Here is a 115,539-nt window from a genome sequence, read left to right on the forward strand (position 1 = left end):
CGCATATTTTAAGTCACTTATAGACAGACGTTTGTTTCTCTGATGTGACGTACTAAATATCCCGATGAACACATGTTTTAAAATTGGCTTGTTATCTCTCACCAATTACAACTCAGCTACATACAGTGACATTGCCATCGGTATTTTCTTTTGTCTTTTTCTGATATAAAACAACGAGATTCCATGTCGCAGGTTTTTTTTTGTTTGTTTGTTTTTTTCTTTTTCTCTCTTTTTCGATAGAGCAACAGAAATGACGCACGCACATACGGTTTAACGTGCCACTTGTGGGCCAGGGAAATCTTGAAGATCGCAGTGTACGTTGGACCAAGCTTGAATCTCTCTTCTCACGAGAGAAAACCGTCTTGACTCAGTGCTAAATCAGGAACCAACGGGAACGGTTCTTGAAGTGAACTTTATTTCTTCAGTATCAGCCATAGCCATATAAAAGCCTTTTTCTTTTAAATCAGTTGATTGACTTAGCTGAAGAACATAACCAGCGTGATGATTCAGTGATAACGGCTAGGGTTGTAGCAGAGAAAGATTGAAAAACAATCATCGAGATGTACGACATAATTTTCGAGTAACCCTATTTGGAGGAATGACGGAATGGTGAAACTGCGAAATTTCCTAAAACACGGAATGACATCATCAGCGGAAATATCTGCGTAGGGAATCAAAGCCGGAAGTCTTATATTTTAGAGAAATGCTTTTCTTTTATTGCACAATCAACCTCGGCAGCAACTGATCAGCGAAACCTCTAAATGTACGTAAGTTGTCGGCATATCAGTGATGAAGTGACATTTATTGAGCATATCGTCGCTGAAAATTGTAGGAAAAAAATGTAGACAAATGCCTTTCAAGTCACGTTAATATGTCTTCTGATTATTGAACTTAAAAGAATAGCTGAATGAATGAATGAACTTTATTTATCGTCGATAACGTGGGGAGTGGTCATCCAATCTCCCGAGCCAAAGGGCTCATGAATAAAACGCTCGACTAAAGGAAATACAAATTAGATAATAGATAAATATCGATATGAGATATAAAAGTTCATTAAACTATATACAATAAAAATTGATATAAAAGTTAAAAAAAAAAAAAGCTACAAGATACAGCTCTGACATTGACATGCTTTATACTCTACATTTTTGATTAATGATTTGAAATGCTGGACCGTAGGGGCTGATTTGGTAGACAAAAGAATTATGCATAAAACGATTATTATAAGATGGTTGAGAGACGTTTAATCCACTACCTCGTAGGTTGTAGTTGGTAACCCTAAGCTTAAAAAAATTAGATATATAGTTAGGGCCGTGCATCCTAAAACTTGGGAAAAAGACAGAGAGCGAATGTTCGATATGTCTTTGCTCAAATGAGTCCATTGAGGCGATAGATAGACAAGCGTCGTAAGTGACTGAGTTCCCTAAATTTAAAATAGATCTTAATTCATAATGATTGGCACGTTCAAGTTTGTTGTTCAATGTTCGCGAAATCCCTAGCAGTAATGGAGAACAGTATTCAAAGTTCGGTAGCACGTAGGCTTTGTATAGAGTGATCATCACATTTGAAGGAACCAATCGCTTTATTTTACGCAAGGCCGCTATTTTAGCGTAAGCTTTTTTTAGCATAAAATCCACATGAGGCCTATAATTCAGATCCCTGTCCAAGATTACGCCAAGAATTTTTATAGTAGGCTCAATGTCAATTATCTGATCCTCCACTGAAAAGCGGTATGTGAACTGAGATTTACCCAGAGTCATTGCTTGCGTCTTAGCTGGGTTGACTTGAAGATGGTTAGCGGAGAACCATTGTGTCAGTTTTATAACATCATGATCATTCAGGGTAGATTCAAGCACTACAGGGGACGTGTGGGCTGCGTACTGTGTTGTATCGTCTGCGTATAGACGGAGTGAGGAGGTGCCGACTGTATAATTAACATCATTAACAAAAAATATTGAAGAAAAGGAGAGCTAGCAGGCTACCTTGAGGAACTCCACACCGAACTGGTAGCCAAACAGAAGAACTCCCATTGCATTTCACTCTTTGGAAACGGTCAGTGAAATACGACTGAATGAGCCTAATGGCAGACTCTTGACAGCCATACGCTCGTAACTTAGCCTGTAAAAGATTATGGTATATTGAGTCAAATGCTTTTGATAAAACAATTGCAATCACCCATACATCCTTTTTCGAGTCCACGGCTAGACGCCAGTCTTCCGTTAGTTTGAGTAAGGCAATACAACACGAAAGACCGCGAAGAAAACCAGACGTATTGTCCGAAAACAGAGGTGAGAAATGACGATACAGCTGATCAAACTTAAGCTTTTCGAAGACTTTAGAGATTGTTGTGAGGACACTGATGGGGCGATAATTGGACTTTGATGTTTCATCCTCTTTCTTATAGACAGGTGTCACATTGGAGAGTTTCCATTGGCTAGGCCACACACTGGAGATGATGCAGCGATTAAATAGCTTTGTAAGAGGCCCAGCAATAACAGGAGCTGAAAGCTTAAGCAGTTTGGGCGATAATCCATCTGGGCCAGCAGATTTCCTAATGTTCAAATTAGCAAGAGATCCAGCAACACGAGATATACTGACTGGCAAAGTCTAGCTTTGGCGCGCTATTCTTTATGGCTAAGACACTTGGGTGGTTCATGAAGTCATCTACAGAAAGTTGTAGGAGACACACGTCAATTGAAGGTGTTGTGAAATATTTGTTGAACAGTGCGCTAGGATCAGGAACAAAGGCGCCTCCGTCAAAAAGATGAATTGTATTGGAATTATCAGTTAGCTTTGTATTTGGTGATAGCGGTCTCATACGTTTCCAGAACAGGCCAGAGGAGTTGTTGGATGAATTGGAAGCTGCAACAACGCAAAAATCTTTTACAGCCCTCCTTTTCAAAGCAGTAACTTTATTTCGCTGTGACTCATAAGCAATCCAGTTTTCATTTGTAGGGAGCCGGCGAAATAACTTATACAAGCGGTTTCTAACTCGAATTTGTCTTTGGATAGATAAATCAATCCAGGGCAGACTGTTGTTCTGAAGGCTCCTACGTTTAATTGGAGCATGAATGTCCACAACGTTCATAAATAGGTTTTCCCAGTGAGACCAGATATCGTCTATTTCTTCAAACACATCTGCACTTTCCCAGGGGACAGCTCTTAAGTGAGAAAGGAAAGCCTCTTCATCAAAATTCTTAAATGATCGAAATTCAGTAATCCTTGCTTTCGATTTCGGCAGCTTTTGTTTCCTAACGGTGTAAATTAGATCATGGTCACTGATTCCCAGGCGTAGAGTACCACTCACGGCAAAACGATCAGGATGTGATGCAAGGATAATATCCAGTAATGTTTTAGAAGCTGTGACTCCTCTAGGATCAGTGATTGTATTGGTCAAACAAAATTGATCACAAAAGTTTGTTAAGTAGTGACTTGGTCCTGATAAGGTCTCATTTTCCGATAGCATGTCAATATTAAAGTCACCAATCAACATGATTTCTTTCTGTTTTGTATACATTTTTTCTGCCATCTCAGCAAGCGGTGGCAAAAACTCAGAGACCTTGCATTTTCCTGGTGATCGATAACAGGCACAGATTAAAAATCATGAGTTTCCACAGCCCTTGACATCCAGACAACTCGACTCAATACCTACAGGCTCGAGGATTGATCTGCGAAGCGCTGTGATGGACGATCGAATATAGACCAGTAAACCACCAGCGCCTTTTTTCGGTCATGTCTAATAATACGATAATTCGAGTGGGCAAACAGTGAATTGCTCACAGAGCAGTCAATCTTACTCTGAGCTATAAACAGAATGTCAAATTGGCAAGTACTGAGTAAATCAATAATCTCGTCTTTGGTTAGCCAAATGTTGCAAAATTCAACAACTTGCATATTTATGATTCAACAACTTATATTAATGCTCAACAAAATATATTTTTATTCAACAGTTTACAGTTATATTCAACATTTTATATTTATGTTCAACGACACGCATTTTCTTTTCGACCAAAATTATTTTCATTCAACAACAATATTTATTCAACTTCAATAGCTATTTATTTTACTCAACAAAGTTAATTGTTCAACTTCAGTCCAAACTTTTTACTCAACAAAAACAATTATTCAACTTCTACCATGCATAGTTATTTAATGACATACCTTCTATTATGACTAAGCGTTCGAAAGTTCCCGGACATTCAAAATATCGTCATTCAACAAAATTCCCCTTCCCTACCCCCAAACTACCCCCAAACATGAAACCCATTCCCTTCCAATACGAAGATTATGGACTGGAACCCAATCATTCAATTTTAGGCCTCACGGAAAGGTACCCCACCCATGGAAACCATAACCCCATGAAAATCTCAGACATGCGCAGATAACATTACTTTGCAGCACTGCGTGAGAAAAGGAACGCGGGCTCGCGCCGAGTTGTTTACTACAAAGTTACAGATTTTTGTTGATTAATCGCCGGCCGACTCACCGACGATGAGACCTGATGGCACGTAAAAGAGCTCACGGCAGCCAGTTTTCTTGCAAAAATCAGCCACCAGTCAAAAAGAAGCCGAGAAAATATGAGAATTATTCCGAAGAAATAGAAAAAAGCAGCATTGCAGTGCAAGTGTGCAGCTTTTTAAGTGAAGAAAAACTCGATCGACTCGAGAGAGAGTGTAAGGGTTTGAGGTCCGAAAACGGCAATCTAAAAGGAACAGTCAAAAACCTTAAGGCGCAGTCTAGGTAAGTGTTTTTAAGGAGGGAATGGAAATGCAAACACTTACAAATGTCTACGAATACTACTGCAGATTGTCTGAGCCACCAATTACGGTGACTGATTTTCATTCCCATTCTGAATTTTCGCCGGTTGCAACTTGCGCGATCGTAGTTGACACCACTTTTAAATGGTTTTAATCGTAAACCGATAACACTCCCACCAAACAGAAGCCGAAAAAAAAACCTCTTGAATGTTAAGATAAAGTAGTCGATATGGCCGCATGGTCAGTAATAAAATGTACAGGCAAGTTGATTCTTCGGTCAGCAAATCATAACGACGCGTATCTTTAAGTGTCATACACTATCGAGAGTTTCTAAACATACCTTATTGATAGAATTTCTAGTCAGATATTTTTACTTTGTATTCTTTGTTTCCATACTCTATCATGTGAAATCCGTGAGTTACATTTGACTAATTTCAATTGTCGTCTTTTCATAATTTCAGTATTTGTAAAAGGAAGGAACGTCCAATTGAAAAAGGACGTGTTGAGGCTCCAAATTCAACTCAAAAAGTGTCAAAACAAACTTACGTCTACTGAAAAAAAAAGAAAAACAAGTCAGCAACAAGTTAAGAGGGACAAGATCTGCTTCCTCAAAACTGAAAAAGAAATTGCTGGGGAACAATGAGTTTGTCAAAAAGGGATATTCTCTTGTGGAGACATTTGCACATGGTAACAATGGATACAACCAAAGAACTTTGATGTTTATGGCTTGTGTCTGATACATGCAACATGCATCTTTGCTATCTTATCAAAAGACACCTGTAGCATTACATCTGATTTTCAATATTTTGTTTGATTGTAGCCCCCCACAAACTTTGTTGTCTCCCCAAGTACACTTTCTGAGTGGAATGTTCTCTTAGGTGAAGCAGACAAACTAATTCTATGCAAGTGCTTCTCAAATTCCAAGTATGATTTTAATCTCTGGAGCGATGACTCCCACAAAGGAGGAGAGGAGAGGCACATAGTGGGTGTTCACACCTGGTGCCCTAGAGAGAGCAAGCCACGAGCTTATGTCGTAGCAAACAGCCTTACAGCAAGCGGGTCTGGAAAACACCAGTCTGATGTGGATTATCATGTTGTGAAAAATGAATATGACATCACCAATGTTTCGGGGTTGGTTGGGGACAATGCCTCTACCCAAAAGGGAAAAGTAAATGGTCTCTTAGCAAACAACACCAAAATTTTTGGAAAAGAAATGTTCTTTGTAAGATGCTACCCACATGTACTAAACATCATGCTGAGAAGAATGTGCCAGGCTGGGTTTAGAGCAAAGGGTGACATGAGTAACCCCCATGTTTTACAATTGCTATATAAAATATCTTGGCTCCATCATGAGTGTCCAAGCCAATACAAAGTTATGTATGTTTCTCTAGGTATTCTTAGTAAAGAGCCACCCCTTCCTCAGACATTCATTGACACAAGGTGGACATATTATCATGAGACTCTCTAGTGGTATCTTAAGTATGGAAAAGCTTGTCTACAGCTTGCTGAGCGTCTCCTTCAAAGATTGCCAAAATCAGACAGCCACCACACTATTTGGCAAGATGTCATTAAGATGAGCTCAAGTCCTATGATTCAAGTTGAAATGAAGTTTTTGTTTGAATTCCTTGACAAGTTCATCATTCCATCTCTGAACACATCTCAAGCTAGTGATGCAGAACTTGGTTTTTCCAGTGGTTACCTTGCACGGTTATGGCCAGCAACTGTTTTGTTAAGTGAAATGTTGAAGTCTCCATCAGAACATTTTCCTGTAACATCACAACAGGTAAAGATGTCATTGAAAGACCCAGCAGCTATTGACCATTTTCACAAACAAGTGCAGAGGCCAATGTTACAAGAAGCACTTAAAGTAATCAAAGATCATGGAGCAGAGTGGTTAACTTTTCCTAAGTTGTTTGGAATGGGAGCTGATCGGAGATACCAAAGTCATTTCTGGCTTTCGGTTTTAAAGCTTCTTGGAGTCCCATTCAGATCTGAAAATCAAAAAGAAAAGTCAGTGAACATTCCCTTTCATGTTCATGGACAGAACATTGGTCTCTAAGGACAGAGTTGGATTAATTAAATGGGCCACTCTTTGGAAATTAAAGGAACCCCAATTGCTATGTGAGATCAAAGAAATGGCTTTATCACAATAGAGCTCAATCATAAGTAAAGAAGCCACTCCAAACCTGTTTGAGTTCTACGCCAAGCACATTTTTAGTCTTCCAGTTAACAATGTTCTTGCAGAAAGACAGTTCAACCTTTCACAACTGTATCCTAATGATAACATGTCAGAGTTATCAAAACAGGCTTCAATCACAATTGTTGAGAACATTCTGCACAGTGGAAAAACCAACACCAGGACCACAGAAGCCGCACGTGAAGTTCATGAAGAAAGAATGAAAGAATATGCCCAAATGCTCACCACAGACCTTTTGCAAGAGGCAAGAAAGAACTTAAACAAGATTAGAGAAAACAGCACACATGGGCCACTTACAGCAAAGGATGTTTACCATAAAGCTTGGATAGAAAAGAAAGTAAACAATGACTTACCGGATATGATTCAGTCACTAAAAGCTGATGGTCGCAAACTTATACTTCACTGGAAAGCTTCTGTCAAGGGAACATCTGCACTGGGGGGACAAAGGTCATTCAGCCCAACAGTAATTGAGGGAGTTACCAGTACACCTGATGGACAAGTTCCAAGACTCATGCAGCTAGCAGTGCTAAAGGTGTGGAACTATGGGGAGGAGCTACCAATTTACGATCTACCAAGAGAATGCCAGTTGTGTTTACAAAACCTTCCAAATGTCTTCCAACCTCCAACTACTTGTGAAGGTGTAGTCTGATCGTCCGGGTGAGTGTAGTCCTGAGAAGGACTGTTGTCGGTGGCAGTGACTGACGTTTCGACAACCTGTGCGGAAGTCATCATCAGAGTCAAGTGAGTGATTGTTGTCAGTAGAATGTTCTTATTCCAGTTCGTGTGAAATGATCGGTTGGTTTTGCCGTGATGTTATTGGCTGTGAGACTCAAGTGACGTAAGTCGTTCGTGATTGGTCTGTTTCGGTCTGTCGGTAAAGCTAGGTTGTTCTTTTTCGGTCGTTTGTGATGTTTATGTCGTGAATGAGTCGTTTGTATGGGGCGGGTAGTTGTTGACATCTGTTTAGGGGAGTCTGTTCTAAGTTAGTAAACCAGCTTTCCAGAGTCAGTCGTTGAAAATAGTCAGTGCTGTAGGTTAGGCATTGCGCAGAGTCCCAGTCAATGTTGTGGTTGGTAAGTCGATGGTGTTCAGCAATGTGATTGCTGACATCACCTTTCCTCGTCGCCCGTCTGTGTTCAGTCAGTCTTGTTGTGAGGTTTCTGCCAGTCTCACCGATGTAGGAGGCTTGGCAGTCGGAACAATTGATCTTATAAATCGTTCCCTGTCTGTTCCTCGGTTCGTCTTTGTCTTTAACGTTCGTCACGAACGACTTACGTCACTTGAGTCTCACAGCCAATAACATCACGGCAAAACCAACCGATCATTTCACACGAACTGGAATAAGAACATTCTACTGACAACAATCACTCACTTGACTCTGATGATGACTTCCGCACAGGTTGTCGAAAACGTCAGTCACTGCCACCGACAACAGTCCTTCTCAGGACTACACTCACCCGGACGATCAGACTACACCTTCACATGTTACCCCCGGGTTCAAACCATTTACTGCACTCCAACTACTTGTCTTTCCAGGTCCCACATGACTGTACATATTACGCCATTGCCTACACATGAAGAATAAAGTAGTCATAGGGGTGGCTCAGTAATTTTTAAACATTTTAGATTTGTACATAAGAACTGATTTCACTGACCCACACTGCATGAAGTAAATGTATCTCAACATGAATGCATTTTTACACACAAAGACACATCTAAAAATTAATAAATGTTTCAATGCAACATGTTAGAACTAACCTGATAAAAGCATGTTGTATATACCACTTTAGTTAAGTGAACAGAGCTCAATATCAGTTTTAGTGGATGTAGCATGTTAGCTTTGCGATACTGTAACTGGTTTTGCAGTGTATAAGTAAAGTGCATGGAGCCAAAGCTGAGACATGCATGTATTTAATCATGTTGTATTGGATCTTGAATTAAATGAATTGAACTTTACATTCAAAATGAACAGTAGGTAAATGAAGCTGTAATATATCTGATTTTAAATTGTTATGCATAACTGTAGCTTAGTAGAATATTAAACAAACATTGAAATGCTGTCACTTTACTACAGCAGTTTAAGACCATAATAAATGTAATACTTAACTACATGTAGATTAATTATATCATTATAATGTTGCACATGTATAATTAAACATATCATTAGCAGTAGGTAACTTTTAATGTGATAAGTACATGACTTGTGTATAGGTGTTCTTGTACATTAAGTGAATCATTTTGTACAGGAAGAGCAAAGCTAATTGATGCAGCCAATGTTATGTTACATACGGTTAGTGTACAATGCATAACAGTAATAAATTAGATTTAAACACTGGAACTGTTAAAAATGTGCAAATTTCATTATCCTGTCTTTCCTTATTCCGCATAAAAGATAAGTAGTACAAATCTCACCCGTAATGAATCCTCTCTTCCCTTTAAACGTTTTTCTTCCCCTATTAAATATCTACAACGATGGAATTTTTTTTCACATACAGGCAACTTGTCACAGCTTCTAAATCTGGACCAACACATATATGAATATGCAGTGTGGTCGAAAAAGAATCAGTGTATTGGTCGATCCTCCACATTCAAAGCGCCCAAAAGAAATAAGCATTGATTTAACAATCGATATCAGTCAAACATCATCAATAGTACCATCGAGTACCCGAGAAGTGATTGATAATTAACTGCTCTTGGTTCCTGTTGACGAATAAACCGGAGGTCACTCTCGATCTCAGGTGGGCGATATTGAATGTAAGCTAATCGACCTATTACCACCAACACCCCCAAGATAGGGTCAAGATAACCTAGTTTATAATCTTACCTCGAGCATCGTGCGCTTGCTTTACTCAGTCGATATATTTCATTCCTCCATTACATCTCGAGCGCGCGTTAAAAAGATGAAAATAACTTTAATACGAACAACAGTGGACTCCAAACCTCAATTTGCCTTGAAACTACGATGCCAATTCTTGAACTTGTCCGTTTCGAAATTCCAAATAATAAACACCACTCGCAATGAATGACAAAACAGTACGAAAAAATAGCATTTCTACCACTAAGTCGATGACAAGAAAAAAAATAAAACGGTAGAATCCTTAACTCCGTTGCAGTCTTCGCGGTTTAAGTATTAAACTACCAGAGACTTTGTGTTTTGATAAGATATTAAACGGTAAAGTTTTAAAAGCGTGGAGGGGAGAAGTAAGCAGAACAAGGGACGTCATCTGCGCATGTCTGAAATTTTCCTTAACTCACGTGCGTGCGCTGTTCCGTGAGGCCTAAATAGCTGTTAGTACGTCTGAGCCAGCGATTCAGCGGTCGTTACACGGGAACGAGGCTATTGGGTCAAGACCTTAGATTTTCTAGAGTTTCTTTGTGTCATCATTTATATTTCACAAAAACAGTGCTGAGTTCTCCGAATCTTTTGAAGAAAGGAGATGGTAAGGCATTGTATAGCAGTTGGCTGTGTGAACAGGAGTAACAAGGTTGAATGTAAAGGCCTTTCTTGGCATTCGCTGCCCCTAAATGACTCGAAAAGACTAAAAAAATGGCTGATCAACATACGAAGAACCAACACTCCAAAAACGAAAAGTTCATTTTTGTGTAGCGATCATTTTGCCCCAGAATGTTTTCAAAAGTCTCCTGGAGGCGTAAGGGGAAGGCTGAAGGTAGATGCTGTGCCTACTCTTTTCAGCTTTACAAAAGTTCAGACACAAAGAAAAGCCCCACAACACCGTTCGAATATGGCCACTCAACGTCAAGAAACTGCAGGCTTAAATAGTGACGAAAGTATTGCTAACGCCGTTCCATTAACAGAATCAAATGAAGTGGGACAGTCCATAAAAGAAGCAGACAATAGTCAGGATCAGTCTCTACAATTAATTATCAACGAATTGGAAGGGAAAGTAAAACAATTGGAACACGAACTTAAACAGGAGAGAGAGACAAGAAAGACACTAGAAGAGAAGCTTAATCGAAGTTTGTTTAATATCGACAACATCAAAGAAAACGATAATTTAATGAGATTCTACACTGGCTTCAACAGTTATGCTGTTTTTACTACAGTTCTTAATTTCCTTGGAAGAGAAGCAGCAGAACAGTTAAATTACACTAACACTGAACTAGTGCAGAATCCACCCAAGAGAGAGAAGCAAGGTCCAAGAAGAGCTCTCTCTGTGGAAAATGAATTATTTCTCTTGCTGTGTCGTTACAAAGTTGGTCTTTTAGAGGAGGATGTAGCAGTCAGATTTGGTATTTGCCAAAGTCTTGTGAGCCGAATCATCATTACATGGACAAAGTTCATATATTTTAGATTCTCAGAGCTAGACATTTTCCCAACAAGGGAGGTAATTGAAGCACATAAACCTGAATGCTTCAGGAATAAATACAATGGTACAACAGTGATAATTGATGCAACTGAATTGTACATTGAAACACCAACTAATCCTGAAGCACAGCAGCTCACTTTCTCTACCTATAAAAACGGCAATACTCTGAAGGCCCTAGTTGGAATTACACCAAGTGGTAGTGTTTGTTTTGTGTCTAATCTTTATGGTGGGTCTATCTCTGACAAAGAGATAACTGTGAAATCTAAACTCATGGATAAACTTCAATATGGAGATGAAGTGATGGCTGACAGAGGATTCAATATCCAAGAATTACTAGCAAGTAAAGGGGTTAAAGTAAATGTTCCACCTTATATGAATGAGGCAGGACAATTTACTGAACAAGAAATGCTCAACACAAGAAGAATTGCATCATTGCAAATCCATGTAGAGAGAGCTATCGAGCGCATCAAAAACTATCACATTTTAGATTTTATTCCCATTACTGTCTGCAAGAATGGGCTGGTTGACATGATTTTCTTTAATTGTGCTATGTTCACAAACTTTTTGCCACCTCTGGTGAAATGAATTTTTTTCAGAATCTTTCTTGAGCCATTCATTTGTTTGCTTGTAATTGTCTGGTGTTATAGACAGAATCAATATTTTTTAGGTGGGTGTTTCAATAAGGACAGCACACAATTTATTTACAACTGACAGAGTAATGAGTAAAATATTCATATCACTAGTTGATCTGAAATAATCTATTACTGTTAACAATCAAGATAGATTTAATCTTCTGCAGATGTCATATTTATCTGGCTAATAGAAAAAATGCTCATTGTATCTAAATTTATTCAAATGTTCTACATGTTAGTATTGAAAATCAGTTAATGTCATGCAAAATTAAAGTTGCAAGTGTTGCTGGTTCAAAGAGTATAGTGGAGTCAGTTTCCAACCAGTAAAAGTAATTATTACAATAGAAATTCACTTTTCTGTCAATGAGACAATAATATCCATATTTAAAACGATATATTTCAAAAAACACAACATCAGTAATCATAATTTTGAGATCATGCAAAAGTTAAATAATTTATAGATAGTGATTCCACTGTCATGTCGAGTTCTAACAAAGACTGAAGTACACTGTTACATTAATCTTGATACTTTTCCAAGCCTGGGAAGACCTAAAGTTAACCGTGGATAAGCAAGTTCTACAGCAATATAGTTATCATAAAAACTTTCAAGCTTTGGGATAACTTCTCTTCTAAATTGTAAATTATTTTTGATGCTTATTATGATCATTTCCTTTAGATCTGATATCACCAGATCAGCCCACTGTAAACCAACACAAAATAGTTGTTGTTGAACTTGAAAATGGTATGGGTGATTTGTGTTAATAAGCAGGCCATGAACAGTCCTCTTGCAAATTCCCCTGCTGCAAACTGCTTCTGCCAGTTTTTTTGTTCCAGGAAAAACTCTCTTGACTTCCACCAAACATTTGTTATCAACTTCACCATCAGGACTTGCACCCAAAAATGGATGTGTAGATGAAATGACAAACCCTAGTTTAGAGACGTTGCACTTGAAGAGGTTTTCATATGACTTGATAATATTAGCTTCATCAGTAAGACCTTGTTTCATGTAATTACTCTGAAAATTGTCATTGAGATGTAGAATTTCTTTTACAGCCTTAGTGGGGCTTGTGTCTGGTCTCTGAAGTACTCTCGCATTTCGATGCAGTAATTCTTGTTTTCCTGTGTTCAAACCACTTTTGACAATCACTTTGATTTTTTGTTGCTCTGCTTATCAATTCTCTTTCTTTTTCTCCTACAAAAAGATTTGACTTAATTCTTTTAGCTTTTGCATGTATTTCTTCCAATGACATTGGTTGTTCCTTTATGGGTGAGACAATTAAACTACTTGGACATAGTGGCTCTTTTGATAAAATAGAGTAAAATCCACAATTTAGACTTTCTCTCGAGATTTCTTGAAGCAAGGTCTGATTTGCCTTCTCTGTACTTGGTTCTCTATAGATGCAAAGTCTTGGATCATGCAGTGCTTTATTGTGTTTTAAATTCTCTGTGCCAAAAACTTTTCTACTGAAATCAATGTCGTATACTGAGAGTGCCTCCAGCTTTCGCTTTCGTGGTTGATTCCAAGTCTGCAATCTTTCTGTACAGGTAAGAAATTCTTGACTACGACCAAGTCTAATGTACTCTTCAAGAGCAAAGCATAGAGCTGCCAAATGTTTACATGATGCAAGTGGTGGCTTACCAGCTGGACAAGGATTACAGTTTCCATATATTATATCACCAGAACTGTCTACTGTCATTTGGATCTTATATTTTAGAGTTTTTTTCATCTCAGGTAAGCATTCGCATTGGATAAAATACTTGCCATCCTCATTCGCAACCTTAATATTCTGGACGTGACCATGTCTGAAAAGACCAAAAGCTTTGCAGTTTAAGCTTTTATAGTCTTTATTACTTTCATCGTCTCTTGCACGCCTAGTAATAAAGTAGCTCATCATATTTGCAATAGAAAACTCTGGCAGTTTGTTGCATTTTTTCAATTCGGTCCACGTTGTTGAAGGCAGGAAATTTTGTATATCTTTCCCTGTTGGCTCCTCGTTAGCATTTGCCGAATTTTCCTTTAAGTTCTCGTTCGATTCTCCTGACAGATGCATCCATTTTTCAGTAAAATTCGCGTCCCAGCCATTCTTAATATAGCTTACGACCCTGAAAAACAAAGATGGTTTTAATTACCGTCTAAAACTATCCTCAAAATATCAATGATATTTTAATTATTTTTACGTACCTTTGAACCAGTTCTCGTTTGTTTCCATCCGCAGAAGCACTCCCGTTTTTTGAGGTTCCTACTCGATAGGACAACCATGATCTTAAGACCTGTTTAGTAATGTTTCGGGGACAATTACCATTCAACAACTGTAGTTTCTCTTCAGCCGAAAAAAAAGCATATTTCGGCTGTGATTCCTCGTGGGTTTCCATATCTTTCCTATGATTTAGTTCTTGAAACATTTCTTGACCCAATAGCCTCGTTCCCGTGTGATGACTGCTGAATCGCTGGCTCAGACGTAATAACAGCTCCCAGGGTCTCTCTTTAGGCTGGTCACGTGTTTAGAGAGCAAACAAGATTCCTCAGGGACGAGTCGTTTGTTTGCTCGATTTTTGCCTCATATCCTTTGTCATCTTCAAATCAACGCTATCGTTGTCAGGTCGCCACGTTTTATAACAGCCTTCAAGTCGCTATATCTCGGAGTTGGTATTGTAACCTCAATTTAAAACCCAAACAAGTCCAGTGTTTAGAAGCGATATATTCGGGCAGAGATGTTGTCATCTTCTTAATTCTCCACTCTTCTTCGAGAAGTTTAACAGTCAACGACCTGTACCTTCCTTGTCATTTCGTCCAGTTGTTTATGCTGTTTCGCCTTTGAATACCTTTATTAAAGATCAAATAAGAACGAGCACCGGCAGCCGTAGGTTTCTTTGTGACTAAATTGAACACTGGCACGTCAAATTATGTAAACAAAGGAAAGCGAACAGTTACGTGCAATCGCGTGCGCATATTTTTCTTCTTCTGAAGGAAATAGGTACTTGAAAAAGAGAGATCGGTTAGACGAGCACAAAAAAAAAATCTGTACGAATCTTCCTGGTCATGGACAACATCTTCGCAAACATATCTGACAGCAGCTGAGTCAATCGAAGGTAGCTCATTCTGAAAGAAATTTGTCACCTTTCCTAAAAATACTCGCAACTCAGAAGCGGCAAAGAAGTATCTGGGAGCGTCGAGACGTAACAAAAAACAAATCTGGCAAAACACTATCAAAGATACAGTTGTTTACCTCTTTTCCAGCCAAAGACTGCATTTGTGTTGGTGCTTTTACGAAATTTATACCGCGACGGCTTCTCTTAGATTCCCTTGCATCATAGCCAGGGTGCGTGACACAGATTGTGATATTTCTGTACATCGCTTCACCGTTTCGATAAAACTCTGACTTTCACTGATCACCGCTTTGAAAGAAATAAAAATTTTCAAGCGTCTTTTCAAGACCTACATAATAGATGTGGAAAAAACTTTTCTTGTCTCAACGGCCGGCCATAAATAGAGAGATTAGGGAGCTTAAGATCCGGCGACGGCAGACATCTGGGACGGCAGACTTGGTCGAGGGGGCTTGGGGAGAGGTCGCCGTTGCAATGGCGCGAAAAATAGCCTTAAGATAGCGCGCGCGATGGCGGCTGTAGTAGCTTTCCTCTTCGAAGTTAATTTAGGAAAAGCAATGGCTACCTTTAGAAAGGCTCGTGAATTGTTGATAACAAGTTTTGATGATGGTGACATTTCAGAAGATGAATTTTTACTGTTGTAAGATGCCAACACTTCAAAGAATCTCGATTATCCCTACCAGAATTACGAACATTTTGACCTGGAAGGACTCGACGAAAGTGAGTGCTTGGCAGAGTTTCGTTTCCGAAAGAGGGATATACCTGTTCTCGCAGACGCAATGGGGCTGCTTGATTCGTATACATGTGAACAAGGGACTGTATGTGATGGAATTGAAGGCCTTTGTCTTTTGTTGAGAAGATTAGCGTACCCTTGTAGGTACAGTGACCTAATCCATCGTTTTGGCCGCCCAGTACCAGAATTTTGTATGATCACTAATCATGTACTGGAAACTGTGTACGGCTTACATCATCACCGTCTGACAGCATGGAACCACACCTTAATGAGCCCCCCTCAACTTCAGAGTTATGCTGATGCCATACAGAGGAAAGGAAGTCCCCTGCCGAATTGCTTTCGCTTCATAGATGGTACAGTAAGACTCATTTGCCGACCACAAGAAAACCAAGGAATTGTGTGCAACGGACACAAAAGAGTCCACGGATTGAAATACCAATCTGTTGCATTGCCCTGTGGTATAATGGCCAACATGTACGGGCCAGTAGGTAATGGAAATTATTTCTTTCAATTTTTAGTCACATGAGAACCATCTGTCACACGGTAAATACAAACAGAGTGATAGATAGGTGAAAGCAGTTTTAGGTGTGAAACATATCAAGTAGTAGAAATAAAACGCATTTTTTTTAAAGTACAGAACACAATTTTTAATCGAAATGTGCATTTTCTTCCAGAGGGCCGCAAACACGATGCTGGAATGTTAGCTGATTCTGGCCTTCTGCGAATCCTTGAACACCATGCTTTTTCTCCCACTGGTAACCCCATGGCCTTATACGGTGACCCTGCTTACCCATTAAGAGTTCACCTTGTGCCATATCGCGCTGCAGGTATCACTCTTCAGATGGAAGAGTTTAACAAGTCAATGAGCAGTGTCCGCATTTCAGTAGAATGGCTTTTTGGGGATATTGTTAACTATTTTAAATTTGTGGATTTTAAGAAAACTCAAAAGATATCATTGAGTGCGGTGGGAAAGATGTACATTGTATGTGCAATTTTAAGGAATGCCATGACTTGCTTGTATGGTAATTTTACATCAGATTTCTTTGATATTGACCCGCCAACCCTTCAGGATTATTTTTCCTGACAATTAAAATTATTTGTACCCTGAAATGGATTTCAGTGATTAATTAACGGGAAAGACACAAGTGATCAATAAGATGTAGCAGTGTATGTCTGCAGCCTGCCAATAAACTACTGTTTAAAGTTTTGGTATTTATTCTGTAGTATTTGTAGTCAGGTCAACTGATGTATAACAACAACTATAATTAGTTTCAAAGGGGTTCCGAATTCATTTCAGAGGGTACAAGGTATAACAACACCAGGGAGAGAGCAGAGGAGTAAGCGGACCTTCCCGACAAAATTCAGAGAAAATGCTCCAAAATTGCAACAGACCCCCCCCCCCTAATATCAATCCTCTTTAATCTTACAAAAACGTAGTCAAAAGGCCTCAAAATTTAAACAAAACACGGGGTAGAACCTCTACAACGGGATTTAACGCGTTCCTGTTGCTCAATGTTTTTCTAAAAGCCTCAAAATGATTTGTGACTGCTGTTGTTGCATGGCAGCAAACATCTGCTGAAACTGTTGCATTTGATTCTGTTGCTGCTGGACTTGCTGGGCCATCATTTGCATCAATTCTTGATGTTGCTTTTGAGACTCATCTTGCTTTCTTCTCTCCACGTCCAGGCGCTGCATCTGCAATTTCAACTCTTCAGCTTTCCATTTCTGAACCATATCATTTTTCTCACGTAGATATGCTACTGTGTCCCCACCACTCTTCCTTGTGACTTTTCGCTTAGGTTGTGCATTCTCTACGTCCTCGACTTCATCAATGTTTCCTCATGTGGTATTTTTGTCTCCGGCATGAAGAAATATATCCGCACAAGAATACCTTTCCAAGAAATGAGAATTAAATTTTATTTTCTGCGTCCTAACCGCTTTCTTGATGCTTAAATACAAAATATTCACACTCGCTATGAATAATAATTTTTAGCGCAATTTATAGCTAATTGCATATGAATAAAAGAGTGGTGTGTACTGGGAATAACGATAAAACAATTATGGACTAATTGCAATATGCAATGGCATATTGCAACATCCCCCCTTCTTTTAGAGATGATGACATCAGAAGACTTTTGTATAGGATTCTTGTACCCGTGTACTCTGAAATTGAAACATAATTCGCATCCTTGTATGCGTAAAAGTTGAGGTGCTGATCCGAAAACTTGTCACACGCTTACGAACAAAGAAAGAGAACTAATGAATTCGTGATGAAAAGCTATGACAGCTACAATTACCCATATGACACACTACAAATACATTTCTCTTAAACTGTTATAGTGTCCCTAGATTTGTTCAATTAGTCTCCTACGTGGTTTAATAGTTCTTCGTGGACGAGACAGCGCAATTCCGACAGGGGTCTTCTCAGACACACACTGTTTAGGCAATGGTTTTGTTGATGGCTGGTCAGCGACATCAGCTGCTGCTGAGCTGGGATGTTTGACATGTCCAGGTCTTGGTGACTTTTGTTCTGTTCCGGGAATTACTAGGGCCTGGTTTAATTCCTCTGGTGTGCTTTCAATCGCTGGACGAATATGGCGACGATTCCTGAAGTACCGGGCACCGGATTCAGTCTGTACCTCATATCGCCTGGGCGAATCTCCGCTTGGCTGTTGTACTACCGTGGCTTTCTGCCAGATTGGTTTCTTGGGATCCAACTGGAACCGGACACTCTGAAATTGTAGTAGATCTTGAAGCTTTTTGGCTGTCCGATCGTAGTCATCACGTTGGGCTTGTTTCTGTGCTATCTGTGCCTCTCTGCTGATCTCTAGATTAGGATGTAGCCATTGATGGATAGGAAGGAGTGCTCTATATTTCCGCTGGGAAAGCATCTCTCCTGGGCTAAGCTGACCTGGTCTGACTGGGGTCGCACGATAAATCAGCATTGCAAGATGTGGATCAGAACCCGAATCTTCGGCCTTCTCCATTATGCCCTTTACGACTTTGACCATAGCCTCAATGAAACCGTTCGATTGAGGATACCTTGGGCTAGAGTGTTGCACTTCGAATCTGTACTGAATAGCAAATTGTTTGAATTCTTGGGACACAAACTGGGTTCCTTGGTCTGTGTACACCGTTGCTGGTATCCCATATTCTGCAAATATTGTCTTGAGAAGACTTATCACATGTCCCGCCGTCTGATTGGTCAGTTTCTTTACAACGGGGAACTTGCTAAAGTAGTCGGCAACCAGCAGGTAGTGGTGGGAACGATACTCAAATATGTCGACTCCAAGTTTAAACCATGGCAAGCTGGGCACATCATGCGGTACTAGTGGTTCCTTCTGTTGAGCAGGCTTGTATTTCGTGCATACGTCACATGATTTAACTACGTTTCTCACATCATCCGAGATCCCGGGCCAAAAGACTGTCTCCCGTGCCCTGAACAGAGTTTTCTCTTCTCCTAGGTGGCCCGCATGAAGATCCTTTAGATATTCTGCTCTCAGTGAAATTGGAATCACAAGTCGATGTGCTTTGAATATCAGGCCATCTTCAACTGCAAGGTCTTCACGGTAATTCCAATAATGTTGCAGACGTTCTGGGAGTTCCTGCCTCTGAAGCGGCCAGCCGTGAAAGATGTAATGTTTTACCTGGTTCAAGGCCGAATCAGCAGTAGTGGCAACTCTGGTTCTGTCAAGTCGGTTGTCTGTAGCAGGAACATTTGAAGTTATGTGGTGCACTGGAATCACATCCATCTGCTTGGAGTCCATAGGCTTTGGACTGAGAGGGTCGACTCGGCTAAGGGCGTCTGCGATTGAGTTGTCCTTCCCGCAGATGTACTCGATGTGAATTTCGTATCTAGCAAGCCTCAGAAGAAGTCGTTGAAGTCTCGGGCTGGCTGTGGCAATACTCTTCTTCCAAATCGTTTCTAAAGGTTTGTGATCTGTTTGAACTCTGACTGGCTCACCAAACACATAATTGTGAAGCCTCTCCATGGCGAAGACCACTCCTAGCAATTCCCTTTCAATGTTGGAATAGCGTTCCTCGGCAGGAGTGAGAGTTCTGGATATGTAGATCACTGGTTTTCCTTCTTGCAGCAATACGGCACCCAACCCTTTCATTGAAGCGTCAGTCTGAATAACGTGCTCTCCTTTCCGGTCAAAGTACGCGAGTACTGGGGTCCTGGAGAGCTCTTTTTTGATGGCATTGAAGGCATCTTGATGGGAAGAGTCCCAGGTCCATTCCATTTCTTTCCGAAGCAGCGGTCTGAGCGGTTCGAATAGTCTCGTCAACTTGGCTGAGTAGCGCTTCAAATAGTTGATCATTCTCTGAAAACTCTGGAGAGCTTTCTTTTCTTTTGGCGCTTTCATCTGTTTGATGGCCTCGACCTTTTTGTCGTCGCTCTTCATACCCTCTGGCGTGATAATCTGCCCGAAGAAATCGCACTTAGTTGTTTTGAACTGTAGCTTCTTTGGATTGAACTTAATTCCGTTTATCCGTGCTGTTTCGAGTAACTGGAGGAGATTTACATCATGATCCTTGGAATCCACCCCTCTCGTGAGGATATCGTCAATGCATCCCGTAATTCCTTTCACTTCCTTTAGGACTGCATTTAACCTCTCCTGAAATACGTCTGCGCTGACTTTAAGGCCAAAGGGAAGGCGGAGCCACTTGTATTTCCCCCATGGAGTGTTGAAGGTAGTTAGAAGTGAACTTTCATTGTCCAATTCTACCATCCAATAGCCCGACTTGGCATCAACTAGCGTAAAGTATTTTCCTCCATGGAGTTCAGCACTAACCTCATCGATAGTCTTCGTGTAGCACTGGTTCCTTTTGATGCTCTGGTTAAGGTCCTTTGGATCTAGGCATAGCCGAATTGATCCATCAGGCTTAGAGACAAGAACGACGCTGTTGATCCAGTCTGTGTGTCCCTGAACTGGTTCAATGATACCCGAACTGCACAATCTCTCAAGCTCTTCTTTGTATGCTGCTTTCTTCTTCTCAGGTACTGCCCGTGGTGGATGTTGCGCAGGTTGTGCGTCTGGCTTGAGTTGAATGTGATACTTGCCCCCTGGTAGTTTTCCTATACCCTTGAATATATCTCTGAACTCGGATAATACGTACTCCTTTGTCAAGGGCAAACAGTGTCTCTTTCCATTTAAGATGACTGCGTCATCCAACACCTCACATGTAGGATTATTAACCTTACTGGAATCTGGTCGCAGAGCGTTGACGCTTGTATGGATTTGTGGCGTACTGGTTAAGGAGGGCGGGGTTACCTCTGGGAAGGCAATGTAGCCGACTTGTTGGGCTGTTTCTCTGCCTAGAATGAGATACCCTCGAGTGTCAGTCACTTGACAAGTCGCCATCTGTGGTCGTTGTCTATCACCAGTATGAATCGCTATGGTACAAGCCCCCAGGTTCGCCACACGGGATTCTCCGTACCCGAATATTTGTATAGAGGTAGGGGTAAGACTCTTGTCTCCAAATAAGGATTTGTGTAGATACAATGGCATTACGTTGCATCCTGCGCCTGTGTCGATCTCGCATTCAACCTCATATATGGGTCCTCCACTTGCAGTACTTAACCAAAGAGGCTTGATGTGCTTGCTTGAAGTATCATTAATACTCTTCACATGAAAAGTCTGAATATGGTGAAACATTGTGTGTTAGGTGTCCTGTAGTACGTGTGGACCGAACATCATGTGGTAGTCCTGTGGAGAATCACGAATTGAAACGTTATTGGCACTGGCTTCTGTCTGCGGTGCTTGTAAACCATGTACTTGAACCTGCCTAGGTTCACCAGTTGTACTTTGTTTACCAGTTTTGCTCTTGCAGCACTTTTTGTAGTGTCCTTTCTTTCCACACTTTTGACAAATAACATCCTTGGCTGGACACTGCGATCTGGGGTGAGCAGGCTTTGCTCCACAACAGATACAACTTTGCCTTTTTGTCTCACCATGCTCTTTATCTTTAGACGTCTTGTCTCTATTTGACCACTCCGTTGATTTCCCGCCTTTTTGATACTTTGCTTGCACTTTGTGAATCTGTGTCGATCCTTGTTGTATTGCAGTTGTTGCTGCGGTTGCTGCACTGAGAGTCTGCATAATTGATGTTTGACAATCGCTGTTGTATAGGAGAGTCGCAATTTCGATCACTCGTTCGGCGGTAAGGGAGTCCTGGTCTTCTTCCAAACACTTTTGATAAACTTTTGGATTCTTTAGACCAAGGAGAATAGCGTTCCTGAGAGCCATGTCCTTTGCGTCTTCTGGCCATCCGCATGCATCAGTGACTTGCCTGCACTTTTCGATGTACTCTGGTAATTCCATATCACCTTGAGTGATCACTTTGTACTGTGTAGCCGCGACTAGTTTGCTCCCTCTAGGTTTGCATTGCTCCTCCACCTTTCTGAGATGTATCTCCCATTTCTTGCGATCATCGGCTGGAATTGTTGCCTTGTCCAAAATATTTTGTCCGCGTTCACCCGACCGCTTATAAATGCATAGACAAACAAACTCTGGGTCTGCCTTGGTCATTACAAGACCTCTGCATCAAATCGATACCTTCTTTTTCCATTCTAGGAAACGTTCGTGAAGTTTTCCGTCGTTTGTCCAATCCAAGATTGGTCCTTTCGCGAGAACTTCCATGGTGAACTTGAGGCTTGTGAACACAAAATATTCGCTCGAACTCTGCGATCGTCAATTATCGATGAACTTGTTCGTCTTCCAGAACGTAGACTAGACTTTTACTCCTGACACCATGTTTCCTCATGTGGTATTTTTGTCTCCGGCATGAAGAAATATATCCGCACAAGAATACCTTTCCTAGAAATGAGAATTAAATTTTATTTTCTGCGTCCTAACCGCTTTCTTGATGCTTAAATACAAAATATTCACACTCGCTATGAATAAAAATTTTTTAGCGCAATTTATAGCTAATTGCATATGAATAAAAGAGTGGTGTGTACTGGGAACAACGATAAAACAATTATGGACTAATTGCAATATGCAATGGCATGTATATGTGCACGATCCTTCGCAGTAAAGCACTATTTAAGCAATAGTGAAAATCAGACCTGAAAAAAATTCAGGCCTGTACGGGATTCGAACCACTGACCTCTGCGATACTAGTGCAGCGCTCTACCAATTGAGCTAACAAGCCAACTGGGAGCAGGCCATCAAATTAATTCGACATAAACCCGTAGATGATAAATCAAACAACAAACATATGAATTACATATATATGAACCGCGGTTATGAAACGTATATGTACACGATCCTTCGCAGTAAAGCACTACTTAAGCAATAGTGAAAATCAGACCTGAAAAAAAATTCAGGCCTGTACGGGATTCGAACCACTGACCTCTGCGATACTAGTGCAGCGCTCTACCAATTGAGCTAACAAGCCAACTGGGAGCAGGCCATCAAATTAATTCCACATAAACCCGTAGATGATAAATCAAACAACAAACATATGAAATACATATATATGAACAATGGCATATTGCAACAATCACCATCCTTCCTTTTCTGAGTTGAACGCATGCTCTCCATTGCTCTATTCCGCATCTCGCCAGCTCTGGCATTATCCTCCTTTTTCTTGTCAACTTCCAGACTGTTTTCAGCATCAGCCTCCTTTTCCAGTATTTCCTCTAAAGCTTTCTCGACGTCACTCATGTCAGTCTCAATTCCGCTGGCCTCTTTCTCTTCTTTTAACTTTTTCTTTAATTTTTCAACGAGTAAGATAACCCCTCACCGATAGGTTATTCACTTTAAATGTTGGAATTTTCAAGGAGGTGAGACTACTGGCAGTTTTTTCCCAAATCTGCCCTGTTGCGATACTTCTCTTTTTAGTTTTGAAGGGCTCTAGAGCCAGAATTTCTTGACAGAGAGAGTGGTCATGGTCATCTGTCCACTCCATGTTGGATCTATATTTTGAGAAAATATAACTTATGTTTAAAAAATCCTGGTGAGTCTGCTAACTAAGCTTCAATTTCAACCACTTAGTTCAGTTGAGAACTCTCTAAAATAAATCAGAGCATTCTTGTTTATGTATGTCGTGGTTCAAATTTGTTTGGTTTAAAAATGCTGAAACGACGTTAATTTTTTGTTACTCTCTGTCGGTCTTTTGTAATAGATACGAGACAAAGGACGACCCGAATAAAAACTGGTTTGAAACTTGTAAACACAGGAAAATTTGAATCATAACATGGAAAACAGCATAATACAGGTATAATCTTACCTTGTTGATAAATGTTTAACCAATTTCCAGCAGCAAACCATCAGTTTCACGCCGAATCAAAGACGTTTTTTATGGTTAGAAAAACATTACGCTATTTAATCGTATATTAATACTTAGTTATTTATTATTTTATCTAAATTATCTTGTTGTGTCCTTACTTAGTGGTTTTATTACTGCTATTTTATAATTGACACATAAATAACGTTCATCACGGAAACTGTTGATTACGAAAATTTTCTCAGATAAGCCTTGTTGTTAAACTCGAGAAAAGACAAATGGGTTAATATCATGCCCATAAATTAAAGCCAGAACAAGTTTACAAATTTTTCATTGAAATAAAGAGAAATAGTGAAATTGTAAAACTTACTGGATTGCTTTCTTTGTTGACATCGACTCAGTACTAGTGATGAACTGTTAATTAGAAAGGCAAACGAATAAAGTGAAATTTCCTCGAACAAATCGTTTATTTTTGCTCAGCTATTTCACAGACATCCTCTGTTAACAATAAACTGTCAAAATTGCCAACAATTTTCGCTCAAAGTAAATTAAAATGGCTTTGTTTTGTTAAACTTTACTCACGTTCTAGCCGCGACGACAAAATGGCTTCTTCACGTCACAGACAAGGCCGCGACGGCGGGAAACCTCACAACGACGGCAACCAGAAGTAATTCTAGCAGTAACTTCATTTCCGCTTGCCGTCCTAGATGTCTGCCGTCGTAGGATCTTAAGCTCGTTATTTAGCAAGAGGACGGGAACGTCATTTCAGAACGGGAGAGCGCGCGGAATAGTCTGGACACGACACCATTCGACTTCCGATGTTAGCATTGCCGCTCTCCCCATCCTCAGAGACCCAGGGGCTGTGAGTCGATTTCAAGTTAAGGGCAGAAGAGCCCCTGGGGACATTGTCTTACAAGACTAGTTCGAAACGGTCGCAGTCGTTCTGGCATCTGATTGGTGCCAGAAAATCTTTGTGTTTTTCTGCCCAATCAGAGTGAAGTGTCCTTTCGTGTGTTTTAACACGCACATATACAACAAGCTCTGTTGCTCGTTATGTTTGTTTGGGCCGTGCAACGAAGCATTGCCCGAGGTGAAAAGTTTCAGTCTCAGCACACAATGTATGAGAATTCGATCAGATTGTCCGCGAAATCTTACCGGAAATTATACTGAATACTTTCGCAGATATCACAAGAGAACGAGTTTAAAAGTTTGCGAGGTTCGTATAAACCATAATGGTTGCAGGCATTGATATGTCGCTTTAAACGTTAGATGAGATGTAAGCTTAAATCTTTTTAGATTTTTTGTGTAATTTGTTGTGACTGAAACTTTTCCAATCCCGTGAAGCTATTTCGTCGCACGGGCCACGCAGGTATGTCAAGCAACTGGCGCTTACACTTACGTGGCTTTCTGTGCGCGCCAAATTCTAATCGTTGCTTTGTAGTAAAGTCTTTACAATATGGCCAAAGTTGCAGAGAACGTTAGGTTCGTGGACGACCTACAGCAAGCGCTTAAAGAAAGCTTAGCTGTGTTTCCGGTTAGCTAATTAAAATCTGAACAAAGACTAATCGTAGAGAACATCGTGGAAAGGAGAGATGTTTTCGGACAGTTACCGAAGGGGTTTGGAGAAAGTTTAATCTTTCAACTGCTGCGTTGAGTGTTCAAATTCTTGAGCTCGAAAGGTCACGGATTCTCTTCTAGTCCCTTGGTCATTGTCATTTCACCTCTTTTGTCGATTGTTGAAGACCAAGTTAAATACCTTTGATCATTGGGAATCGATGCTGCTTTCATTGAGGAAACAAATCCAAAGACCAAGAAATATTGGATGGAAAGGGCGGGCTTGCTTTATTGTAAATGTCAGCTTAGTACAGGGTTATCTACCCACATCTAATAAACAAAAGTTTCCACGTTTAGCTTTTCCTTTTTTTTCAAGCGAAGATTATATTAGATTTTGGCCGGGCGTGCACAAAACGTTGCGTAAGCGCCAGTTGCTCGACATACCTGCGTGGCCCGTGCGACGAAATAGTTTCACGGGATTGGAAAAGTTTCAGTTACAGCAAATTATACAAAAAATCTTGAAAGATTTAGGCTTACATCTCATCTAAGGTTTAAAGCGACATATCAATGCCTTCAACCATTATGGTTTATACGAACCTCGCAAACTTTTAAACTCGTTCTCTTGTGATACCTGCGAAAGTATTCAGTATAATTTCCGGTAAGATTTCGCGGACAATCTGATCGATTTCTCTTACATTGTGTGCTGAGACTGAAACTTTTCACCTCGGGCAAAGCTTCGTCGCACGCTCCAAACAAACAGCGAGCAACAGAGCTTGTCGAATACGTGCGTGTTAAAACACACGAAAGGACTCCAAAGGACACTTCACTCTGATTGGGCAGAAAAACACAAAGATTTTCTGGCACCAATCAGATGCCAGAACAACTGCGATTGTTTCGAACTAGTCTTGTAAGACAATGTCCCCAGGGGCTCTTCTGCCCTTAACTTGAAATCGACTCACAGCCCCTGGGTCTCCGAGGATGCGTTCTCCCCAACAAGTCCAGGACGTCATTTCGCTGGATTTCCCGTCGCGATCAGAACGACTGGGATTTCCTTCAATCGTGCTGTTGCAAATCGATCCAAACGAGATAATACTATTTGGAAGTGTTTCAAAACTCATGTTCAGTATAATTGGGTCCCTTTCTTTGTTTTAATCGGTGCATTTTTGGAAACTTGCCGCTGCAATATGCTGGATTCCCGAAAGGAAACTAGAACACAGCCGTTGGCAAGCGATCCAAGATTTCAGGACTGTTTACTTTTGAATGAGCAAGGCTTTAGACAATAAAAGGGCTTTTCTTTAATACATTTCTTCAAGCCTATGTGAAAACTCTAAGAATGGGATGCTGTTGAATTTTATCGTAAATCGATTCATCAATAACCATGCTGCAAGTTGAAGTTTGTTGTTGTCAATCAAATAAACTATCACGAAGCTTACATACCGTAAAATTTTTTTATTTATTTGTTGTCGTTGTCGTTTTTACCGATCATGAATGAATGCTTTGTGGATTGAAGTCAGAGATTAACAATTTAAGAATTTTCTCGGGTTTGCACTTTTTTATGTCCCAAACTTTTTTAATAAGCGCCGATGAAAACAATAAAGTCGTGCTCGCGCAACAAAAGTAAATGACAATCAATTTTATTTCGACACGACTTTCTAAATCAAGTAATTTAATTCAGTCTTGAACAACTTCGTCGAAAAAGGAAGTAACAAAACAAAACAAAGAAAAAACCGAAACCAAGTCTTACCCTAAGCTATGAAGGTAGATCCTGGACAAAATGTTCGATTCGTCGTTTCGTTATGGCGTTTCGTCGTTTCGTTATGTCGAGTCGTTGTTTTCCGAGTTCGACTCGTCGAACTTTCAGTTCGTTTCGTCGTATTGTCAGTTCGATTCGTCGGCTGGCCTCTTCGACTCGTCGTTTTACGAGTCCGACTCGTCATCGACCACATCGGTTCGTCGTTTGGTCATTTCGTCATGGCGTTTCGTCGTTTCGTTATGTCGTTTCGTTGTTTCGTTATGTCGTTTCGTCGTTTCGTTATGTCGTTTCGTCGTTTCGTTATGTCGTTTCGTCATTTCGACTTGTCCACTCAACATGAGCTATAATTCAACTTAAATTACATGAAGAATTACTTGATTCCATACGCTCTTTCATGAATCATTAATGTGGTATTTATAATTTGCTCTCTGCTGAAGGGAATGGATCCTTTGAAGAGCGACTTACGCCACAGCATAGAATTCGTCTTGAGTCGAGGGAATGATCGTTTTCATGAAAGTGACAATGGAATTGGATACCTAGTAACACACCTTGACAGAGTCTTCTATATTCTAGCTCGTGCGGCCTCGTCATTTAACATTCCTCCTCAGCTGGAGTGTTTGTTAGAAAGAGCTTGTTTGTTGTTCTTGGTGGCAGTGACAACTCATTGTAAAGGCGGTTGTTTAAGATTACAGGATGCAGGGGTCGTCCCAGCATAGATTTTCCCAGAGAAATCCTGGAACAGTACCTTGGGAACAACTTTAGACATATTTAAATTCGAGATGATAGTTGATGGTAGTTTTTGGCGTTTGAACGAACGGATGATAATGCATGATTTCGACGTTTTGAGCGTTAGCACTTCATCGTGCAGCGAATAGAATAGGTGGGTTACTTTTCATCATCTCTGTTTTCACGGTAGGAGACACTCGACATTAGCACTCAATTGTAATTTGAGTAGTACATGTTACGTTTTAATTCAAGTAATTAAAAGATTTAGACCCTCAACTAAAGCACGGCTTTACTGAGGCTTTTTTTATGACACACTTCCACTACTAAAGCACTCTGCTAGGAATTGGGAAAAAACTAGAACTCCTTAATAAACATGTTTTACTAATAATTCTTGGTGAAAAAGTCGGTACATACGAGGTGCTTTTGGAAAGTTTAAACCTTGTCAGCTTAAGAATGGAAAGACTTTTTCATATATTGATTTTAGTTCACAAGTCTTTTCGAGCAGCCGCAGCTGCCTATGTAGCAACAACGAGAACCAACATTAATGGGCCTAGAGGTATAAACAGGTTGCAGTTATCATGTGTATAAATACTACATCTTATGGGAAAAACTCCTTCAAATTTCTTGCACCCAAATTATGGAATTTGTTTTTTTTAGAAACAACTGCCTAGACTTTACAAGCATATATACATCTGTTCTCTTTTTCTTTTTCTTCATTAATTGTACATATATTTTTCACTCTATTTATTTCTCAGAGAAGTGCTTGTACACTATTCTTCAATCCAAGTTGAAATAAAGTTTTACTACTACTACTATTACTATTGCTACTACTACTACAAATGGAAATCTCTCATTTGGTCTCTGTGGTTGGCATTAGGGGAGTTTCAAGCCAAATGGTAATCTGTGATGTTTTCAAACTTGATTCATTCATATAAGTAAAATCAAAGTATGTCTTTTTTGCTTTTGAAGTTTTGCAAATGTTTCATGCCTTTCAGTGACTACGCATCAAATTATGTCAACACTCTCACTACTTGACTATGTTCAAGTTGAGTCAGCCAAGTCATTTAAGAATCAGTTCATGCTTTCAGCTGTGTATATACCACATTTCTTCGCGCCATGATGTTACAGTAACACATGAAATTTAACCAGATTTATGATCGAATACGAGATTTCTGTGGGTTCTTAATTTAATTCTTTGAAAAGTAATCAGGATTTTGGAAATGAACTGGCTACATGCTATTCACTGTCTCACCCCTTCTCCACTTGCTACTTTTTGGAGTGATTTCAACCTATAAAAAAAGCTAATTTATTTATTTTATTTATTACAATTTAATGGCATAAATACACAAATGCTGGTATGATACAGTTAATTAACCAAAAAAAATTTTAAAAAAGCCATAGGAGAATCTGCAAAAGAGTCCCAGACCCCATGTAACACCAGATCACCCAATACATATAGTACGAATGAGATACTATGTTATAATAAAGACAAATAAAATCATGATTTACCCACAAGAAATTTCTTCACATTAAATTTAAAATTCCCAGGACAATTTGCAGTGCAAATGTCAACAGACAACATATTCCAAGAAACTACTATTCAATGGAAATAGGAATATTTAAGGGAATTAGCCCTTGCATATTTTTTTGTAACGTCAGATGATCATAATGTTTCAAGGAAAAATAATCTAAACTAGAGTAATAATCCACAAAAGGTGAAACATCAATGTCAACAAATCCTTTCAGTGCCTTAAAAGGAGAAAGTTATGTCAATTAAAAACTCTTCTCTGTCTTCCAAAGATAATAGATTTAACTTCTCAAGACGAGCTGCATAGTAATCCTTAGTTTTCAAAATAAATTTGGTGGCGCGTCTCTGCAGTCCTTCAAGCTTATCAGTGTTCTTACGTGAATATGGAGACCATATCTCAGAGCAGTATTCATGGTTAGACCTCACTAAGGAACAGAAAAGGGTTTCTTTGCACTCTGGGGTAAAAGTAAATGGGTCCACTTGTACTCTGTATCTTTAAAAATTATCTTTTTTCTTCAATTATTTTAGTCAAATTCGGTTTAATTTTTTCTAATTAATTGTAAAAAAGCGGAAAAAAGTTACCCTCGACCCTCAACAAGAAACCCTTGACCCTCCTACCCTCCACAAATAGATAGGCTCCCGCGATAATTACTCCAGGGTGCTTGCCCGAGTGATTCATTAACTTTTAGCTGAAAATACGTTTTTCTAAATAACTCGGACGCTTCTGCAGATTAAGTAGCTATTCTAGAGATCTATTTCCTTCTGCAGAGGGCAAATTATAGATACCACAATCATTCATGTAAGAGTGTATGAAATCAAGTAACTCTTCATGTAATTTAAGTTGAATTATAGCTCCTGTTGAGTGGACAAGTCGAAATGACGAAACGACATAACGAAACGACGAAACGACATAATGAAACGACATAACGAAACGACATAACGAAACGACGAAACGACATAACGAAACGACGAAACGCCATGACGAAATGGCGAAACGACAAAACGACGAACCGATGTGGTCGATGACGAGTCAGACTCCTAAAACGACGAGTCGAAGAGGCCAGCCGACGAATCGAACTGACAATACGACGAAACGAACTGAAAGTTCGATGAGTCGAACTCGGAAAACAACGACTCGACATAACGAAACGACGAAACGCTATAACGAAACGACGAATCGAACATTTTGTCCAGGATCTACCTTCATACGATCTTTGAAAAGCCGACTTCAGGTTATTGAAGAACAGATATTGTGTTGACGTCTTGTTGCAACGACTGCTAAATCACTTCTGAAACACAACGGGGCGACGTTCTCGACCCACTTTCTTAGCGGTACTTTTGCTGCGAAGCGCTTCGAACCGAATGTCAACTGAGAATATTCAGCAGACGCCCAAAAAGATCAGTAAATCTTCCACTACGGTAAATATCAATTGTTGCAGGCTTTGTAAATCAGTTGGAGACGTATCTTTCTCGAAGAACATCTATGCGAAAGGAAATCGCGCATCGCTCGCCGCCGCCGAGGACATTAGAGAGATTTTAGGGAGCTTAAGCAACCACGACGACGAACGGAGGACGACGACCGGAAGTAGCGAGAACGTCACTGCGCAAGCGCGAACCAAGAATTCCGTCGTCGTCTTATCGTCGACGACTTGAGATGGACCAGTTTCAAGTCGTCGTGAACTTCCGAACTTCAAAGCAGTTTTTCTCATCAAAAGGTGCGGCTTTATTGTCATTTTTTTGACAGTCTATGGCCGGTTGGAGTTTGTATTCGGTTCTGCGGTTGATTTAAACCTCCCTGTTCAGTTTTCTAAACAAATAAAATTCGAAAACCTACTAACTCATTTTACTTCCTCCGCACAACAGATGTCAAGTCAAGCGGTGAAAGCGACCACGTTAGGTTTAAATTTATTTGAGTATATTTTATGAAAGAGTGCTGTTTATCATTTTTATTGAATGAAAAGGTTTAAATGGCAGTGCAATACACCACTACTTTCGGTCAAAAGCTGTGTGTATGGAACTGTCGGTTTATTGCTACTAAAACATTTTGCGTGTTGCTGTTCTTCCGTCGAGACGCTTTAAACAGCTAAGAATTCTTCAGATCGGTGTGTCAACATGAGCGTGCGTGAATACCTCTCAGGTTTTGCGAATCTATTTTCGAAATGTTTGATAAAGATCTAGATTTACAGCGATAAAAATTATTCCGACAAAATCACACGGGAAAAAATAGTATTCTTGTTTGAAGCGCGACGACTCGTCTATGCCGATCGCTAGCTAGCATTGATTAAAATTGACAGACTTGAGTCGTTTGCTCGCCAAAGGAAGGAGCATCAAAGGTAGAACATATCAGGCTAAAGCACGTTGAAAATCAGGCAAGCCTTGGGCAAAATAGGTTTGTTTATACCAGCAACACTTAGAACTGAATTTTAATCTCGAATAACTTCCGTAAAATTTATATTTTAAACTTTTATCATGCGTAAATTATTGTAAATAAAGCTAAAGCTTAATAATTCCTTGGACTTTTGATGTTCAAGAATTGAATAACGTACTCTCGAACTTTCGTTAAAGGTGAAAATTTTGATCCACGACCGAGAAGAAGGTTTTGGAGGTCTCTGAACGATGTCATTTCTTAAACTGACGAAGCGAGAATAAACAAAAATTTCAGACGTCGTCCTTGAGCAACTTCACTGCTTAAGTTTCATTTTCCCGCTAAAAACGACGTCCTCGTTCCAGATCCTCCGCGATTACTTGACGTCGTCGTCGTCCCTTTCGTCGTGGTTGCTTAAGCTCCCTTTTAGCAAGAGGACGGGAACGTCAGTTGACAACGGCGCGCGCGTGTAGTTTGTTTTTATTGCCAATAAGCTACGCTCACCAGTGGACTAAGTGGAGAGAAAATCCTACTTATCTACCCCTTCCTCAAACCGCTTATCTGAAATCTCCCAAAATCTGGGAGACACGTGACCAGCCTAAACCAGGGTCTCTCTCCTCGCTTCTCCTCGCTCGCTCCAGGGGGCGGGAAGATGAGAGACCCTGGGAACGAGGTTGAAAATCAAAATGGCAGCCACGACACTGGACGAAGATTCATTCTTCAATTGCTTTGAGGATGTTATGAGCTTGTTAAATGTTTGTGAAGAGGGAGAAGGCAGTATTTCCCGACCATTTATAGAGAGGGTGATCAATTGCTTAGAATCAGCGGCAAAATTTGTCGAAAACGTGTTACTGATTGTAAACGAGTGCAAAGGAGAGTTGACTGAGGTTGGTGCCGAAAATTGACAGAACTGGGGTTAAGGAATACTCCAAACTGTACTCACTTAGCAGTATATCTGGTACTTAATTTGGTCACTTAATTCATCTGGATATTTGAGATACTCTCTAACTATCGCTGGTGTCAGCTCAACAGGTTTAAAGGTGAACGCACTCTCAAACAAATGTGGGTGCTTTGACATCTCATCAAGAACACCAAGGGTAATCAATCCTTTTCTCAACTGATCCAAAGCCATTTTACGTTTTGTAATGACCTCATACGTGACCATTGATTGGATTATTTTCCCTTTCGTGGACATCTGAAATAAATAATTTAGTATAATTTCAGAGCTGAGCAAAGAGTTTCCAGCAATCTGATTGGTCGAGCGGTTCCTTATATGACGCTATATAAACTGCTCCGTGCGGTTCATATAAAATGTTAAGATAAAATGTTATGATTTTAGACATTTATCTGTTTTTCAGCTCTGAAATTATACTTAAACAACTATTCGCCTCAGGTTCAGTGAATATTGTCGAATAATCCCCTCGACTTCGTCTTGGGGATTAGTCGACGATGTTCACCTCGCCTTCGGCGAATAATTGTTAAATATTAACAGCAATGCCCGAATAGAATGTCAGGAAATACTGTTTTGTCCCTCCTCACAAACATTTAACAAGCTTATAACATCCTCAAAGCAATTCAAGAATGGATCTTCATCCAGTGTTATGGCTGCCATTTTGATTTTTGATATTTGGGTTCCAGTCCATAATCTTCGTATTGGAAGGGAGTGGGTTTCATGTTTGGGCGTTGTTCGGGGGTAGGGGCGGGAATTTTGTTGAATGACGTTATTTTGAATGTCTGGGAACTTTCAAACACTTAGTCATAATAGAAGGTATGTCATTAAATAAATATGCATGGTAGAAGTTGAATAGTCATTTTTGTTGGGTAAAAAGTTTGGACTGAAGCAAGAACTTCTCCAAGTTTTAGGTTTCGCAGTTTTCCTAAACTTAAGAAATTTGTCGAAATGTTTTGCGCAAATTTACATAGCCCAGTATGGAGCCGCCGTATTGGTGGATATCTTTGGTCCGCCAACATGGCGGCCGGAAATAGAGCACGACATCTGGAACTTACTTTGGCTACCTAGCCCACTGACTATCTAAAATAAACCAAAAAACATGTACAAAACACTTTTTCTAACAAATGATTTCATAAAAAGGCTAAAAATCAGCAGATAGGTCTATATTTTTCGACAAACGCGATCGGAGCTGTTCGTTACGCAACCACCACAACTCCGAGCTTCAAACTGCGCTGGTTTCCAAATTAAGCACGCTATCGAACTGAAAACTGTGTATATATGTACGAATTTAGACCCCCTAATGCCTCATGAGGATAAAAATTTTCGCGGTTCTATATTTTTGAATTTTCGAATTTGAGGATGTCACGTGAAAACCCACGTGTCGTCCTGCCGTGAACAATTATACCTTTCTGATTGGTCAAAGAAATTTTATTTTGCAAATTTATTGCCTGTCGCCTCAGCCTCAGCTCACTTCGTGCTCTAAATAGTTGCACACAACAAAAATTTTCCTTGATCATCTCTCGAATAACCATTAAGGTTCCTTGAGAAAAAGCTTTTGCTGGAGATGGAAATAGCATAATCATAAATTTCATCATGCGGATCACGCAAGTGTTGTTTAAGAATGTCTCCAACCTCATTCAACGCTTCAGTCGCTATCGACAATCTTCGTTGTCGATTGAGAAATTCACGTCGTTCGGTGAGTGCAGTAGATTTTCCGTACTTGCTGCAGTAGCTAGGGTCGTGTTTTAATAGGGGAATAGATCTCTTTGGGAATAAAGACGTGCTCACCGTAGAAGCCTTACATCGTGGAGGAATTAGGTCAAAACAACAAGGGATTCTTTTGATTTGGTGGATGGTCGAAGAACGTGCCACCCCAGGATGAACAAATATTCCTACTCTCCTAAAGCGTTGGCTGTGAGATCAAGAATAGATCTTTTCTTTATTATTATATTTGCCTCCGTGAAAAGTATGCGTACCTTAACGAATCACAGTTGTTCTGAGAATTGAGAAAATGGAGATATGGAATGTATTATGCAACCTGAATTTCCTACGCGGAAGCGTAATCGAAAGCAAAAGTAAAACCTAACCAAGTGTGAGGGGAAAATTGTAAATATGCATTATTGACCAAGGCTGGATATTGGCCGAGTTCTTCATCGGAGTAACGCCTTATCCGAAGGCTCTCAGCAAACCTATTCGCTGGAATTGGCCGCCATTAAATTGATCTCATCGTACATGACCCTCTAATTTATTCAAAAATTGTTCAGATTCTTGTAGTTTGAGAGTGCAATCGTTCATTGTGATAAAGTTCATTGTATTTCACTCACTGCGCAATGTTAACACTATGATTATAATTAAACTCATTATTTGTGTGAGCTTGGGTTGCCTGTGGTTGAACGTCAGGGACACTAGCTATTTCTCTGTTGACATGATCTTCTTTATACCTGAAATTAATATTTCAAACAGAATTGTGGTTTGACAGGTTCTGGAGGTTTGGTGATCTGCTGATCTACAGATTAGCAAACAACAAATTATAGACCTAGGAAAATCATGTTTGGATGAGCTGAATAGAACAATTTTCCACTGCCAAAACCTCCCCTGAGTCAACCCAGTTCTGGATCAAATGAAAAGTACAAAAAGGAACTGAGTAATCTCTGTGAAAAAAAGGGAAAAGGTGGGCTTTTTTGATCCAAGTGTCATTGGGTCAAACATTGTAAGAGGGCATTAAATACTTTTTCAATTAAGTAAATTTAGAACTTTCATAGACAATGAAAAAATATATTAAAGCTGTGTCAAATTTTGTTAAGTAAAGAGAAATATTATTAATACTGATTTATGCAGTGCTCACATGTAACTGAGCTAAATGTCTTTGACTATTTCAAAAATTTTGTAAGTAATCTGGAAATAGCATGACTAGATGTCATGAAAAGGTTGAGATTTGGAAGATCATTTATATCACAAGGAACATGGTAGACATGATGATAGAGAAAGATTCATACATATTATTCCCCATTAGTTGAAATCTTCAGAATAATTTTTTGTTACAATAATCAGAAAGAGAAGTATCAAGTTTGTCCTCAAGATTCAAACATCTGCTTTGTTGACATATTTTGTGGCAGACAGCCACTCAAGAAAGCCCCTTTCCCTTTTAAGAGCCACTGACCATAAGATTTAGAATCTCGCGACAGTTACAAAATTTCACCCTTCATTTTTATTTTTCATAAAAGACCTTTTTGATGAACCTTTTTTTTACATATATGAAAGACTATATCAAATAGTTATATTGGGCTTTGCTTCCTCTGAAAAATTGAAAAGTTCAAAATCTGCATAAACTGCCTTTAATATGGTTTCCATACTTTGAATATCTACCAGTACTCATTTGTGGTGCCATCATTTTGCGACTTCACCCAAAGTGTACGTTTGTCAGTGTTTTACTTTGGTGAAGAAAATGTCAGATTTTGGCACAGATGTTACCCACCTGTACCAAAAGTAATGGCTTGATTTTCCTGTCTATGCATCTTTTAAGCTAACATTATTAAAAAATTGAATTAAAATGACCTGTCTCAGTGACGCTCTATTCCTACAAAGCTAATTCTTGTCAATAATTCCTAAGTCAAACAATATCTTCTTTTCTTTTTACAAAATCAGGATGTAATAGTGGGAGCCGGAGAAATTATCCGGCTGTGAGCATGATTTTTCCACCTGTAAAAGCAAGTAACCACCTTAAAAGTATTTTTTCTCTCTCCTAAACATTTCCAGAGTACTTAAAGCAATTTTTTTAGCTACTTACACCTTCCTTTCTCTTTTACTTCGACTGGTATGAACATAAACATTTCTAGTTGTTGAGGTAGAACAATCTCAAACCAGTCACCAGTGTCATCAGGAGTCATCACGAGTTCCGTTTCCTAGGCATACGTCTTGAGTCAGAGGTATTTATACTTCATGTATGTACAACAATAAATGCCTGATTGTGAACTCTTAGTGGAACAGGTCGAGAGAGAGCAAAGAAAAGTGATTCTGAGGTCACTGGAATGAGGAAATTATTTAAACTGGCCGAAAGTAACACATCAAGTTCTGAGAACCGGCTCATTCTGTTAAGAAAACCTCCATCAGGTCCACGACAGAATCGAGACACAGCATCGAGAGCCTTGTCCTGCTTAATAGTGCCTTATTTTAAACCCACCCATGATGTCCACATTTCTGCCTGTTAAAATATGTAACCAAATTCCTGCTATATCGCATCTACTCATTTATTTCTTACATTTTGCTTTGGGAAAGAGTTCCATATAACCCCATACATTAATTATGCATTTCATTTCATAAAGACTAAATATAAAGGTTCTTTGCCACACTCTATGCATAATTAATGTATGGGGTTATATGGAACTCTTGCCTTGCTTTGTCATGATTCCTATAATTTTTGGGGAGAAACCTAACCATATTTTTTTACTGTTAGAAATAAGATGTTTTAGTTATGTACATTTACTTTGTTTAGAAAAGGTTGATTCAACCCTTTTATGTCAGAGTGACTAGAATCAAATTTTTCCTTACAATATCACCCTTGAATCAAACATTAAGGCTATGAGAATTGAGGGAATGATCACCATGTAAAGAAGCCCTTAATTGTTAAACAAATTCTCTTTGTCAGCACCTTGGGCAATGTGTGGAGAATATTTTGGAGAATATGCATTCTGATGTTAGGGTGTAAATGGTTAAAACCTTGTCATCCCTTGGGTCATGTGATTTGCCATTATCACAGTGAGTATTATGTGCATTAAGGTTTAGCATGGGTCTGAGAAGTTTCCTTTTGGAAGTAAAATCGAAAAAACTTAATATTTGTCAATTTTGATATATCCAAGGTAGAGAGTAAACCTTTAACACAGGTCCTCTCTTTTTCCAGGTAAGACTGCAAAGCCTATAGAATCTTTCAAGTTTGGTCGCAATGAATTACGTGTACGACTTGCACACGCTATAAGTGAGATTGATCTCCTTCCTGAGAATTTACTTAAAATCAGTTCAGTTGAACTTGTCAGAGGATGGTAAGTGGAAAAGATAGGGAATTTATACCAGAGACAAATGTTTCATTTTGCTGTGGTTATTGTGAGGTTGTTGCTTAGCAACATTTCTCCATAAAGCAAGCTAATGAAATGCATTGATTTAATTGTCTCTTCTCCCAAATTTCTTTGCCAAGATTGGCAGGAGTTTACTCTTGAATGAAATTTGCAATACTCATTTCTGCTCCTTTGATTTAATATAAGGTTTGTTTTCTTCCTGTTTAAGGTATGTTCAAAGCTTTAGTGAGGTAACTGAGTTCCAAGATGCACAAGAAACAGATGAAGTTTTCAAGAGGTAGCATTTTCAACTATTCATTAGTAGGTGATTGAGGTAAAGGTAGAGTTTGACATCAATGAAACAAATACAAATGCTGTTACTTTGATAAATTCTGGGTCATAGAAAAAAAATTGATTGATTACCTTCTAATGTTTGTGTTTTAGATATACCCAGTGTTTGATGGACATCAAACAGCGCCATAAGTATGTTGTTGAGACCATGGCTCAGGTATTCACCCTAATAACTCATAACTTAGACTCTTTTGTTCACAGTTCTTTTTTTTGGCTACCACGTTCTGTAATACTAATTGTAAAGTTGTCCTTGAATCACAAATATGTAATTGTTAAATTTTTATCATAATGTAGGGAATTATGGAATTAAGAGAGAAGGAGGGTGATGATGCATTTCATCCATCAGTACAATACTTTTTAGGTAAAATGTACTCTTGATAATTGTGTTTGATACAAATACTTTTCAGCCAGTCTTGTTATTTGTTCACATTGATATTGTGGTTGATATTAAAAATACTTTTACCAAAACATGCTACAATCCACTCTCTGGAGTTTACATGCTACCAACCAAGTCACTGTTAGGGAATAATTTGGATATATCAACAAAGTTGAAATGGTAAATTGGCCACCATAACAATTACAAAATCTGACGTTTCGAGCATTAGCCCTTCGCTCCGACGAAGGGCTAACGCTCAAAGCATCAGCTTTTATAATCGTTACAGTGGCCAATTTACCATTTCAACTTTGTTGATACATCCAAATTATTTTGTTACCCCCACCGACGCAGCCCCAAACAGTTTCTTTAGAAACTGTCAGCCTTTATTCACTGTTAGGGAAGTCTGTTGTTTTCTTAGAGAAGATTTTATGTTGTATTAAAGATATAAGTGAAAGAATAATTTTCACTACTTGCGAAAAAACTACTCAAGATGAGATTTTAGACAGTGGATTCTGCCTGGAGGAAGGATAATTTTCCAATTTCCAATGCCTTATGATCACCCTGTTTTCTTACCAACAGATCGTTTTTATATGAATATGATAGGTTTTCAAATGCATACCAAACAACATTGTAAGTACATCTTTGTTCATCCTTTTCAATGTGTATTCCATTAATATCCTGAAAAGTCTTGAGAATCTATTTTAGAAAAGACTGACCATTACTTCTTCATTATTACAAAGCATTTTGGGTTATCTTTGTGCACACGGATAAAAATCCTGAAACCACTTGGGTTTGGATTGAAAATTGAAACCTCCCATAAGTAACCACCAATGAGAAGTCTAGACATTTCATGTGGAAAACATTCTGGCCTGTATTTTTCCATCCTCGGAGACCCAGGGGCTGAGTTGATTTCAAGTTAGGGTGGAAGAGCCCCTGGGGACATTGTCTTACAAGACTAGTTCTAAACGGTTGCAGTTGTTCTGGCATCTGATTGGTGCCAGAAAATCTTTGTGTTTTTCTGCCCAATCAGAGTGAAGTGTGCTTTGGAGTCCTTTCGTGTGTTTTAACACGGACGGCATATAGTATTTCGTGGGCTAGACTGGACTGTACTAGTAAAGCACGGACTAGTAAAGTGTTCAAATTCTTGAGCTCGAAAGGCCACGGATTCTCTTCTAGCCCCTTGGTCATTGTAATAATAATAATAATAATAATAATAATAATAATAATAATAATACCTTTATTTAGACACGATAATGTTTTAAAGCTGAACAGCTTGTGGGGTCGTGTGTAAATCTAAATAAACTCTAAATTAAATGAATTCAAATGATGATGGTTTTTGAGGAGAGGGGAAAACCAGAGTACCCGGCGAAAAACCTCTCGGAGCAGAGTAGAGAACCAACAAACTCAATTCACGTATGACGCCGGGTCCGGAAATCAAACTCAGGACACATTGGTGGAAGGCGAGCGCTCTCACCACTACGCCAACCTGGCTCCCCTTGTCATTTCACCTCTTTTATCGATTCTTGAAGACCAAGTTTAACACCTTGGATTAGTGGGAATCGATACTGCTTTCATTGGGGAAAATAAAAACCAAAGACCAAGAAATATTGGATGGAAATGGCGGGTTAGCTTTATTGTAAATGTCAGCTTTGCACCAGTTGCTCGACATACCTGCGTGGCCCGTGCGACGAAATAACTTCACGGGATTGGCAAAGTTTCAGTAACAGCAAATTATACAAAAAATCTAGAAAGATTTAAGCTTACATCTCGTCTAACATTTAAGCGACATATTAAGGCTTGAAACCGTTATGTTTTATACGAACCTCGCAAACTTTTAAACACGTTCTCTTGTGATACCCGGGAAAGTATTCTGTATAATTTCCGGTAAGATTTTCGCGGACAATCTGATCGATTTGTGTACCAAGATTGAAACTTTTCAATTTACTAACTATGCCTCAAGCAAAGCTTCGTCACACAGCCCAAATCAACATGGCGATTAACTAAACTTGTTGTATACGTCCGTGTTAAAACACACGAAAGGATTCCAAAGCACACTTCACTCTGATTGGGCAGAAAAACACAAAGCTTTTCTGGCACCAATCAGATGCCAGAACGACTGCGACCGTTTAGAACTAGTCTTGTAAGACAATGTTCCCAGGGGCTCTTCCGTCCTAACTTGAAATCGACTCAGCCCCTAGGTCTCCAAGGATGGTATTTTTCTAGAAACTCTCAAAAAGTAACAATGTAGACTACAAACTGAGCTTAACACTTTCACTCCTTAAGAGTGACCAACTAGTAATATCAATGCTCCCTGTAGCAGCTAGATGATGGGAATTAAGAAATAGAAAAAAAATTTTAAAAAAAACCAGGAGATATTACTGGATTCAACACCAAATTTTCAGCACTTAATTACAAGAGATACATGTATAAGTAAGGAAATGATAAAGAGTACTGAAATTTATATCTCAGGAGTAAAAGTTTGATTGGACAAAACTGTGGATAACCTCTGCATTTTCTTTTTTGTATTTTATTTATCAGTGAAGCTGTTTGGTGAAGATGCAAGAAGCTCCAAAAGCGATTTCATTGGTTGTTTTAACCCAACTTGTTGTGTTACTTCAGTGGTACAAAGTATTTGATCCTTACATGAATTTTTTTTTTTCAGGCCTTATTTTCACTATTGCTGAAGTATTGTTTATAACTGCAAGGATCACTCTCATATTCATTTCTTAAACTGCAGTACACATAGATGACTTTCATATTTTCGTAAACAAAATTCTATGTGATAAGGCACTTTCCTTCCATTGCCGTTCCATTGCTTTGCTTCGTGGCATAGGTTCAATTCTTTGACCTCGCTGACTTTACATGTGGATGGAGTTTGCTGTTTGTCCTTTTTCTTGCCCTGAGATTCTTCATTGCCTCAAAAACCAGCACTCAAAATTCCTTTTGTCCTGGTGTCATTAGATAAAGACCATCTGAGGAATGTACTTCTAATTTTTTTTTGCAAAAAAAATATATTTACTTATGATAAACATTTTTGTTATATACTGAGGGGGGAGTCTTTAATGGAAAACACCGTGGGACCAGGGCTGTACTCATTATCAAGGGGCACATGTTTTTTTTTCTATTCAAACCAACCTAGCCAAATTGGTGAAAACTTTTTAAAGTAACTTAATGCTGGTTTGCATTTTCTACCTTGCTGTAGAAAGTGGTCCATATTGTTTAAAAGCAGTACCAGTTACTGGCAGATTCCAGCCTGCTGAGATGCTTCAGGAAAAATAGATTTATTTATAATTATAATAGCAATCTATTTGTTTGCTCATGTAGTATATATGTTGTGGGGAATTTCTAGTCTAAAGGCAACAGGATTAGCATTCAAAGGACTGTACCAACATAATTGTGGGTGTGAAGAGATACCATGCTTTAGTATTAGATAGTCTGCTACACAGCTGTTCTTAGGGTCGTCACGCAACACTCCTCCCCACGAACGTGGGGAGGAGCGCGTTCGTGGGGAGGAGCGCGTTCGTGGGAAGGAGTGTTGTGTGACGACCCTAAGAACAGCTACGTAGCAGACTAAGTATTAGATGCCTCTTCTTATTTTTTCCAGGTGCAATCGAGAATGCTGCCTTCCTTTGTGAACATTATTATTGTGCTGCTCCTGAGGTGGAAATTTCTGAATTTAATGGTAACCTTTCCTCCCTCAATGTAACATTTGTACATACACATGAACACTTTTTTTGAAGTAGATCCAGTTTGTGTTTTTACACAAACACCTCTTAATTACTCTTGTAGAGACTGTTTTTAATGTTGGAAGGTTGAACATTGTTGTAACATTGTTTTTTTTCCATTTAGCTGTTGATCTTAAGAAACCAATCCAAATGGCCTATGTTCCTGAACACTTGTATCACATGCTCTTTGAATTGTTGAAGGTATGTTCTTGGCTCACTATTTAAAGTGCCTTTGAGGTGAAAAAATGTAATTGTTCTCAATTGATTCCAATTTTGTTTATGAGCTAATTGCACCCAGTTAATCATTTCACAACCACTTAGAAAATAATAAGTCTCATTTTTTGAAAAAAGAAATGTTCTCATTCAAACTACCTACCATTGTCAAAATCATACTCCTTGTGAATTGTATTGAGAGAGCCAAATCAAGAGGGAAAGTGGCATTGGAGACTTCCTATGCATTCCATTTGCAGTGCTTGAACTCTGTAAATTAAGTGTGCAGCACGACACCATGTGCTTCTCAAATTGGAATGCAGATGGCAATGGCAAACAATTGAACAAGAACTTGTTGCTGAGGAAACTCACTCTTACCATTGGTTTATATTTCAGAATGCCATGCGAGCAGTTGTGGAGCAACACGGAAGCAATATTTCCATTCCTCCAATAAAGATGATGATAACCAAAGGTAGACAGGACATGACAATCAAGGTAATAACAATTTTTTTTTTGTTCTAAGCTCCTAAAAATGGGTGGGTATTGCACTTCAGTCTTTATCTCCAAGAGTAGCATGATAGCATGCCTGTTATTTTCCAATTTTGCCATAAACTGTTCTAATTTTCCAAGATTTTTGGGGTGAATATTTGGCCAAGAGTTGCTTGACTAGATAATAGCCTATGGTAAATTACTGAATTATTTAATCATTGTCAGTTGGACAGCTGATGTGTTAACATTTATTTCTTAGAGTGAGATTGGTGGCAGATTTTCATGATGCAGAAATTTTTCATATACTTATACTTTTAACCTTTGGATAATGGGAAAATTCTTATCTAGCACAGACAAAATTCATTGTTACATTTTTATCTGAATAATCACCACTCTCTTGTTAATATTTTTGGCAATTTTTCATTACGAAAGCTTTTAATGTTTGTTAATTGAGTTTAGAATTCTTTTCCTTTTGTCTGTTTAGATTTCTGATCAAGGAGGTGGAATCCCAAGGAGTACAATTGACCAAGTGTTTGAGTATCACTATACATCAGCATCAGAGCCACTAAAAGCTGGTCCTGCTTCACCTATAGTAAGAAAACACGCCCCATTTCCTACAATGTGAAACTCAATTTCCTACAGTGTATTGGGACCTGTTAGTAGTAACTTAGATACAAGGCTTCACTGGCCCTTCACTCTTGGAAATGCTTATAAGAAATGTTCTTTTCACTCTGGAACGCCATCAAACAGAATCGGCTGATGGGAATAAAGAAGATTAACATAAAGGACCTTTGATAAATGAGCCAGTCCAGTTCTGGTCTTGTAAGGAAAGGAAGCTCCATTGTGTTGCAGTTGATATGTTACTTTTTTTCGTGTTAGGCCGGTTATGGATACGGGCTGCCATTATCTAGACTCTATGCCAGATATTTTGATGGAGAATTGCAACTTTATTCCATGGAGGGTTTTGGTACAGATGCGGTGATCTGGTTAAAGGTAAGACTTTGGTTGTCTTGACGTTATGTACAGTAGCCTTCTGTCTTAACTGACATTAAAAGATTCGTGTAGAGGAAACCTGGACCCCCTCATCTGCTGGACCCCTTTCTGGACCTCCTTGTAGTCCCATATCTAATTAGGGCTGTCAATGAATCAAATGTGGTCAAATACTATTTTTTGAACAAAACCGACATGATTTCAAAGGGTCGAAGAGATTACAGCCCAATTAGAACAGTAAATGCCACTTACCATACGCTCCACTCGCCGTGCCCGCTAATGGTCAGCAGCACAGAAGAGATGGCAGAATAAATTAGACTGGTATGTCTATTACAAAAATTTTATTTCACCAAAACATTACAAAATTACGGAGTAGCTGCAAGGTCACAAGGAATTGGTTTCCAATTTATCATAGAATTAGACTTCACTGTAAACTCAGGAAAGATGCCATAAAAGTAAACTGTAAGGCCGAAGAGGAATGATCGAGAGAGTAAGTTATCAGTTTAATTTTAATGGGGTACAGAAGGGAAGGGGGAGGGGCAAGGTTTGTTTACACCCAATTGATCTGTTTGGCTGTGATGTTAGATAGCTCGGCATAGACGGTTTTGAGAGTCGTGGACAATAGTTGTATTGAAGTTTTGCATTCCTGCCCCGATGTTTTCTCCACATCTTCGTCGGCAGAGCTTATCATGTTTTACAATGCTGAGGCAGTAATGCTCAACAGATTGCCTAAGGTCAAAGTGTTCCAAAGGCAGATAAATTTGCTTTCAACTCTTCGTCTTCATCTTAAACATTCTGTGTGTGTTGAATCCTTGCTTACTGGCTGCGAGACTCAGTGAGGAGGGTGCACGAGTCAGAGGGCAGCGCCTCTTCACACCTTTGAACTTGTAGGTTGCTGCATCGTATGATGGACGTGCATCATATACATAAACATGTTGGTAGTGGTTGAAACCAAACGCAAACTATCCACCTATTTACATTTTAGTGGTGACCAAATGTTTGGTTTGACTGCGTGTTGCCTTTTGTTTTACAGGCGCTATCAGCTGAAGCAAGTGAAAACTTACCTCAGTACACCAAAAGGACACCAAAGAATTACGAAGCTAGACTATCAGCTCAGCATGGTCGAGGCCGCCGAGATCTCCCCCAAATTCAATGGCATAGAAATAAATTTATGTAACAGTATAGAAGAGTGAGAGAGTAAGGAGGCTGTATAATAGCTGGAAAAAAGAACTTGTCGTGAACTGGTGAGTTCTACCCTAGGGTCCAATGTGCAGGCAACGTACTTAGATAGCTCGCTTGTCTTTGATGTTATTTTCCATGAGAAATGCAGAAGATTATTGAGTGAAAAGTAAATTGACTTCAGATGAGTGGAGATGCGTAACATAAATTTATTCATTTCATGTAAGTTGTATTTACTACAGCTACAAGATTTCCTTTAATCAGACGCGCCGGTTTGTGAGTCTGGACAATCTGGACAATGCACGTCGCAATGATAACTGTCAAGTTGTCCTAGTGAGGCAAACCTACAGTCGAACCAGTATTTAGCAGCAAAGTGTTCAACGATAACCCTGTATCACTCTGAATTGATTTCCCCTCGGTTAAGCGGTTTTGTCTCTTTAGAGGTCGTGGTCACCCTCTACTAGGGCCCAACGGCCTGTTTGCATTGTCCTCCGCGGTCACGTAAAGTGGGACTGGTCAAACAAAACTAAGGATAATCTTTCAAGTATATTTAATCCATGTTTACTTCCCGACATCGATGTAAAAGTATTTTTTTAGCGAGTTTTTGTACATGTAGGTTTTAATTTTGGAATAAAATGGCGATTGTTATAACACTCTTATCCTGTGGAACCTGTATTGAGCGGTCAACCTGTATTTAGCCAACCTTATTCCCAGGGCCTTTTCCCTTGGTAGGGGGTGGGGCCTCACCCCCAGCGAAGGGAAAAGGCCCTGGGAACGAGGTTGGTATTTAGCGCCATTCCCCGCGGGTGACCGCTGTAATACAGGTTCGCCTCTATTTAGCTATTCTCGGTATCAAGGACGAAAATTAAAAAAATTAAATTATATGACTTCCACTTGTACCCTTGAGACTACTGGAGGCTACTGTTTGATCGATGATCAGAATCAAAGCGAAGTCTACACAAGCCTCTAAAAGTAAAATATGCACGTTCAATGTGGTTAATTTGGTACAAATGCAAGGTCCGTTTCTGAGGCCACGCTGGCCCAGCGTGATTGGTCATTACTAATATTCTTAACCTAGAAAGAGTAATATGATGGTATATGATTTTGTATATCGAAAAGCAAGCGGATTTATTTCATGAAACGCAGGAAACTTCAACTCTCCAGATCTCCATCGGTCATGCGAATACCACCTTTATCGTAGTCTTAGTATAGCCCTTCTCTTTTAATCTTATCCTTTTTCTTGTTGCACAATTTTAAGGGTGAAGGGTAAGCGTGTTTTTACTATTTCAAAGCCAAAGTAATGTTCTAACGCCTAAGCGCAAGAGTTTTGCAAGATAATGGACGGAACATGGCAAATTTCAGATTTAATATCGCAATATGCGACCATTTTAGTTTCCCACCATTTTAGCAATGAAAGGTCTGTATTTTTTTGCTACTTTAAAGCAATGGTAATGTTTTCAGGTAGAAACATACCAGTTTTGCAAAATATTAAGTGTACCATACATAGGCTGAGCGAACAAAACATTGGTCCAGCGACACCAACAATTTGGTGTTAATTTCCCACCATTACAGCAATGAAAGGTCCATATGTTTTTGCTATTTTAAAGCAATGGTCATGCTTTCAGGTATGAACATACCAGTTTTGCAAAATATCAAGTGAAAGAGGGAAAATATTCAGAACAATTAAGCGTGCAAAACATTGGTCCAGCGACACCCACAGTTTGGCATTAAATTTCGCACTATTTTTATGGTGAAAGGTCAACATGTTTTTTCCATTCGAAAGGAATGATAATGTTTTAAGGTATAAAAAAGAAGAGTTTTGAAAATATACAGCTAAGCAATGGACATATTTAGAATTATCGTACTATGCAACTGTACATAGGAAGCGCATTCATGAGCAGCGCAACCAAACTTTGGCTAAAGCTTGGTTCTTCTTGATTTTCGTCTGGTTGCAAGCCTTCGTGAAAGCCTGAAAACCTCTTTCACCTACTTCTTTACTAAATTCACAAACTTGCTCGATGAACTTCAAGATCTCCCCCTGTTCTTCCGGCTCGTCAATCATTGATTATGCTTGCTTCTCTGTTGCATTCTCACCCGTCTCACTAGCTTGAAGACCGTGGGACTACTCAAGGAGATTCTTCTGCTGTTCAAAAAATGGTAAAATGTCTAGGAAAGTACCATAAATTTAGTTGTCTTCAGTTTACCTAGTGATATGTTAAATTTACCCTCTAACCAATAACCCTTTTTTTCCATTTATCTGTAATTTTTCTTTTGGAAGTTAAATTCTTTTGTATTTTCTAATGATAGTTTAACTCAGACCTTTGATTTATTCTGGCCATTGTTAATTTTCCTCCATCTGCAGCTTTTTTCTGAAGTAGTTCAGTGCTTTTGTATTTCTTTAATTCCCTTACTTTTTTTAAAAGACATGTTGAGTTTTATTTCAACTGCATGTTATTTCAAATATATATAAAGTGTGATTAGAATAGAAAGAGTAGCAGGTAAAGAATGCGTTTATTTAGAAAAAATGCAACTTGCTAAGGCAAGCAACAAAATCTGACACAAGAACCTTTTCCAGATTGGCCTGTTTTTACATCTGCAATAATATTTGTAAGGTTATGAGGATACAAGTGTAGCAGGTAAAGAACACGCTTTTTTCAAAAAATGTAAATTCAGAAAGAGCTTGATCTCTGGATTGAGAAAGTGGTTTACAGGGTTCTATAGGGATCTACAGGGTTGTATAGGGATCTACAGGGTTGTATAGGGGTTTACAGGGATGTATAGGGATCTACAGGGTTGTATAGGGATCTACAGGGTTGTATAGGGGTTTACAGGGTTGTATAGGGATCTACAGGGTTGTATAGTGGTTTGCAGGGTTGTATAGGGATCTACAGGGTTGTATAGGGGTTAACAGGGTTGTATAGGGATCTACAGGGTTGTATAGGGGTTTACAGGGTTGTATAGGGATCTACAGGGTTGTATAGGGGTTTACAGGGTTGCCTAGGGGTCTACAGGGTTGTATAGGGATCTACAGGGTTGTATAGGGATCTACAGGGTTGTATAGGGGTTTAAAGGGTTGTATAGGGATCTACAGGGTTGTATAGGGGTTTACAGGGTTGTATAGGGATCTAAAAGGTTGTATAGGGGTTTACAGGGTTGTATAGGGATCTACAGGGTTGTATAGTGGTTTGCAGGGTTGTATAGGGATCTACAGGGTTGTATAGGGGTTAACAGGGTTGTATAGGGGTTAACAGGGTTGTATAGGGATCTACAGGGTTGTATAGGGGTTTACAGGGTTGTATAGGGATCTACAGGGTTGTATAGGGGTTTACAGGGTTGCCTAGGGGTCTACAGGGTTGTATAGGGATCTACAGGGTTGTATAGGGATCTACAGGGTTGTATAGGGATCTACAGGGTTGTATAGGGGTTTACAGGGTTGTATAGGGATCTACAGGGTTGTATAGGGGTTTACAGGGTTGTATAGGGATCTAAAAGGTTGTATAGGGGTTTACAGGGTTGTATAGGGATCTACAGGGTTGTATAGGGGTTTACAGGGTTCTATAGGGATCTACGGGGTTGTATAGGGTATTACAGGGTTGTATAGGGATCTACAGGGTTGTATAGGGGTTTACAGGGTGGTTTAGGGATCTACAGGGATGTATAGGGGTTTACATTGTTGTATAGGGTTTACAGGGTTGTATAGGGGTTTACAGGGTTGTATAGGGGTTTACAGGGTTGTATAGGGATCTACACGGTTGTATAGGGATCTACAAGATTGTATAGGGGTTTACAGGGTTGTATAGGGATCTACAGGGTTGTACAGGGGTTTACAGGGTTGTATAGGGGTTTGAAGGGCTGTATAGGGATCTACAGGGCTGTATAGGGGTTTACAGGGTTGTATAGGGTATTACAGGGTTGTATAGGTATCTACAGGGTTGTATAGTGGTTTACAGGGTTGTATAGGGATCTACAGGGTTGTATAGGGGTTTACAGGGTTGTATAGGGATCTACAGGGTTATATAGGGGTTTACAGGATTGTATAGGGATGTACAGGGTTGTATAGGGGTTTACAGGGTTGTATAGGGATCTACAGGGTTGTATATGGGTTTACAGGGTTGTATAGGGATCTACAGCGTTGTATGGGGGTTTACAGGGTTGTATAGGGATCTACAGGGTTGTATAGGGGTTTACAGGGTTGTGTAGGGATCTACAGGGTTGTATAGGGGTTTACAGGGTTGTATAGGGGTTTACAGGGTTGTATAGGGATCTACAGGGTTGTATAGGGATCTACAAGGTTGTATAGGGGTGTACAGGGTTGTATAGGGATCTACAGGGTTTTATAGGGGTTTACAGGGTTTTATAGGGGTTTGAAGGGCTGTATAGGGATCTACAGGGCTGTATAGGGGTTTACAGGGTTGTATAGGGTATTACAGGGTTGTATAGGTATCTACAGGGTTGTATAGTGGTTTACAGGGTTGTATAGGGATCTACAGGCTTGTATAGGGGGTTTACAGGGTTGTATAGGGATCTACAGGGTTGTATAGGGGTTTACAGTGTTGTATAGGGATCTACAGGGTTGTATAGGGGTTTACAGGGTTGTATAGGGGTTTACAGGGTTGTATAGGGATCTACAGTGTTGTATAGGGGTTTACATGGTTGTATAGGGATCTACAGGGTTGTATAGGGGTTTATAGGGTTGTATAGGGATCTACAGGGTTGTATAGGGGTTTACAGGGTTGTATAGGGATCTACAGGGTTGTATAGGGGTTTACAGGGTTTTATAGGGATTTACAGGGTTGTATAAGTGCTTGCATGGCTATATAGGGCTTAGCAGGGTTATATAGGGGTCTATAGGCTTTTAAAGGATTGTGTAGGGTTTAACAGGGTTGTATGGGACTCAGGTCATAAGAGGAGTCGGTAGAAAATGGGAAAAAGTCTGAGTATGACTTCAACGCTGGTGAGAACACCCTTGGGAGAACGTTTGTGAAATCTAATGTCGATCTAAAATTAAATACAATAGTAATACAATTAAAAAACAATACAATGCTATCTTCATGAGTGTCGTCGAGCTCAAATCGTCTACAGTACTGCCTGAAAATTCTTGTTTAACCGTTCAACCCCTAAGTGTGACGAGCTTCTATTTTCTCCGTTTATTATCACTACTTACAAAGGTAATAGTAGATATCTCGCAAAAAGACTGGGGCTAGAACACAGATTTGATGTCACTTTAAGGTACCGGCGAAAGAATTGTTGCCACCTTTGAAGGATGATGCAATACTTGTTTCACCTTACATTAGAGGCAGAAATTGCAATTGTAAACAATACTCGATTTTGAGAAGGCATGGACGTAAGGATTGAGAAAGGAACGCAGTCTTGCCAGGCTCCCAGATAAAGAAAGCGACTGCTCGCGCTATCTGAGTGAAATTCCAGAATACCGTGATATACCTGACCGGTGCCGGGTAGCCGAGTGTGTCAGTCTCCTGATCGGGGTGGTAGTCTGTCTTTAAGACTCTTGTCATCTCTATATGTTGTTGCTGATCGGTTTCTCGCAAATTGCTAGCCAGATTTTTGTATCTTTGAAAAATTAAATATTCAGGAGAGGAATTATTTTCTTCTTTAGTGTGATATATAGGGCATTTCATCGAGTCAATTTTAAAGAACAACAAAAATATACCTATCACCCCTCTCTTGTTAAAAAAATAGCAAGCGGTGCATGACGCTAGTCATGAACGATATCTCCATTGTGATTGGTTTAAGAAGCTCATGTGATACATTCACCGCGCCACAGCTACACATCTCCATAAATTTACTTGTTATCGACTAGTGAGCAAGGTCCGACATGGCTAAATATTGAATTGATAGTCTCTTATATTGCAATCGAGGTGCTGTGAGAGGGAGTATGTGCATCAAAAAGGATAGGGAAAATAGTTTATCTACTAGGGGATAATAGTAAATTTCACTATGCGGATAACCGGAGTTTTGTATGAAGATGTCGCCAAGCTCATTCAACGCTTCAGTCGCTACCAACAGTCTTCTTTGTCGATTGAGCAATTCACGACTTTCGGTGAGTACAGTAGATTTGCCATCCTTGTGAGGGTCGTGTTCTCATAGCAATTAACAGTAATGAATGAATGGATCTGTTAGGAATAAAAACGTAAGCCTACTCTCCAAGACGCTGTTTTACAGATGCCAGGCAATCAGCCAGATAAACTACCTCAATTATCATCCTTTGTAAGGATTATGTTCTCCTTTTGTTCGATTTACTTCAGCAGCTTTACTTTCAGTTTTTTACTGCTTTTCATTTGGCTTGCGAGATTCAATGCCGGCGAGCATTCGTTATTCTTCGAAAACACGATTTTTCACAAACACACTTTCTGTAGTTTAACCCTTGCCCACCTTTGTTGACGTATATTTTCGTGCGCTCATTCGCGCGTAAAAAAACATTTCACTATCATTTTTTTTAGATAAAGAGATAGAAATTTATATATTCCCCGCTTTAAATTCTGTAGGTTTTTTTTTGGGTAAAATGATCATCAAATCAAGTTACCGGGGGTCTGTTGATCTAGAATCACGTTTCACTTTTTAAGGTCATTTACCTTGTTGACGTAGGGGACGGCGCCCCCAAAACGCCCCTTTTTCCTTGTTGATGTTTGAAATAGATCCGTTTTTCGATTACTTTTGCGTCATGTGATGGTCAGAAGGTTAAAATCATGATTCATAACCTGTTTTTATGTGAAATACAATCAACAAAACAACTCGTGCTGAAAAAGACTTTTTAGTTGTGATCTCCTATTGTAACCTGTTTTCTGTTATGGTAGTCATACCTTGAATATTTACTCAGTTGCCCTGACATCAATTTGGGAATTTACTCAAAATGTACTTTCCTCAGTGTCTTCTTTGTTGATTAAAACAGAAGTTTGCCTCAGAAATGTCACCCAATTAAACAAAACATTTTGGCTTCCATGCACAGTAAACATAAAATTTTAAGTTCAAATGATGTGGTTTATTGACGATGATGTATTCCTGTAAAGCAAGTTCTGGTCAATAAATTCTTAAGTCAACAAGTCACTAACAAATATTAATGACTCAGACTAAATTTTCATTCTGTGAATGATAATTTTTTTATATTTACGTGTTTTGTTTAAACAATTCTCAGAAAACTACAAGATTTTACTCAGTCAACAATGTTCAAGCTTTTGATAAATATAGATAATTAGTGTAGGTCCTGTGCATCAATGTCAGGTGTTGTTTTCCTTTTTTTTTTAAATCCTGATTGTTCTTGTTACATGATCATGTCTTCACACAAACTCACAGAGATAAACGTTATGTTAATTAATTTGAGGCTAATGCCAAAATAGTGCTACAATATCAAATTACTTATGGTTGCTTTTTGCAATGTCATGATTCTTCTTTGTGGACAAAAAAAACCATCGTGCCCGATGTTAACCTACAGGCCCTTTATGCAAAAGAAATACCTCAAGAATATTTTAAGACTGCAGGCAGTTTTGATTAGTTGAAATACAACAGTTTTTACTGTTACCAATCATATAATGTCCTACACATTTACTGTGTTCGTAAAAGTATGGTGTAATGCCTTGTCATCCTGTGGGTCATTTGTTAAGCTGTAATTGTTATCATGGGTGCTTTTTATTCTTAGCAGTCTGAGAAGTTTCCTTTTCTTGACTGTTGAAAAATAAATCTTAAAATTTGGAAGAGAGTAAATAAACATTTGGCTTCCTTTATTTATATAGGCAAAACTGCAAAGCCCATAGAATCTTTACAGTTTGGTCGACATGAATTACCTGTGCGACTTGCGCATATTATTCGTGAGATTGATCTTCTTCCCAAGAACTTGCTGAAGACACCTTCAGTTGAGCTTGTTAGAAGCTGGTGAGTGTTTGGACTTTTCACCCTTACATCAGTACACATATTTACCAGGGCTCGAATTTAATTTTTGAATCACTAACCCCTCGGGTTAGTAGGCATCTTATTTACTAACTAAATTATAAAGTTTGGTATCCAAGCTCACAAGTTACGATATCTCAAATATTGAACATTTTGATAACAACGACTAGGACAAATTGAAGAGTAGCTGAAAGTGCATGGTGACCTTAAAAACATTGACAATTATGCACCTATTTTATTTCTCTCTTGTTTACCATGATTAGTCAAGAACAGTACATCTACAGCACATTCTCTAAAAAGAGTTTAAGTTCATTAAACAACTTGAGTATTTTAAGAATTCCTCTGAGAGTTGGGCCTACATGCTCTTTGTCCTGAGGTCTACCAATGTTTAAATATGTTAGAAAATTTTACTAACCATGTCGGGTTAGCTGGACCCATTTTTAGTAACCAAATGTTGAAAATTACTAACCATTGGTTAACAGGTTACCGTTAATTTCGAGCCCTGTTTACCATACCTTTTTATCTACATTACTCCAGGAGCTTACTAGTGAATGGATTTTTCTGTCCTCATTTCTGCATTTTTGAGTTAATGTATGGTTTTTTTTCTTCCTGTTTAAGGTATGTTCAGAGCTTTAGTGAATTAATTGAGTTCCAGGATGAACAAGAAACAGATGAAGTTTCAAATAGGTAATTTTTTTTAGCTATTTATTAGCAGTGCTCTCTCATATTTTATATGTAACAGGTTACAGAAATTTCCAAGCTGGAGGAGTAATCCTTTTACCTGTTGCATTATCAAGAATTACAAGTGATTTTAAGTGGTAACAAGAGGTTTTATAGGCATTGAATTTTATCAGTTACTGCCTTAGAAGGAGAACACTGTATTTACTACCAGTATATGAGTGTAGTAAAACTGGACTTCAACAACAATCAAAGAACATTCTGTTGACGAGGTTTGGCACATATAAAATAAATGGTAGTCTTTTCATGTTTGTGTTTCAGATATACCCAAAGTTTGATGCACATCAAACAGAGGCATGATAATGTTGTCGAGACTATGGCTCAGGTATTTTCTTATACAACTCAATGAAATTAACTTATAGTTTATTTCATTCTCATTCCTTAGACTCTTGAATAAGCCACCTTTTTATCTTTCCTTAACTCTTTTAAAGTTGTGCTCAAATCATACTTTTATTTTTTTATAACTCAGGGAATTATGGAATTAAGAGAGAGGGAAGGAGATGGTGCATTTCATCCATCAATAGAATACTTTTTAGGTAAAACATACATGTACCTTTGATTACTGCATTTCAAAGAAATACTTTGAAGCTGTTTCTGTTTGCTGTTCATATTGCTAGTATAGGCAATATGTTCCCTGAAGAACTAAAAAAAGTTAGTCCTTAGGTAAAGAAATTTCATAAAAGTAAAAAGGGCAATTCATGCCTTCAAACAGAATCTCTTTGTTGTGACCTTAGTGACAAAGTGAAATTTTTTGTTTGTAACACATACTTGCCAAATATTGCTACTATTCCATCCTTTTGAGGTTACTACTTTTGAACTTACTTTGAAGGAAAGTCTAGTGTTTTCTTAGAGTTTTTATCAAGAAATGACTTGATAAGAGGATATAAGATATAATTTATGGAGAATACATCTGTAGAACAAAATTGCTTACACCATCAAAATTTATGAAGAGAATTTGTTTTCTTACCAACAGATCGTTTTTACATGAATCGGATTAGTATACGAATGCTTATCACGCAGCATTGTAAGTACATGATTATGCATCCTTTTTTCCTTTTTTTAAAAGCTTTACATCTGTAATAGTATCATGAATTAATTACATGACAAACTAAGCACTGGCTCTCATCAATCGAGACACAGCTGAAAAAAGCATTTTGGGCAATCTTTTTGCTCAGATTACAATCCTGAAACCGCTTGTCTGAGTTTGTTACTTAAGATTAAAACCCTACATTAGGAACTACTGACCTGTACTTGTGGGTCAAACATTTCAATATAAATACACAGTCTACCAGTAACAGGTTTGGAAGGAAAAAAAATTCAACTACAGTGCTGTAGGAGATATCATTTGCTCTACCCCAAATTATCTAAGCTTACTTGTGAGAAATATGTGGTCGAATGAAGAGAGAAATTAAATTTAGATCCAGCCAGTGAAAGGGATAACTGTGTATGGTGTAAAACTGAGGATAAACTCTACATTCTCTTTTTTGTATTTCTATTTACCAGTGGTGCTGTTTGGTCAAGATGCAAGAAGCTCTAAGAGTAATTTTATTGGCTGTTTTGACCCAACCTGTCATGTTGCTTCTGTAGTAGAAGGTATTTGTTACACTTGATATTGTTAAATTGCATTTCAAAACCTCTCTGTCCATCACAGAGAAGGTGAACACACACAGTGTGGTGTGTAGAGTACTTGTCATCTATTGGTGTAGTGTAGGTTCAATTCCCAGACCTAACTTCACATATGGGTGGAACTTACTGTTGATTCTTGTCCTTGCTCTCGAAGTTTGTCTACTCACGCTAAAACCAGGGCTCCAAATTCTTATTTGGATTGACATTCTTAAGACTGTAGGTAGTAGAATATTTTACACTGACAAAGTTGTGGGTGTGAAGTGATTCCATGCTTAGTATCAGATGCCTCCTCTTATTTTTCCCAGATGCAATCAACAATGCTGCCTACCTGTGTGAACATTATTATTGTGCTGCTCCTGAGGTGGAAATTTCTGAGTTTAATGGTAAGCTTTCTTCTCTCAAATTCCGTTTGAACATGTACACATGCAAATGTATATATTCCAGTTTGTGATTCAGTTTGTGATTCCCACAAACACCTCTTGTTATCTCTGAAAGATGTGCATTTTGTTAGAAGAAAGCATTTCTTACTGTAATGTTTATTTTATCTCTTGTAATGATGTAGGCGTCAGTCAATTTGGAGCTTCAACTAATGCCCCACTCAAGTGCTGGATTTGATGGTCAATTTTTTCTTAAAAGGCACTATCAGTCCTTACAGTCCTTTTGTTTTGGGCTATTAGATTGCAAAAGTGAACTCTTTCCTTTTAAACACCACCATATTAAATGAAAAAAGCACACATATTCCATTGAAAAGACTTGACACTTCCAGATCTAACTCACCACCCCACCTAGGCAGGGTTCAAACTCCCCACTCCCAGGGCAAGGGTGATAGTCAAATGCCCATGGGTTGTCCTGAGGGGGGTGGGCTGAACTTTTGAATTGATAGACACATTACTTTCGTGTGGAGGAGGTTAAACAGTGTTGCATTTTTCCCATTTAGCTGTTGATCTTAAAAAACCAATCCAAATGGCCTATGTACCTGGACACTTGTATCACATGCTTTTTGAATTATTGAAGGTATGTCATTAGCTCACTATTTAAATTGCCCTTGAGGTGAAAAAAAAAATGAGAACAACTGTTGTTGTTGTTCTTTATTGATTTCAGTTTATTTATGATGAAGTTTCACTTGGTTAACATTAAAAAATAAGTCTCATTCTTTTGGCAAAGAGTTCTCATTTAAACTGTCAGCCCTTACCAGATTATATTCCAGGTGAGTTGCATTGAGGGAGCTGAATCATCTGAGATAGTGGCTATAAATTAATTTTGCTGTGTCTGAACTTGGCTGATCAAGTTTACTGCACAACACTTTGAACTTTAAGAAGTGAGCTGCTTATGATAATGGAAATGACTCAAATGACAAGTAATTACCTAAAAAAAACTTTCTCTGCTTTGTAATTTAGAATGCCATGCGTGCAGTTGTGGAGCAACATGGAAGCAGTAGTGATGCACCACCTATAAAGATCATGATAACCAAAGGAAGACATGACATGACAATCAAGGTAATTTCAGTAAATTGTACTTTTTTTTATGGAATATTGCAGTCTTTAGCGCTAGATTCTTTTTAAATTTGTTTTATTTATTCCTTGTTAAAGATAAGGATGTTTACATCCAAAGCTTGAACATATCTCTTCTCTGTGTACCTTTCAATAAACGTTGGCCAGCCTTATATATATCTTATTAACCAAGCGTGAGGGCTGTACTGGGAGAATATCGGCACGAGGTCTTGACAGTACGGACCGAGCGCAGCGAAGTCCGTACAAAAAAGACCTAGGGCCGATATTCTTCCAGTACGGTCCTGAGCAAGCTTGGTTAAAAAGAGATTTATTATACGACTGAAGTTCAAAGGGATACAAGTGTGGTATCAACCGGGACCATTCGGGACAGTGCCCGGACCAATACTTCGAGAATATTGACCAGCAATAGAGCATTTTGATTGGTTGATTTTAGTTATTGGCCCTCTGACTGCCCGAGTCATGTAGTAATAATAAGCATAATTGCCTAATGATAAGTTCCCTAATAGAGAATAGTCTTTGAAAGTTCCTTTGCAGTGACAGCCACTCTTTACTCGGTTTTATCAAATGAGTTGATTATTTAAATTAGCAATGGTAAGGATTTGCTTAAGTTGACATTCTGAGAGTTAGCTTTTGGTCAGAGCTAACTCAAAGGGCTAATTCTTAAACCATCAGCAATATCAGCTTCAGAAACTCTACACGAGAGCCAAAGTATCTTGTAATAATCCCCGTCAACATAGCACCACAGTTAGTAAGTTACCCCTGTACTCTTTTTTCTTTCTGACTTGAATTTGTTGCATAATAACCAAAAATTCTGTATGCAGATATATTTACAATAATTATGATTAAAATTATTTCTGAATGCATGCATGTGTTTGATTTGTAAATAGCCTTCTATTATTAAAATTCTACACATACCCATGCTGTAATTGTCCATTTTTTTTTTATAAAAGCTGCACAAGTTATCATTACTTTCCCATCATTGACACTTTTTCAGTAATTGAGTTCAATGATGTAGAAAGCTCAAATGTTTGTTCATTCAGTTTAGAATTCCTTCCCTTTGCCATTTTAGATTTCTGATCAAGGAGGTGGAATCCCAAAGAGTACAATTGACCAAGTGTTTGAGTATCACTATACGTCAGCACCAGAGCCACTAAAAGCTGGTTCTGCTGCACCTATGGTAAGAAACACACTGCATTTCCTACGATGTGAAATTTAATGTAGAACCATGTATGCATGCTTCAAGATGTGAAGTAATGTATCGATCAAATTAAAACTGTAACCACCCCACCCCCCCCCCCCCGAACATTTGACTTTTGAAGATTAGGGCGGTCAAATGTCTGCTCCACCCCTGGCTAAAATTGTGTTCAATGCCCTACCTAACTCAGCGACCGTTACTTTGTACTTTTGTACTCGTTTACTAAGCTTCAAAACCTAGATCTTGGATCGGCATCAAACTGATTACTAATGAGAAGCAAGAAAAGTAACAACAAGGGTCTTGATAAGCCAGCTCAGTTCTGGTGTTGATACGTTTTTTATTTCCTTTTAGGCCGGTTATGGATACGGGCTGCCGTTATCAAGACTCTACGCTAGATATTTTGATGGAGACATGCAGCTTTATTCCATGGAGGGTTTTGGTACAGACGCTGTAATCTGGTTAAAGGTGAGATATTGGTCGTCTTCTATAGCAATAGCTTATATCGTGTATTATTATATGGCTGTCTCACAAGGACTGGGAACTACCGAATTCACGAATTTGATTGGCTGAAATCTCTATTGAAAGAGGTCTAGATTTTCCCATCTAGACCGGTGTAGAAAAAAAAGGCACAAAGAATATCAAAAATTGGCATATAAGACACAGCCATATAATAAACATCTTATTAACCGAGCTAGATCGGTCTGTATGGGAGAATCTTGACCTCGGTCGCTGGTACAGATCGAACCATAGTACTGGCAACCTCGGTCAAGATTCTCCCATACAGACCTCCCGCTCGGTTAACTGCCTGATAATGATGGGCCGATACCGATACCAAATATTCGATACCAGCGATACCGAGGTTGGATCGAAAAATATCGATACTAGCGAGGAGTATCGATTCTTTCGATACTGCACGTGACCTGCGCTTTAGTCTCCCGCGACTAACCGCTGACAAGTAGCCGAAAAGACTTCGGGCTCGAGATCGTGTACGTGCGCAATTGTGTGCAATGTAGGACTGCCACAGTGAACCGGTCAAAGTGGCCGGTTCTTGGAACATTTCACTGTGAAATAGGACTCGATTTTATTAACTGTAAATGTAAAGTCACTCAGTACAACGGCAACAAAATCCAAACTCACAACAATCCAGACATTACAAGGACATATCTGGAGCAACGAAAATGAGTTGAGAACTACTATGCCTGCTTACGAAAGAGAAAACCTCGAGCGAGAAAAGAACTGAGAAAGGCTAAATAGTTCCAAAGTATGGCACTTCTGTATGGTCCTATTGAAGCGCAGGATCTATAATAAGTCGGGCACTCGTGTTTCGTTATTATTAGGGACCCGTGTAGTAACTGATAAACTTTCATTGTACGCCTTATGATCATGAATGCGAGTGAAAGTTACAGATTGCTTAGTATAGCAAGTAGAAAGATTGCATCATTGCGGTCTTTTTCATTTCCTTGAGGAAATGAAATCTGTACATAATAAATTGGAATTTTGACTTGCTTGACTGTCTTGTTGATGCTGCTATAGACTGAACAGAAAACCATGAGAGAGTGCCTTCACTAAGGTAGTCGATCAGATCACGTGACTTACCGATCATTTCAACGACATCACAGTGTCGATATCGAAGAAAAAAGAAAATGTCGTACTCGGTATCGTCTCGATTCGAAAAAGCCGTATCGGCCCATCCTTACTGCCTGAAAAACGGTCCTTTTTTTAACTTGAAGTGACGGTCGTTAATACCCGTGAGAAGATTGAGACGAGCTGGGAGAGGTTTGCCGGGGGTCTGGGCTCCTTATCAGTGCCAGACCCCCATGAAGACCTCTCGCTGGCTCGCGTTTCTTAAGTCTTCGTACCTTTCATAGCTACTGGCTGAGAATAAACACAAACTTTCCAAGTATTTGTCTCAACTGCGTCGAAGAGTTTGGCTTAATGATGCGGCGGTTTTTGTTTTTCAGGCGCTATCAGCTGAAGCAAGTGAAATTCTACCTCAATACACCAGACGGACACCAAAGAATTATGAAGAAGTTAGACTAGCAGCTCAGCACTGTCGAGATTGGAGCTCTTCCAAATTCTACGGATATGGAAGTAAATCCATGTCGACATATCAAGGAATGATGAAAGCTAGGAGGTTGCATAACAGTCGAAGGACTGCCAACTCGTCGTAATTAGGTTTTACACTAGGGTCCCGTGTGCAGACAGAGTATTTTAGATAGACTTGTCTTTGATATTATTTTACCAGAAAATTTCGTAAGGTCTTCAAGTCCAACTTTACTTGACTCTAGATAGAGGAGAAAGATAGATTAAATTTATTAATCTCACCTGAACTACATTTTGTATGGGCAGCAAATTCGTTGCAGACAGACGCCTCTGTGGATCTGGACAATTCAAGGTTCGAATATTGTTATTTTCGAAATGATCATAGACAAACGAAGTCCCACCTGACAATGCCAGTCAAGTTGTCTTAGTTGAGGAATTTAAAATTGACACAGCGATTGGGTAAAGTTTTCTTCTATCTGCTTTAAAACTATATTTTATAATATATTTGTGAACATAAACTGGTACAATAATCTCAGTGTAAGGAAACAAATGTTTTAAGTTATTTACACGATTTTTCCTTCGAATTTTCAGTCCGAGGACCGTCGTTTTGATCCACACGCTCAATTTTTCACTAAGTTATCAATGTGTTTACAAAGATGTATTTAAAGGAGATTTCAAAAGGGTCATGACATTGAGGGTTTTTCTCGTGGGGATTTAGTTTCTTTAATTATATCGTCTTACGATTGAATCACTTCTCCGTTATTTAGATCGTTTGTGGTCGGAAGTGTTAAGAAAAACTTCCCACTTAGTAAAATTAATAATAAGTTTTGCTAGTAATGCTAATCGGTTGGGAAAAAATCACTTTGTCCTCCCGCTTTGAACTGGACATCTTTGCCAAGACAGATGTCGAGAAAGCAAAATATTAATTGAACAGTTAGGAAACGTGAACCAATTAAAAAATTACATTGGAGAGAGCTTTGGTCTTTTACGTCTTTCTTGGATGAAGGCATAGCAGTTGAACTGAAACCAAGCTAAACGACCCTGGATTATCCCAAGAAACCCGCACGATGCAAAGGAACAACCACTTGAGCGAGGTTAAGTATGTCTTTTTTTTTAAAGATTTTTCAGGTTGAGTGCGTGACCGTTTATTTCCATACTGGTTCCTCGATTTCGGCCATTGCGCAATATGAACGAAATTGAATATTTACGGGACTCATTTTGCTAGCTTGGTTTGCTCGCAGAATTTTAAAGTTGTAAATGATATCCAAGAAAAGAAAGGAAAGGAATATTTTGACGTCTATGAACTGAAAGTGGTAAATGCTTGCGGAATTTCGTATATTAGACTCTGAAATCTATACTGAACTCGTGTTGAGCCCAAACTTCGAAAACCATACGCTTTCGGAATGCGCACGCTCGAATAGTCTTCAAAGAAGTGCACCACGGGAAGGGTTCGAGTCAGCCAACCCATCTCCTCCTTTCCCTCCGTCCCTCGCTCGATCTTGGTTTGGGCACCGTTCTATCCTATTTTATAATTGGTTAGTTTATAGCCACGCTATGATTGGCCTAAGAGTTGGGACCAGTCGAGCGAAGTCACCTGACCTGCGGGATATGATGTGGGTTAGTTTCACGTGCAGCATTCCCGGCTGATCTTGCCAATTATTTCATGCTCGGTTTCAGTAAAAATTTTGTTTGATGTAAAAAAAAAAATCGGTCATCAAAGCTATGGAAGAAAAATAGTAGCCATCTTGAGGACAACGGCGCTCCATGCGCATAACTCTTGAATGGAAGAGCCGCCACCTTTACGAGAGGAAATGTATCAGGTGAGGAATGTTTATCGATCCTAAGAAACATGATACAATTATTGCTGAAAATGAGACTACTTGTATTAAGTATACCATCCTTTTCTCGAGAAATACGTGTAGTTGACTAATTTGGAGTCTGAGCACGTCGGGTTTTACAATTCTTCAGAAGACAGTAACATGTTAGGTCTAGAATGGCTTCTATTGTGTTATGCTTCGTTCTTGGGAGCCTCCCGACACAAGTAAATGAGGTGGCCGGGTATTCTGCAATTGCTCCGCAATTTCTTAGGGTTTGCTTTCGATGCCTTTTACTCAATGTGCCGTATACAATTTCGACATCTTTTCCAGTTTGGTGCGACTCAACCTAATAGAGAGTTTTAGTAGATTCACCTTTAGTGTGTTAACCAATGGTGTGTTAACCAATGGTGTGTTAACCAATGGTGTGTTAACCAATGGTGTGTTAGGCCCGGTTCAAACGTCGAACTTTACATGTGCCGAACCTAATATCTATTTGGGTCGATCCAAATAATTAAGTTCGACAGTTGATTCAGACGTCGAACCTGATGTAGTCGAGCCTAAACCGAACAACAAAATGAAACCATTACGGTCATCGCTAATGCCATTCGAGAAGGAAGAAGAAGGCGCCTTAACATGCAAATGGCATTAAACCACCTAGTTGCTCGGAGGAGGAGAGTTTTGAATGCTTGTTTTCTTGTTTTGATGTTTATTTCATCGCAACGAAACAACATCACTCCTGAGTCTCGCTCCTGTCGTCGGTTGAGCAGAAACACTGGATGGTGGGAGAATGCTTGGAACAATTATTTGGAGGCAAGATTGAAGAAAACATTTTGGATTTCTCGGTCAACGTAAAATGGGGTTGACAGGCCTGCACGACCGCCAGCGCGTGTTTAGAATAGCCTATTCAAAGTTTGGCCCTCGGGAGTATGTCTTTGAGCGACCGCCCTCTTTCGTAAGATACGAGGGGCGGATTTTTGTATATTTCGCTCAGTAGTGGTTGTGTTTCTATTAAATGCCAGTTTCCCATGAGAATTTGCTTTAGGCGCTTGTTTTAGTAGTTGTGTAGGGAGAGGAGTTCTGTTTCTGTTGATTAGAATATTTCGTATGCTCTGCATACAGTTTCTATTCCCTCCTCTTGTGATAAATTTGTATATGAGCTCGTAACGTCCATTGAAACAAGTATTGCGTTCTCCAGGACTTTCATATTTTCCTTGCACCTCAAACAAGTGTATTTTGTACTTTTTAGGCACAAAGAGCAAGATTGGTCCTCTTTTCCCGCCATTTTTTTCACCTAAAAGTAGTGGGATTGTGGAAAAAAAATTACAAATTTAATATATTCATAATGTATGCATTAAGCTCGGCACATGTGAAAATCAATGTATGAATCGAAGTTGATCTTTTGCCGTTCTATTCGACAAGCTCAGTCGAATAGAATGGCAGAGTCGACCCTAATACAAAAGCATTGATCCTTATTGATTCAAACGTCAAACCTTATATGTGCTGAACCTAATTATTAGGTTCGGCACATGTAAAGTTCGATGTTTGAACTGGGCCTTAGCAGTTTAAAGGTAGGAGTTAGAAGTTTGGAGATTTTCAGTGTTTTAGATTGACGTCGGATTTTTTAGTGAATACAAACAAGATAAGCAAGCAAAGTCCAGACAGTTCACTGTTATGCACTTGCAGCAGAAATTTTACTTAAAGCACCCATGGAAAATTTTGTGTAGACTGTTAAAATCAAACATAATAAATAATCAACTGACCTCTTCAACAATCTTGCATCTTCAGCCCCACGTTTTGAAGCAGGCGCTCCATTTGCTCCCTGCAACCTCTTCCCTTCAGTTTAGCGAAGTTTTCACCATCACTGAAGGCTTCACTGAGCCTCTGAGCAATTTTGTCCCACTTGGCCAGTTATTCGGGTCTGTGGCAACTTGTCTCGCCAAATGCAAGTCCACAAACGGCCAACGAAATGGAGGCATACTTGAGAAAAATCAAGAAAAACAGCGATGTTCACTGGTTGCAAAATCGGAAGTACCATTACATATCTTCTTTATCAAAACAAAAGTAGTGCACTGCCATGTTGAATTATCGACAGGATGAAAGGGTTTGCGGTCAAATTGCCTATGACCAAACTTGCCTACGAACAAACCGGCCTACAACTGTTCAGCCTGCCAATGTAGGCGACTTCCCCTCCTCACGCAGGTGAGTTCACTCAAGTAATGCATGCCTTTAAAGCGGAAAATGTTTTTGATTATAGCACATTTTCTTGGTTGTGTGAATGTCATCTTGGCATTCTTTATAATGTTCGTGAATTTGTGAGTGTTAAAGTCATAATTACATGAAGTACGTACTTGCCATAGTACAAACCGCTTTATTTACAACTTTATTTACATCTGAAGGTTTTATTTACAATACAAGGAGTACTTTTTGCTTAATATCTGAATACAATACAAGGAAAACTACTGAATATCCTATCTTACTGATTTTAAACTGAATATCTCAATACAAGGAATATTTTTTGGATCTGTTTTGTTGTGTTGACACAGCTGTTTACTGTATGTGAGTTGGCCCATACAGTTTTGAGCAAGACTTTAAAAGCTGCCTTGCTGTCTTTCATCTTGACTGGTACTGCTCCCACTGATCATGTAATTTGTTCTGCAGAACGCAATATTTCCTCCGCTGGATACGCGTCAGCTTGTGGTCGGCAACAAGTCACATCTGGGCTTCAACCAGCCTTGCTTCTCCGTTGAGTAACTGTATGAGGACGTAGAATGGCAGGCTGCAGCAGCCGCTGGCACGTCAATTCAATGTGTGATGCCAGCCTTCAATGTCATTATTTGTTCAGACTGGCTGCATGAAGATGGACCAGTCCTTCACGGGGAATATGGCATTGTAGATCCACTGTGATGCAATGTATTCCGCCAGCTCTTTATGTGGACCCTCAGCTCCAAGGCGTAGGCGCTCGAACTGTGTGATTATTTCTGTGTATGGCAAGGAAGGAACCACTAACAACTTCTCACCCACCCATGGGTGCCTTGAATGACATGAACAAGAAACTACAGCCCTTTTTATAGCAGTCAAGTAGATTTGAAGATGGATCAAAATTGCAGCAATGTGATTGGCAGATATTATTGGCATTTTGGATTCAATATCATGAAGGTCTTCAAACAATGTCGTATTGAAGTTGAGAAAGTCTCACCTTTGCTAAGTGCTGTGCATGGGACATTGACAGGTTTGTATACGTATCATTAAACAATATCCTATTGAAGTTAAAAAAGTCTCACTGTCTTTGCTAAGTGCTGCGCAAAGGACACTAAACAATATCCTGTTGAAGTTGAAAAAGTCTCACCTTCTTTGCTAAGTGCCATGCAAGGGACATTAAACAATATCCTTTTTAAGGTTAAAAAAGTCACCTTCTTTGCTAAGTGCCGCGCAAGGGACATTAAACAATATCCTTTTGAAGTTAAAAAAGTCACCTTCTTTGCTAAGTGCCACACAAGTGAAAGAAACATCTGTTTATTTTTGTTTATTAATTTATTTTTAAGTTCACAAACCCGATTGTGAACTAGCCTAATTTAGTAAAGAAACTCGCCAACATAGCTGGGTTCACCTTTAGTTGTAGGCGACTTGGTGTAGGGGAGTTTGGTCATAGGCAAATTGAGCAGTTACTGATGAAAGTCCTTCATTTCAAACACAAAATGTGGCCTAAAGTTTGGTTTTTTACCGTCCCAAATGCATGGGCCAAAAAGAAAGTACCTCAAATGACACATATTTATGGGACATACGTGAGAACTTTGGAATAAGAAGAAAAGCGCCGAGGGAGTTGATCAACCTGAAAATGTCTTTCCCGAAGTTGAAAGGTGAACCACTAACGGTAAATGTGACGGCTGGAGTGGTTTGCGGTTACACGTTATAAGAAACAAACATGAATCTAAAACTCTTTAATGACACAAATTAATGCTGGTGCTTTGAAGGGCTGTTGTGTTACCATGACTCTTTAACCCCTGAGGGAGTGGGGTCTTTGACTCCATTTGTGACATGACACTGCTAATTAGGCCACCAGATGTTTTTAATATGGCAGAAAACTATAAAAACTAACATTTTTAGAAAGTGGAGATTTTGCACTTTCATTTGGTGTAATGAACTAATACATGTGTCTTAAAGAAAAAAAATATGAATAATCTAGAAAGGCAATGAAATTGATTTTTTTCCCAAACCATTTGAATTAGAGAACAAAACTGAAATGAAAATTTTGTCAACACAATAACTGGGCACTATATCAAGTTCTATGTGCACAGAAAGCTTTTCTTAGCTAAAACTAAAACACCATTCTTTTAACCACGTTTATAGGGCGTAAAATTAACTATTTTTTTCTGGTAGCCACTTGGCTCCTAAATATTTTAAAGTGGTAGCCAATTCCAAAAAGTTGGTGACAATTATGACACACACACACACACACACAAAAATTTTTTACCCTGTCACTGTACTAGATTTATCATATCATAGTGATACAGTCATACAAACATCAAAAATGAGCCGGCTAAATTCGCACGAGCTACAAAGAGGACACTAGAATGGATCATAAGGAACGTTATAGGTTACCTAAATCCAAGATGGCGTCTAGTGACCGAAGGTTTACGTTTGACATCGTGCATTTGCTGCGTTGTGGAAACGAGCTTAATGAGGAACTTTGCTGCAGATTTATCTTTACAAATCTTCAACAATCACTAGATCTCTAGGTAAGGTGTGATTAGAAATTCTAGTCGCCAATTTCGCGACTAATTTTCAGGATTTGGTTGCCAAAGTGAAAAATGTAGTCGCACTGGCGCCTGTATTAGGCGCAATTTTACACCCTGGTTTAGGTGCAAACTTGATGTCGCTTAGCAATCTCAAAATTATTTTAGTGTTTACTTGAATCAACCATAAATGTCACTTAGTAAATTAATGTTTTGATCAAAGGAAACAAATTCATCTTAGTCTCCTTTAAAGTGGTCTACCACGACCATCTTCGAGTCTCTTGGGACCATTTCTACTGTGTTCATCAAAAAGGTAACTCTACAGTGTGTGGTAGCAGTCAAAGCATGGTGCTGGACACATATGCACTTGACAAACTGAGCAGTCATAGAGACAGGATGAGTAGGCAAAAATACAATAAACTACACTAAGAGATTATAAACTGGGCAGTGTATAATCTCAGATTAAAATCTGTTTACTACACAATTTTTTAAAATTTACCCTCTGTGTATAGCTGGATTGGCTTAATTACCTTGTTCGCATTTAGGATCACAACATATTTTGAAATCAGACACATATCCTTGGCAGGTGAGGTCTCTTCTTTCCTTGTCCATTATGCATAGGAAATGATTAACTTTACTCCTAGGGATGAGTTTGCAAGTCCAATTGCAATGATCAGGACTGCACTCTGCATCCAGTTTAGACATAGCCTGGCCATCACAAACGGTGAGCCTTGGTTCGCTTGTCAGTTGACGTTGGCCTCTCTCTAGGTAAACGTACCATCAAAGATATGTTAATAAAAGTAATGGTTTTGGATTTTTCAGTGTCTTTTTATCTGGCACGGGGTTTAGTACAAGGAAATGGATAAAAAGAGAACTGAACTGAGTTTTCTGGTTCATTCAACTCAGAAACATCACAGTTTGCAGTGCTTTAAAAACAAGCCAGCGACCACTGGTGTTCTGCCGGCTATTTTGATTGTATGTCGCCGGCTACTCTCGTCATAACAGTATGCTCGTGACAAACACTCTTGATTATCACAGCCGCCTACTTTTCTAGAGTTGGCTGCCTACTTAAAAACATTTTCAAACCCCTGGGTTTGCAAATAAATACGAATGTGCAGCTTGCTTAAAGTTTGTAAAAATCCTAATTTTAAAAAACAATTTTTTTCATTCCATATCCAGATTTCTTCTGGATCTTGTTTGTAAAGAAACCAGGTTGCCACTCTTTGGATTTGAGGTTTACTGTTAAGAAATCAAAACTCCAAGATTGTCTGGAGTAAAGGTATTAAGGAAGATAGCACTAACACATGGGGTAACAGGTCTTTACAGTCTTTTTTATGGTGTTTCATGGACAAAATGATGACTCGCTCTAATTCAGTAGATGGTGAAGCTCACTAGAGCATGTTTTAAAAGCTTCATCCTGATGAACTCAAGATAACTTCTGTTTGTGTTCTTATGTTGATTTCTCAACCTACCTCTTGGAACCAAGACAGAGTAATTTATGTTCTTCCAGACGGTAGACTGAATGCTGAATACAGAGTTCTCCGACAACCTATCTCAGGGAAGTCTTATTAACTTCATCGCCAGTTACCCAGTACTTGGAAGTGGTGGAGATTTTAGGATTTGGTGGCTGATTTGTAGCCTAGAGATAGAGAAATGATCTACACAAAAAGATGGTGTGATATCTTGTAAGAAGATAAGGAGGGCCGGTTCATACTTTCTGCCACTTCTGTCTCAAAAATCGAATTTTATTTCCCCCCCCCCCCTGAAAAAAAATACAGTACCCAGATGAACTGGATTTCAGAAAAGTGAAGGTTGACTTGAAGAAACTACAGACAGGGAAAACTTCAAAGGAGAAAAACCTAAAAGGGTGTGACAAATCAAATATTTTGATTTATGTATATAAATAATGTCATTGGTAAATTTGTTCATTGTCATTAAATGAGCTTGTTTTTGGCAGAGAGCAAGGGATTCCCATTCCAGGTCTTTCAACTCAGTAGCAATACTAAATTTGTAATTATAGACCTTTTTAACACAAACATACTGCTGCTTTCTGCACATTTTCCAGTCTCTTTATCATATTGAAACTGTGGATCCCAGACCTCTTATGCATATTCAGGTTTAGGTCTGACAAGAGACCTGTATAGTGTGTCTTTGTTATACTTTACACAAAACCAACAGTTCCGTTTGGTTAAGTTTATGGTCTTAGTTGCCTTTGAGGTTATTTTGTGGATGTGATGGTTCCATCTTAGTTTAGTATCTAGAGTTACACCCAAATATGGGTGCATATCAATGTAGGCTAGACGCTCTACTCACATGAAAGATCAAAAAGTTTGAAAATTATTATTTGGATCTTGAGGGAAGAATGGCGGCAAGTTGCAACTACCTTGCTCTCCCTACCGTGCCATACCAGTGCTTCTTTTTCCGTGACATGCCATAGAAAGAAGTTCACTACCTGTAACAGGACCGATTCAATGTGCTAGATAAAGCTTATGTTCAAAAGAATTGTAGTCACAGAAGAGTGTGTACTTAAACAGGAGTGCCTCTTCAAATTGCTACAAAAACACATCCATAAAATTGGTTATCTTTCTACATGCTTTTTCTGCCATTTGTTTAATATAAGATAATTTTAACTTTGCCTCAAGAAACTGTATAATTTCTGTGTATGTGGATTCAATTAAGTGCATTCACTCAGATCTGTTTGTTGTTCATCTACTGCAATAGTAAGAAATGCTCTCTAGGTAGCAGGAACTAATCCCACTTTGTGAGCTCAGTATTGTATCAAGAAGTTTGCCATACTGGAGTCGGCAGCAGAACTGAAAGTGCAGTCATTCATGGAAGGGCAGTCCAGGTTGTACTGTTGGTGTAGGGTGGATGGTGCTTAGGAAGAATGCATCTTTGTTGTCGTTGGATTCTACCTCGAGGCTGAGATTTTTTGGTCTTTGGCTAATAGCCATGCCACTGTTCATGCTTTTATAGGGTAGTCAGCATCAGCTGGTCATGAGGGTGGCCTTTCATGGGTATTGCTGTCCCAGCTGTGAGGGTGCCCCTTGCTTTCAAGAGGAGAAAGAGAAGTGGACTTGGGTAGAAATTGTCTGCATGGAGATGCTAATTTGAGTGGTGCAGATCTTCTGCCAGTTTTTTCTAAATTGCCAGCATCCCATTCATCCTTTCCAGCACACATGGTGAAATTGTTGCACTAGCCATTCTTTGCATTGCATGACTGAAAGAGTTTACATACATATACACGCATACATACATCTATTGAAGCTCCCCACAGGGGCTTTTCAGCCACAATGTAGAAGGTAGTCATTAATTAACTACTTGCAATAGTATCAACATGGACATAAAACTAGAATAAATAATGAGAGCTAAAAATTTATATAGAGTTGTAAGGATGAAATCATAGAATTCTTTAAATAGTATGTTTATACCATATATTTCATGCCAGACTTAATGGGTTTGTTGGGAATTCCTACTTTTATAGCCAACTTACCTTTTTTTAAGCATTAGTCTCTGCTGTTCCATTTTGCTAACATATGAGGTTTCAAAGGTGTGACGTTCAGTGCATTGTCTTCCATCTTTTGGGCACATGGCACACACTCTCCTTTTGCCCTGCAAGTTTCCCCGATTCTTCTCCTTGTTTCAGATCCGCTCAAATGTGTTGGCATTGAAGATGTTGATCAGCTCGTAGAACGACTGGAAGATTTTGCAGATGTCCGTGTTTCTGGGTACTTTGTTAAAGTCTTTCAAGGCACATTTGATGATGGCCGTTTCCTCCTCGCTCCACTCCCATCTCCCGGGCTCGCTACCTCCTACTGATGATGTTCCTGGCGGCTTCAACAACACGTACCTAGCAGTGCGGTGGTGTACACTCTCTTCTGGTAGCTCATAGGAGTCCTTAAGTTGTTGTCGCTTTATGAGGTACCACACCCAGTGAGAGACTGGTTTTATTTTTTTGTCATCCAACTCTGACTTTTTGAACGTTTCATCTGCCTTAAGCACTCTCTTCACCCAGAGCTTCCCCGGAGAGCACTGAGTTTCGATATCTGATTTGAAAGCCTCATAGACTCGGGTTAGCTCCTCTACAGAGATAGCCTTTTTCTTGGAGGGGGTTTTAAAGTCGGATCTGGGCTCTTCCGCTGTACTGGGCTCTTCCAAACATTTTCAAACTCCTGGGTTTGCAAAGAAATACGAATGTGAAGCTTGCTTAAGGTTTGTCAAATTCCTCATTTTAAAAAACAATTTTGTTTTCATTCCTTATCCAGATTTGTACTTGATGTAGTTTCTAAAGAAACTAGGTTGCCACTCTTTGGTTTTAAGGTCTGCTGTTAAGAAATAAAAAATCCCATCCTCCTGTTTTATTCAAACCTCCTGGTTCCTTATGAAAAATACCAAGATTGTCTGGAGTAAAGATATTAAGGAAGATAGCACTAACACATGGGGTAACGGTTCTTTACAGTCTTTTTTATGGTGTTTTGTGGACAAAATGATGACTCACTCTAATTCATTAGATGGTGAAGTTCACTAGAGCATGTTTTAAAAGCTTCATCCTGATGAACTTAAGATTACTTCTGTTTGTGTACTTATGTTGATTTCTCAACCTACCTCTTGGAACCGAGACCGAGTCATTTATGTTCTTCCAGACGGTATACTGAATGCTGAATACAGAATTCTCTGAGAACCTTTCTCAGGGAAGTCTCATCAACTTTGTTGCCAGTTACCCAGTACTTGGAAATGGTGGAGATTTTATGATTTCGTGGTTGATTTGTAGCCTAGACATAGAGAAATGATCTACACAAAAAGATGGTGTGATATCTTGTAAGAAGATGACAAGGGCCAATTCATGCTTTCTGCCACTTCTGTCTGGAAAATCGAATTTTACTTTCCCCCCCCCCCCCCCTGAAAAAAATATGGTACCCAGATGAACTGGATTTGAGGAAAGGGAAGGTTTACTTGAAAAAACCACGGACAAGGAAAACTCGAAAGGAGAAAAACCTAAAAGGGTGTGACAAATCAAATATTTTGATTTATGTATATAAATAATGTCATTGGTAAATTTGTTCATTGTCATTAAATGAGCTTGTTTTTGGCAGAGAGCAAGGGATTCCCATTCCAGGTCTTTCAACTCAGTAGCAGTACTAAATTTGTAATTATAGTCCTTTTTAACGGAAACATACTGCTGCTTTCTGCACATTTTCCAGTCTCTTTATCATATTGAAAGTGTGGGTCCCAGACCTCTGATGCATATTCAAGTTTTGGTCTGACAAGGGACCTGTATAGTGTCTTTGGTATACTTTACACAAAACCAACCGTTCCGATTGGTTAAGTTTATGGTCTTAGTTGCCTTTGAGGTTATTTTGTGGATGTGATGGTTGGATCTTAGTTTAGTATCTAGAGTTACACCCAGCATATCAATGTAGGCTAGACAGTATACTCGCATGAAAGATCAAAAAGTTTGAAAACTATTATTTGGATCTTGAGGGAAGAATGGCTGCAAGTTGCAACTACCCTTCTCTCCCTACTGTGCCATACCAGTGCTTCTTTTTGCGTAACATGCTATAGAAAGAAGTTCACTACCTGTAACAGGACCGATTCAATGTGCTAGATAAAGCTTATGTTCAAAAGAATTGTAGTCACAGAAGAGTGTGTACTTAAACAGGAGTGCCTCTTCAAATCGCTTTAAAAACACATCCATAAAATTGGTTATCTTTCTACATGCTTTTGCTGCCATTTGTTTAATATAAGGTAATTTTAACTTTGCCTCAAGAAACAGTGTATAATTTCTGTGTATGTGGATTCAATTAAGTGCATTCACTCAGATCTGTTTGTTGTTCATCTACTGCAATAGTAAGAAATGCTCTCTAGGTATCAGGAACTAATCCCACTTTGTGAGCTCAGTAATGTATCAAGAAGTCTGCCATACTGGAGTCGGCAGCGGAACTGAAAGTGCCGTCATTCATGGAAGGGCAGTCCAGGTTGTACTGTTGGTGTAGGGTGGATGGTGCTTAGGAAGAATGCATCTTTGTTGTCGTTGGATTCCACCTCGAGGCTGAGATTTTTTGGTCTTTGGCTAATAGCCATGCCACTGTTCATGCTTTCATAGGGTAGTCAGCATCAGCTGGCCATGAGGGTGGCCTTTCCTGGGTGTTGCTGTCCCAGCTGTGAGGGTGCCCCTTGCTTTCAAGAGCAGAAAGAGAAGTGGACTTGTGTAGAAATTGTCCACATGAAGATGATGATTTGAGTGGTGCAGATCTTCTGCCAGATTTTTCTAAATTGCCAGCATCCCATTCATCCTTTCCAGCACACATGGTGAAATTGTTGCACTAGCCATTCTTTGCATTGCACGACTGAAAGAGTTTACACACATATATACACAGATACATACATCTATTGAAGCTCCCCACAGGGGCCCTTCAGCCACAATGTAGAAGGTAGTCATTAATTAACTACTTGCAATAGTATCAACACGGACATAAAACTAGAATAAATAATGAGAGCTAAAAATTTATATAGAGTTGTAAGGATGAAATCATATAATTCTTTAAATAGTATGTTTATACCTTATATTTCATGCCAGACTTAATGGGTTTCTTGGGAATTCCTACTTTTATAGGCGACTTACCTCTCTTTAAGCATTTGTTTCTGCTGTGCTATTTTGCCAACATATGAGGTTTCAAAGGTGTGACTTTCACTGCATTGTCTTCAATGTTTTGGGCACATGGCACAGACTTTCCTTACGCCCTGCAAGTTTCCCCGATTCTTCTCCTTGTTTCAGATCCGCTCAAATGTGTTGGCATTGAAGATGTTCATCAGCTCGTCGAACGACTGGAAGATTTTGCGGATGTCCGTGTTTCTGGGTACTTTCTTGAAGTCTTTCAAGGCACGTTTGATGATGGCTGTTTCCTCCTCGCTCCACTCCCATCTCCGGGGTCGCTACCTCCTACTGATGATGTTCCTGGTGGCTTCGACAACACGTACCTAGCAGTGCGGTGGTGTGCACTCTCTTCTGGTAGCTCATAGGAGTCCTTAGTCGGTTGTCGCTTTTTTTTTATTTTTTTGTCATCCAACTCTGAGGTTTTTGAGCGTTTCATCTGCCCTAAGCACTTTCTTTACCCGGAGCTTCCCCAGAGAGCACTGAGTTTCGATATCTGATTTGAAATCCTCACACACCTGCGTTAGTTCCTCTGCAGAGATAGCAGTTTTCTTGGAGGGGGTTTTAAAGTCGGATCTGGGCTCTTCCACTGTACTGGGCTCTTCCAAACATTTTCAAACCCCTGGGTTTGCAAATAAATATGAATGTGAAGCTTGCTTAAGTTTTGTCAAATTCCTCATTTTAAAAGACAATTTTTTTCATTCCTCATCCTGATTTGCTCTTTGATGTAGTTTCTAAAGAAACTAGGTTGCCACTCTTTGGATTTGAGGTTTGCTGTTAAGAAATAAAAGATCCCATCATCCTGTTTTATTCAAACCTCCTAGTTCCTGATGAAAAATCACCAAGATTGTCTGGAGTAAAGATATTAAGGAAGACACCACTAACACATGGGCTAACAGGTCTTTAGAGTCTTTTTTATGGTGTTTTGTGGACAAGATGATGACTCGCTCTAATTCATTAGAGGGTGAAGTTCACTAGAGCATGTTTGAAAAACTTCATCCTGAGGAACTTAAGATTACTTCTGTTTGTGTTCTTATGTTGATTTCTCAACCTACCTCTTGGAACCGAGACAGAGTCATTTATGTTCTTCCAGACGGTACACTGTATGCTGAATACACAATTCTCTGACAACCTTTCTCAGGGAAGTCTCATCATCTTCGTCGCCAGTTACCCAGTACTTGCTTGGAAATGGTGGAGATTTTAGGATTTGGTGGCTGATTTGTAGCCTAGAGATAGAGAAATGATCTACACAAAAAGATGGTGTGATACCTTGTAAGGAGATGACGAGGGCCGGTTCATGCTTTCTGTCTCAAAAATCGAATTTTATTTCCCCCCCTCCCCCCTGAAAAAAGAATATGGTACCCAGATCATCTGGATTTGAGGAAAGTGAAGGTTGACTTGAAGAAAGCACGGACAAGGAAAACTCGAAAGGAGAAAAACCTAAAAGGGTGTGACAAATCAAATATTTTGATTTATGTATATAAATAATGTCATTGGTAAATTTGTTCATTGTCATTAAATTAGCTTGTTTTTGGCAGAGAGCAAGAGATTCCCATTCCAGGTCTTTCAACTCAGTAGCAATACTAAATTTGTAATTATAGTCCTTTTTAACGGAAACATACTGCTGCTTTCTGCACATTTTCCAGTCTCTTTATCATATTGAAAGTGTGGGTCCCAGACCTCTGATGCATATTCAAGTTTTGGTCTGAGAAGAGACCTGTATAGTGTGTCTTTGTTATACTCTACACAAAACCAACAGTTCCGATTGGTTAAGTTTATGGTCTTAGCTGCCTTCTAGGTTATTTTGTGGATGTGATGATTCCATCTTAGTTTAGTATCTAGGGTTACACCCAGCATATCAATGTAGGCTAGACGCCATACTCGTATGAAAGATCAAAAAGTTTTAAAATTATTATTTGGATCTTGAGGGAAGAATGGCTGCAAGTTGCAACTACCCTTCTCTACCTACCGTGCCATACCGGTGCTTCTTTTTCCGTAACATGCCATAGAAAGAAGTTCACTACCTGTAAAAGGACCGATTCAATGTGCTAGATAAAGCTTATGTTCAAAAGAATTGTAGTCACAGAAGAGTGTGTACTTAAACAGGAGTGCCTCTTCATATTGCTATAAAAACACATCGATAAAATTGGTTATTTTTCTACACGCTTTTTCTGCCATTTGTTTAATATAAGATAATTATAACTTTGCCTCAAGAAACAGTGTATAATTTCTGTGTATTCAATTAAGTGCATTCACTCAGATCTCTTTGTTGTTCACGTACTGCAATAGTAAGAAATGCTCTCTAGGTATCAGGAACTAGTCCCACTTTGGGAGCTCAGTAATGTATCAAGAAGTCTGCCATACTGGAGTCGGCAGCGGAACTGAAAGTGCAGTCATTCATGGAAGGGCATTGCATCTGGTACTGTTGGTGGAGGGTGGATGGTGCTTAGGAAGAATGCATCTTTGTTGTCGTTGGATTCCACCTCGAGGCTGAGATTTTTTGGTCTTTGGCTAATAGCCATGCCACTCTTCATGCTTTCATAGGGTAGTCAGCATCAGCTGGTCACGAGGGTGTCCTTTCATGGGTGTTGCTGTCCTAGCTGTGAGGGTGCCCCTTGCTTTCAAGAGCAGAAAGAGAAGTGGACTTGTGTAGAAATTGTCCACATGGAGATGATGATTTGAGTGGTGGAGATCTTCTGCCAGTTTTTTTGTAAATTGCCAGCATCCCATTCATCCTTTCCAGCACACATGGTGAAATTGTTGCACTAGCCATTCTTTGCATTCCACGACTGAAAGAGTTTACACACATATACACACATACATACATCTATTGAAGCTCCCCACAGGGGCTTTTCAGCCACAATGTAGAAGGTAGTCATTAATTAACTACTTGCAATAGTATCAACATGGACATAAAACTAGAATAACTACTGAGAGCTAAAAATTTATATAGAGTTGTAAGGATGAAATCATAGAATTCTTTAAATAGTATGTTTATACCATATATTTCATGCCAGACTTAATGGGTTTGTTGGGAATTCCTACTTTTATAGCCAACTTACCTATTTTCAAGCATTAGTATCTGCTTTGCCATTTTGCTAACATACGAGGTTTCAAAGGTGTGACCTTCACTGCACTGTCTTCCATCTTTTGGGCACATGGCACACACTTTCCTTATGCCCTGCAAGTTTCCCCGATTCTTCTCCTTGTTTCAGATCCGCTCGAATGTGTTGGCATTGAAGATGTTGATCAGCTCGTCGAACGACTAGAAGATTTTGCGGATGTCGGTGTTTCTGGGTACTTTCTTAAAGTCTTTCAAGGCACGTTTGATGATGGCCGTTTCCTTCTCGCTCCACTCCCATCTGCCGGGCTCCCTACCTCTTACTGATGATGTTCCTGGTGGCTTCGACAACACATACCTAGCCGTGCGGTGGTGTGCACTCTGTTCTGGTAGCTCATAGAAGTCCAGAGTCGGTTGTTGCTTTATGAGGTACCACACCCAGTGAGAGACTGGTTTTATTTTTTTTGTCGTCCAACTCTGAGTTTTTGAATGTTTCATCCGCCATAAGCACTTTCTTCACCCGGAGCTTCCCCGGAGAGCACTGAGTTTCGATATCTGATTTGTGAAAGCCTCACAGACCCGGGTTAGCTCCTCAGCAGAGAAAGGCGGTTTCTTGGAGGGTGTTTTAAAGTTGGGTCTGGCCTCTTCCAAACATTTTCAAACCTCTGCATTTGCAAATGAATACAAATGTGAAGCTAGGTTAAGGTCTGTCAAATTCCTCATTTTAAGAAACAATTTTTTTTCATTCCTTATCGAGATTTGTTCTTGATGTAGTTTCTAAAGAAACTAGGGTGCCACTCTTTGGATTTGAGGTTTGCTGTTAAGAAATAAAAAGTCTCATCATCCTGTTTTATTCAAACCACCTGGTTCCTCATGAAAAATCACCAGGATTGTCTGGAGTAAAGATATTAAGGAAGATAGCACTAACACATGGGGTAACAGGTCTTTACAGTGTTTTTTTACAGTGTATTGTGGAGAAAATGATGACTCGCTCTTATTCATTAGATGGTGAAGCTCACTAGAGCATGTTTTAAAAGCTTCATCCTGATGAAGTTAAGATCACTTCTGTTTGTGTTTTTATGTTGATTTCTGAATGTACCCCTTGCAACTGAGACAGTCATTTATGTTCTTCCAGACGGTAGAGTGAATGTTGAATACAGAATTCTCTGACAACCTTTCTCAGGGAAGTCTCATCAACTTCGTTGCCAGTTACCCAGTACTTGGAAATGGTGGAGATTTTAGGATTTTGTGGCTGATTTGTAGCCTAGAGATAGAGAAATGATCTACAGAAAAAGATGGGGTGATATCTTGTAAGAAGATGATGAGGGCCGGTTCATGCCTTCTTCCACTTTTGTTTCAAAAATCGAATTTTACCTTCGGCCCCCCCCCCCCCCAAAAAAAATATGGTACCCAGGTCAACTGGATTTGAGGAAAGTGAAGGTTGACTTGAAGAAACCACGGACAGGGAAAACTCGAAAGGAGAAAAACCTCAAAGGGTGTGAGAAATCAAATATTTTGATTTATCTATATAAATAATGTCATTGGTAAATTTGTTCATTGTCATTAAATGAGCTTGTTTTTGGCGGAGATCAAGGGATTCCCATTCCAGGTCCTTCAACTCAGTAGCAATACTAAATTTGTAATTATAGTCCTTTTTAATGGAAACATACTGCTGCTTTCTGCACATTTTCCAGTCTCTTTATCATATTGGAAGTGTGGGTCCCAGACCTCTGATGCGTATTGAAGTTTTGGTCTGACAAGAGAGCTGTATAGTGTGTCTTTGGTATACTCTACACAAGACCAACAGTTCCGTCTGGTTAAGTTTATGGTCTTAGTTGCCTTTGAGGTTATTTTGTGGATGTGATGGTTCCATCTTAGTTTAGTATCTAGAGTTACACCCAAAGAAGGGTGCATATCAATGTAGGCTAGATGCTGTACACACATGAAAGATGAAAAAGTTTGAAAATGATTACTTGGATCTTTGGGGAAGAATGGCCGCAAGTTGCAACTACCCTGCTCTCCCTACCGTGCCACACCAGTGCTTCTTTTTCCGTAACATGCCATAGAAAGAAGTTCACTACCTGTAAAAGGACCGATTTAATGTGCTAGATCAAGCTTATGTTCAAAAGAATTGTAGTCACAGAAGAGTGTGTACTTAAACAGGAGTACCTCTTCAAATTGCTATAAAAACATATCCATAAAATTGGTTATCTTTCTACACGCTTTTGCTGCCATTTGTTTAGTATAAGATAATTTTGACTTTACCTCAAGAAACAGTGTATAATTTCTGTGTATGGGGATTCAATTAAGTGCATTCACTCAGATCTCTTTGTTTGTTCATGTACTGGAATAGTAAGAAATGCTCTCTAGGTATCAGGAACTAATCCCACTTTGTGAGCTGAGTAATGTATCAAGAAGTCTGCCATACTGGAGTCGGCAGTGGAACTGAAAGTGCCGTCATTCATGGAAGGGCAGTCCAGCTTGTACTGTTGGTGTGGGGTGGATGGTCCTTGGGAAGAATGTATCTTTGTTGTCGTTGGATTCCACCTCGAGGCTGAGATTTTTTGGTCTTTGGCTAATAGCCATGCCACTGTTCATGCTTTCATAGGGTAGTCAGCATCAGCTGGTCATGAGGGTGGCCTTTGCTGGGTGTTGCTGTCCCAGCTGTGAGGGTGCCCCTTGCTTTCAAGAGCAGAAAGAGAAGTGGACTTGTGTAGAAATTGTGCACGTGGAGATGATGATTTCGGTGGTGCAGATCTTCTGCCAGTTTTTTCTAAATTACCGGCATCCCATTCATCCTTTCCAGCACACATGGTGAAATTGTTGCACTAGCCATTCTTTGCATTGCACGACTGAAAGAGTTTACACACATATACACAGATACATACATCTATTGAAGCTCCCCACAGGGGCCCTTGAGCCACAATGTAGAAGGTAGTCATTAATTAACTACTTGCAATAGTATCAACATGGACATAAAACTAGAATAAATACTGAGAGCTAAAAATTTATATAGAGTTGTAAGCATGAAATCATAGAATTCTTTAAATAGTATGTTTATACCATATATTTCATGCCAGACTTAATGGGTTTGTTGGGATTTCCTACTTTTATAACTGAGTTACCTTTCTTTAAGCATCAGTTTCTGCTGTGCCATTTTGCCCACATATGAGGTTTCAAAGGTGTGACTTTCACGGCATTGTCTTCAATCTTTTGGGCACATGGCACAGACTTTCCTTACACCCTGCAAGTTTCCCCGATTCTTCTCCTTGTTTCAGATCCGCTCAGATGTGTTGTTGAAGATGTTGATCAGCTCGTCGAACGAGTGGAAGATTTTGCGGATTTCCGTGTTTCTGGGTACTTTCTTAAAGTCTTTCAAGGCACGTTTGATGATGGCCGTTTCCTCCTCGCACCACTCCCATCTCCTGGGTCGCTACCTCGTACTGATGATATTCCTGGTGGCTTCGACAACACATACCTAGCTGTGCGGTGGTGTGCGCTCTCTTCTGGTAGCTCATAGGAGTCTTTAGTCGGTTGTCGCTTTATGTGGTACCACACCCAGTGAGAGACTGGTTTTATTTTTTTGTTGTCCAACTCTGAGTTTTTTTAGCGTTTCATCTGCCATAAGCACTTTCTTTACCTGGAGCTTCCCCAGAGAGCACTGAGTTTCGATATCTTATTGGAAAGCCTCACAGACCCGCGTTAGCCCCTCTGCAGAGATAGCGGTTTTCTTGGAGGGGGTTTTAAAGTTGGATCTGGGCTCTTCCACTGTACTGGGCTCTTCCAAACATTTTCAAACCCCTGGGTTTGCAAATAAATACGAATGTGAAGCTTGCTTAAGGTTTGTCAAATTCCTCATTTTAAAAAAATTTTTTTCATTCCTCATCCTGATTTGCTCTTTGATGTAGTTTCTAAAGAAACTAGGTTGCCACTCTTTGGTTTTGAGGTTTGCTGTTAAGAAATAGAAAACCCATCCTGTTTTATTCAAACCTCCTAGTTCCTGATGAAAAATCACCAAGATTCTCTGGAGTAAAGATATTAAGGAAGATAGCACTAACATATGGGGTAACATGTCTTTAGAGTCTTTTTTATGGTGTTTTGTGGACAAAATGATGACTCGCTAATTCATTAGAGGGTGAAGTTCACTAGAGCATGTTTCAAAAGCTTCATCCTGATGAACTTAAGATTACTTCTGTTTGTGTTCTGTTGATTTCTCAACCTACCTCTTGGAACCGAGACAGAGTCATTTATGTTCTTCCAGACGGTAGACTGTATGCTGAATACAGAATTCTCTGAGAACCTTTCTCAGGGAAGTCTCATCATCTTCGTCGCCAGTTACCCAGTACTTGGAAATGGTGGAGATTTTAGGATTTGGTGGCTGATTTGTAGCCTAGAGATAGAGAAATGATCTACACAAAAAGATGGTGTGATATCTTGTATGAAGATGACGAGCGCTGGTTCATGCTTTCTGCCACTTCTGTCTCAAAATTGGAATTTTACTTCCCCCCCCCCCCCCCCCGTCCTGAAAAAAAAATATGGTACCCAGATGAACTGGATTTGAGGAAAGTGAAGGTTGACTTGAAGAAACCATGGACAGGGAAAACTCGAAAGAAGAAAAACCTAAAAGTGTGACAAATCAAATATTTTGATATATGTTTATAAATAATTTCATTGGAAAATTTGTTCGTTGTCATTAAAGGAGCTTGTTTTTGGCGGAGATCAAGGGATTCCCATTCCAGGTCTTTCAACTCAGTAGCAATACTAAATTTGTAATTACAGTCCTTTTTAACGGAAACATACTGCTGCTTTCTCCACATTTTCCAGTCTCATTATCGTATTGGAAGTGTGGGTCCCAGACCTCTGATGCATATTCAAGTTTTGGTCTGAGAAGAGACCTGTATAGTGTGTCTTTCGTATACTTTACAGCAAACCAACAGTTGCGTTTGGTTAAGTTTATGGTCTTAGCTGCCTTTGAGGTTATTTTGTGGATGTGATGGTTCCATCTTAGTTTAGTATCTAGAGTTACACCCAGCATATCAATGTAGGCTAGATGCTATACTTGTATGAAAGATCAAAAACTTTTAAAATTATTCTTTGGATCTTGAGGGAAGAATGGCTGCAAGTTGCAACTACCCTGCTCTCCCTACCATGCCATACCAGTGCTTCTTTTTTTGCGTAACATGCCATAGAAAGAAGTTCACTACCTGTAAAAGGACCGATTCAATGTGCTAGATAAAGCTTATGTTCAAAAGAATTGTAGTCACAGAAGAGTGTGTACTTAAACAGGAGTGCCTCTTCAAATTGCTATAAAAACACATCCACAAAACTGGTTATCTTTCTACATGCTTTTTCTGCCATTTGTTTAATATAAGATAATTTTAACTTTGCCTCAAGAAACAGTGTATAATTTCTGTCAATGTGGATTCAATTAAGTGCATTCACTCAGATCTCTTTGTTTGTTCATGTACTGGAATAGTAAGAAATGCTCTCTAGGTATCAGGAACTAGTCCCACTTTGGGAGCTCAGTAATGTATCAAGAAGTCTGCCATACTGGAGTTGGCAGCGGAAATTAAAGTGCAGTCATTCATGGAAGGGTAGTGCAGCTTGTACTGTTGGTGTAGGGTGGATGGAGCTTGGGAAGAATGCACCTTTGTTGTTCTTGGATTCCACCTCGAGGCTGAGATTTTTTGGTCTTTGGCTAAAAGCCATGCCACTCTTCATGCTTTCATAGGGTAGTCAGCATCAGCTGGTCATGAGGGTGGCCTTTGCTGGGTGTTGCTGCCCCAGCTGTGAGGGTGCCCCTTGCTTTCAAGAGGAGAAAGAGAAGTGGACTTGTGTAGAAATTGTCTGCATGGAGATGCTAATTTGAGTGGTGCAGATCTTCTGCCAGTTTTTTCTAAATTGCCAGCATCCCATTCATCCTTTCCAGCACACATGGTGAAATTGTTGCACTAGCCATTCTTTGCATTGGACGACTGAAAGAGTTTACATACATATAGACACATACATACATCTATTGAAGCTCCCCACAGGGGCTTCTCAGCCACAATGTAGAAGGTAGTCATTAATTAACTACTTGCAATAGTATCAACATGGACATAAAACTAGAATAAATACTGAGAGCTAAAAATTTATATCCAGTTTTATCGATGAAGTTATATAATTCTTTAAATAGTATGTTTATACCATATATTTGATTCCAGACTTAATGGGTTTGTTGGGAATTCCTACTTTTATAGCCAACGTACCTTTTTTTAAGCATTAGTTTCTGCTGTGCCATTTTGCCAACCTATGAGGTTTCAAAGGTGTGACCTTCACTGGATTGTCTTCCATCTTTTGGGCACATGGGACACACTTTCCTTATGCCCTGCAACTTTCCTCGATACTTCTCCTTGTTTCAGATCCGCTTGAATGTGTTGGCATTGAAGATGTTAATCAGCTCGTAGAACGACTGGAAGATTTTGCGGATATCCATGTTTCTGGGTACTTTCTTAAAGTCTTTCAAGGCACGTTTGATGATGGCCGTTTCCTCCTCGCTCCATTCCCATCTCCCGGGCTCGCTACGTCCTACTGATGATGTTCCTGGCGGCTTCGACAACAGGTACCTAGCCGTGCGGTGGTGTGCACTCTGTTCTGGTAGCTCATAGGAGTCCTTAGTCGGTTGCCGCTTTATGAGGTACCACACCCAGTTAGAGACTGGTTTTTTTTTTTTGTCATCGAACTCTGAGTTTTTGAAAGCTCCCCCTTGAGATGAGCCTTGATTTACTCCTATGGTTGAAGGGGCTACTTATTCTGAAGATTAGCCCACCAGGGATCAACGTTGTCCGGTTTTATTTGTACTAGAGTGAGACACGGCTCGTTATATCCATGGTTATGTCGTAGTCAACTGAAAATTAAACAATTTTGGGATACATTATTATCTACGATATTCTTAGTCGAAATGATAAATGGTTTCGTAACTTACAATTTGTGTTTCTGCGTAGTCGGATCCCTTGATTCGCTATCTCGATGTTTTATCTTGATGTGTGCGCTTTTATGACCGTTGATGACCAGCTTCGAATGTTGTTACAGCATAAATTGTTCCTTTTAAATTATAAGTCACATGACCCGATTTTCCCACCGCGCGTAGTCGAGGCGAATTTGTAATTACGATAATTAATTCTACTTCTTCGCGCTCCACTGAACATGCAAATCAAACCTTGAACAAACGGCAGTGATTAAACAATTGAAATTGCAATTTTGAATTTGCGCATGTACTCAACATTCGTTTTGAAAAGTAATCGTTCAAGTTTAAGAAAGGTATGCAGATAAAAAAAAAAAAAAAGGGGGAACGGGAACATAAATTACACATACAATTAGGTGTACCTTTTGCAAGTGGCGCTTCAAATTCCGCCCAGAGTAACCCCCGCAACCAGGTACCAAGCAGGTCTTGTCGGGTTTCCTTGGTTTTGGATTGATGGTCTCTTGGCGGGTGCAGGAGAGGGCACTTCCTCCTCATCGGTGTCTGTCTCGGGCAGGTCTCGGCTGATCTCGCCTGGTTCACCTATGGACAGCTGCTGGGGTCTCCCCAAGCGAAGTTTGCCCTCCGAATCCGAGGAATCGGGTGTGGCGGTCTCCTGAGTCAGTTAAGAAGGGTTTAGATTAGTCAAGAGCATTTAAGTTCAGGGAGTTACAGCAGTTCCCATGATAGCACCCCCTTTGGTGTCTGCCATCTTAGATTTTTTGCCCAAGGGGTAGCATGGCAATTTTGGTCAAAACTTTTAATTTCTCTGAAACTCCTGCTATAGGATCATTGATCTCCAGAACGAGTCTGTAGCGCCTTAACCCTAAAACCAGCAAATGGACCATATGGTCCGTCGACATGTATACATGGTATTGGAAGTAAGAATAATTGTTAAAATGTCTTTAAAACTGTTTCTACAACTTAAACATCATTGTAAAGGAAATCTTAATTTAATTTGAAGTAGAAAAAGCTTTTAAAATACATCAGTTAGGCAGTTGTGTGCCACAGTTCAAAACACTCAATAGTCAGAGGAACATTGCACTTTCCACAGTAAATACGGCCACGGCTTCCACAGCCACAAGCACAGTAACCTCTTTGTTCTCTTTTCTTAGGCCAATGTTCTGCCTTGTCAAACCTTGGTCCTGGGAGTCCAGAGGGCCTCCTAACTTTCTTTCTTCCTGTAAATTTTCCACACAGAGAGACCACAAGCTCATCTCTGAACACCTTCTGCTTTCTTGAGTTATGATCTCCCCTGAGAAAACACTCACAAATCCATGCATTGACAATTGCCATGTCCAACATCTGCATAAACACAGGCATCCACCATTTACTAGACTTCCTAGAACATTTGTAATATGACAGATGTTGATCATTTGTATCCACTCCTCCCATGTACTTGCGGTAGTCCACCACGACTGAGGGACACTGCTTGATAACACCTTCCACATGACCTTTCTCTTTTCTCCTGACATCTTCTACCCCTGGCTTTGCCATAGTAGACAGCACATATACATCCTTTGTATCCTTCCACTTCAGTGCAAAAAATCTTTGTTCTTTCATCATCCACTTACTCTCCAGTTTTGAGTCTGGCCATGTGAAGTTGATGAGGAAACCCCACCCGGTTTGGTCTGGTCGTCCCAGTACAAAAGATTCCTTGCTCAAGAAGTGAACTGGCTAATGACAAACTTGTATAAAAGTTATCAAAGTACAGCTTCCAGGGAATACCCCTTGGAAGAGAAGTACAAAGATCAAGGACAACTTTCTCTCCAAGATTTGCTCCTGGATTATCAGTTTTTCCAGTATAAATTTTGAAGTGGAGAAGGTAGGCCCTAACTGAATCCACTAACTTCCAAACCTTGATACCCCATTTGGTAGGTTTATCTTTCATGTACTGTTTGAACCCAATTCTTCCCTTGAATGGAATCATTCCCTCATCTACACTGTTTTGCTGGTGTGGTGTCCAGTTGTCCTGAAAATTTCTGTTGAGAATATTCAAAACGTTTCGAATCTTATGAATTTTGTCATGACCTGGCTGGCCAGCAGGGATGGCAGAGCCATTGTCAGCACAATGTAAATTATGGAGCAATTCCTCGTACCTTTTCCTCGGGAAAACATGTTTTATGACATCAACTGAAAGAACTGTACTGTTTGACCAGTAATCATAAAGATCAGGTACTTGTTTCAAGCCCATCCAAATTGTTACTCCCAGAAATGCTCTTATTTCCTCAGCAGAAGTGTCAACCCAATGGACAGCTTCTTTCCCACGTGCATATCGGTTGGTTTCTGTAACCAAAACTTCTATCAAATCCGGTGTAAAAAAGCGATTAAATATATCTCCAGCATTTTGTTCATCGCCAACAACGAAGGTTGGGCCAAGATGTTTTCGAAAAGGAGGGAGGTCTTCCACTTCAAGTTCTTCATCTGACCACAACACAGCTCCGCTTTCATCATGTTCAACCAGTCGATCGATCAACTCTTGTTTTCTGCCTGTTTTTGAAAGATTTCTTCGACCCAACTCTTCTTTGAGTCGCTGAAGTGTCCACTCATGATAGTTTGATTCTTCTTCCTCATCCGTTTCCTCATTTTCAGGCTGCAGAAGTTCATCAAGCACATTTTCTTCATCACTTTCGTCACTATAGTAAACAGACGCCATTTTGATTCCGGATAGTTGAGGGTAACCTGTGAACTAGTTTCCCCAGTCTCCTGCATTCATTTCGTGACACAAGAGCTCTTGCAAGCCAAAATTTCGGAAAATTTTTAGGTCAATATAACTGTGTTTAATCTCAGTGCTGAAAAACCCTACAGGGGTATATTTCTTTAAAACCGTTTTTTTAAATATCTACCTCTTGGCTGCCAACAGTGAAAATTTCAAACAAAAATCTTAAAAACTGATTTTTTTACAATTTTTTGAAAATTCCTTGTAAAATGTCTCAAAAAAAACTTGGTGGTTTTAGGGTTAAAAGTGGTTTAGGGTTAGCTCCTCTGCAGAGAAAGCCGTTTTCTTGGAGGGCGTTTCAAAGTCAGGTCTGGGCTCTTCCGCTGCACTGGGCTCTTCCAAACATTTTCAAACCGCTGGGTTTGCAAATAAATATGAATGTGAAGCTTGCTTAAGGTTTGTCAAATTCCTCATTTTAAAAAAGAATTTTTTTTCATTCCCTATCCAGATTTGTTCTTGATGTAGTTTCTAAAGAAACTAGGTTGCCACTCTTTGGATTTGAGGATTGCTGTTAAGAAATAAAAAATCCCATCATCCTGTTTTATTCAAAGCTCCTGGTTCCTCATGAAAAATCACCAGGATTGTCTGGAGTAAAGATATTAAGGAAGATAGCACTAACACATGGGGTAACAGTCTTTACAGTTTTTTATGGTGTTTTGTGGACAAAATGATGACTCGATCTAATTCATTAGATGGTGAAGTTCACTAGAGCATGTTTTAAAAGCTTCATCCTGATTAACTTAAGATTACTTCTGTTTGTGTTCTTATATTGATTTCTCAACCCACCTCTTGCTACTGAGACAGAGTCATTTATCAGACGGTAGACTGAATGCTGAATACAGAATTCTCTGACAACCTTTCTCAGGGATGTCTCATCACCTTCGTCGCCAGTTACCCAGTACTTGGAAATGGTGGAGATTTTATGATTTGGTGGCTGATTTGTAGCCTAGAGATAGAGAAATGATCTACACCAAAAGATGGTGTGATATCATGGAAGAAGATAATGATTAGGGCCGGTTTATGCTTTCTGCCACTTCTGTCTCAATAGAATTTTACTTCCCCCTACTCCCAAAAAAGAAAAAAGAATAGTATGGTACCTAGACCAACTGGATTTAAGAAAAGCGAAGAATGACTTACAGAAACCAAGGCTAGGGAAAACTTGAAGGGAGTAGTAGGAAAAGGGGCTTTCTGTCACATTTTTCAAAATTGCTTGGAAAAACATGGCGTTTTTGAAAACTCAATTGCCTTGAAAACAGGGCAATTTAATGTGTCAAAACAACCATGTTTCAAGGCAATTTTGAAAAAATGATGTTATTCTCACTTGAAAAAGAACAGCGATGATTTTAAAGGAAAATGATTGTTGCAGTTTTTTCTTTGAAAAATCAAAGCAAAATTTAAGAAGTTTGAGATTACATTGATTTTCAAGACAATCTCAAAATGCATTTGAACCATCAGAGAAAAGTAATGACAATTTCTCAGAATTAATCTCAATAAACTCATGATCGCATTATCAATAAGTCACACTTTGAAGCTCTCTGTTGACAATGTTGAGCTGAGCATCGGAAAGAATGAAGATGTGACATTTAACGTTTCCTGAATCCGATCCTTTCCTGTTAATTGCAAGATGAACTCCATCTTTTGTATTCTTCAATCTCAATCCTGAGCCGTGAAGATCAAATTCTCTCGTGCTTCTAAGATCGATAAAGAGACAGAATCTGTCTCCAGCACAAAAGTCTGTTGCATTTATCGTGCTGTTCTCCTTCCCAAATCTTCTAAAGACTTCTTCCCACACATCTCTTGCCTGCATTCCTTGGCTGTAAATCTTATTTGGAATACCATCAACAGTCACCTTAACATCAGTGATGTTGAGATTAAACATCTTCTCACTATATCTTGTTCCTGCTGTATGTCTCGTAAAAGAGAAGAAGCCCCTTCATAGACCTCCTTGGAACATTGATACTCTCATTGATGATTGTGTCGGAACCTTTATATATTGAGATTGTCTTGATGAGTGATATGCTCATACATGAATCTCTGTCCATTTTTGTAGTTAGAAAGGGCTTCATCAGCGAGTTTTTGACTGTGAATGACTTCATACTCAAGCTGGATGTCAGTCAATTGATAAGAAAGTTTTGTTGGGTCGGATCCCTTCACAACACTACCAGCAGGTGCTAGCCTGAGCTTGAAGAGAAGCTCATCAGAAAGAGCTCTCGGAAAAAAGACTCCATGATCCTTCAAAATATCATGATTTTCCCATAAACTGCATTGAGCTTATTTCCCTATCAACGCTCGAAGTCTTGTTGTATCCTTCTGATTTTCGAAAGATCTTCAGACCGAATACCTTCTCTGAACATGTTTGCCCTCTCATTCTCAGTCAAGAGGAGGTCCTCCCAAAGCTTGAATAAATCATAACCATGAGTGTCTTGCACAATTTCTCCTGCAAACTTCAAAGTCAGTTGATCATCAAGAGCTCTTGCTACATTCACGAGGAAATTGTTTATGTGCCCACTGACTGTCAAGTGGAAGACGAGTGCGAGCGATCCAGGCACAAGTCCTACCCCATTAGTAATCTTTGGAACTTGAACCCTAAGGACACACGGTCAGCCTTGAGAGCGTTTGACATCTTTTTTTTTCAAAACATGGGCCAATTCTTTCACTGACTTCCATTTTTTACACAAGATATTTTAAAAAATGGCAGATTTTGGAGATACTGAGCCTCTGTTAGAACATAATGATGATAATGAAGAAGAAGAAGAAGACACAACGACAGCATTTCAACCAGACGAGAATCCAACTCCAGGGCCCTAAGGTGAAGAAATTCCAATGACAACAATGAACAGAGAACAAGAAAAGGGTTCAAAAACTGCTGGGACATCTTTTGTTGAAGGTGATATTTTTGGTTCACGAGTTTTAACTTCAAATGAGAATGCATGGTAATCACTTACTGTAATTTTTCCTGAGGCAAAAGCTTCAGAACTTGAGGTTTCTTATGGTAAGAGAGGAAGATTGCAACTGAAGATGTTTGGTCAAGGCAAGAAGACATCCTTTGTTTACTGAAGGAAGAGGCACAAATGAGCAGGGGTTGAATCCAAGTCTCTAAAAAGAAATTGAAAAATCACCTGGTCCAGAGCAAGAGGTTTTGATTGCTCAGAAAGACAAAGAGAAGTAGGAAAAGGGGGTTTCTGGCACATTTACAAAAATACCCTGAAAAACAGGGCAATTTTGAAAACTGATTTTTTTCATTTTTTATCTCATTAAAAAAAAAGAAAAATGTTTTTCAGGCAAAATGATTGACGAATTCTTTCTTTCAAAAATGAAAGAAAAATTGAAGATTTGATTCAGTGGGTTTCTGGCACAATTGCCTGAAAAACAGGGCAGTGTTGAAAGGTCTTTACAACACTCCATCCTCCCATAAAATGACTACACACATGTACTGTCAAACACATTTATTGAAGTAATGGAAAGTAAAAACCGAAAACATTACACTTTTTTCTGCAACTGGGTGAAAGCGATCCTATCAAAATAACACAGTAACAGTAAAATCCGAAAACATCATTTCTTCATCTGGGTGAGAGCGTTCCTATTTTGATATGACAAGTAAACATACTTCTCATCGTTAAAATGTTATTTTTTGTTTTTGTCCTTACACCCCTATAATCGCTTCATTTTCTCCGTAATCTTTTCCTCGACGATGTGACGAACGACTTTCTTCACCGCCGCGATGGCTTCTTTTGTTTTCCCCACATAGATGTGATCTCCATCCACCTCCGGCATTTTTTCTTTGAAACGGTCCTTCTCCAACGAGGCTAGCATTTTCCTCTCATCAATGTCATCCTCGCGTTTTAGTATATCTAGAAGCGTATCGAGTAAGTCGATGACTTGTTCTGGCTCCAGTTTTTAGACGTAGTTCTTTGCTGCCATTTTTGGGAAGAACTTGCTCTGACTGTGTAGGTACTTCGACTTGAAGGTAAAGAGGACGACTCGTGGTTTGACTCTCTCTGATATATACGCTTCTAACCAATCATAGACCGACACACATGCAACACCCATCTAGAATGTGATACCCCTTTGTTCCTGTGAAACTACTTTTACCAGTCTTTGATGAACCGCTGCGATTCCAGTGATTTTTTGAACCACTCTGGGGAATATTTTTCACATGTCAATGTCACCAGTTCACTCATGACCTCAGCATGGCTTAACATGGGATTACGGAACATCGCAAAGACTTCTGTCACATCGTCGATATAAAAATTATTTTTCCTTAAAAGTTCTCCCAATTGCTGAAATGTACCCCAATGTTCAAACATGTAGAGTTGCATGTGGCCGCCGATAGGATTTGGCCAGTCGTTGACTTCTCGCGCAATGTCATCAAATACTTTTTCACACGCATCCATGAATTGATATTTACTGGTAGGGTCTTTCATGTGGATGTCAGGGAATTTCTTTTCAAAGACGGCTTGTAAATACCGCAAGAAATAATACACTTTCATAGGATATCGCGTGGTAGAAATCAACTCGTAGCGTCTCTTTGGCGATAAAGGAGTGTTGAAATATCCCAATATGCCACATATGAGTTCACGAGGTCCACTTATTTTTTTAGTCGCATCCAAATCAAACAGGTACTTGTTTTGGTAAAGTAATTCACTATCGTTCAAAATTCTCACGTTGCTCATGATGATGTGACTGCTTTACTGGCTTGGCATGAAATGATGAATTTGTGTCTTTTGCTAGCTTTAAGGAATATCCATGGGTTTTTCATTCTCCACGATTCGTACAGGTAAATGACATCTCAGACAATAACTACAATAAAACGGTGTATAATGCCAACAGTTTGTACATTGGAACCATCTTTCTGCCAATCTTCCGGCAAAGGCTTTATTATTCCAAATGTATTGTTGCGGCATCATTCAATTTTTAGTAAAGCCAACTTTTCTGTAATGTCTTCAATCCACTTAGGTAAATATGCTTTTCTAAAGGCTCTGATATCGACTCTGTATTGCGCTTCTTTCCAAATCTCTTCTTTCCATAGACAAGTCTGACAATGGCCGCATTCACAAGCTAACTCTTTCTTAGAAGGCATCGCTAAAAATGATTCGAGTGAGTAGCAAACGTATAATTTATATCATTTTAGAATTTATGACAGCTTGTCAATCACTTTTTTGACACTTTTTTACGAGTATAACCTTCTACAAACATTTTAACGTTTCATTTCAATCACCATGTCTTACGAGAAAGATCTGTCTCTCACGCATTTAAGTGAAATACTTGAACAGAATCCTCAATGGTCCGGAACGGCAATGGATGAAATATTTGCATTAATCAACATGAAAGCAACTGAACAAGATCTTTGTCACATACGTCGACAAGTCTCCAAATATATTGACGAGATGGAAAGTTTTAATCTACAAACCGTAGAACATTCTACAAAAGATCAATTGTACAAGGACGTGATGACAGCGTTTCTTGCTTATGTCACTTATTTACAAGTCAAATATCGACCCAAGTGATATATTTACATACCTTGCGGGAATACTAGTCAAGGATGAATGCGGTCGATTCTTCATTTGCAACCACGTGACAAAAATACGTTACGTCATCGAAGTCGGCCATGTTGGACGATATGCAAATCATAAATTTACAAGCGAACATGGCGTCTTCAAGTGATACATTGGTTTTTTCGGAATATTTTTATACTTTAGATGGTCCTACTAGGGAAAGGTACAAGCAAAAAGCTAACTTAGTGGGTTTTGACCCTTTTGATTTAAGAAAAAGTGATTTGAGCGAAGATTTAGGGCTAATTCCTGGCGTCGAATACCCTGATATAGTGAACTATTTGATCCTTCAAACATCGTGGGCAACCAATTCTGAGATGAAGGCTTACAAGTCTTTGGATGCCTTTAATTTCTTCATTTCTGGATGGGTGAATACACTGATGATGAAGGAAGTTACTGAAACTACAGTTGTCGTATTAACAAGGGTAAGTTAAGGTTTGACTAAGTTATTCTATAGCTTCGGTTGTACAACAACAAATTACTGGTAGTTTATTATTGTAGGTACGTATGTTAAAAATACTGCTTCTAATTATTTTCAGGTAAATCACTCTCAAAGAGCGAGTGAAAAGCCATTAAAAGCCTGGATATTGGCAGAATACTCAGGAAAGGTTATTACAGCACATTGTGACTGTATGTCTGGAAAAAGTGAGTGCTGTTCTCACGTTGCTGCTATATTGTTTGCTTCAGAAGCTGCGTGTCGAATGCATTCATCAACAACCTGCACCCAAACCAAAAGTCAATGGCTGATGCCAGGTTATGTTAAAGAAATACCTTATGCAGCTATAGAGGAAATCGATTTCACCTCAGCAAAGAAAAAACACTCACAACTCCTTGAAGACAAAAAAGTACCAACAGCTCTACGAAACAGTGACGAAGTAGTTCAAAGACCACTAACCATAACGAGTTATGAAGAACAGTTGAACTTTTTTCAAAAGATTTCATTGTCCGACAGCAAGCCTGCCATCTTATCTCTAATATCCCCATACAATACCAAGTATATCCCTAAAGAAGCAGCTTTACCCCAACCATTGACCCACCTCTATGATGCAAATGCTACAGAACTAAACTATGATGAACTTCTTAGTAAGTGCATAGACATAAGCTTACAGATTTCAATAACAGATGAAGAAATAAAGGCTATTGAGGAGGGTACTAGAGAGCAGGCATCAACTAATGTATGGTACAAGCAGAGGGCAGGAAGGATAACAGCCTCAAACTTTAAATCTGCATGCCACACAAACATCAGCAGGCCCTCCCCAAGCCTTATTAAGAGAATTTGCTACCCAGAGTCTACTAAGTTTAGTAGTGCAGCAACAGCATGGGGCTGTAAAAATGAGACCAATGCCCGTAAGGCCTATTTAGAAAAAACGAACAGATGCCATGATGACTTTAGTATTTGTGATAGTGGACTGCAAATAAATAAGCAGTGGCCTCATATTGGAGCATCACCAGATGGATTGGTCAATTGCAAATGCTGTGGGCCAGGTGTTTGTGAAATTAAATGTCCGTACAGTGCTAAATATCTCAGCCCAACTGATCCACATGTAATAAGTGACAAAAACTATTGTCTGCAGAATGACAGTGATAGCATCTATCTTAATAGAACACATGCATATTACTACCAAGTACAATGCCAAATGTTCATTTGCAATGTGGAATATTGTGATTTCATCGTATGGACACCACATGGACTTTATGTTGAAAGGATAATGCCAGATGTGGAGTTTTGGAGTGCTTCTGTTGCCAAGGTAACAGAATTCTTTAAAATAGGTATTCTACCTGAGATTGTTGGAAAGCTTTATACCCGTCCCTCACTACCCTCAACACTCGTAGCACCTAGTCCTGATGATGATAGCGCAGAGTGGTGCATCTGCCAGCGATATATTGAAGACAGCACTCTAGTTGGATGCGATAATGATGATTGTAAAGTTAAATGGTTTCACCTTCAGTGTCTAAGACTAAAGAATCCCCCAAAAGGTAGATGGCTGTGTATGGACTGTCAAAAATTGGACTAGATGCAATAGTCATATATTTTTCGTACCAAATTAAGGCAGAGAATTACAAGTACAAAACAGTGTTTACTATGTTCATGATATCACTAGTAATAGAAAGAAGTCATTCAATCCATACCCATTTACGTCAATTGGAATATTGAGTACTGCACTGTATGTTCTGCCACATATAATAATAGAAAATTGACAGGGTGCTCACACCTAAGTACTAAATTGTGTTTACTAAATGGTGTTTAGTGATTTGCAAAGTTATAACCAATTTGTTTACATTGTTAAATCATGAAATAAACTGTTTATTTCACTGCTATATTGTTGTTAAAATATTGCTTTCTATTTACTGATATTTTTGAAAGGACTAGACCAACTATGTATTAAATACTTTGACTACTCAAAAGGCACAATTGAATCTGACAAGTTAGTCAGGGCACAACATAATTTTGCAATTCTATCAATGGATGCTTGCTTGCCACTTTTTGCTTTCAACAAGGTAATTGGCAGAATACTTTGTAAAATTGTATATTTACGCCGGGCAAGTCCGATCACTCTTTCCACATGTATCCGGACATTTGCTATTTTCCTGGTAGTTTCCACTTCAATGGCTGACAACTGTTTCTTTCCTCTGGTAAATGCTGGTATATGCAGTTTGGCTTGCTGTAAGGCAACACTATCTGCGATATCAAAACCTCTGTCTGCAAGCACAATGTCACCAGGAAGTAATTTCCTCAAGATTCCACAATTTTCTGTCAGGTATTTATCACTTACTCGACCACCCCATGCTTTAGATATAAATGATATAGAGCCTTGGGGAGTAATACCTATTAAAAATTTTACAGTGTTGTGGTGTTTATAATTTGACCATGTCATTGCTCGAGCAATCAAGCTAGATGGTCTTTCAATAAACACCTCAAAACAATCAATAATCACTGACACCTTGTTCCCGAAGTTTTTTTGAAAGACTGATGGCATTGTGGCTCTAAGTTGATCTCTGTCAGGCCAATGTATAAGAAAACCAAGACGGTCAGACAACACTTCACTCCAACGATCAAAAATGCGCCCTGCAGTGGAAGAGGCTATCTGAAATCTATAAGCCAGATCTTGTAGTGGGACATTAAGCCTTACTCTTATAAGAACAAGCAACAGCTCTTGAAATGGTGTCAATGCATTAGTACTCGTTGACTTGATATATGGTAGAACTAAATGATATACTTGAATTAACATAAAAAAGTTTGGAAGACCAGTGTAAAATTGGGTTTTCTCGTTGTTATTTTGAAATGTTTCCATGTTAAGCTGAGCATCAAGGAGCTTTTGCTTGAGCTCAGAAAGCTCACACTGTAGGTTGCGAGTGTACTCGTCTTTATTGTGTAGGTCAATAATTGTCTCTGTGGTCTGCACAGATGCTTCTAGTGTAGCAACATGAAACTGACATCCCTTGTCTAAATCAGAGTCTTGACTAACATACTCTGTAATATTAAATAAGAAATGTTAGAATAAGAATTCATATACAGAAAATATTGACATCCAGTTATATACCCACTCCAACAAGCTATAGAAAAATGGTTTTTAAGAACAAATTCTACTGGAAATATTAATAGTGAACCATATTAATAACATATGACTTTAAATATAAATACCTTGGAGTGGAATATCATGAAAGTAGTTGTCAAAGTCGTGAGAGCTCGCTGAACTTGTGTCAGTTGACTCAGTTGTCACCTCAGACTTCTTCTTAGCCCGCTTGTTCTTGACCGGTTGGATCGATATTTTTGCCCTTTTCTCAGCTCTTGATCCTCGGGATGTGGCAGCAGCAGGGTCCTTTATGTTTGAATGTCCCATATTTACTGTAGGAGCCCAATCCACATTATTTTTATCGTAAAGATCCGATGGCTTTCCTAAACAAACACATGTGATTTGATGTTTACAGTGTTTCGCGCGAAATATTTTACCCGAGTTTTTTGTTACTTTAATAGCTAAACAAAGCCCAGAACTTCTACAGGAATATCTGACTTACCTGAAACAAAATGTGCGCTACAAACTCGGGTTGTTTCGGCTTTTTTCTCGGTCAGATCTTTGTCAGATCGGTGAATATTCTTGAACCATCGTTTCCTTCTTTCAGTGCTTAATCGTTCTGTTTCTTCACCATTATGACTTATAATTTTCGGAATTCGAAAAAAAGTGTATTTTCCTTTGTCGCGAACATTGTTGTGGCCACAACCAACTACAGCACATAGAGTTGGCATGGCAAACTTAGATAACTTACATATTCACTACTGTGACCGTGCCCTAAAACACGCTTACATATCGTCCAACATGGCCGACTTCCGGTTTTCTTAATTATGCGTGACGTAACGTGCAAATGAAGAATAGAAGACATTACGTTGTGGATAATCCCAATGCAGCTGTGATCGAACTAGAAAGTATTTTGGATATTATTTCTTTTGCCGATAAGGAATCTTTGAGAAGAATGATGCGACATGCTAAAGCTTATATGACTCCGCATAATTACGATCATAGAATAAGAGATTCCAAAGAGACTGCAGCTAATGAAGCATTTAAACATGATGACACCTTTCAACAACACAGGAACCAAATCATGAACTCCATTTATAATTACACAGAACATTTATTAAATCAATGTAAACATTAGTGAAGCGCATGGTCAAATAATAAATGTTTTGATTTTTAAAAATTGACTTCATTGTGTCTGTAATTAATCCCTCCGCCATCTTGGATTTCTTTGTTGTCTTTGTTTCCGGCGCCATCTTGGATTTCTTTGTAACCGTTATTTTTTCAAATTTATTTAACCCTAACCTTTTATACCTACGCTACCAAACCCTAACCCTAAACCCTAACCCCTAAAACCTAACCCTAATCCCTAACCCTAACCCTGACCTCAACCTCTTACACCTACGCCATATGAATACATTATCTCCTGGCCGAGTCACTCGGACCCAGGCTCTGCGGGATTCTGCAGGAAGGCGCCCTAGACTACTTACGTCAGAGTCATCATCTCGCTTATCACATCTGAATGACTTCTCAAGGGATTGCAAAATGAAGCAAACACCTCGGTCACAGCATCCACGTAAAAATTATTCCACCTTAGGCGTGCACCCAAATCCTCCAAGGCTTCCCAATGTTTAAACATAATCTTGCAGATGCCCTCCTATTGGATTTGACCATTCATTGACTTCTCTGACCGTCTCATCTTCTTATTCCTCGCAGGCTTTTCTAAACCTTTGTTTAGATATCGCGTCGTTGGGATCCATCATTATAGGTACTTTCTTTTCAAAGACAGCTTGTAAATATCAAAGAAAATAATGTGCCTCCATGTAATGAAACGTCGCAGAGATGATTTCATGGCATCTCTTTAGGCAGATGGGAACGTTGGCATACCCCAAAATGTTTCGTATGATTTCTCTTGGACCACACAGTTTTTTAGGCGCACACAAATCAAACATTTTTATTTTGATACAATAATTCACAATCCTTTAAAATGCTTACGTCGGTCGTGATGTGTTCGCTTTACTGTCCTTGCTACGACCTGTTCTCAAACTCTCTATTCCTAGAGTTTTTAGGGAATATCCATCAGTCATTCAGTCGACGTAAAGGGCATTGACATGTCACGCTATGAATTAGATTATAAGGTGTATAATGCCAACATGATGTACATTGGAACCATACTTTTTCTGGTTTATACACACTCGTTTTACCCCAAGTGACCTATTTAGGCACCTTTCAAGTCGACTAGCGCTATGTTCTTTGTGACTTTTTGTATCCACTTTGGTATATACACTGCTCTCAATCCTTTTTGCTGTGTTTCCCTTCTATTTTGTCCTCTAATAGATATGATTCACATCGACCACATTCGTAAGACAAGTCGTGAAAGGAAGGCATAATTGCACTGAACCACGTGGAATTTAAGTGATAGATTTATATACGGTTTTTTATGAAAGCTTGTCAATCAAAACTAGACAGACATACGTTCAAACACATTTATTACTAAAAGATATTAAACACACATTAATTTTAAAAAAGTTAATTTTACGCGATGCAACGGTTCAACCTCTGATCCTTCACACAGGTAGCTTCTTTTCTCCTAATTCTTTCTACTTCTCTTAGTACCTTTCCACGGTTTCTTTCCTCTTTAAAGTCCTCGTATCTCATTCTTCTTTCTTCTCCTTCATTCTCTAACGCCACAATCTTCACTCCCAGTACCATCCTTTCTGCTTCTTCTCGTGCTTTTCTAACCTTCTTTCTTTATGTGCGGTATTGACATGAACTTTAGGCTTTAAGGAAACGTTCCATTTGCCACATGCAATCTATATCCCTTTACCTCCCATTCTTTAAGCCTAAGTTCTCCCTTCATCTTTGCCAACTCCTCTCTGCATTCCTCACTTGAGTAATCCATTGCGACAAATACAACGGTGAGGGGGACGCTACGAACGTTCCTTTGATGCGAAACACCACGTGGAAACGCTTCCGTTTTTATTTTAGAAAAACACTGACATCGACTAAAGAATGCCGACCTTTGATTCTCTCATGATGTTTCAAATCCCACTGCCTACTCTCTGTATAGAGTATGTCCATTGCTGCATCCCATTTGTTAGACTTGTTGAACGGTACCCTTTTTTACTTTGTGGTTTTTCTTCACACCTTAACCAGTGAATTTTTTGAAGCAGCCATGTATTTTAACAAAGAAGGGGATGTGGTACACCAGAGTGTGCACATGTAAGGAGTTACCCAAGGTCTGGTATACCCAGGCCTCATTCCCTTTAATGAGCAAAATAGCTCAACCCATTCTTAGACCTGTACAAAAATGGCATTTGCAGCAGTTTTGGACAAATGAAATCAGAGATCTGATTATATAAACACTCAAAATCAGTCCTGGTTTGCTCCACTGTTTCACAAGTATCAGGATAGAGAACTTCACTTAATTTGAGGGAACTCCATTCAGTAGTTTCTTTTGAGAACCAAGAAGACGACTAAACTCTTTTACTTGGCTTTCTTACCCATCAGCATTTTTTTCGTTCCATATCGAAAATGAAATGCCCAAAGAATTAATCGCTTTAACAAGTTTTGAAAGATTGATTCCTTTTGTTTGTTCCCTAGGTTTTGAGAAATCTTCCACAGCATCCCTCTGTAACACGTGTCCATAACATTTTGTAGCAATTTGTCTGCAATGTAGGCAGCCATAGACAGTCTCCACTCTGGCTCTTTTTTTGTGTGTACCCATTGAGAACTCAGATCATCTCCCTCTTTTCAATTTTCCACATTTGACCACGTTTACAGACTCATGGCCTGATGCACAAAGAGATATGGAACTGGGTGACAAATAAGGGCAGCCATAGTTTGCGTGATGTGTATGTTCCACAAAGGGATTTGACCAGTTTAGAAGTAAATGACTTCTGGTCCATCCTAGGGGCTACATCCTCCTCCACAGGGCCACTGTTCCAACTCAGATAACACTGCTGATGCATAATAAATGAATTGAGTCTGCAAACATCTAAAAGATGGAAAAATATGCACATCCACCATTTCTTTGATTTGCGATCAATGGCATATGTTTTCTTTAGTTGATCATTTTTGTCGATAGCACCCATATTCTTGTTGTAATCCTTTACAACAGTGGGAGCAGTTATTGCAACAACTGATCCACCTTGTTTCTTTCTTGACACATTATCCTGTCCCATAGAAGAATGCACATTTGACAGAAAGGAAACATCTTTTGTGTCCTTCCAGACAGTTTCTGTTATCCCTTCAGTAGTTGTGGAGTGATAGTCTCCCTGTTTCATTGTCTTGAGCAAAGATTTATCTGTGAGGCATTTTGGATATCCCAATCTATTTGAAGGTAGAGTTCCCACAGTGTAAGTTCCAAAGCCTTTCAGTGTTTTGCAAAGGGCAATGCTGGTAAAAAAGTTGTCCATGTAGATCACATGACCACAGTTATCCAGGGTGGCATGGCAAAGATCACAAACCACACGAGAAGACTAACCTTGCTCTGCAGTGCCCTTTTCTTTACCCGCATAAAGTTGAAAGTCCCATAAATGTGCACAACAAGAACAACCAATGCACCATAGTTTCGATCCCCGCTTTTTGGGTTTCATTGGCATGTACTGCTTGACTGGATTACGGCCCTTTCCCTTGACCACAGCTTCATCCACGCTTACATTTTGCCCCAAGCTGTAGTTAGTTTGAAATGATTGTTTCAAAATTGTCACCATAGGGCGTATTTTGTAGAGTTTATCATAGTCCTGATGATTTCTGTCAACAGATTTTTCATTGTCTGCAAGATGGATGTTTGAAAGCAAGGCCCAAAATCTATCTCGAGTAAAAAAGTGGGCAAATGCTGGACTGGCAACCACCCAGTCTGAGCTCCAAATATCATCAAGCTGACTATTTTTATTTATTGAAGTTCCAAATAGAAATCCAATAAAACACCTGATTTCCTCCTGGGTAGTGTCTACCCAATTATTCACATTGGCCTGTCTAGCATACCTGTTTGTTTTAGTGACAAGTAGGTCCCAAAGCTCATCCGTAAACAGTTGATCAAAGAAGACAACAGGCTCTGAATCCACATCAAAGCTGTGTACAGGTCCATGTTGTGGTCCTGAAAATTCTGGGTAGGCAACATTCACAACTTCATCCAAATCTCCCCAGTTAATTTCTGGAACTGTTTGGCGTTTTCCTGAACTTCTATTTCGATTTTGTGTTGGAACACGAATTTCAGAAGTGGAATGCATCTCCTCATTGCCAAAATCACGTTGCAAGTTTTGATTCTGAACATCTTCAGCCTCGTGTGGGTCAGAAATTTCTTCATTGCTATCCTCATCCCAGCTATGAATTGAATCATCGCTATCATCAGGAGCATCGAAGATAATACCATGAATTTCGTCAAGACTTGTGTACCTGGCGGCCATTTTTAAATCCCCAGAAAAACAAATTTAAAAGTTGCCTTGGAAAAGTTTAAAAAAGCACGATGAAAAGTAGGAAATTCGCTTCAAATCGCCGCCACATTGAAACACAGTGTTTATGGAGAATTTGATGGGGGTCTGGGTACTAAAAGAGCCCTGATGGGCCTTTTAGGGTCTTAAACGTACACCTTATTTGGGAGCGCGCTTATATGCGTGCTTTGGGGTGAAAAGGTTAAGATTAACATAAACAGTTTTATTTTATATACACCCTTCAATTACTACATATTTGTTGTTGTAAAATTTGCAATGATTTTAGCAAATAAAACAATATTTAAAAAATGATGTCTAAAAGTATGTATCATCAAATCTATTACTTCATGAAAAACTATTTTAATTTTACAACAAAGTCTTAGAATTTAAAGACCACCATCAACAAGTGCAGGAATCATATGAGTTGTATAAAATTTTTGACATGAAAGAAGATTTGGTTCCCAAGTGCAGTCTCTCTGGATTGCCAACACAACAGTTTCCATTGTTGTCCAAACCACAAAGTAACAGATTTGCTTCCCAGTTATAAACAGCTGACCCTGGACTTGATGCCAGTAGTGGCGGGATTGTTTAAACAATAGCCAGCATCTCCCTTTTCTTTTAAACAGAACTTAGGGTCTTTAACAGCCTCCTCGACTGTTGAATTGCGATGTGTGTAAGAGCATTTGACTTCCGTGAGCGCATTGTCATCAACAAGTCCATCTGGTGATGCACCCAAAACACCAGACTTGTGTAGCCAAAGGCGACAATCCTTTACTAATTTTATTGTTAATTTGGTGAAGGCCTTTATTCCCTCTTTCTTGTTGATGACACCCCATCGAACAGCCTGCACTCGAGAGGTGTCATATTCTCCAAGAGCCCACTTGATAGGGGAGGGACTGATTCTTTTTGCTTAAAGAACTGGACCAAAATTGCTAGCAGTGAAACGTCCATTTCTCACCACATGCCACTCTCCACATTCATGTTGCTCTTGCGTGATCTCACAGACTGATTTCACTTGCTGATCGCTCACTTTTAATTTTTCCAACAAGAAATTTGAATCAAGTCCACTTCCAACAAACTCTCTCGTTAAAATGATTTCTTCGACTATAGAGATTGGGAGAAGGTTTTCTTTGTCAGGGCTCAAAAGCCATAACATTCCTGTGAACTCACCTTATCTCTTCAGCTTGTTCCGCAGTCATTCTCTGTCCTCATCTGTAGTTGTTGGTTTTAGGACTTTGGTTTCTTTGGGTGGATACAGATCTTGTACCGTTTTCACCACCTCCGGTGCCTTTTCGTTTGTTCCACTGACATTCGATGTCGGTTCTGCTTAAGTTGTTGAAGCCACGAAGGAACAGAGCTACACTTTGAACTGCCACAAGGGCACTCGCATTCTGTCGCATGTATTTTGTTTCTTTGAAGATGTATCTGCGAAGGAAAGAGAAAAAGAAGTATAAGCTTACTTTTCAAGATTTCCTAAACGAAGATTCGAAATCGCTAAATTAAAATAAGTTTTGGTTTGGCGATGTTAACCGACAGACATCGAGCAATAGAAATTTTACACTTACCGTGACGTTATACGTCATACTTTTCATGCTTGCTTGTACTGACCCTCTAATAATTCCATCACAATAGCAAAAAGATAGAATGTGTCCAGATTGGTAATGGTTTTCGCCATGGTTTAAAGATTTAGGCTCATCTGAGAAGTATTTTGCAAAATATGTTATCAACAATGCCGCCATGTTAAACACATGTCAATTTGTTTAGGTCCAGCAGAAAAGCAACCGTGTAAACATGATGTCAGGGCTTCAACGCTCTATAACAGCTACATCATTACTTTGCCGCTGCAATGCTTTTTTCACTGACTCAGTAAGATGAGCACAAAGGAGACCCAAACCAACAGGAATTGCTCACCAGTGGGGTTTCTTGGCATGCAGGTACAAATCCACTCCTTCACGCCTATAACGAAAGAAACCTTAGGAAGTTCACTGGCAAGTGTACTACTTAGTTCTAGGGCATTACTAGCGGTGAAGTACATAAGCGTACATCAGAATCTGGCATCGTTCTATAACTATAGGCAGATCATTGACAAAGAGGACAAAGAGTAAAGGGCCAAGAAATGACCCTTGCGGGACACCCAAGAGATCACTTTACCAAAACTTCAGAGATCACTTTACCAAAACTTATGAGTTGTTTTCGGTCTGTCAGATAGTTTCAGAAGCAGTCTAACTCAACGCCCTTAACTCCATATGGCTGTAGGTTGCTGATAAGTATTCCATGATCAACAGAGTCAAATGCCTTGCACAAATCAATAAATACCGCCCCACTCAGCAATCGCTGGTCCATACCACACCAAATGTTGTCTGAAAAAGCAATAGCGGCAAATTCAGTGGAATGGTTCCTTCTAAAGCTACACTGGAAAGGGCTGAGCAGGTTATGTTTGCTTAGAAAGCTGTGTGATTGGTGTTGTACAACCCTCCCCAGCACTTTGGACATGATTGGTAAAGCCAAAATTGGACGGTAATTTTCCATATTGGTAGGCATTCCTTTCTTATACAGTGGGGTTACTTTTGTGGACCTCAACTCACTCCGTACTGTTCCCTATGATAATGATTCATTTACACTTTGAGTCAGCGGCTTGGCAACAACCACCGCAGCATCCTTCAACATATGCGGAGATATTGTCAAGACCACTAGCCTTGCTTGCTTTAACCCTTTCGCTGCGGGCCATTTTTTCACCCCTGTGCGGGCCTAAAATTGGGATTTTCGCAAACTTTTTTTTAAAATTAAATTATCATGTTTTTAAACGATTCTTAGCTTCAGAAATCAGTTTTTTTGATAAAAACTAGCTATTATTTACATTATTTATAGATTTTGTCAATAAAAAATGTCACTTAATAATGATATTCAGTGTGGTAGATATTCTGATATGGTATGATATTCTGTGTGATACGTAGTCGTCATTTTCGCCTTCCTCATCTCCTGAATCATCCCAGACTCTTTCCAAAACATCATTGACTGTTAATCTACTCATAACTGGCGGATGAATGAAAGATACACTTGCAAAACGCTCCAAAATACACTCGTGAAAAAACCAAGATGGCGGCTAGCAGACGGCTAGCATCGAAAAAATAACACTGGGCACAAATCATAGGTTTAAAGGTCATATATCTCTCACCAAATGTATTCTTCGTTACCAGGCCCTTAGAAGTCTTGTTATATGGGGTCTAATTGTTTTTACGATGTGCGTAAGTTTTCATATAAAGGCTATACTTGAGGACGTACTGAGTACGTCCTTGTAGCATATGTGTAATCTGAGACAGGACGTACTGAGTACGTCCTTGTAGCAGTGAAAGGGTTAAGACCTTGAAGTATCTTAACAATTGACAACTCAGTTACCAAATCAAATTTAAAATTGGGTATTGATCCATTAACTCTTGAATCAACGCCTCTTTTTTAAAAAGAAACACTACCGAGAGCCTGCCTAAGGCATACAGCGGCTTGAAACCATTAGCAATTTTCTTTCCATTACTGGCTTCACTACAAAGCACACTGTCAATGCTGATATATTTGAAACCACCATGGCTTTTCTTCTCGGAATGATCTTCTTCAAAGTTCTCCAGAAGGCTTTGGTGTCATCTTTATTGTTTTCAATTAACTTCTTGTTGTATGTTTGTTTTGCCCACTTTACTAAGTTCGTCACACGATTTCATTTAGATTTAAACACAAGCCAGTCTTCGTCATGGGATGATATACTCACTTTTTCAAAGAGGTAATCACACTGACAAATGTCTTTCTTTGTTTGGCCAGTCATCCATAGACAAGACACTTGCTTCTGGGTAAGCAAGGCACGATGATCAGCTACCTTCAGGAATGCAGAGTTAAAACTGAGTTTGTGCCATTGTTCTTGTGCTGTTGATTGCGCTTTCAGTTGTGGACCTTTTTGCTGATTATAGGCTCCAAATTTGTCGTAGATATAATGCCCTTGGCATTTGAAGAAGAAAGGGCCCGGTGCGTGGGACATAAACGTTGAGTGATGTTTCCCCGGGCCTGGAAGCGAAATTTGTAAGCCCCTGTCCAGGGGGAGTTGGAGACGGTGTTTCTGGGGGGGTAGGTTGGGTGGGAGAGTCATCTCCCATGCTGTCAGTGGCTGTCAGCAAAGCAGATGTTGTGGAGTGTTTAGCTGGGACACTTTCGTCATCGCTTTTCGACGGAGCACCAGCGCCCCGTTTACGGGTTAAGGAGGCAGTTTGCGGTTCTTTGTCTGGGAATAGACCGGGGGCTGTAGAGCTCCAGTCACCAATCTGTTCGGCCTAAATGTTGGCCTCGGGTGAATCGGCTGGAAGGCCTGGATTCTCATCGTTTGTGGGCGGAGGGGGAGTGGGTGGTTGGCGCCTTTTAGGGTAGTCTTTGACGATGTGCTCCGTTGATTGACAACGGTAGCACGTGCTGGGCTGTCCAGAATACTTAAAGCCAATTTTGATGCTGGCCACCACGTGGCATTTCTGAATGTCTCTTTCGATCTTGGTGAATTAAGCAACATGAATGCTGTCTTCAATGTCTCTATAGCCCTCCTAGGGGTAGTGCAATCGTCGAATATCAGTGGTTTGAAAAGTCCCATAATTTTGTAGGAAGGAAATCAGGTCTTCATTGGGGAACTCGACAGTTACAAACACGTACACATAGACGGTGTGTTGGCCTACCAAGCAAAGAGGTTCATGTTCCTTGCCGTAGTCAAACCCACTCTAAGCAGGTTCTGCTGCTGCTTCGGCAGATGACAGGGTAATATCGAAGTGTTTTCCCCCAAACTGGGGGACAATGGGGGACAATCCCAGTTATTCTTTCCATGAAATCGGGTAGAGATTTCGCCAGCTACAATCAATCGATTTCCATATTATTGTCAACCACTAGTGGGACAGTTCTCCGATGAGAAAACACAGGGCTCGGGAGGCTGAGGGCCATACTGCATTTTCCGGAAAAAAGGCACAGTAGAAAACATACGGAACTGCCGTAGTCACCACCTCTATGCGAAATAGGTCTTGAAGAAACACTTCCACTCACAATAAACATGGCAAAACAGAGTAAAAAGGACTATTCTGGGTTCTGGACTCAGAGAAAAATCTTATCCAAAAGGCCAAGAAGAATTGCAAACAGTACTCTTTCGGCCTTCTGGGCCTTGTCAATGCAGTGCTGATGCTAGGATGGGAGAGAACGGATATGGATCCCAAATGATCCCACACTTGTGGTATCATCTAAGCCATACCAGAGTGCTCAAACTAGAAGAGCCTAGTGAGCTATGCACAATGCTAGCGGCAATGACTCATCCCATAGTGCTCAATTTGGACGTGAAAGCAGAGCTTTGTATGCCAAAGAACTATATCTAACTGCAGACAGTTTTTTAAGTTTTGAAAAGGGTTTATTCAGAGTAAACCACTTAGGTTACAAAATAAAAGTGCTAACGCACGTGGGCTAGGCCCAAACTAACTAAGCAGTTTGGAAAAGTTCAGAGTCCATAATTGTCCATAATAGAATATGCTAATGAGATTACATCAATATTCCATAAATGTAAAGTGCAGCTAATAGTCTAATTAATAATTAAAGAATGAGGTAGAGTTAATATTTATCTATTTAGTGTTAACCACTATAGTATCAATAAATGTAATGTTCTAATAATAGAATATTAATGCTACTAATAAACTAATGTAGTGATGCTAGGGATAATTTAAAGAAACCTAAAAGGAACTAAATCAACTATTAATTATTTACATGAGAATTTTAATGGTAGTATTGTCTACTTGACACAGTGCTGGAGCTTCCCACAAATTTTTAAAGTCAGAGAAAAGGAGATAAAAGTGGTCAAAGAGAATTCTCTTCTTAATATCATTGACGATATAACGGATCATACTAGCATACTAACTACAACTCTCGAGCGAGCATGAATACCTACGTACTAGCGTACTAACTTCAACTCTCGAGCTGGCATGAATACCTATGTACTAGCATACTAGCGTACTAACTACAACTCTCGAGCGGGCATGAATACCTACGTACTAGCGTACTAACTACAACTTACTAGCGAGCACAAGTGTACTAGCGTACTAGCCAGCAACAACAACAACTACAACTTTATTTTGCGCCATGAATTAAATTAAATTTAAATTACAAAAAAGTAGTAAAGCAAATAACAAAGTTCATGGCTGCCAAAAATAAGCACCAGGCTAAGAGCAGCTAGCTAGCTAGCTCTCCTTAGGATTTTAAATACTGTAATGACTAAGTGGTGTCAATTGGTTAAGACTTCTTAAAGTAACACATACAGCAACACAGAAACATACTGACAAGAACTAGTTATAAGCTATAAATACAAATTAGGGAAAGTAGGCAGGAAAATAAAGTAGGTATAGGCAGATTAACTAACGGAAGAAAGAAAATGTAGGGTGTTATAGGGTCAGTTAGTAACTTGCAAGAATAAATCATCTTGGCTTCTTCAATCTTTTTAAGTGATAGAAGCTTAATGTCTTAACTGATTGCATTTCAAACATTAGCGCCTTGATATCTAATATTAAAAATACCGTTAGTACTCAGTATGGACAACTCATCACGGCTTGTAGTTCATCTCTTTAGTATGCTAGTACGTTAGTACTTGGTACAGAAAACTCATCATGGCTTGTTGTCCATCTCTTTAGTATGTTGGTACTAAGTACGGACAACTCATCACGGCTTGTAGTTCATCTCTTTAGTACTAGGTATGGACAACTCATCATGGCTTTGGAAGGTTTATTACTCAGCCGTTAGACCTATATATTTTATCTTATTTTTAAAACGATTATTTCCTAAATTTATAATTCCTTTGCATAGGTGTAGATAAAGAAATAAAGGAAAGATAAAATTTGTACGCTTATAATGGGCAAGAACAGCACAACTTAAACAAGTCTGGTAAAATCGGCGTAATTTTAATAGTACTTTAATCATCCGTACTAAGCAAAAAAAAACAATCCTATTTTGGGCATGGTCTAAGTAATTAGGATTCTTTTTGCATTTGCTGTTCTCTGTCTATGAATAAATTATGAAATACTTGTTTTGCGCATTTCAATTTTTAGAGCATCCCACCATTTTTGAATGGAGGCGAATTCAGGGATTTCAAGCTTAAAGTTGTCAATCGATTTTGACATAATGTTTTTAAATTCTACATCTGAGAGTAAAGAACTGTTTAATTTCCAAATTCCAGGACCGTGGTTAGAAGGGTTAGTCGTTAGTTCAATTTTTACCAAGTCATGATCTGATAATAGGTATACACAGGGAAGAATATTACATTTCGTTACTGGGGTTAAGTCTTTAGTGAAGAGAAAGTGGTCAATTCTAGATGCCTGTGTATGGTTTTTGTTAGACTAGGTGAAAGTTACTTTGCGTGGGTTGTTTTTGCGCCAAATGTCTGTAAGTGAGAAATCAGCATGATGAAGGTTTTGATCAGACAATGGGATAGCAGAACAATTTAGTTTATCAAGAACATTGTCCACACAATTAAAGTCTCCCTCGATCACTAGATCCCCTTAGGGGAGAAAGTATTTGTGTAAACAAGAGAATAAACTTTTGCACTCAGAAAATAGCATTAGGAAAGTAGATGTTGATTTAATTAAGTTGAGAATTTATAGTAATCAATGAGTAAGCTCAGTATTATTCCGTTGGAATCGGTCAAAACACGAATAATTCCACATGAAAAGTTTAAAGAGAAACGGATGACAACACCAGAAGACCTGCCAGTCCCGAAGGACCACAGACAATTGCCGAGCCAGAGTGTTTCTAATTCCTCCGCTTGTTTTTTGCAGGAGACGTGTTTCTTGTAAAAAGATTGTCACAGTTTGAATAATTTAATTTTTGAATAGTTTTCCTACTTTTGCTAGAATACCCAAGTCCTCACACATTAAAAGAGATTATTTTAAGCTTACTCATCGAGTTTGGTTAATAAATAAATAAATTTGATAAATAAATTATTATCTGTACCACCTTCTTCTGACTCTATCCCATCCATCGTCACTATCAGAGTCTGAATAGTTGCGGCGAGAAGAGCTATCTTGATCATCGTGACCGAGATAGCAATCGCAGGCATCTCTTCTGTCCTCTCTCCGCTCGTCCCTCCTATCATTTCTTCAGTCATCTTGCCTTTCTCTCACCCATAATCTCACCCATAATCTCTCTTTTTCATCATTCAAAGTTGCCTTAATTTGTCCAACTCTTATATTGGAGTTTCCATTTCTTTAAATATTCTACGTCTTGCATAATGTTTCATCAAAGATACACCTTTCTCACATCCAAATTTGTGCGCGCGCATTTAACAAAACTCTAGAAAACATACCAAAATGAAATTACTCACGGATGCTTGATTGTATCTTGACAATGCTTCACTGAATCTTGACGACTCAAAAAATAAAATAACTTTTACGTAGAATCCAACAGGGAAATATAATGACAGGCTGATAAATAGGACCTGTGAAACAAATGGAGAAAAATGTCTTGTAAATTTGTTGTCATTGAATTGGTGACATCATTTTTTTCTAGAGAAGTGAAACTTAAGGCGTAAGTAGTATTCAATGGTAAGATAGCGCTGTGTTAATTTGAAGTTAATTCCTTGATGTATAATGGAAATATCGAGTTTGTGTATGTATGCCAATATTTCATACATTTTCTTAAAATTTGTTACCTTGTAGTTTATAGAAAATGAAACATTAGAGAAAGTTACGGCACATGTGGTTTGGCATTAGTAAGTGCAGTTTGGAGCAAGTGTTTATTAGCTTTAAAATGGTAGAGTTATCTAGTGTGTACGCCTTGAAGTTTTCTTACTAATGTCTCATAAATTTTTTGTCCTTGAATTGGTGACGTAATTTTTTTCATATAGAAGCATAACTTAAGGTGTAAGTAGTATTCAATAGTAAGATAGCGCTGTGTTGATATGAAGTTCATGGGATGATGCATAATAGAGATATTGACTTTGCGCATGTATGCCAATATTTCATACATTTAATGATAATGAATTTTCCTGGCTTGTTCTGTCGCAAAAGCGAGGATTTTGATGTATGATGGAATGCTTCCTATTGGTCGAGAATAGAATAGCTACTTTAATAAACCCATACAGTACTTTTGAGCTGGTGGTTAATTTATAAACGTCATTATATATATATATATATATATTATAACTAACTGCAGACAGTACTGTTTCGGCCTTCTGGGCCTCATCAGTGCAGTGCTAATGCTAGGATGGGGGAGAACCGAGACGGTCACCCCAAACGACCCAACCTTTGTGGTATTGTCTAAGCCATGCCAGAGTGCTCAAACTAGAGTAAACCAGCGAGCATGCGCAATTGCAACGGCAATGACTCATCCTAGATAGAGTGCTCAATTTGGACATGAAAGCAAAGCTTTGTATGCCAAAGAGCTATATCTAACTGCAGACAGTACTGTTTCGGCCTTCTGGGCCTCATCAGTGCAGTGCTAATGCTAGGATGGGGGAGAACCGAGACGGTCACCCCAAACGACCCAACCTTTGTGGTATCGTCTAAGCCATGCCAGAGTGCTCAAACTAGAGTAAACCAGCGAGCATGCGCAATTGCAACGGCAATGACTCATCCTAGATAGAGTGCTCAATTTGGACATGAAAGCAAAGCTTTGTATGCCAAAGAGCTATATCTAACTGCAGACAGTACTTTTTTTTTTTTTAATATAAAAGCCTGGAGACCAGGCAGTTTTATTTCGTCAATGATATCTATTTACAATTCTAATTGATTAAAGTATTCGAATTAAGTTATGAGTTACTTAGGTAATTACAGGTCTCAATTAACTAATGATATTTTCTCTTACAGGCGGCACGAACAGCGCACGGGCTATAACAGCCCGGAGTAAGCGCCCACCTGTAAGAGCTAACAAAGTTCTATTTACAAAGAGTTTTGTCCCGACCATGTGGGGCGCAAACAGCGCGCGGGCCTGTAGCCCGGAGTAAGGACCCCTCATGGGCGAGGTTTAACAAGTTTTATTATATACAAAGGTTCAGGGGGGAGCAAGAGGGGGAAAGAAGACAGGTTTACCAGCATCGGCCGAACAAAATGCGTTTTTAAAAGACCAAAAATTCCTTAAGGTATCAGTGTCGCTGCTAAGAATTCTGAGTTGGACATCTTTTTTAATTAAGTCGGTAATCGCGTTGGAGCTCAAAAGAGAACCTTCGAAGGTAGCTTTATTTCTGGCAAGCCAACACCAATATATGATGGTTGCCTTGAGAAAGTTAGATAAGGACATACTGGTGGTAGATTGGTCTAGGGAAAAGGGGTAATAGATAGAGGTAGGGGAGATAGAGAAGGGGGAGTCGAGTAGAACACGAAAAAGGGGAGAGAAATAGTCCCAGACTTTCACAACTCTGGGACATCCCAAGAAACAGTGTTCAATAGTTTCTGTTTTACCGCAGATCGCGCATTTGTCATTATTGATGTATCCCCAAGACTTTAGGAGATATCTTACGCGGATCATTCTATGGATCAATAGCCAAATTAGATCGTTCTTCTTGTTCTCAATTAGCTTTAGGCGAGACTTGCGCCACACCCAGGCCCAACGATTGATGGGGCGGTCCATAGCAGACGCCCAAAAACCGGAGCACCGGGGTGCAACGCAGACGGGGTCAAGCAACAAAAGATATAAATTCTTACTGGTGAGTAAATCAGGTAAGGCACCAGTTTTCTGATGCAAGGTACGGAAATTATCTAAACAAAGCCGGTAGTAATTGGAAGGAAGGAAGGAAGAGGGGCCAGAATTTGTGGGAAAAGAAAAACGGGGATCTAGAATAGTTAGCTTATGTCCTAAAAAATATCGAGCTAGGTAATGCCATTTGGATGTGCCAAAGTCATCTCTTAAACTGGAAAAAACAGAAAGGCGCAGGCTAGCGCACTTAGCTTTAAAATTAATGACGTTGAGGCCCCCAGAGGATGGGGGCGCACAACAGCGATCGCGACTTACATTTTCCATTTTTCCTTTCCAGATAAAAGGCCAAATGATCGACTTAAAGCTATCGTGCACCCAACGGGGTGGGGGGATGACTTTAGCAACGTGCCATAAACGGCTTGCGCCTAAAGTGTTTACAATTAAGGTTCTACCGATAAAAGACAGGTCTCTTTGTTTCCAAAGATTTAGAACCGAACTTAGTTTGTCTAATTTGGCCTGCCAATTGTCGTCGTCGACATTGACGAGGCCGTTTGAGAAGTAAACACCAAGCACTCTCATTTTAGTGACCCATTTGAGGCCATAGGGAGATTCAATTCTAGTTCGCCATTTTCCTAACCACATTGCTTCAGATTTGGACGTGTTCAGTTTAGCGCCAGATCCTTGTTCAAATTTTGATACGACTCGGAGAAGTGAAGAAAGAGATCTTTCGGATTTTAAGATGCAAGTAGCATCGTCAGCGTACTGGGATATTTTATATTGAAGGCCCCCTGCTCCGGGGAGCAGGAAACCTTCAATATCTTTACAATTACGGATTTGCGTTGATAATACTTCTGAAACTAGCACATAAAGGAGAGGAGATAATGGGCATCCTTGTCTCACCCCTCTTCTTAAGTGGACAGGGGGGGACAGGGAGCCATTAACAATGATTCTAGAGAAGGCTTTAGAATAAAATAGTTCGACCCACCCACAAAAGGAGGGGCCGAAACCAAATTTACTCAATACTCTCATCATGAATTTGTGGTCAACTCGGTCAAAAGCTTTTTCTTGATCTAAGGAAATGAGAATACCTGGTTCATTAGTTTTGTCAATCATGTCGAGGGCATCACGAAGTAAGGCCAAATTTGAGAAGATAGTGCGGCCGACCACGCCGCACGTTTGGTCTGAATGCACGATGGAGTTCATGACTTTTTTCAATCGTTCAGTGATGATTTTAGATGCTAACTTGTAGTCAGTGTTTAACAAGGAAATTGGGCGCCAATTTTTTGCGAGGCGTCGATCATCTTTTTTGTGGATGAGTCGTAGGAGGCCCTCGTACTGGCTATCCGCGAGGGAGCCAGCAAGAAAGGCCTCGTTCAAAACAGAAAGGAGAGATTCGCTCAAATCATTCCAAAAACACGAGTAAAATTCTGTTGGGAGACCATCAGAACCGGGTGACTTGCCGGTCTGAAGGCCTTCCAATGCAGTAAGTAATTCTTTATTAGAAAAAGGGCCTTCACATAGATTGCGCTCATAATCAGTCAGTGAAAATTCGAGGTCGTCAATTATTTCAGTTTGAATTCGCATATCAAGAGGATCTTGGGTGAATAAATTCTTGTAGAAATTGGTTAAAATTCTTTCAAGATCATTTTGAGAATTTCTGAGAACACCGTTCTCGTCAAAAAAAGATTCAAAACTATTCATGTCAGCTCGTTTTTTCTCCAGACGGAAGAAATAGCGTGTTGGTTTCTCACCTTCTTCGAACCATTGTGCTCGGGAGCGGACTTTAGCTCCTTCGGCTTCTTTCGAGATCAGAGAGGACAATTGGCTTTCCAAATCGCTAATTACACCTGGGTTATTTAAGCGATTAGAATGTAAAGCGTTTTTAGCGTGGGTTAATTGCTTAGTAATTAGGATTCTTTTGGCATTTGCTGTATACAGTATGAAATACTTGTTTTGCGGATTTCAATTTTTAGAGCATCCCACCATTCGCGAAGGGAGGCGAATTCGGGGATTTTAAGCTTAAAGTTGTTAATCGATTTTGACATAATGTTTTTAAATTCTACATCTGAGAGTAAAGAGCTGTTGAACTTCCAAATTCCAGGACCGTGATTAGAAGGGTTAGTCGTTAGTTCAATTTTTACAAAGTCATGATCGGATAGGTCGTATACGCATGGAAGAATATTACATTTCGTTACTAGGGTTAAGCCTTTAGCGACGAGAAAGCGGTCAATTCTAGATGCCTGGGTATGGTCTTTGTTAGACCAGGTGAAAGTTACTTTGCGCGGGTTGTTTTTGCGCCAAATGTCTGTAAGTGAGAAGTCAGCACAAAGGGATCGGAGAAGTTTTTGATCAGACAATAGGATGGCGGAACAATTTAATTTATCTAGGACATTGTCTACACAATTAAAGTCTCCCCCGATCACTAGATCCCCTTGGGGGAGAAAGTAATTGTGCAGACAAGAGAAAAAACTTTTACGATCCGAAATAGTATTGGGAGAGTAAATGTTTACTAAATTTAGTTTAGAATTATAGTAGTCAATGAGTAAGCTCAATATTCTTCCTTCGGAATTGGTCAAAAAACGGATAATTTTGCCTGGGAAGTTTAGAGAAAAGAGGATGGCAACACCGGCAGACCTGCCAGTCCCGAAGGACCACAGACATTTGCCGCGCCAGAGTATTTCGAATTCCTCCGCTTGTTTTTTGCATGAGACATGTGTTTCTTGTAAAAGGATTATGTCACAGTTTGAATAATTTAATTCTTGAATAACTTTTCGACTTTTACTGGAGGACGCGAGTCCTCGCACATTTAGAGAAATTATTTTAAGCTTACTCATTGAATATAAATAAAAAATTAATATCTGTACCGCCTTCTCCTAGGTTTAGCTTTCTCCCATCCATCATCATCAGTTTCGGAGCCAGAGTAGTCACGGCGGGAAGATCTATCGTGGTCATCGCGGCCGCGATAATAATCTCGAACGTTTCTATCTCTCTCTTCTGTCGTCTCTCCACTCATCTCTTCGTTCTTCTCGATCGTCCCTCCCTCGCTCGTCTCTTCGTTCTCTTGGTCGTTCTCTTCTACCTTCGTCGCGTTGTTGTTCTCGTTGTTTCTCTTGATCTTGTTGTTTCTGTTGTTCTTGCTGTTTCTGCTTTTCTAGTAATTTCTGTTGTTCTTCTTGTTGTCGCTGTTGTTCTCTCTGTTGTTGTAGTTTTTTCTGCCTTTCTTCTCTTTCCTTGGCGTGCTGGGCTCGCTCTTGTTTCTTTTCCTCTTCAGTTTTAGGTGGCGTTGGCTCACTATCGACGTTCGCGCTGAAGAGTAGGAAGGGGCATTGAGGCATGGAATGGTTGTCCGCTAAACAAACGGAACATCTTGGCGAGTCTTTACATTCTTGAGCTCGATGCCCAGGGCATTCACAGTTAAAACAATGGACTGCAGAGCAGTCTTTGGCCATGTGGTCAGTAGCTCCACAATTCCGGCAAGTTTTTGGCTGATTTGGGTACCATATTTTAATAGGTTCACCAGCTATGTTGATGTTGGCAGGGATAGTTCGATGTAGCGCCATTCGAGCCATTCTTGCTCCATTCTCGATATGTTGTGCAATTTTGTCGCGCCGAAATGAAAGGACACGACCGTAGTGGCTGAGTCGGCCAATCACGGCAGTGTCAGGTAGTTCAGCGGGGGCTTCATAGATCTTGACGAGGACCAAACGATTTTCGCAGTCGCCCAAGAACACTTTGAGACCGGCAATCACGACAAAAGGTGTTTCAAGAGCGGCTTCTTTAGCTGCACGGCTCTTAAAAGTCACGATCCAAGATCTATTGGACGCCTTTCTCTGGATTCCGGTGATAGCGTCAATATCGATTTCTGCCGCGTCAAAAGCTTCGAGAATTATTTGCGATGTGACGATTGTATCAACGCTAAAATAAATAGAGCGATCCTTCGTGATTTTACTTTGACTAGGAGCATTCAAAAAAGGCACGGCCTTAAATTTCACACCCTTATTTTCCAGATTTTTCAGTACCTCAGGGATTTCGATTTCCACGTCGGCGTCCCAGGACTGTGAACCTTCTACCACGCTTGCGTCTACGACGTCTCCTGGATTCGCTGTCGAGTTATCTGTAGTAAACTGGCTGATACT

General features: G+C 39.4%; 7 protein-coding genes, 1 long non-coding RNA gene and 3 pseudogenes across 10 annotated transcripts; 6 read left to right on the plus strand and 5 right to left on the minus strand.

Moving 5' to 3' along the window:
- Positions 1 to 10,241: 10,241 nt before the first annotated feature.
- Positions 10,242 to 12,523, plus strand: LOC148719268 (uncharacterized). The gene has a single exon (XM_088740184.1). It carries the CDS (start codon positions 10,392 to 10,394, stop codon positions 11,865 to 11,867), a length of 1,476 nt encoding a protein of 491 aa, XP_088596310.1. The 5' UTR covers positions 10,242 to 10,391; the 3' UTR covers positions 11,868 to 12,523.
- LOC148719269 (uncharacterized) lies at positions 12,292 to 14,392 on the minus strand. The gene is made up of 2 exons (XM_088740185.1): positions 14,097 to 14,392; positions 12,292 to 14,017 (listed from the first exon to the last, which is right to left on the minus strand). Exons 1-2 carry the CDS (start codon positions 14,315 to 14,317, stop codon positions 12,970 to 12,972), a joined length of 1,269 nt encoding a protein of 422 aa, XP_088596311.1. The 5' UTR covers positions 14,318 to 14,392; the 3' UTR covers positions 12,292 to 12,969.
- Positions 14,393 to 14,562: 170 nt separating this feature from the next.
- On the plus strand, positions 14,563 to 17,012 carry LOC148719270 (uncharacterized; annotated as a pseudogene).
- Positions 17,013 to 17,174: 162 nt separating this feature from the next.
- Positions 17,175 to 23,696, minus strand: LOC148719271 (uncharacterized; annotated as a pseudogene).
- Positions 23,697 to 34,309: 10,613 nt separating this feature from the next.
- On the plus strand, positions 34,310 to 45,884 carry LOC111319016 (pyruvate dehydrogenase (acetyl-transferring) kinase isozyme 3, mitochondrial). Of its 2 annotated transcripts, XR_002693697.2 has the most exons (14): positions 34,310 to 34,561; positions 37,763 to 37,901; positions 38,143 to 38,211; positions 38,358 to 38,421; positions 38,559 to 38,625; positions 39,220 to 39,270; positions 41,179 to 41,268; positions 42,245 to 42,322; positions 42,490 to 42,566; positions 42,972 to 43,070; positions 43,549 to 43,656; positions 43,944 to 44,057; positions 44,470 to 44,544; positions 45,088 to 45,228. XR_002693697.2 is itself a non-coding variant. In XM_022921853.2 (13 exons), the coding sequence occupies exons 1-13, from the start codon at positions 34,459 to 34,461 to the stop codon at positions 45,229 to 45,231; spliced, it is 1,203 nt and encodes a 400-aa protein (XP_022777588.1). In that variant the 5' UTR covers positions 34,313 to 34,458; the 3' UTR covers positions 45,232 to 45,884. The 2 variants fall into 2 exon arrangements, 1 of the variants encoding a protein (XP_022777588.1); XM_022921853.2 differs by lacking the exon at positions 44,470 to 44,544 and having other exon boundaries at positions 34,313 to 34,561; positions 45,088 to 45,884.
- A 5,047-nt stretch (positions 45,885 to 50,931) lies between these two features.
- LOC111341445 (pyruvate dehydrogenase (acetyl-transferring) kinase, mitochondrial) lies at positions 50,932 to 61,222 on the plus strand. Its single transcript, XM_022948411.2, has 13 exons — positions 50,932 to 51,294; positions 52,982 to 53,120; positions 53,754 to 53,822; positions 54,135 to 54,198; positions 54,343 to 54,409; positions 54,847 to 54,897; positions 55,377 to 55,466; positions 55,805 to 55,882; positions 56,437 to 56,513; positions 56,897 to 56,995; positions 58,080 to 58,187; positions 58,557 to 58,670; positions 60,167 to 61,222. Exons 1-13 carry the CDS (start codon positions 51,192 to 51,194, stop codon positions 60,374 to 60,376), a joined length of 1,269 nt encoding a protein of 422 aa, XP_022804146.1. The 5' UTR covers positions 50,932 to 51,191; the 3' UTR covers positions 60,377 to 61,222.
- A 123-nt stretch (positions 61,223 to 61,345) lies between these two features.
- On the plus strand, positions 61,346 to 81,228 carry LOC111341457 (uncharacterized). Of its 2 annotated transcripts, none has more exons than XM_088739894.1 (4): positions 61,346 to 62,068; positions 63,851 to 64,264; positions 64,724 to 65,294; positions 67,978 to 81,228. In XM_088739894.1, the coding sequence occupies exons 3-4, from the start codon at positions 65,156 to 65,158 to the stop codon at positions 68,073 to 68,075; spliced, it is 237 nt and encodes a 78-aa protein (XP_088596020.1). In that variant the 5' UTR covers positions 61,346 to 62,068; positions 63,851 to 64,264; positions 64,724 to 65,155; the 3' UTR covers positions 68,076 to 81,228. The 2 variants fall into 2 exon arrangements, with proteins under 2 accessions (XP_088596020.1, XP_088596019.1); XM_088739893.1 differs by having other exon boundaries at positions 76,666 to 81,228.
- Positions 81,229 to 84,445: 3,217 nt separating this feature from the next.
- On the minus strand, positions 84,446 to 85,772 carry LOC148719272 (uncharacterized). Its single transcript, XR_015993601.1, has 2 exons — positions 85,646 to 85,772; positions 84,446 to 84,484 (listed from the first exon to the last, which is right to left on the minus strand). It is a non-coding gene; the product is annotated as an uncharacterized LOC148719272 (long non-coding RNA).
- Positions 85,773 to 86,901: 1,129 nt separating this feature from the next.
- Positions 86,902 to 94,101, plus strand: LOC148719273 (uncharacterized). Its single transcript, XM_022954157.2, has 2 exons — positions 86,902 to 92,207; positions 92,322 to 94,101. Exons 1-2 carry the CDS (start codon positions 91,839 to 91,841, stop codon positions 93,795 to 93,797), a joined length of 1,845 nt encoding a protein of 614 aa, XP_022809892.2. The 5' UTR covers positions 86,902 to 91,838; the 3' UTR covers positions 93,798 to 94,101.
- On the minus strand, positions 93,794 to 96,028 carry LOC148719274 (uncharacterized). The gene is made up of 3 exons (XM_088739892.1): positions 95,800 to 96,028; positions 95,426 to 95,680; positions 93,794 to 95,254 (listed from the first exon to the last, which is right to left on the minus strand). Exons 1-3 carry the CDS (start codon positions 96,026 to 96,028, stop codon positions 94,179 to 94,181), a joined length of 1,560 nt encoding a protein of 519 aa, XP_088596018.1. The 3' UTR covers positions 93,794 to 94,178.
- A 17,960-nt stretch (positions 96,029 to 113,988) lies between these two features.
- LOC148719275 (uncharacterized) lies at positions 113,989 to 114,963 on the minus strand (annotated as a pseudogene).
- Positions 114,964 to 115,539: the final 576 nt, after the last annotated feature.

The sequence above is a fragment of the Stylophora pistillata genome, chromosome 12 (assembly GCF_964205215.1).
Source record: "Stylophora pistillata chromosome 12, jaStyPist1.2, whole genome shotgun sequence".
In the NCBI taxonomy this organism is placed as follows: Eukaryota; Metazoa; Cnidaria; class Anthozoa; order Scleractinia; family Pocilloporidae; genus Stylophora; species Stylophora pistillata.

Coding starts and splice junctions, on each gene's coding strand:
- LOC148719268 (XM_088740184.1), top strand. CDS start 10,392: ATGGTAAGGCATTGTATAGCAGTTGGCTGTGTGAACAGGAGTAACAAG.
- LOC148719269 (XM_088740185.1), bottom strand. CDS start 14,317: ATGTTTCAAGAACTAAATCATAGGAAAGATATGGAAACCCACGAGGAA. Junction 14,018..14,096: donor AAACGAGAACTGGTTCAAAG/GTACGTAAAAAT, acceptor TTTGTTTTTCAG/GGTCGTAAGCTATATTAAGA.
- LOC111319016 (XM_022921853.2), top strand. CDS start 34,459: ATGCGGATCACGCAAGTGTTGTTTAAGAATGTCTCCAACCTCATTCAA. Junction 38,422..38,558: donor TTGTTGAGACCATGGCTCAG/GTATTCACCCTA, acceptor ATCATAATGTAG/GGAATTATGGAATTAAGAGA. Junction 43,657..43,943: donor CTGGTCCTGCTTCACCTATA/GTAAGAAAACAC, acceptor TTTTCGTGTTAG/GCCGGTTATGGATACGGGCT.
- LOC111341445 (XM_022948411.2), top strand. CDS start 51,192: ATGCGGATAACCGGAGTTTTGTATGAAGATGTCGCCAAGCTCATTCAA. Junction 53,823..54,134: donor ACAGATGAAGTTTCAAATAG/GTAATTTTTTTT, acceptor TTTGTGTTTCAG/ATATACCCAAAGTTTGATGC. Junction 54,199..54,342: donor TTGTCGAGACTATGGCTCAG/GTATTTTCTTAT, acceptor TTTATAACTCAG/GGAATTATGGAATTAAGAGA.
- LOC111341457 (XM_088739893.1), top strand. CDS start 65,156: ATGGATCAAAATTGCAGCAATGTGATTGGCAGATATTATTGGCATTTT. Junction 65,295..76,665: donor TGTGCATGGGACATTGACAG/GTTTGTATACGT, acceptor TCCTTGTTTCAG/ATCCGCTCGAATGTGTTGGC.
- LOC148719273 (XM_022954157.2), top strand. CDS start 91,839: ATGTTGGACGATATGCAAATCATAAATTTACAAGCGAACATGGCGTCT. Junction 92,208..92,321: donor CAGTTGTCGTATTAACAAGG/GTAAGTTAAGGT, acceptor AATTATTTTCAG/GTAAATCACTCTCAAAGAGC.
- LOC148719274 (XM_088739892.1), bottom strand. CDS start 96,028: ATGCCAACTCTATGTGCTGTAGTTGGTTGTGGCCACAACAATGTTCGC. Junction 95,681..95,799: donor TAGCGCACATTTTGTTTCAG/GTAAGTCAGATA, acceptor GTGTTTGTTTAG/GAAAGCCATCGGATCTTTAC. Junction 95,255..95,425: donor TCATGATATTCCACTCCAAG/GTATTTATATTT, acceptor TTAATATTACAG/AGTATGTTAGTCAAGACTCT.